The sequence below is a fragment of the Bos indicus genome, chromosome 6, assembly GCF_029378745.1.
Source record: "Bos indicus isolate NIAB-ARS_2022 breed Sahiwal x Tharparkar chromosome 6, NIAB-ARS_B.indTharparkar_mat_pri_1.0, whole genome shotgun sequence".
Classification (NCBI taxonomy): Eukaryota; Metazoa; Chordata; class Mammalia; order Artiodactyla; family Bovidae; genus Bos; species Bos indicus.
In genome coordinates this window covers 98,581,583-98,720,050 of record NC_091765.1, presented here as the reverse complement: position 1 = coordinate 98,720,050, position 138,468 = coordinate 98,581,583, and the positions used below count along the sequence as shown (strand labels likewise).

Sequence of the window (138,468 nt, the reverse complement as noted above, 5' to 3'; positions counted from 1 at the left end):
AAAATTTATCATCCCAAAATATGTCTCTTTGGCGTGAGGATTACTGTAGACTGGTTGTTTTTTTAAAAAAACAAATAGATCAGGAAGAGCTTTTACCTCCTTCCCTCTCCAACTTCCTACAAACTGGAGAAAGAGGATGTGTTCCAGGAAGGGAGTTATCACCATAGATAAGTACAGTACAATGTGAGCTAGGTTTGGTAGACAGGGAGGAACCTAGAAAAATCTGTTTGTTAAAATTCTCTGTCTGGGGAATTCCCTGGCAGTCAAGGGGTTAGGACTTCAGCTTCCACTGCAGAGGCCACAGGTTCAATCCCTGGCCAGGAAACTAAGATCCCACAAGCCATGCAGCATGACCAAAATAAAATAAAATAAATTAAACTTCATTTAAAAAACATTTGATAAAAAAATAAAATTCTGTGTCCTATTATTTCTATATGGCCCAGCAAATATTTGTTTACCAAACATTTGCTCTTTTTGTTCTCTCTGTGAAATATCTTTCTCTTTGAAGTCCCAGACCCCTATCCCCTTCTCTTTAATCCAGGAGATCATCTATACCTCATTTTACCTGACTGTCTCTGGGGGCCCTCATGTTAGGATTCCTCCTACAAATGTAGTTAAATTTTACTTTCTCTTATTAATCTGTCTCATGTCAATTAAGTCTGAGACTAGTCAAAAGAACCTAGAGAGGCAAACTTTTTTCCTCCCAACAAGGATAGCTCAGAAGCACAGGTAACAATCTAGACTTTTGATGGGCTTCGCTGGTGGCTCAGAAGGTAAAGAATCCACCTGCACTGAAGGAGACCTGTGTTCGATACCTGGGTTTGAAATATCCCCTGGAGAAGGAAATGGCAACCTGCTCCAGTATTCTTGCCTAGAAAATTTCATGGAAGGAGGAGCCTGGTGGGCTACAGTCCATGGGGTCCCAAAGAGTCAGACACAACTGAGCCACTTTCACTGAAGGGGGACTATCAACAGTCTTATAGGACTCAGCCTAAGACCTGTGGGAGCTGATGCAAACTCCAGCTAGATAGCACCAGAATTGAGTAAAATTTCAGGACACTTGGGTGTTGCAGAAGTGTTTGATGTGTAGAAAATCCATACGTCTGGTGTCACAAGTCATACAGTGCTGTAGTTGAGAATAAACAGGTACAGGAGAATGTATTTTTTCCTTTACAAATATAGAATACAATTTCCCAGTGCCTGGATCCTGCTGTCTACAATTAAGCAGAGTGTTCAGTATGGAAGCCCTTCCACATTCATTATGTTTCTTCTTTCCCATAATGCTGGAAGGAAAAGGGGAAGACAGAGGATGAGATGGTTGGATGGCATCACCCATTGGATGGACATGAGTTTGAGCAAGCTTCGGGAGTTATTGAACTAGTTGTGAACTAGTTTCCTAAATTTATTAAGGATTACTTCCTTGGCCACCACCACTGGAGACTCAAGATATCACTGAATTACTGATCGGGGTTTTTAAGACAGGCACTTAAAGACTAACCTAATTCCCTAGAACACTAAAATTCAAACGCAAGACTTGCCCACAGTCACGCAGTAATGATTAAATGGGATAATACATGTAAAGTGCCTGTCAAGGGGCCTGGCACACAAGGCCACCCAGGAGTTGACAAGAATGAAGTGCTCAGACCAGATGTCCCAGCTGCAAGCTCACAGGACCCCACACACTCGCTGCCTCTGGGTTATACGAACTCTGAATTGACTATCAAATTTAAGGTTTTCATTTGCGCAATGAACGTCCTTAACCCTGAATATGGCTTTAGTTTACATTCTTGGTGACCTTTTAGCTTTAAAAAGGAAACAGTTTCTACTGCAAACCAGTATTGGGCTTCAGTAGGTTTTTCTCAGGTGGCTTTATTTTACTTTTCCCTATAATAACTGCTACGTATTTTGATACCAGGAATTCCCTTCTCTGAGGAACTCCTTCACAGCGCTAGGTGACCGCGACACTTTTCACGTTACTCGAAAGGATCAGGCCTCTGGACCATGGGGCCGGACTGGCGCGGACGGTCATCCCGCTGACGTCACCGCGCAGCCTGCCGCTGACCTGACGCTCGGGAATGACGTCAGGCCCCTGTGGGTCCGGGCTCTCCCGAGCGCCATGCTGGGTGCGTGCGGCGCGGGACTCGTGCGGGGCCTGCGGGCAGAGACTCAGGCATGGCTGTGGGGCACGCGCGGCCGCTCCCTGGCCCTGGTGCACGCGGCCCGGGGGCTCCACGCGGCGAACTGGCAGCGCTCGCCCGGGCAGGGGCCGCGCGGGCGTCCGCTGAGCCTGTCGGCAGCCGCGGTAGTAAACTCGGCGCCCCGCCCTCTGCAGCCCTACCTGCGCCTCATGCGGTTGGATAAGCCCATAGGTGAGTGCGTACGGACGCGGCAGTCCGGGGGCTGCGGGCGTCATGGAAATGAATCCCGAAACCGCGGCTTGGCCTCCAGGTGCTCGTTACCCTCGAGAAACCCGAACAGGGCGATCTCCAAAGTGCCCGGCCGGCTGTCACCCACTCCCTGAATCCTGAGCATCTGAGCGGGGCAGAAACTCCGCTCATCCCACAGACCGTGTTCGTAAGTTATGAATCGAGCAGAAATTACGTGCCCGCATCCCTGCATTTGCGCAGATTTACAGTGTGCAAGCGGAGAAGGCGATGGCACCCCACTCTAGTACTGTTGCCTGGAAAATCCCATGGACGGAGGAGCCTGGTAGGCTGCAGTCCATGGGGTCGCGAAGAGTCGGACACGACTGAGCGACTTCACTTTCACTTTTCCCTTTCATGCATTGGAGAAGGAAATGGCAACCCACTCCAGTGTTCTTGCCTGGAGAATCCCAAGGACGGGGGAGCCTGGTGGCCTGCCGTCTATGGGGTCACGCAGAATTGGATACGACTGAAGCAACTTAGCAGTAGCACAGTGTGCAAGCATTTCCACATTCATTATGTTTCATCTTTCCCATAATGCTGCAAGGCCCCCAAAGCAAATGCAGAGGAAACCAAGGCTCTCTGGAGAGCCAGACCGGATGATGCTGAGTTTCTTAGCTCTTTGCCCTGCACTGTTCGTAGCACAAAGATTTAATTCATTCGAATGCAGCAGGCATTGCACTTGGGGACTAATCAGCTCATGGTCGCCTGCTAAGGGAGGATTTCCTTGACTTTTCTGTGTAACGTATTCACCTTTCACTGCAGTCTCTCTCTCTTTACCTCTCATTTTTCTTCATTACCTTCGCCGCTAGCCTTATGCATTTATTGGTTGATACACTTTTCCAATACAGCATAAACTCCACTTATATGGGACTTTTATTTCTAGTGTCTAGAAGACCGTGGCAGTTAATATTGAAAGATTGAAGTCCTACTGCATCGCCTAGCCTTAGGGATAGAAAGAGCTGTGGCAACTTTGTCCTTTCAGAGAACTCCCAGTCTGGTTAAAAAAAAAGAAACAAAGGATTAGGTGAGTTGGGAAAGTATGGGATCAAATATAAGTGATACAGATAGTAAGTACAGCAGGAAAAGAGTAATTATTGTGAGTGTTCATTGCTGGAAAAAGTTGAGAAGAAAGTACCTCAATGCAGTGGTCCCCAACACTTTTGGCATCAGGGGCTGGTTTCAAGAAAGACAATTTTTCCCAATGTTGGGGGTTGTAGGGGAGTGACATGGTTTTGGGATGATTCAAGTGCATGTTGGGCTTCTCTGGTGGCTCAGCTGGTAAAGAATACAGCTGCAGTGTGGGGACCTGGGTTTGATCCCTGGATTGGGAAGATCCCCTGGAGAAGGGAAGGGCTACCCACTCCAGTATTCTGGCCTGGAGAGTTCCGTGGACTATTTAGTCTATGGGGTCGCAAAGAGGTAGACACAACTGAGCGACTTTCACTTCACTTTTCAAGTGCATCGAACTTATTGTGCACTTTATTTCTATTATTATGACATCAGCTTCACCTCAGGTCATCAGGCATTAGATCCCAGAGATTGGGGACCCCTGCCTCAAAGGACAGGTAGATTTTGCAGAGGAGGAAAGAGTTCCCCATTGGTGGGGGAATTATTTTTGCAAAGACTCAAGGGTAGAGTTAGAGTGTTGGTACACTAAGGATATAAGCTCGTCTGGAACCCCAGTTGAGCATAGAAAATACTGGGCATCAAGGCTGAATAAGAGCTGGACAGAATAAGAATGGACAGAGGGGAGGGTGGGGTGGAGGCTGAACTCCAGGTAATCTGGCTGACGGCATGTACCATTGCAGTGAATGGTTCAGTTCAGTCGCTCAGTTGTATCCGACTCCTTGCGACCCCATGAACCGCAGCACGCCAGGCCTCCCTGTCCATCACCAACTCCTACAATCCACCCAAACCCATGTCCACTGAGTCAGTGATGCCATCCAACCATCTCATCCTCTGTCGTCCCCTTCTCCTCCTGCCCTCAATCTTTCCCAGCATCAGGGTCTTTTCCAGTGAGTCAGCTCTTCATATCCAGTGGCCAAAGTATTGGAGTTTCAGCTTCAACATCAGCCCTTCCAATGGACACCCAGGACTGATCTCCTTTAGGATGGACTGGTTGGATCTCCTTGCAGTCCAAGGGACTCTCAAGAGTCTTCTCCAACACCACAGTTCAAAAGCATCAATTCTTCGGCGCTCAGCCTTCTTCACAGTCCAACTTTCACATCCATACATGACTACTGAAAAAACCATAGCCTTGACTAGACGGACCTTTGTTAGCAAAGTAATGTCTCTGCTTTTGAATATGCTATCTAGGTTGGTCATAACTTTCCTTCCAGGGAGTAAGCATCTTTTAATTTCATGGCTGCAGTCACCATCTGCAGTAATCTTGGAGCCCAGAAAAATAAAGTCAGCCACTGTTTCCACTGTTTCCCCATCTATTTTCCATGAAGTGATGGGACCAGATGCCATGATCTTAGTTTTCTGAATGTTGAGCTTTAAGCCAACTTTTTCTTTTTTTTTAAGCAGTGGATGGTAAATACATTCAAATGCCTAGATATAGTCCCTCCACCTTTGCTCAGCTAAGACCCCCAAATTAGGCCTTGTTTTTGGTATTCTAAATTTATGCACTACCAATTTGAGATCAGAGCACTAAGAATTTATAACAATCAGCAGTTAAAGTGAAAAAGTCAATTAAATGGTAGGCACAGTCTTGTCATCACGACCCATGGCATTTTGGGGCCAGATTGAAGTGGATAGGCATAAAATTTTAAGCCTAATTCTAACCTGAAGCCTAATCATTGTTATTCTATTGTTGTGATATGTGTCACAGAGCCGTATGTAGTGTAGGCTTATGGGCATCTAATATCAGCAACTGCTCTAAGTCCCATTTCCATAAATCTCTGGCTTCTCCCTTAGAGGCTCAACCACATAATAAGAGACTGTAAAGAGTTTATATATGAGTAAAACTGTAGAGCCAGACTTCTTTGAATCTTCACTCTGCTCACTTGAGGGACCTCTGGTAAGTTACTTTACCCATCTGGGCCTTCATGTCTCATCTGTAAAATGAGGATACTAAGAATACTGACTTTGTAAAGTTGTCATGAGAATTTGTTAGTAAGTGTCAAGTCCTTAGAACAGTGCTTGACATAATACATGCACGAGAGTGTTAGCCATTACTTGAGAAATTGGAATTGGAGAAGATTGGGTAAATAGTATTAAGTATGGAAAAGACTCTGATGCTGGGAGGGATTGGGGGCAAGAGGAGAAGGGGACGACAGAGGATGAGATGGCTGGATGACATCACTGATTCGATGGACGTGAGTCTCAGTGAACTCCGGGAGTTGGTATTGGACAGGGAGGCCTGGCGTGCTGCAATTCATGGGGTCGCAAAGAGTTGGACACAACTGATCGACTGATCTGATCTGATCTGATCTGATGTTAGGAGGATACCTGCCTGCTTGCTTTGGTTCTACATAAGATGACTGTAGGACTTTTCAGACAACCTATTAACAGTCTCAGTACTGTGCTGTGTGCTAAGTCGCTTCAGTCGTGTCTGCCTTTTTTCGAACCTGTAGACTCTAGCCCACCAGGCTCCTGTGTCCATGGGATTCTCCAGGCAAGAATACTGGAGTGAGGTGGAAGATGGCGCCTGTTGTGACAGGAAAATCTGGTGAGCGGCTTCCACCTAAACGACTTACTAGGGAAGCTATGTGAAATTATTTAAAAGAACGAGGGGATCAAACAGTGCTTATTCTTCATGCAAAAGTTGCACAGAAGTCATATGGAAATGAAAAAAGGTTTTTTTGCCCTCCTCCTTGTGTGTATCTTATGGGCAGTGGATGGAACAAAAAAAAAAGAACAAATGGAACGCGATGGTTGTTCAGAACAGGAATCTCAACCATGTGCTTTTATTGGAATAGGAAATAGTGACCAAGAAATGCAGCAACTGAACTTGGAAGAAAAGAACTATTGCACAGCCAAAACATTGTATATATCTGATTCAGACAAGAGAAAGCACTTCATGCTGTCTGTAAAGATGTTCTATGGCAACAGTGATGACATTGGTGTGTTCCTAAGCAAGCGGATAAAAGTCATCTCCAAACCTTCCAAAAAGAAGCCGTCACTGAAAAATGCTGACCTCTGCATTGCCTCAGGAATAAAAGTGGCTCTGTTTAATAGACTCCGATCCCAGACAGTTAGCACCAGATACTTGCATGTAGAAGGTGGTAATTTCCATGCCAGTTCTCAGCAGTGGGGAGCATTTTACATTCATCTCTTGGATGATGATGAATCAGAAGGAGAAGAATTCACAGTCCGCGATGGATACATCCATTATGGACAAACAGTCAAACTTGTGTGTTCAGTTACTGGCATGGCACTCCCAAGATTGATAATTAGGAAGGTTGATAAGCAGACCGCGTTACTGGATGCCGATGATCCTGTGTCACAGCTCCACAAATGTGCGTTTTACCTTAAGGATACAGAAAGAATGTACTTGTGCCTTTCTCAAGAAAGAATAATCCAGTTTCAGGCCACTCCATGCCCAAAAGAACGAAATAAAGAGATGATAAATGATGGAGCTTCCTGGACAATCATTAGTACAGATAAGGCAGAGTATACATTTTATGAGGGGATGGGCCCTGTCCTTGCCCCAGTCACACCTGAGCCTGTCGTAGAAAGTCTTCAGTTGAATGGCAGTGGGGACTAGCAATGCTTGAACTTACAGGACAGAATTTCACTCCAAATTTACGAGTGTGGTTTGGGGATGTAGAAGCTGAAACTATGTTGATGTGGAGAGAGTATGCTCTGTGTTGTCCCAGACATTTCTGCATTCCGAGAAGGCTGGAGATGGGTCCGGCAGCCAGTCCAGGTTCCAGTAACTTTGGTCCGTAATGATGGAATCATTTATTCCACCAGCCTTACCTTCACCTGTACCCCAGGACCAGGGCCACGGCCACACTGCAGTGCAGCGGGAGCAATCCTTCGAGCCAACTCAAGCCAAGTGCCCCCCAGTGGATCAAACACAAGAGCGAGGGAAGTTACACAAACGTCAGCACAAATTCAACCAGTGTCACATCATCTACAGCAACAGTTGTGTCCTAACTACCGTCTTTTTGCTAGGACTTACACTGACTTGAGTGCGGCAAAATGTTGACAAAAAAAAGAAAAAAATGAACACTCTTTTGTGGTTTTTTGGGAAAACTTTTCATACCGGGTTATACTGTTCAAAAACCCCATTACCTGCAAGTGCTGATTTGAAGTGCAGAAGCCACAGTAAAACAAAACAAAAAAACATCTAAATATACAAACTTCTGGAAATCGATTTTTTTCAGCTGTTATTTTTGTTTGGTTGGTTTTTGTTTGATTTTGTTTAAATGGGCGAGAAATAGAGATGTGGCTGGAGTAAAAGTTAATCAAAGTGAAGTCGCTCAGTCATGTCTGACTCTTTGCGACCCCATGGACTGTAGCCTACCAGGCTCCTCTGTCCATGGGATTTTCCAGGCAATAGTACTAGAGTGGATTGTCATTTCCTTCTCCAGGGGATCTTCCCGACCCAGGGATCGAACCCGGGTCTCCCGCATTGCAGACAGACACTTTACTGTCTGAGCCACCAGGGAAGTCCTCAAAAAAAAATGTTAATCAAACTAGAAGACAAAAATCTAACATAGTTTTTATGGACCAAGGAACTTGTATAAGCTTTAGTAAAAGGTACATTTTCACCATACCTTTTTTATATCACATATATAATACACCTTTGTTACCAAATAGGTTGTTCTCCTCCCCACCCACTTTGAGCTTTTGCTCTTAAGTACATTCAGGTTCCAAGCCTGACCATGCTTGTTTAATCTAATTACCATACTCTTCCAGGTCTTTTCTGGTCCAAGGCTGGAACTGTTCTTTTTATTTTATTATTTTTTTAAAAGCTGAAGTCTTATGACTTTTTTTGAATGGAAGGTGTTTTGATTTCAGCAAGTCAAATCTTGTTAAGGCCTGCATTCATGTTTCTTTTAAGATTATATGAAGTCTGTGCAAAAGCTTTAAAAAAAAAATGCCTCTGCCTTGCCTGCAATACATTCAATGTACTTAGTCTCTATTCTCAAATACCATTGATAGTTATTTCTCTGTGTTGCTTTTTTTTTTTAATGTATTTATAGTGGTAATCTAAGAGGTTCTAACATTTACCTGAAATTAAATGTGGCCATTTAGTCATTAATGAGTTAATGGCATGGAACATGTTGATTTTTACAGTGTTCCCTCCCCTTTTCCTGTGCAGAAATGTATCTACTCAGTCAACATTTGTTCAGGTTGTACATAACTTGTATTATGTGTAAGTTAAACATTTTATTTTGAACTTGGAAAAAAAAAAAAGAATACTGGAGTGGGTTGCCATGCCCTCCTGCAGGGGATCTTCCTGACTCTGGGGTTGAACCCAGGTCTCTTATGTCTCCTGCATTGGCAGGCAGCTTCTTTACCACTAGCCCCACCTGGGCAGTCTCAGTACTATTAGAATTCATCCAGCAAGCATTCTTTTGAGCCCCTACTGTATGCCAGGAATAATATATTGACAGTATCAGAATTCCAGATATGATTTTTCTTTGCTTAAATTCTTCTTTTGTGGGTATTATGTGTATGGTTTTATAATTTTATTTATTTATTTTTGACGGTGCTGGGTCTTGGTTGCTGCGTGGGTTTTTCTCTAGTTGCAGCGAGCAGGGGCTACTCTCCAGCTGTGGTGCGTGGGCTTCTCACTGTGGTGGCTTCTCTTGTTGCAGAGCACAGGCTCTGGGCCCACGGGCTTCAGCAGTTGTGGCACATGGGCTCAGTAGTGGGGGTTCTCGGGCTCTAGAGCACAGGGTCGATAGCTGTGGCGCACAGGCTTACTTGCTCTGTGGCATGTGAGATCTTCCTGGATTAGGGATCGAACCCATATCTCCTACATTAGTAGGTGCATTCTTTACCACTGAGCCACCAGGGAAGCCCCTATGTGTGATGTTTTAATTTGCTGAAGTTTGCTATTGTTAAAAAGTGGGTTTCACTGTTATTCAGAAAGGATTACAACTTCCTACAACCATGTCACAGACTACATTATTTTAGGAAGTTTCAGCAGGTGGTGCTCTTTCCACTAAATTGGTGGTATAACTGGTTTTACTGCATTTATGGCTGTTGGTGTTGTCTTGAAGATTATCTATTATTATCTATTAGTACATGTATCTATTATTATCTACTAATACTACATATTATTATCTACTAATACATATATCTATTAGTACATGAATCTTAGACTCAGTTTATACAAGCTCCTGGTCCACTCATCACCTTTCAGAATGCTTGCTCAATTTATTTATAATTTCCCAGAGAGTTTTTACTTTTTCTTTTTTAAAAAAAATTTTATTGTGGTAAAAGTCTCATAACATAAATCATACTATTTTATCCATATTTAACTGTACAATTCAATGGGACTGAGTAAATTCACATTGTTGTGTGGAGAGTTTTTACTTTTTATGTAATGAATATATCTTTCTAACACCTATTTGTATTCTCACTATCTATCTTCATGGGAGAGAACAGAATGAAAATATCATGTTGATAATCAGTCGCAAAAGTGTCATAGGGAAGACAAAAACATGTTGCTGAGTATCAGGAGGGCAAAAGAAAAAGAATTCATGGTTATGTAGAGATTTAGCTAGAGATGTAGAGATTTAGATAGATTTATGTAGAGATTTAGAGTGATAGTCTAGGGGCAAACTGCCTGGATTTGACTTCCGGCCACATTGACTTCCGCTGTGTTTTGTTGACTTCCGCCGTGTTTTGTTGACTTCTGCCGTGTTTTGTTGACTTCTGCCGTGTTTTGTTGACTTCTACCGTGTTTGTCTGTGTTGTTGTTCGGTCACTAAGTTGTGTTGGACTGTTTGTGACCCCATGGACTGCAGCTCACCAGGCTCCCTTGTCCTTCACTATCTGCCAGAGTTTTCTCAAATTCATGTCCATTGAGTTCGTGATGCTGTCTAACCATCTCATCCTCTGCCGCCGCCTTCTCCTTTTGCCTTTCATCTTTCCCAGCATCAGAGTCTTTTCCAGTGAGTCGGCTCTTCACATCAGGTAGCCAAAGCATTGGAACTTCAGCTTCAGCATCAGCCCTTCCAATGAATATTCAGGGTTGATTTCCTTTAAGATTTACTGGTTTGATATCCTTGCAGTCCAAGAGACTCTCAAGAGTCTTCTCCAACATCACAGTTTCAAAGCTTCAGTTCTTCAGTGCTCGCCTTCTTAATGGTCCAACTCTCACACCTGTAAATGACTACTGGAAAAACCATAGCTTTGACTCTACGGACCTATGTCAGCAAAGTGTTGTCTCTGCTTTTTAATATGCTGCCTAGAAGGCAATGGCAACCCACTCCAGTACTCTTGCCTGGAAAATCCCATGGGCGGAGGAGCCTGGAGGGCTACAGTCCATGGGGTTGCGAAGAGTCAGACACGACTTAGCAACTTCACTGTCACTTTTCACTTTTCACTTTCATGCATTGGAGAAGGAAATGGCAACCCCCTCCAGTGTTCTTGCCTGGAGAATCCCAGGGACGGGGGAGCCTGGTGGGCTGCCATCTATGGGGTCACACAGAGTCGGACACGACTGAAGTGACTTAGCAGCAGCGGCAGCAGCAGGGGCTCAGGAGGTTAGGAATCTGCTTGCAGTGCAGGAGACCTGGGTTCAATCCCTGGGTCGGAAAGATTCCCCTGGCGAAGGGAATGGCAACCCACTCCGATATTCTTGCCTGGAGAATTTTCATGGACAGAGGAGCCTGGTGGGCTGCAGTCCATGGAGTCACAGAGAGTCAGACCCGACTGAGCGACTAACTCTTTCACTTTCAGGTTTGGCTAGGTTTGTCTGCGTGGCCTTGGGCAAATTACTTTCTCAGTGCTTCAGTTTCTGTGTTTGTTAAGTAAATATAATAGCCTACTGCATATGTTTATTGTGAGAATCAAAAGTAGTATATGACAGCACCTGTCGCAGGTAACACTGAATTTGTAATTGTTTTTCATTATCACTGTTATTAGCATTGTCGTAACAACTCTAAGAGATAGATGTTCTTTCGCCTCTTTTGTAGATAAGAAAGACTGAACGTTCAAATTTAATATACTTGAGTATCTGGTATCACTTGCTAGGAGCAGACACTAGAACCTTCATTACAGAAAGCTTCCTCATCTGTAGGAGTACCCTACAGCTTCCCATCAGTGCATGCGGAACCTATAACACAGACTTACAGCCAAGGAAATCTTGACACCAACATAAAATGCTATAGGTGGTTACACATCTTTGTCTTTAGAATTCTTTTTTAAGTAAAACCTTCAGTTCTTATTGCATCAGGAAAATGCCTGTGAAGTAGTGGCCTTTCTTTTCTATCAGAACAGGTTCAGCTAGCCACTCCTGTTCCTCTGAACTCTACTGGTCAGTGCAGGGAAAAGGAAGTTCTGAAACCCACTGTGTATTACTTAACCTCTCTGTGCATCTGTTTCCTCATCTGTAAAATGGGAGTAATAACGGTGCCTGCTTTATAAGGGTGTCTTTGACGATTAAATGAGTCTGTATGGAGAGAGCGTCAGGAGCACTGCCTGACACTGCACAAACGTTTACTGAACGGTATTGTTGTTACTGTTTGAGATGGGACACACTGAATGTGAGTCTCCCCAGGACGACCTAAATTCAGCTGTAGACTGCTCCTTCCTGTGTCTTAGCCTCTCCTTGCCTTGCCTTTGAGTCTCAGTGAACTCCGGGAGTTGGTGATGAACAGGGAGGCCTGGTGTGCTGCGATTCGTGGGGTCGCAAAGAGTCGGACATGACTGAGTGACTGATCTGATCTGATCTGATCTGCCTTGCCTTTTCTGCAGTGTGTGTTTATACCCCTTTTGGAAAAGCTTTCCTGATTTTTCCCTGCTCCGTCCCCAGTTAACTTGGGTGGCACTGTCTTATGCCTTTGTAGGATCCTGTACTTGCCCTGTTGTTGAATTGGTCTATTTTATTATTATTTGCTTAACTGGGTTTCTCCCTTTTGATTTACAAGCTGTATGAAGGGAGAAACCATCTCTCTCTTAGTCACCATTGTATTCCCAATTCCTGGAACATCTCTGGTACAAAGCATGCGCTTTATAAATATTTGCAGATGAATAAAGCTTAAATTTAATGAGGCTTAAACATGATCCTAAGGACTTTGTCATCTGACCATTTTCGTGCAGTATCTGATTTCTTTAGCCAAATGTCCTATTTCACTTTTTGAGGAGGAAGACATTATCCTCCACCCTTCTAAGTCTAAGAATTAAGTTGACATGAGACACATTAATAGGAGATAATCAAACAAAAGTTTAATTGTATGAGAGAGACCCAAGAAGACTGAGCAACTCACCAAAATGGTCAAAATATCCTCATCTTAAATACCATCTTCAGCTAAAGACATGGCAGGATATTGCAGGTAGTGGTTTGGAACCTCAAAGGGGTGGGGAGGAAGATAATTCGCTGGAGATAGAAAAGCAAATGTTTAATAAACAGTTATCTCTGGTCTCCAGGTCCTACCAAGTTTCCCACAGCACACCTAGCCCATATTTTTTGCAGTTATCTGATAATAGCACTATTCTATAACAAAAAAACTTCCTCGGTCTTCTGTTTCTTAAAGGTAATCAGCCTAAATTAATCCTCATGTCAGAGGGACACGTTTGAGGGATTGAGGTGGGGGTGGGATGGTTTGTATTATATTTCTCAATAGGAAAGGAAAGCTTCAGTTCCGTTCAGTTCAGTCACTCAGTCGTGTCCGACTCTTCGCGACCCCATGAATTGCAGCACGCCAGGCCTCCCTGTCCATCACCAACTCCCGGAGTTCACTCAAACTCACATCCGTCGAGTCGGTGATGCCATCCAGCCATCTCATCTTCTGTCGTCCCCTTCTCCTCCTGCCCCCAATCCCTCCTAGCATCAGAGTCTTTTCCAATGAGTCAACTCTTCGCGTGAGGTGGCCAAAGTACTGAAGTTTCAGCTTTAGCATCAGTCCTTCTAAAGAATTAGCTTAATTTCATCTAGTTTAGGCAGAGAAGGCAATGGCAACCCACTCCAGTACTCTTGCCTGGAAAATCCCATGGATGGAGGAGCCTGGTAGGCTGCAGTCCATGAGGTCGAGAAGAGTCGGATACGACTGAGCATCTTCACTCTCACTTTTCACTTTCATGCATTAGAGAAGGAAATGGCAACCCACTCCAGTGTTCTTGCCTGGAGAATCCCAGGGACGGGGTAGCCCCGTGGGCTGGCACAGAGTCGGACACGACTGAAGCGACTTAGCAGCAGCAGCATCTAGTTTAGGAGCTGAGTACCAGAACTACTCACGTTTGTGCATGTATTGTTCTAGCAAAATATTTTATTGAAAAAAAGTAGGTTAATCCCTCTCTCCCCAAGTCATTTTATTATATTGTATTAACAACAGTAAATAAAGTTTTATTCACTTTTTGGAGCAGGTAATACATGCATATAATAATGCATATGACATGATTCAAAAGGTACAAGGGTGTATGTAAAGTGAAAACTAAGTCTTCCACTCCGATTTCCGTACCAGTTCTCTTCCCTGAAAGCAGCTGTTGGTATCAGTTTCTAATGTGTCCTTCCTGGCATAGTTTATGAATATACATTCAAATGTATATATTTGTTTAATATGTGTATGCATGTGCCTATATGTACACACATACACACACATATGTAGGAAAAAATTCTCAGTTTGTCCTCCAAACCTCATCAGAAATACATGAGTATCCAAATCCCCAGAGTATGTCAGACTTTGGCTTTTGTCAACCTGATAGGTGAAAAATATTATCTCAATGTAATTTTGATGTGTGTTTATCAGGTTGAGTATCTTTTCATTGGTATAAAAGCCATTTGCATTTTCCGTTACGTTTTTGGTCCATTTTTTTCAGTTGGGCTGTTGATGTCTCTCCAGTTTCTGGGAACCCTACCTATTAGGGAGAATAGTCGTCTGTGACCTGAGTTTCAAGTTTATTTTCCCAGTTTTGTCATGTGGTTTTGACTTCGTGTTCCTTGCTTCTTTTGGCTGCAGTGTTCAAGCAAATGAAAGCAGTTAACTAACTTGAATATGTACCCTTTTTTTTTCTCTTTATTTTTGCTCAGGAACCTGGCTGCTGTATCTGCCGTGTACTTGGAGCATTGGCCTGGCAGCAGACCCAGGTTGTCTCCCAGACTGGTACATGTTATCCCTGTTTGGCACTGGAGCTGTTCTGATGCGTGGAGCCGGCTGTACTATTAACGACATGTGGGACCGGGACTATGATAAAAAGGTAGATTCATCCCAGAAAGGCGCAGGGGCTCCTCAATGTCCTCGCTGAAATAGCAAGTGCTGGTATCCTCTGAATAGCTGGTGTTGTAAAGTGCAGAGAGCTGCCTTTCTTAACCCAGGAGAAGCTGTGGGGGCCATGTGCACTTCCTTTTTACAACATGAATTCAAACTTGGAAGGCCAGAGTAAGGATATTGGAAGTGAAAGTGAAAATTCCATCCGGAACCCATGGGTGTCTGAAAGAACTGTCAGCCCTTCCTTTGAGAACTTTTGGGACCATAACTATTTCTGTGTAAATCAAACCTTAATTTAAATGAACCAAGGCAGCCCTACTAGCATTTGCAAAACATAATTTCATCTTTTTTTTCTCCTTAGAAAAAACAATACATGCTTAGTCTGAAACACTCAATATAAAGAATAGAAAGGATAGAAAATGCCAGTCTTCCTTATCCCCCCTCCCCAAGCCCCCAGAGAAAACTTCATTTAAAACTTGATACATTATATTTCTTCTCCCAAGGGAAAGGTCCATTTTGTTTTCCCTTTATTCCAGCAGCCATACTATAACAAGTACAAGCTCATTAAATGCTTGAGTAAAAGATCAAGTAAATATTCAATTTGTAAGAAATCCAGGATGAATTATGTGAAGTAAATAATCATATAACACATAAAGTGAATAATCTTCCGGGGTTTGCCTTTCCTATAAGTCTGAGTTTTCCTTAAGTAAAGCACACCTATGATGATTCTTAGTTCAGTTCAGTTTAGTCGCTCAGTCGTGTCCGACTCTTTGCGACCCCATGAATTGCAGCATGCCAGGCCTCCCTGTTCATCACCAACTCCCGGAGTTAACTCAAACTTATGTCCATCGAGTTGGTGATGCCATCCAGCCATCTCATCCTCTGTTGTCCCCTTCTCCTGCCCCCAATCCCTCCCAGCATCAGAGTCTTTTCCAATGAGTCAACTCTTTGCATGAAGTGGCCAAAGTACTGGAGTTTCAGCTTTAGCATCAGTCCTTCCAGTGAACACCCAGGACTTATCTCCTTTAGAATGGACTGCTTGGATCTCCTTGCAGTCCAAGGGACTCTCAAGAGTCTTCTCCAACACCGGTTCAACCATCAATTCTTTGGCACTCAGCTTTCTTTGTAGTCCAACTCTCACATCCGTACATGACTACTGGAAAAACCATAGCCTTGACTAGACGGACCTTTGTTGGCAAAGTAATGTCTCTGCTTTTTAATATGCTATCTAGGTTTAATATGCTATCTAGATTTTTAGTTCACATTAGTTTTTAATACAAAAACATTTATCAAATACCTACTGTGAATGAGACACAGTGATGGATTCTGGGATTGCATCGATGAAAGATAACATTGCTGACTTCAGTTTGGTACTATTAGCTATCAAGAGATAGTGTCCATAAAGAAACTTACTGAAGACCGCCTACCTTACCTTAGCATCATGGACGGGGTTAGAGAGAACTTTTTCAGATAGGGTAAGGTGACCTTCACACTATGACAGAATAAGATGCCAAAAATAAAGGCTGGGCTGGAAGGTGAAGGTCAGCCTAGGTAGAGGGAGTAGCAGATCCAGAGGCAGGCTGTGAGCTGAAGTCTGTGATGCTCGATGGCTGCAACTGTGGGTTTGTATGTGTGGCTGGAGGGTAGGACAGTGGCAGAGAGTCACGTGATGCACAGTAAAGGCATCTCTGTGTCTCGCTGACCCAGTTAGGATGCCTTGATTCATGCCAAGCGATGCACACTTTCTTAATTTGGGAGGTTGCACTTCCTGGTCGATTTTTCATTCTGTGTAACCATGTGAACGAGGCTTCTAGTGTATATCCCTTCAGAATAATTATTGAACACATTTAGAGCAGCTTGGTGTCAGTTTCCTGATTGTAATATTGTAAAGTTTTACAGAATGTTCCCCTTGGAGGAAACTGGATAATGGATACATAGGGTTTCTATATTTCTTAAAATACAGACATTTTTTTTTAATTGCCTAGTAATCCACAAATTATCTTCAAAAAAAGTTTAATTAAAAATTTAATTGAAAAATAACATACTTTAGAATAACATAATCAAACCGACCAACTTTTTCTACTTCTAAAATTAACAAAATAGAGCCATTTTAGTTTTCTCTTAAGTGAATTTTTTTTCTCCCTAGATAAAAGGGAACTGATTAGATATCTTACATCTCCCCCATGCCACTTTGCACTGATTAGAAGAATCCAGAGTCAGTGTTGACATACAGCAGACCACTTAAGTGAGTGTTTTATAGCTGTGGTTTTGCTAACATGAATTTTAAAATGTTATGAGCATCTCTTTGAGGGAGTGAGTTGAAAAGCTTGGTCAAATTGTAATGCTTACCTCACAGTTTCTTAAAGGCTGTATATCCTTAAGTATATGTTTATGGCCGAAGGTTTTGCTTAAACCTTCATACACACATACATATGCGTGTATGTTAGTTGCTCAGTCGTGTCCAACCCTTTGCAACCCCATAGACTATAGCTCGCCAGGCTCCTCTGTCTGTGGAGTTCTCCAGTCAAGAATAAATACTGCAGTGGGTTGCCATTTCCTTCTCCATTTGGTTAATATAGTAGATGACTAAGTAAATTGCTGATACATTAAATGATAAGTGAATTGCTATCAGGTTATCTGGACTAAATGTGTTTTGTTCATAAGGTATGTAGTCTGCTAGTCATGTGATAAACATTATGTCCAAAAATCTCAGTGCACAGGTGTTAATGATTTGGTTTTGTCAGCTTTGAGCATTCTAGTTTCATAAAAATCACATAGAATCTGTTTTTATTATCATGTTACATCATTTTTAGTCTTTTGATGGGTGCTTTATTTTCAGCTCTCACGTTTAGCCAGGCAGTTTCCCTCGTACTGAAGGGGCAGTGTAATCTTCTGATTAGTACCGTGCTTGGTGGGACTGGACTGACTGTGCCGCCTTCATGTCTGTGACCTTGGGAAGTTCCTGAGCCTCTCTGTCTCAGTTTCCCAAAACCTAGAAGTGGCAAGAACCTTCAAGTGGCTAAAAACAGTTGTTATAAGGATTCAACAGTGTGATGTGTATATAACTCTTAGATTAAGTAGCATACTGTAACACTCAAATACTGGCAGGAATAAGCATAATATCCTAAGTCAAATAAAAGAACATAAATATTATTTCCACTTGAAACTACAAGAACCAAATCAAGGATAAAATGTTCAGTTCTGGCACTAACCAAGATGAATCATTACAGTTTCTGACAAACTATTTCATTACATAGTGAGGCATGCTGTAAATCTGGTCAGCACAATTTTTCTATAAAGGGCCAGATAGTAAATATTTTAGCTTTGTGGGCCGTGTAGTCTTTGTTGTAACTACTGCATTCTGTTGCAGCATGAAAGCAGACACATACAGTATGTAAGAAAATGGGCGTTTCACTGATTCAATAAAATTTTATTTGTGGACACTGAAATTTGAATTTCAGCCTGCTTGCATGTGGCACAGTACTCTTTCTCTGATTTACTTTCAATCACCAAAAAAAGTAAAAGCCATTCTTAGCTCATCAGATCAGATCAGATCAGATCAGTCACTCAGTCGTGTCTGACTCTTTGCTACCCCATGAATCGCAGCACGCCAGGCCTCCCTGTCCATCACCAACTCCCAGAGTTCACTCAGACTCACGTCCATCGAGTCAGTGATGCCATCCAGCCATCTCATCCTCTGTCGTCCCCTTCTCCTCCTGCCCCCAATCCCTCCCAGCATCTGAGTCTTTTCCAATGAGTCAACTCTTCACATGAGGTGGCCAAAGTACTGGAGTTTCAGCTTTAGCATCATTCCTTCCAAAGAAATCCCAGGGCTGATCTCCTTTAGAATGGACTGGTTGGATCTCCTTGCAGTCCAAGGGACTCTCAAGAGTCTTCTCCAACACCACAGTTCAAAAGCATCAATTCTTCGGCCTTCACAGAAGGCTGAATTTGGCTCACAGGCCATAGTTTGCTTTACTGGAGTTTCAGCTTTAGCATCATTCCTTCTAAAGAACACCCAGGACTGATCTCCTTTAGAATGGACTGGTTGGATCTCCTTGCAGTCCAAGGGACTCTCAAGAGTCTTCTCCAACACCACAGTTCAAAAGCATCAATTCTTCAGCCTTCACAGAAGGCTGAATTTGGCTCACAGGCCATAGTTTGCTAAACCCTTGATATAAGTCATACCAAAATATACTAATTAGAATTAATATTTATGGCATCAGACACTGCACTGTGAAGTAGGTGCTATTATTACCTCTCCCTCTCTTGCTCTTTTTCCTTTAGTAAGTAAGTAACCTAAACCGAGGGAGGTCAAGTAATTTGCCAGAATTCACAGAGCCAATAAGTGATGGAATTGGATTCAAATGCTGGGCTCTCTGATACCAGATCCTGAGTTCTCAACTTCCAGCAGTGCTGAAGATTTTGGTTATGTTGTTTATTTGTGCTTGAGTTTAGAATAATCACAAGGTTTCAAACCCGGGCTCTCTGCAGTGGAAATTTGAAGCCTTAGCCTCTGGACCACCATGGAAGTCCCATTCCCACTTTCAGACTCAGATAATCTGTCTTCTTTCCTCATATCTGACATCTGTTGCAGTGCTTCCCGTACTCACGTGATAGCACCCTTATCTGACATGCTCTGCAGCTTCCCTTCCTGACAGTCCCGTTATTTTTGTCCCTCACTGTTCTGTGGAAATTGAGCATGTACTTGCTAAGCTGGGTAGCTAAATAGTTAGATCGGGAAGTGGCTTTGTTTTGCTTGTAGATGGGGATGGGCGACAGAAAGAGGAGTGAATGGTGGGACTTTTTAGTTCTTTTCAAAGCGGGTTTAAATAGGAACTTTGATTCTCGGCAGTACTTCCAGTGCTCACTTTTTATTCATGTGTCTGTCTTAGTGGGTACTATGGGCCAGTCTCTTGAGTCAATGTTTAAGTAAATAATTGAGCTATTTCTCGACACTAAGGGATCTGTTTTATGTGTTAAGGTTACAAGAACAGCAAGTCGCCCAATAGCTGCTGGAGACATTTCAACTTTTCGGTCCTTTGTTTTTCTTGGGGGACAGCTGACCTTGGCCCTGGGCGTTCTTCTGTGTCTGAATTACTACAGGTACAATAAATGTGTTTTTCATAATCATGCATAAAATCTCTTGTTTGGTACAGAAGTAGATATAAGATAGAACTGAAGTACCTGAATCACAAAATTGTTTATTACCTAATCAAGCATCTGTAAAGTTAACAATCTGAGTAAATCACCGCATACTGTATTAAGTCAGGAATGCTTTCTGCCGAAGGAATGATGAGATCAGCAATTTCGTGTGTCCCACACCACCTCCAGCACTTGCACTGTGTGTTCCCTGAAGGACTCAAGGCACTTTCCTAGGTTTTCTAGGTGCATGCATGGGAGTGTGTGTATAAACCCATTTGTGTAATCTTTCCTATCCACGTAGTGTCTCTGAAGCAGTAGGGGCAGGAGAGGCAGGAATGATTGTACTCACTTTGCAAAAAAAGGTCTTTCCCAGAGTCGTATTCCTAATCAGTGACAGAAGAACAAAGGAGTCATTTGTGAACCTCTTAAACACAGACAGAATTAAACTTCTGTGTACCAGGCAGCTGCTGACTACATAGTGCTTCAATAAGACAGAAAAGAGGAGGAGCTCAGAGAATAAGCATATGGAAACTAGACTTACTGCATGTCTTATCCTGATAGTCTAGTGGTATCTTATCAGTCGAGTGATAACACTTTGAAAGGTTATTCCTGGAGGGGTAATGCCAGGTGAGCTGTGAGCATCCTGAGAACATTTGATGTTGTCCTCCTTTCCTAGGTGCTTTGTGACCTTATCTTCCAGAGAAATAATGCCTTGTCCTGCATACAGGGAGGGGTATTTGGACTCCCATTCTCTGTTAGGACATCTCAGTTTACCTGCTGCCTCGATGTTTTAAAGCGAAATCTAGACAGGCAGTAGCATATGGGGAATATTGTGTTGGATACTCGGACCAGACGCCTTAGGCCTGAGTCCAGCCCTGCTGACTAGCTGTTAGGACACGTGGCAAATTACTTTCTCTTTTTGCTTTAGTTTTTCCCTCTGCCAAAAAAAAAAAAAAAAAACAACCAATCAACCAAGTAAGATAAAACTGCCCATCTCTTAGGGTTGTAGCGAAGATTATTACAACTTAACATATGTAGAGCAGTTAGAGTAGTAGTCGTGTCCAGCTCTTTGTGACCCCATGGACTGTAGCCTACCACGCTCCTCCGTCCATGGGATTTTCCAGGCAAAAGTACTGGAGTAGGGTGCCATTTCCTTCTCCAGAGAATCTTCCCAACTCAAGGATTGAACCTGGGTCTCCCGCATTGTAGGCAGACGCTTTACCATCTGAGCCACCAGGGAAGTCTAATACATGAAAGCAATATACGTGTTGGCTATTCTTATTTTGTTTGGTTGTTATAACACTGAAGGTATTTTAAGTTATTTTTGATTGGAGGATAATTGCATTACAGTGTTGTTTTAGTTTCTGCCATAAATGCGAATCAGCCATAAGTATACGTATATACCCTCTCTCGAACCTCCCTCTCACCCCCCACTGCACCCCTCTAGGTCATCACAGAGCACTGAGCTGAGGTCCCTGTGTATAGCACTTTAGGTATTTTCTAATCATCCTTTATACTAATTAAAGTTCAGGAATCAAGGTCTAGGAAGAAAATTTTACCAAATAAAAAGGTATAATTTAAGATAAATCATTTCCTAATTAGTGTTACTATTGTTATCTTTTAGTGATTTTTAAGGGATGGTGACACTAATCTTTTTAATTTTTTTTTTCTTGATTTCAGTATAGCTCTTGGAGCAGCATCCCTACTTCTTGTCACCACCTACCCGCTAATGAAACGAATTACATACTGGCCTCAGTTAGCCTTGGGTGAGCTTGAAATAACTACATAAGTATCTCCTTCAATACCCTCAAGCTGTGCTTTTATATATAATACATACACATGTGTGTGTAATGTGACAGAGATAAAATGTCAGGTCAGTTGTGAAATTTTCCAAACCAGGAATAAATTTTCATATTTTAAAAAAGGGCAATTAGCTGCTTTTTTGGCTAAAAAGTCTTGGACGATTGCTAAGGTCATCATCATTGTTTCCTGAAATGGTCTGAAAAATCTGGGTATGTCATGAAGAAAACAATTAGCCACCTCGGCCTACCCGTCCTGAAGATGCAGTGTACTGAGAAGAAGGGTCACAGTTTGTGAGCGCTTCCTCCCTGTCTGTGAAGCCTCCTTAGACTCAGCCAGTCTCTCTCGTAGAACTCTCACGTGGCACTTACTCATTCCAACAGCAGCAGTTCAACAGGAAGGTGCTGAGAGTCTGCCCTCTGTCCCGGCTAATAAACTGTAAACGCCTGGAAGATAAAGTATTCTTTATATATGGATGGTGCCGCATCTAACATAGCACTTGGCACGTCAGTTGGTAGAAAGAGGAAGATAGGTACGTAAGTCAAAATCTATTGCAAAAATAACTGTTCTAGACTTTTCTATTCTATTCCTAGAATAATCTTGAAGCGTATTAAGAAAGCTAGTATATTTACTTTTAAGTATTTATTGAAACCCTAACTTTTACTTTGTGTCAGGAATCATACCGAGTGCTAGAAAAATAAAAATGACTGAAACACATTCACCGTCTTGAATGAGCAAGTCCCTCAGGTACCTCAGACTCAGTGAGTCCTAGACTTCTTTTCTCAGATACCCTTTTTTTTTCCCCTCCAACGTTGCCTGTTTCCACTTGGAATCCCTCTTCCTCAGCTGATGAAGTGCCTCTCGTCTGTGGTCCCACAGAGCATGCGTGTCAGCGTGCCTGAGCGACTTGCAGGTGGGAGATGTCTAGCAGGCAGCTCAGGATCTGATCTGAAGCTGAGAGACATGATTAGGCTGACACAGAGATACTTAGGAGTTGTCGCCATGTGGATGTTTGTTTATAGCCCTTAGGGAGGGGGTGAGGAACCAGTGTTTCTGTCTGTACCCTTTGTTTCTGTAACTTGAAGGGGAAATACAGCAATAAAGGAAAGGACACAGGAGTTTGACTCAGACAGGTCTGAGTGCAAGCCCTAAGGCAACACTATTTATTGCTTGTGCCAGGCGTCACACTACATAGGACACATGTTCTTCCCACGAACCCCCCTGTTTATCGTGGGATATTATTCTCTCTGTTGCTGCTGCTGCTAAGTCGCTTCAGTCGTGTCCGACTCTGTGTAACCCCACAGTCGGCAGCCCACGAGGCTCCCTCATCCCTGGGATTCTCCAGACAAGAACACTGGAGTGGGTTGCCATTTCCTTCTCCAATGCATGAAAGTGAAAAGTGAAAGGGAAGTCACTCAGTCGTGTCCGACTCTTAGCGACCCCATGGAGTGCAGCCTACCAGGCTCCTCTGTCCATGGGATTTTCCAGGCAAGAGTACTGGAGTGGGGTGCCATTGCCTTCTCCGATTCTCTCTGTTAGCAATGTAATTTTTAATTACCCTTTCTGGCTCTGTTTTCCTGTTTTCTAAAGTGTTGCTAATAACCACGACAGACACTTGGGAGATTTTAAGAAAGAAACACGAGACAGCAGCACACACAGAGCCTTGTCCATGGAGGCGCTCAGTACATGCAGACGCCTACTACCTCCCCCGTGGGATTCATGGAGGCGCTCAATACATGCAGACGCCTGCTGCCTCCCCTGTGGGATTCTAAAGTACATTTAGACTTGTCTTCTCTTTCTGTTTCACTGATTGCAGGGTTGACATTTAATTGGGGAGCGTTGCTTGGATGGTCTGCTGTCAAGGGCTCCTGTGATCCATCTGTTTGCCTTCCTCTCTATTTTTCTGGAATTATGTGGACTCTGATATACGATACTATCTATGCCCATCAGGTAAAGAAATATCCTTTTTTGTAACTTTGGTTTAACTTTTTTTTTTTTTTTTTTTAATAACTTTAAGCAAATTAAAAGGAAAGGTTTTTCTTTAGGCTTTTTTTAAAAAAATTGAGGTAATTGGTTTATAACGTTATGTGTGTCATTTGTACAGCGTTGTATTTTGACTTCTATATACACTTTGTATTTTGACCACCAAAAATTTAGTTTCTACCCATCTGCATACTGTTGACTCCCCTTATCCATTTTGCCCTGCCCACAGCCCCTTCCCCTCTGGTAACCACTAATCTGTTCTCTGTATCTATGTGTTTTAGTTTTGTTTGTTCGTTTATTTTTTTAATATTCCACATGTGAGTGAAATTGTATGGTATTTGTCTTTTTCTGTCTGACTTTTTATTTAATATAATATTTTATCTAGCATAATACCCTCAAGATCTATCTATGTCGTTGCAAATGGCAAGATTTTATCTTTTTATGGCTAAATAGTATTCCATTGTATGTATATAACATGTCTTTTGTCAATTCATCTGTTGATGGGCACTTAGGTTGCTTCCATATCTTAGCTTGTATATAATGCTGTGATAAACACTGGGGTACATATGTATCTTCTTGAATTAGTGCTTTTGTTTTCTTTAGTAGATACCCAGAAGTGGAACAGTTGGATCATACAGTAGTTGTGTTCTTAACTTTTTGAGACATCTCCACTCTGTTTTTCCACAGTGACTGCACCTATTCATATGCCCACCAGCAGTGCACAAGGCTCCTCTTTCTCCCTCACCTTGTCAACACTTGCTATTTCATGTCTTTCTGATAGCCATTCTAACAAGCCTCAGGTGGTATCTCTTTGTGGTTTTGGTTTGCATTTCCCTATTGATTAATCCTGCTGAACATCTTTTCATATGCCTGTTGGCCATCTGTATGTGTTCTTTAGAAGAATTCTTCAGGGCAATGTCTGTTCAGACCCTTTGCCCACTTATTAACTGGGTTTTTGTTGTTGTTGTTGAGTACTTGATATATTTTGAACATTAACCTTACCGGATATATGATTTGCAGATGCCTTCTCCCATTCGGTAGTTTGTCCTTTCACTTTGTTGATGGTTTCCTTTGCTGTGCAGAAGCTTTTTAGTTTGATGTAGCCTTATTCATTTATTTCTGCTTTTGTTTTGCTTACCTGAGAAGATGTATTCCTTAGGATAATATAACAATAATGTATCCTGCCTAAGGACAGTCTTTGGATTCAACCTTCTGTTATCTTAAAATGTTAATTATGGGAGTAGACCTGGTCTTTACAAGGATGTATCTTGCCTGAGGACAGTGTTATCTTAAAATGTAAATTATGGGAGTAGGTCTGATGACATTCTGATGTCTGATGACATTACAACCTCCGGACATTTTTTGGATTATATAACCTCATTGTTAACACTAGCAAGCGGATACTCTTTCTGCCCCCTTCTGATGCCTATGTTAGAAGCTTTCTCTATCTCCTTTATACTTTTAATAAAACTTTATTACACACACACACACACACACAAAAAGATATTACTAAGACCGACATCAGTCAGAGTGTACTGCCTATGTTTTCTTCTATGAGTTTTATGGCTTCAGGTCTTACATTCAAATCTTTAATACATTTTAAGTTCATTTTTATATATGATGTAAGATAGTGCTCTAGTTTCATTCCTTTTCCCAACACCATTTATTAAAGAAAGTTTTTTCCATTTTGTGTTCTTTGCTCCTTTGTTGTAAATTAATTGTCCATGTACTGCTGCTGCTGCTAAGTTGCTTCAGTCGTGTCCAACTCTGTGCGACCCCACAGGCGGCAGCCTTCCAGGCTCCCCCGTCCCTGGGATTCTCCAGGCAAGAACACTGGAGTGGGTTGCCATTTCCTTCTCCAGTGCATGAAAGTGAAGAGTGAAAGTGAAGTTGCTCAGTCGTGTCTGACTCTAGCGACCCCATGGACTGCAGCCCACCAGGCTCCTCCGTCCATGGGATTTTCCAGGCAAAAGTACTGGAGCGGGGTGCCATTGCCTTCTCTGTGTCCATGTACAGGTGAGCTTATTTCTGGGCTCTCAGTTCTGTTTCCAGTGATCTATATGTGTCTGTTTTTCTGCCAATACCATGCGATTTTGACTATGATAGCTTTGTAGTATAATTTGAAATCAGGATATATGATACCTCCAGCTTTGTTCTTTTTTCTCAAGATTGCTTTGGCTTTTTAGGGTCTTTTGTAGTCCCATACAAATTTTAGGATTTTTTTGTTCTGTTTCTTTGAAGAAAATTGTTGGTATTTTGATAGAGGTTGGATTGACTGTAGATTGCTTTAGGAAGTATGAATATTTTAGTAATTTTAATTCTTTGAATCCATGAGCATGGAATATTTTTCCATTTCTTTGTGTCTCCATTTCTTTAAACAATATCTCATATTTTCAGACTACAGGTCTTTTACCTCCATGGTTAAATTTATTCCTAGGTATTTTGTTGTTGTGACTGTAAATGAGATTATTTTCTTAATTTCTCTTTCTGCAAACTCAGTGTATAGAAACATAACAAATTTTTGTATATAAAATTGGTCCCCTACAGCTTTGCTGTACACGTTTATAATTTCTAGTAGTTTTTTGGCACGTCTTTAGGGTTTTCTATATATGAAACCACGTCATCTGCAGCTGGTGATTGTTTTACTTCTTCCTTTCCAATTTGGGGGTCTTTTCTTTCTTTTTCTTGCTCAATTGCTCTATCGAGGAATTCCAGTACTATGTTGAATAAAAGTGGCAGGAATGGATATCCTCATCTGGTTTCTGATCCTGGAAGGACAGCTTTCAGATTTTCACCATAGAGTATGTTTGCTGTGGATTTGTCTTATATGACCTTGATTATGTTGAGGTACATTCCCACCATGCCCACTTTGCATGCAGTCTCTAATGTCACATGACCGTGATTACAACAATAAATAGAAATGCTTACAAATAAAGTTGCTAGAGGAGACCAGTCTGCCACGTATGAGTGTATCATCAAGACCTAGCTCTACTTAAACAGGAAGGGTTTGACGGGAGAAGCAAGGAATAAACTGAGCTGGAAGTGAAATCTGAATGGATGTGGTTAGGTAGCAAGTGATCATTTTTCTACATGTTTGATTTTAGCAAGATTGAAATATACAGGAAATGAAGTTTGAGAACGCTGAAGTAAAGAAGAGCTATGTGAAGAATTAGACTTGAGTTTGATTTCTAATTTAGTAAAAGTCAGTATAGGATTGTAAAAGTACAGTGATACATAGAAATAGACCTGGAAGATCATTTTTGCAGTAACATTTAACTTCGACTTGGCCTGCACATTCATTTTTGATCAACTGTGTTTCTGAGTTACTGTCATGTTTCACAGCTTACGGTATATCCACATGGTTTTATGTTTTTATTTTTTTCGTTATGCTGGGTCTTTGTTGTGGCACGTGGGCTTCTCTAGCTGAGGCTTGTAGGCTCTCTTATTGCAGTACATGGTCTCAGTTGCCCTGCAGCCTGTGGGATCTTAGTTCTCCAACCAGGGATTGAACCCATATCCCCTGCGTTGGAAGGCAAGTTCTTTACCACTGGACCACTAGGGAGTCCCTGCGTGGTCTTTAAAACACAGTTTCTACTGGAATCAAATATTAGTGATGGTTGCACAGGCTTCTCAGGTGGCCCTAATGGTAAAGAACCCACCTGCCAATGCAGGAGATGTGGGTTCGATCCCTGGGTCAGGAAGATACCTTGGAGGAGGACATGGCAACCCACTTCATTACTTTTTCCTGGAGAATCCCATGGACAGGGGAGCCAAGTGGGCAATAATCCATAGGGTTGCCAAGAGTCAGATATGGTTGAAGTGACTGAGCACACACACACGCACTGAATTACATACTTCAAAATGGTGAACTTTATGGTATGTGAATAAAATCTCAGTAAAATCAATTTCTTACTGCTTTCCAACGTTAGGATAAGAAGGATGATGCTTTGATTGGGCTTAAGTCCACGGCACTGCTGTTCCGTGAAGACACCAAGAAGTGGCTCAGTGGCTTCAGTGTGGCCATGCTGGGGGCACTGAGCCTGGTGGGAGTGAACAGTGGTCAGACTATGCCCTACTACACTGCCCTGGCTGCTGTGGGAGCCCATCTCGCTCACCAGGTTTGGTCTTTTTCTTTCCTTTCCCTCTTTTTTCCTTGGCATAAATTATAAAAATCATTTAAACAAAATGCCCTCTGTGTTTTACCAAGCAAGACACTTCCTAAAACAGTTGCTTGGTTTATGCCGATTTGACTGTCCCTTCCCTGCCCCAGTATGCCATATAAAAAAGCTAGCTGTATTATTTTAGAGAAACAGTATAAACCTAAACCTAGATATTTTTTTCCTTCTGATTTTCTTGGAATTATTTCTGATGCATGTCTAGGAAAATTTGAGCAATGTCTTAAGGTTGTGACTTGAGTTGAATTACTCTGGAAGCAAACTGATCAACACAACCATGTTTTTTAAATGTGGGCATCTATCGATGGTTAGCAAACTAATCACTCACATGTTCACGTCCCACTGGCATTGAGATCAAGGCAAGATAAGATACAAAATGCTAAGATGTAGACAGAGTAAGGGCCAGGTACATTAAACATCTCTTGATGCATTGGACAGCCCTGCACAGTAGAGAGCTGTCCTGCCCAAATGTAACTTGCTCTTCTGTTGAGAAACATTGCTCCAAAGAATAAAGCTAAAAGGGAGGGTAGGAGCTGGGGGAAGCAGATCTTAGATCAATCAGTATAAAGAAGAACTTTCTAAATAGAACTAAAAATAGCATGTGTTGCCTCTCCAAGTGTTCCTCCACCTGTCAAGTGCTGCTTTTTAGGACAGCTTAGAGGCTATCCATTGAAAGATATGGTCAATTGTTTTCTAGTTGGGAAATAGTCTCAGGTGCATTAAAGGCTTCCTATTGCTTAAAATTCTACAACGTTATCTTCTTCATAGTGACATGTTTATCTGTGATGCTGCGGTCTCACACAGCATGTGCTCTTTCCTCCTAGATTTACACTCTGGACATCCACAGACCTGAGGACTGTTGGGAAAAGTTCACCTCCAACCGAACAATAGGACTCATAATTTTTTTAGGGATTGTCCTTGGGAACTTGTGCAAAGCAAAGGAGACAGATAAAACAAGGAAAAATATAGAAAATAGAATGGAAAATTAGCAGATTACGTTTATCTAGGGATTTTTAAAACAAACTTTTACAAAATACTTTCAGGTCTTGTTACCACATAATTAGATTTGAATAAGTCTTATAGTGTGTAACTGAATTACAGACTAGTGGATGAAGTTTTAGAGCATTTTGGCCTAGATTTTAGTTCAAGTATGTACATGTCAGACTGTCACAGGAACCAGGGCCTGTTTAGGATTTGCAGTTTAGGACCTGGAGTGTTTAAATTAATGCTTTCTTCCTGGTGTAATCCTCATCTAGAGTTACAGGAATTATATGATTTTTAGCACTTTAGCCATAAAACCTCGTATATGTCTCATCTAAATGAATGTCTCTAGGAAAGTGGACTCTTTTTAGGGGAAAAAATAAAAGCTGTAATAGAAAGTTGGGGCTTACTGTTCTTTGCATTGACCTTTACTTACTGCCAAAAGCTATAATTCAGGAAACGATTCTGGTTTTTATATTTTAGGAGAATTTAAGTAATAAATTTTTTTTTTACCTACTCTACCTGTACATACTGGTGTTATTTTCACCCCTGACGTTTATTTGCAAAGCCTCTGTGTGCAGCCATGGGGACTAGAATGGGCAGGCGGTCACCAGGGACTATTTTAGTCTCTGTTTATTTTTTATCTCAGCCGATTGTAATTTATAGGATAGTGGTATATTTGTTAAGTGTAATAATTATTTCTTTCCTTGCCCCCTTCAGAATATTCTCAACACAGGAACCAGAATCATTTTTTTAAGTCCTCTATCAGATCATGGCATTGCTCTGCTCAGAACCCTCCAGGACCTTCCCAGTCACCAAGTACAAACTAAAAGTCTAGTCACCTGGCAAGCCTGCCATGATCTGGCCTTGTCTATGACTCTTCTCCAGGGGAATCTTCCCAACCCAGGGATCAAACCTGAGTCTCCTGCACTGCAGGCAAATTCTGTACCATATGAGCCACCCGGGAAGCCCCCATTAGATAGAGTTTGGTGTATGTTAAAACCTGTTAAGGGCTGAATTGTTTTGCCCTAAACAAAGTAAAGTAAACTAAAACTTTACAACTAAAGTAAAGTTGTAACCCACCCTCAGTAATACAGAACATAACCATATTTGGTGACAAGGTCTTTAAAGAGGTTAGTAAGTGAAAATGAGGTTGCCGGGGTAAGCCCTAAACCATTGTGACTGGTGTCCCTGTCAGAGGAAATCTGGACACACACAGAGACACAAACACAGAGAGATGACTGAACGCACAGGGAGAAGATGGTCGCCTACAAGCCAAGGAGAGAGGCTTCAGAAACCAGCCCTTTCAACACCTTGACCTCAGACTTCTGGTCTCCAGAACATGAGAAAGTGAATGTGGTTTTTAACCACCTTTTTGTTAAGGCAGCCCAAGCAAACTTAATACCAAGCTGTAGTACTGAACTGTACAGAAAAGATACTTTACAAATGCAGTTACTAGAAAGCACTCCCTTTTCCACCCCAACCGTGACTTTTTTTTCTCAAAGCACAAGTTTTAACCCATATGATGCCCATAACAGTAGTAAGCTGAATACAGCCCTCCAAAGATGTCCACGTCCTAATGCCAGAGCCAGAAAATATATCACCTTATATGGTAAGCGGGCTTTGCAGATGTAATTGAGGAGGATCTTGAAGCAGGGAGATTATCCTGGCTTATCTAGGTGGCTGCAGTGTAATGACAAGGGTCTTTCCAAGAAGGAGGCAAGGTCAAGTCAGTAGTAGGAGATGTGATGACAGAAGCAAGAGGTTAGAGTGAGGCAATAGAGGGTTCACAAGCCAAGAAATGTGGGTGACCTTCAGAAGCAGAGAAAGACAAGGACACAGCTTATCCCCTCTGAGCCCCTTGAGGGTCCCAGCCCTGCTGACACCTTGACTTTAGTGCCATGAGACCGAGTTTGGACTTCTGACCTCCAGAACTGTAAGATCATAAACTTGTGTTGTTTTAAGCCACTAAATTTGAGGTAATTTATGGCAGCTTCAACACGTAAACTAATGGAACAATTGTTTGAGCTCCTGTGACCTGTCCTTTCAACTCTTGGTACCAGTGCAGCACTGGCGGAGATTGCAAGTCCAGGTGTCAGCTCGCCTGGGTTTGAGTCTCTCCTTTAACACACACCAGTTACCTGATCTTCCTGTGGTTCAGTTTCTCAAACGGGGCTAAAAATAATCTTGTAGATTTCAGAATCATCTGTCTGAAAGCAGATTCCATGATAACTGGGACTTTGTCTTATCCACTAAAATAGCCCCAGTATAGCACACTGTAGGCATTCAAAAAATATTTGTATTTTATCACATCAGTGAGCTAACATTTGAATACGTGCCAGAACCAGGGTTAATTGCCACTGTTAGAAATTATGAATGGTGTTCAACAACACATTAAAAAATTCACAATGTGTGGCACCATAATAAAAATACAGATTTTCAGGTTGTTTAGTCATGTCTGACTCTCTTGCCACCCCATGGACTGTAGCCTGCCAGGCTCTTCTGTCCTTGGAATTCTCCAGGCAAAAATACTGGAGTGGGTTGCCATTTCCTTCTCCAGGGGATCTTCCTGACCCAGGAATTGAACCCAGGTCTCCTGCACTGCAGGCAGATTCTTTACCAACTAAGCCATCTGGGAAGCTCAGATTTTCACATACACATGAGTAAAATATATAAACATATATATATAATGAAGACTAAAGAAAAATAGATATGTCATGGGTAATACGTTATTATAATATGGTTTTATAATAACATTAGATAGACACTGGTCTTAAATTTCATGTTTTAAACTAATAATGTAAACTTTAGTTCTATGGCATCACCGCAGAGAAGACAATGGCACCCCACTCCAGTACTCTTGCCTGGAAAATCCCATGGATGGAGGACCCTGGTAGGCTGCAGTCCATGGGGTCACTAAGAGTTGGACACGACTGAGCAACTTCGCTTTCATGCTTTGGAGAAGGAAATGACAACCCACTCCAGTGTTCTTGGCTGGAGAATCCCAGGGACAGGGGGAGCCTGGTGGGCTGCCATCTATGGGATCGCACAGAGTCGGACGCGACTGAAACGACTTAGCAGCAGCGTGGCAACACCGACTCAATGGACACGAGCTTGAGCAAGCTCCGGGAGATGGTGAAGGACAAGGAAGCCTGGTGTGCTGCAGTCCATGAGGTCACAAAGAGTTGGACACAACTGAGCGACTGAACAACAACAGCAAGATGTTATTTCTGGGTTAACTGGTGGTTCTGCTCTATATGCTCTACTGCCCAGTGTAGCCACTGGCCACATGAGACAATCAAGCACTTGACACATGGCTTAATTGAGATATCCTGTAAGTGTTAAATACACACCAGATTCCAAAGACTTGGTATAAAAGGTGCAAAAATCTCATTAGTAATTTACTGATTTCAAGCTGAAATCACACTTTTTTATATTGAGTCAAATATATTATTACAATTAATTTTACCTGTTTTTTAAATGTGGCTACTAGAAAAACATTGTATTGCACTAGTCACTAACATATTTCTGATATATAGTAACACTATGGCATCATCCATATACAAAATATTTGATCTATAAAAATTACATAAACTCAGAGCTTTAGTTTCCTTATCTTCTAAACACAGGGGAAAAAATTTAACTTCAGTTGGTTGGTGTGAGGCAAAGCTGATAAATTTCGTGGCACATGATAAAAACTCAAAGAGTGTTAGTTCCTTTCTCACCCATTCCCTTCTTTGAAAGGTAAGCAGCTATGGAAAAAGAAAAACACTGAAGCAAACCAGTATGTCAGCACTTTCAGAGTTCAGTGCTACTAACAGTATTGTCTTTCTATTTGTCTGGATGCTTTTTCTTGAATTAGTTGAGAGAGATGATGATAAATAGAAGATTGATAATGGATGGATGGATAAACCGGCCAGTAGAAACATAGATCTTTAGTTAGTCCACCTCATCTATTGATAAAATGGGAAAAAACTTCCTAGCTTTCCTTCCCTTCTCAACCTTCAGCTAGAATCATAAAAGCAGTGCACAGAGCCTAGAACAGTAGGAGCACCCACTAATTGCTTGTTGGATGAATAAATGGACCTGTTGGAATAGGTAGGGGATGTAGAAGGACTTCTCAGGTGGTGCTAATTGTAAAGATTCAGGAGACGTAAGATCAGGACGTAAGGTCAGGAAGATCCCCTGGAGGAGGGCAGGGCAATTCACTCCAGTATTCTTTGGAGAATCTCATGGACAGAGGAGCCTGGCAGGCTACAGTCCATAGAATCGCAGTCGGACACAACTGAAGCAACTTAGCAGCAGCGTCCATAGAGACCACCTAGTCCAGTGAATCTCTCTAACTTTTGTTAAGTAGGCAACAGAAATGCATTCTGCAAATAGAAGCTTACATGAAGTCCCAATATATAAATTCCAGATTAAAACAGAGACTTGACCCTTTGACCTGTGAAGGTGCCTGAGCCCTTCCTCTGAGGCTCCCTTTTTCATTCAGTGGCGTCCCTGCTGGACTGCTGGGGAGATGTGGGATTCTCACACCATCCAGTCAGAAAACTGTTTCTCCTCTAACTCTGCAGGAAAGGAAACTAGGCCTAAAGAAATAATTTACCTACAGTAATTTACCCATAGGGCTTCCCTGGTAGCTCAGCATTAAAGAATCCGCCTGCCAATGCAGGAGACATGGGTTCAATCCCTGGGTCAGGAAGATCACCTGGAGAAGGCAGTTGGCAACCCACTCCAGTATTCTTGCCTGGAGAATCCTACGGACAGAGGAGCCTGGTGGGCTACAGTCCATGGGGTTCCAAAAGAGTTGGACACGACTTAGCGACTAAGCAACAACAGAACAATTTATTGCCAGATGAAAACTGAGAGAAGAATGAACATTTAAGTCCACTAACTGTCTAAGAGCCAACTAAATCTTTCCAGCTTCAGATTCTTTATATCTAAAATGAGTAAAATACTACCTACCTCGTGGTGGTGGTGTAAGGATTGCACAAGAAAACAATCTCATCTGGTCTCGTGACTTTAAATGTCATCTGAGATAATAGCATTGAAACATGTATTTTATATAATATATATATATATACACATATGTATATTATCATATACGAAACAGATTACCAGTCCAGGTTTGATGCATGAGACAGGGTGCTCAGGGCCAGTGCGCTGGGATAAGAGGGATGGGATGGGGAGGGAGGTGGGAGGGGTTTCAGAATGGGGAACACATGTACACCCATGGCAGATTCATGTCAATGTATGGCAAAACCAATGCAATATTGTAAAGTAATTAGACTCCAACTAAAATAAATAAGCTATTAACAGAGACACACAAAATAAATAAATGTCATCTGTATACTGATTTTTCCTAAATGTGTACCTGCAGCCTAAACTTTCCCTTTGAACTTGAACAGAATTGACTGTTAAACTGCCTACTTGACGCTACTCCTTGAATTCCAAATAGGTACCTCCAACTCAACATATTCAAAACTGAGCTGTCTGTCTTCCCTCTCAAACCTCCTCCCACCCTCTGTACGGCCTCAATAATGGCATCCACTCTTCCAGTTGTTCTGGCCAAATCCTGGGATTGCCTGTGGTTCCTCTCCTCTCACATTGCACATCCAAGACATCACAAGAGCCTCTGGGCTCCACCTTCAAAATTGGTGCAGAAGACCACCTTTCCTTACCTCCACTTCGACCACCCTGGTCCACGTCACCATCTTTTTCTGAACTACGTACTTATATACTACAAGTATTTTGTGATATACCCTGAATATACTGGTACTTCCTAACTGGCCTCCCTCCTTTCTTCTTGCCCCCTCTCATTCTGTTCTCATCAGGTGATCACATAACAACACAAGCTAGCCCTTGTCATGCCTCTCAGAACTTTCCAGGGGTGCCCGAGTTATCTCAGTGTAAAGCCAATGTCCTAAGCATAGCCCTCTGGTGTTGTGTGATAAGGCTACCTGTTTCCTCCCGACTCTCCTTCCAGTCTTTCCCTGCTCCCCTGCTCCAGCTCTGCAGGCCTCCTTGCAGTTCCTGGAATTCTTCCCCCAGGGTTCCATCAATGCTGCTCCCTCACCTCCTTCAGGCTTTGCCCGAATACCACCGTCTCGGTGAAACCTACATCTTTGTCTTCCCTTTCTCAAAGTACACACTCAAAATAGACAAACTTCCTTTTCTCTTTTCTTGCTTTATTTTTCTCCATAGTAAAACACAATGTAATTTGATTTGCTATTGTTGTTAAGTCATGGCTGACTGTTTTGCAACCCCATGGACTGGAGCCCACAAGGTTCCATTGTCCATGGGATTTCCTAGGCAAGAATACTGGAGTGGGTTGCCATTTCCTTCTCTAGGGGGTCTTCCTGGACCAGGGATCTCAAAACTTGGCAGGTAGATTCTTTACCATTGAGCCCCCTGAAAGTGTTAGTCACTCAGTCATGTCCTATACTTTGAGACCCCATGGACTGTAACCCACCAGGCTTCTCTGTCCATGGCATTCTCCAGGCAAGAGTACTGGAGTGGGTTGTCATTGTTGTCATTCCCTTCCCCAGGGGATCTTCCCAACCCAGGGATGAACCTGTGTCTCTTGTCTCTGCATGTGGATTCCTGATAGCTGAGCCACCTGGGAAGCCCCATACATAATTTGATTTTACTTATTGTCTGTCCTCATCATCTAGAATTTAAATTTCATGAGGGCAAGGATTTTTCCTGTTTTACCAGTACTTATATCCAATGCCTGGAAGGGTGTTTAACACAGAGCAAGCCCTCAATAAATATTTGTTGAATGAATCATGTATGTAAAGCTTTTTATAACATGGAACATGTTTATTAAATATTGGGATTGTTTTCAGGCATCTTCAGCTTTCCTTTTCTTCCCAAACTCCCTCTTTCTCGAAATCATCAAGGAGGAACTACTCAGTTAAGAGATAGCTGATTTTAAAGTTCTATTCTAGGAGAATGATTTTCACATTCAGTTCCTAAGCCCGAGTTTCTTAAATGGTTTCAATTTTTCAGGGTTGGGAGAATGGGAAACAGAAAATAGAGAACTTGTTGAAATCATGGACAAAATTTAAAGGAAATATCCTACCCACTAATAAAGTACAAGTTCAATGTAAAGAAATGGAAAGTAATTATGCTAATGCTAATTGGATTTGTTTGTTTAGTTAGAGTTTAAAACTCTAGGAATCTTGTAAAAATTAAAGTTACTATTGGTTATTACAAAATATTGGCTGTATAACTGTAAATGGAAAGTAACCTTTAAAAATTGTATATAACATTTTAAAATAATGAAATACAAAATTAAAATTATCATTTAATTTTTCCTTAGGCAACAGTGATCATTGTACCAAAAATACATGGTCGTGACTCTTATTTCCTTTATACTTAGGCAATAGAAATACTTGCACTGTATCAGTGAAAATTACTGGGATCCAAGTTCAAGTCTTGTTTCAGGAATGCCTCATAAACACTAATTCCTTTCCATTTGTGTTATTTCCTTGAAGAGAGATGAGGGCAACTGCAACACTTTAGCATCAAGAATGAGTTTATGTTTCTGATATAACATAATGAATTCTCAATGAATATTTTTTAAAAATTCACTTGAAAACAAGAAAGGTGGTTGTGGTTTTTGTTTTTTGTTTTTTTTTTGGCCACATGGCTTGTGGGATCTTAGTTCCCTGACCAGGGATGGAACCCAGGTCCTCGGCAGTGAAAGAACAAGTCTTAACCCCTGGACTGCCAGGGAATTCCTGAAAACAAAGTTTTCAGCACAGATTAATTAACTACTAGTTGAAAATTATTACAATCTCATGATATGCAGAAGATTGTAAGAAAAAGGCATACAGTTTCATAATTTTTCCCCATTCCTGCATTCATGTTTCTGAGTGTCTTCAATTTGTTCCTGGCTGGTGGGTATTGTGTGTGTAGGTAGACCCTCCTCCAAAGTCAGACGTGCGTGAAGTTACAGCAACAGGTGTGACTGTGCTCTAGGAAAAAGGAACAGCAAGGGCAAAACCTGGAAGTAGAGGTAAACCAAGCCAATTCGAGGAGCAAGAAGGTCAGATCTCTCATTTACCCCTAGTGCCGTGCTGCACTGTAACTCATGGTGCCCGCGTGCCAGTGCACATGCCAATGGCGCTGGCATTTCGGAAGGCAATTGGGCAGTTTCTCCTAGTTAACTCTGTTTTCACCACTTGACTCAGCATTCCCATTCATAGATATTTACCCAAGAGAAAAGGGAACAGTTTCAGACAGAAACCTGCACATGAATGTTTACAGTAGCTCAATTTATAATCGCCCCAAACTGGGGAAAAAAAACCCAAATGTCCTTCAGCTGGTAAAAGGTAAGCAATCTGTGGCACGTATTCATGATGGAACACTGATACTGCTAAGGCACTTCAGTCGCGTCCGACTCTGTGCAACCCCAGAGACGGCAGCCCACCAGGCTCCCCTGTCCCTGGGATTCTCCAGGCAAGAACACTGGAGTGGGTTGCCATTTCCTTCTCCAATGCATGAAAGTGAAAAGTGGAAGTGAAGTCGCTGAGTCATGTCTGACTCCTAGCACTACTAACACTCCTAACACTACTCAGCAATAAAAAGTAATTACTGATCTAGGCGTTGCTCTCAAATGCATTATCCCAAGTAAGAGAAGGGCTTCTAGTGGCTCAGATGGTAAAGAATCTGCCTGCAGTGTGGGAGACCCAGGTTCGATCCCTGGTTTGGGAAGATCCCCTGGACAACCCACTCCAGTATTCTTGCCTGGAAAATTCCATGGGCAGAGGAGCCTGGTGGGCTGCAGTCCATGGGGTCACAAAACAGTCAGACGCGACTGAAAGACTTAACACTTTCACTAAGTAAGAGAAAACAGGCTCCAAAAGCAGTGTACTGTAAGAATTCCATTTATATGATATTCTGATAAAGGTGAAACTATGGGGATAGCAAACAGATCAGTGGTTCCTGGAAACTGGAGGTCAGGGGAGAGGCTGCGAATAAAAAGGCATGAGGGAGTTTGGAGGGATGCTACAACTGTTCTATACCTTTTTTTTTTTTTTTTTAACTTTTTGTTGATGTGGGCCATTTTCTTAAGTCTTTATTGAATTTTTTGCAATATTGCTTCTGCTTTATGTTTTGGTTTTTTGGCCACAAGACATGTGGGATCTTAGCTCTCTGACCAGGGATTGAACCTGCACTCCCTGCATTGGAAGGTGACGTCTTAACCACTGGGTCACCGGGGAAGTCCCTCTTCTATATCTTGATTGCAAAGATTTTACACAATTGTATACATCTGTCAAAACTCATAGAAATGCGCACACACACAAAGGTGAATTTTACTTGTTAATTAAAGCATACACACAAAAAGTAAACGAACGTCATTTTTATCAAGTTGAGGTGAAAACAATCAAAATGCAATCACATTGTTATTATGCTAATTAAGCTAGAAGCTAAAATTCTTTCTGTCTGCATATGGATTTATGTTCCAGAAGAACCACCTGTTAACACCTAGAGTCATTCATTTAATTAATATTTCTCAAATACCTACTATATGCCATGCACTGTCAATGAACAAGATGACTCCCTACCTCACTAGAGTTTTCATTTTAATAACAAATGAATGAATGCATAGGTAAAGAAATAAATATACTATTTAAAATAATATAATTTGGCATAGTGGTTAAGTTGTAAAGAAAAATAAAGCATGGTAAAGGGAAAGAGGGTTAAGGGTAAAGGAGGCTATTTTTGATAGAATGCCTGGGAGGAGATTCTGAGTAATAGTTGAACAGAGGATTAAATGATGCGATGGAGGAACTATGTAATAGCTGCTGGACGATTGCTCCAGGAAGAGAGGACAGCGAGAGTATTGGCTTTGAAACTGGATGAATCAAGCAGATATGAGGAGCAACCAGATTGCTGGACTTCTGGTCTTGTTTCCGTCGTCCATAATCATGCCCCATTTTGAATTCAGATCATTTTAATTTTTTTTTTTTCTCCAATTTTATTTTATTTTTAAACTTTACATAATTGTATTAGTTTTGCCAAATATCAAAATGAATCCGCCACAGGTATACATGTGTTCCCCATCCCGAACCCTCCTCCCTCCTCCCTCCCCATACCATCCCTCTGGGCCGTCCCAGTGCACCAGCCCCAAGCATCCAGCATCATGCATCGAACCTGGACTGGCAACTCGTTTCCCACATGATACTTTACATGTTTCATTGCCATTCTCCCAAATCTTCCCACCCTCTCCCTCTCCCACAGAATCCATAAGACCGTTCTATACATCAGTGTCTCTTTTGCTGTCTCGTACACCGGGTTATTGTTACCATCTTTCTAAATTCCATATATATGCGTTAGTATACTGTATTTATGTTTTTCCTTCTGGCTTACTTCACTCTGTATAATAGGCTCCAGTTTCATCCACCTCATTAGAACTGATTCAAATGTATTCTTTTTAATGGCTGAGTAATACTCCATTGTGTATATGTACCACAGCTTTCTTATCCATTCATCTGCTGATGGACATCTAGGTTGCTTCCATGTCTTGGCTATTATAAACAGTGCTGCAATGAACATTGGGGTACACGTGTCTCTTTCCCTTCTGGTTTTCTCAGTGTGTATGCCCAGCAGTGGGGTTGCTGGATCATAAGGCAGTTCTATTTCCAGTTTTTTAAGGAATCTCCACACTGTTCTCCATAGTGGCTGTACTAGTTTGCATTCCCACCAACAGTGTAAGAGGGTTCCCTTTTCTCCACATCCTCTCCAGCATTTATTATTTGTAGACTTTTGGATCGCAGCCATTCTGACTGGTGTGAAATGGTACCTCATAGTGGTTTTGATTTGCATTTCTCTGATAATGAGTGATGTTGAGCATCTTTTCATGTGTTTGTTAGCCATCTGTATGTCTTTTTTGGAGAAATGTCTATTTAGTTCTTTGGCCCATTTTTTGATTGGGTCGTTTATTTTTCTGGAGTTGAGCTGTAGGAGTTGCTTGTATATTTTTGAGATTAGTTGTTTGTCGGTTGCTTCATTTGCTATTATTTTCTCCCATTCTGAAGGCTGTCTTTTCACCTTGCTAATAGTTTCCTTTGATGTGCAGAAGCTTTTAAGGTTAATTAGGTCCCATTTGTTTATTTTAATTTACACTTATCAAAATAATAATATACTAAGGGAAATTTGGTCTGTTTATCCCAAAATGATAACTTGAAGATACAATCATGCCCAACTACTGTCAAAAAAGTCAAAAACACAAGCGTGTCAGTTCTTCATTGCAAATGGGTCAATCTCAGCAGACAGTTTGTCGAGAGAACATCAGAAATCTCACAGAAATGAACAACTGGCATGCTAGTTATCAAGTTATTGCCTCTCAGCTCTAAGTGCAACCCGCATTATCTGCTCTACAATAACGGAGCTGGACCCTGGAAGCATTTCTCCTTGGCAGTCAGCCTGATATTAAACTTTGACAGTAGAGGGTGCTGGAGGGACATTGCAGGAGGAGGGGGCTCCCTTTCCTCATCCAGGTGTTTCTACTTGGCTTCTTGCTTTCAATACATGTGGCTGTCAGTAGCATGCGATCAGGAAATACACATTTTCTATGAGGAAATACATATCTGTTGTTGAAGCCACCCAGTCTGTTGTACCCAGTTATGGCAGTCCTAGTAAACGAATACACCAGCTGTGCACATAAAGGTAAGCTCTCAGTCCCAACACAGCTAAGCTGCAGCCCTCCTGACATCAAGCCTCATGACTGCCCGCTGGAAAATGAGTTCTTATGCCCTAACTCTCCTCACAGACCCACATGCCAGCCTCTGTCCTCCTGGACGCCAGAGTCTTGGCCAGCCTTGTCTGTTTGTATCCCAGAGGTGTTTCCTCTTGCCAGTCCTGCTGACCATGACTCCCTGGCCAGCCCTCCTCCTGCCAGAAGAGTAGTTTCTGCTTGTCTGATGTCTATGCTGAAGGCCATCCCGTGGGCTTCAGCCACTCCTCTAGGGTTAGGGTTAGGCTTCCACAGGTTTGAGTCCCAGCCTGAGAACAGGGACCATGCCAAGTTTGCTTCCTCCTCAGGTACTTTTCTCAGACCTAGGGTACTCTGTGGAGTTCTCTTTACCTCTCATAGTTATTATTCTGTTACAGTTAGTAATTCTTGATCTTAAACTTTCACTTTCATATTATGCATGGACACTCACTGCTACACTCTGTTACAGAATCAGTGCTGGAAGCTGCCCTAAGAGGCAGACCTGCAGAGATGGGATTTGGGAATTTGGTGATGTCCTGGCATTTGAGCACAGTGTTGAGCTCTTTGCCAGTGGGGTGAAAGTGAAAGTCGCTCAGTCGTGTCCAACTCTTTGTGACCCCATGGGCTATACAGTCTATGGAATTCTCCAGGCCAGAATACTGGAGTGGGTAGCCTTTCCCTTGTCCAGGGGATCTACCCAACCTGGGGATTGAACCCAGATCTCCTGCATTGCAGGCAGATTCTTTTACCAGCTGAGCCGCCAGGGAAGCCCAAGAATACTGGAGTGGGTAGCCTTTCCCTTCTCCAGCAGATCTTCCCAACCCAGGAATTGAACTGGGGTCTCCTGCATTGCAGGCCAGTGGGGTACGCTGCTGCTGCTAAGTCACTTCAGTCATATCCGACTCTGTGTGACCCCACGGATGGCAGCCCACCAGGCTCCCCTGTCCCTGGGATTCTCCAGGCAAGAACACTGGAGTGGGTTGCCATTTCCTTCTCCAATGCATGCAAGTGAAAAGTGAAAGTGAAGACACTCAGTCGTATCCGACCCTCAGCGACCCCATGGACTGCAGCCTACCAGGCTCCTCCATCCATGGGATTTTCCAGGCAAGAGTACTGGAGTGGGGTGCCATTGCCTTCTCCCCAGTGGGGTATAGGAAGCTAATAATTCCTGGCATGCTGAGATAGCACAACCAAACTCTCACCTGTGGTTGATGGTATCAAAGTGCAAACTGTAACAAATGTCTTGGCATCCCAAGTGGCTGATGCACCTGCTACAGCAGTCAGTGATGACAATACGAAATGTGATGCAAGATAAATTATTTCTGAGTACACTTGAGTACTTTACAGAAAGAAAATGACCAACTCAAATCTTTTAACTCTGAGCTCAAGTCACACTTGGAGAGGAACTTCCCTGGTCCAGTGGCTAAGATTCTGGGCTTCCAATGCACAGGGGGCTCAGGTACGCTCCCTGGTCAGGAAACTAGATCCCACATGCCACAACTAAGAGTTCGACAGCTGCAACTAAAAAGTCCTTTGTACTCCAATGAAGAAGATTCTGTGTGTGACAGCTAAGACCCAGCACAGCCGAATAACAGCTTCAACCAAAAAGTCACATTTGGAGAACTAGAACTCTTCCATGACAGTCCTAAAAGAAGCTTATGCTGGCACTACTGAGAAATAAATATAAAATTTAATTGTTTGAGTTGCTGAATTATCGCAGTGATGGAACTTAGTTTCTGAGCCTCTCTCTCCTATAACAGCAGCTTGCAAAGTAAGTCAAGCAAAGGAGCCTGTGAGAAACCCACCTGAGGCCATTCAAGATGTCTTGAAAGGGATCTTTCATTCTCAAGACCCAGTAGCCCAGTGTTGTAACTAGAAGCATAAGTCAGATTGAACCTCAACATGTTCCCACAGGACAGGTACGCATTATGACCCAGGAAGAAATGGTTTCCGTGCCAACCTAACTGCCACATTTTCTAATATAGCTCATCAGAAACCTGAGAAACACATGTGGGAATTTATTTTAGAGATGTTAAAACCAGAAGAATGTGATACAACCCTAGGCCAGGCCAAATGGTCTTCCCTGGTGGCTCAGACAGTAGAGAATCTGCCTGTAGTGCAGGAGACCCGGGTTTAATTCCTGGGTCAGGAAGATTCCCTGGAGGAGGGCATAGCAACCCACTCCAGTATTCTTGCCTGGAGAATTCCATGGACAAAGGAGCCTGGCGGGCTACAGTCCGTGGGGTCTCAAAAGGTAAAACAGGACTGAGCGACTAACACTTTCACTTTTCAGGCCAGATATATTGACCCGAGTATGCTTACCAGAATGCTCTCCTAGCATAATGTGGAGGAGGGGCTGCAAAAGCTTAAGGAGACAGGAATGTTGGACCTAATTTATCATGTGTGATCATCACATCCACCTCCCAGCTCTGTTCCAGGAAAAGGCCCAGAAGATCAGCCCCTTCACTAAGTCACCTACATCCTTGACAGTCTCTGTCCTTGCTCTCTTTCATAGTCTAAGTGTGACTGAAGAGGGTGTCACCATCAAGAGGGGCCCATTGATTTGAATGGGGCTGAGGGCACCCCAGGGTAGCAGAGGCCAAGTTAACAGCATGTAACCATCAAAAACAAGATGTGTGGGGCAGTCATTCTCTGTCAACCAGGGACTCAGCACTAGTTCGGGGGGCGGTGGAAATCTAGTAACCCAGACATTTTATAATTCTTCTGGAATGTACTTAGAATTTGGAGGATCCATAAAGAGAGTCATTGTGCAATGCCCAGTATAATATAATCCTTAGCCCTATAGGAAGATCTCCTGGGTTGGGCTCAGTGCTTTAGGGAAACTTACTCTGACCTCCACTGACCACACCCTCCCTACAGGACAAGGAACCTGTTGGACCCAGAAGACATACTCACCTGGGCCCAGAGCCACTCCCTTCTATACCGTGCTTAGGGCTCCTGAGAACCCAGGATTACAATTCCCTGCCCCCAAAGCCCTGAACCAGCCCTTCAGGACGTGTGCAGCCTGTTTCCTGATTCAGTCCTCCCAAGGGCGGGTGGCTAGCTGTGAGTATACATGCCCAGAGTCCTCACGGATGCCGAAGGGGAACGTGCTTTATGGACTTTGCGGTTTGGGACGAAGCGATGGGTAGAACTAGAGGAGGAACTGGCTTTAGGCTAGGGAGGGGCGGTCAGGGAGCCAGCTTTTTCTTTATTCTGCTGTGAACCCCAACAGAAATTAAATTTGAATCTATACTTTCAGGTCATTGTAAATGTATACTTGTCAAACATTTTATATAATAGCTTGTTACCTTGATTTATAGCTTTTAAATATGTAGACATGTTATGTTGGCATCTCTTTACAGGCATACCTTGTTTTATTGTGCCTCACTCTATAGCACTTCACAGATATTACATTTTTTTTTAAACAACTGAAGGCTTGTGGGTTGTCAGATGATGGTTAGCATTTTTAAGCAATAAAGTATTTTCGAATTGAGGTAAGACTTTTTTTAGATGCAATGTTATTGGACACTTAACAGACTATAGTGTAGTGTAAACGTATCTTTTATATGCACTAGGCAACTAAACAATTCGTGTGACTCACTTTATGGCCATGTTTGCTTAAATATGACGGTCTGTGACCAAAGCCACAATGTCCCTGAGGCTATGCCTGCATACACTTGCCCCACACTCAGATGTGTGCTGTGAAATAGGCTCTTGGAGGAGGAGTGAGCTTGGTGACCCTGGTGTGCAGTGCTCACAGTGCCCTTGGAATAAATACTTCTACCATGGGTATTCTGGCCTGAAGAATTCCATGGACAGAGGAGCCTGGTGGGCTATCGTCCGTGGGGTCACAAAGAGTCAGACATCACTAACACTTTCACACTTTCACCACGGGTTATTTTAAGCTAACAACACGATGACGCAGCCAGAGTTGCACAACTGGCTTTCCTAAGCTGGTTGGGACACACCACATCCCTGCCCCAATCCACAAATATTCTTGGCTGGACTGGCCCGCCTCACGCCATCTTGCTCGCCTCTTTTCTCTTCCTGTTCTTTCTCCCGCGCCCCTTTCTCCTTTCTCCCTCTCAGGAGTAATATAACTTCTCCTCACTGATGGGTAGTAATTTTACAGCCATCTTCTGTTGTTCAACTCTGGCCTTGGGTCTTAGCGTTCATCCTCACTAGTTTTTCAAACTTTTTCTTTTAACTTATTTCTTGATTTTTTTAACTTTGTATTTTCTTCAGTTCAGTTGCTCAGTCGTGTCTGACTCATTGCAACCCCATGAACTGCAACACACAGGCCTCCCTGTCCATTACCAACTATGGGACTTTACTCAAATTCATGTTCATTGGGTCAGTGATGCCATCCAACCATCTCATCCTCTGTCATCCCCTCCTCCTCCGGCCTTCAATCTTTCCCAGGATCAGGGTCTTTTCCAATGAGTCAGTTCTTCACATCAGGTGGCCAAAGTATTGGAGTTTCAGCTTCAGCATCAGTCCTTCCAATGAATATTCAGGACTGATTTCCTTTAGTATGGACTGGTTGTATCTCCTTGTAGTCCAAGGGACTCTCAAGAGTCTTCTCCAACACCACAGTTCAAAAACATCAATTCTTCAGCACTCAGCTTTCTTTATAGTCCAACTCTCACATCCATACATGACCACTGGAAAAACCATAGCCTTGACTAGACAGAACTTTGTTGACAAAGTAATGTCTCTGCTTTTTAATATGCTGTCTAGGTGGGTCATAACTTTTCTTCCAAGGAGTAAGAGTCTCTTAAATTCATGGCTGCAGTCACCATCTGCAGTGATTTTGGAGACCAAATAATAAAGTCTGTCACTGTTTCCACTGTTTCCTATCTATTTCCCATGAAGTGTTGGGACCAGATGCCATGATCTTAGTTTTCTGAATGTTGAGCTTTAAGCCAACTTGTTCACTCTCCTCTTTTACTTTCATCAAGAGGCTCTTTAGTTCTCTTCTCTTTCTCTCATAAGGGTGGTGTCATCCACATATCTGAGGTTATTGGTATTTCTCCCAGCAATCTTGATTCCAGCTTGTGCATCCTCCAGCCCAGTGTTTCTCATGATGTACTCTGCATAGAAGTTAAATAAGCAGGGTGACAATATACAGCCCTGACATACTCCTTTTCCTATTTGGAACCAGTCTGTTGTTCCATGTCCAATTCTAACTGTTGCTTCCTGACCTGCGTACAGATTTCTCAAGAGACAGGTCAGGTGGTCTGGTATTCCCATCTCTTTCAGAATTTTCCACAGTTTATTGTGATTGATCCACACAGTCAAAGGCTTTGGCATAGTCAATAAAGCATAAATAGATGTTTTTCTGGAACTCTTTTGCTTTTTCGATGATTCAACGAATATTTGATCTCTGGTTTCTCTGCCTTTTCTAAAACCAGCTTGAACATCTGGAAGTTCATGGTTCACGTACTGTTGAAGCCTGGCTTGGAGAATTTTGAGCATTACTTTACTAGCATGTGAGATGAGTGCAATTGTGCAGTAGTTTGAGTATTCTTTGGCATTGCCTTTCTTTGGGATTGGAATGAAAACTGACCTTTTCCAGTCCTGTGGCCACTGCTGAGTTTTCCAAATTTGCTGGCATATTGAGTGCAGCACCTTCACAGCATCATCTTTCAGGATTTGAAATAGCTCAACTGGAATTCCATCATCTCCACTAGCTTTGTTTCCAAGGCAAACCATTCAATATCACAGTAATCCAAGTCTATGCCCCAACCAGTAACGCTGAAGAAGCTGAAGTTGAATGGTTCTATGAAGACCTACAAGAATTTTTAGAACTAACACCCAAAAAAGATGTCCTTTTCATTACAGGGGACTGGAATGCAAAAGTAGGAAGTCAAGAAACACCTAGAGTAACAGGCAGATTTGGCCTTGGAATACGGAATGAAGCAGGACAAAGGCTAATAGAGTTTTGCCAAGAGAACACACTGGTCATAGCAAACACCCTCTTCCAACAACACAAGAGAAGACTCTACACATGGACATCACCAGATGGTCAACAACAAAATCAGATTGATTATATTCTTTGCAGCCAAAGATGGAGAAGCTCTATACAGTCAGCAAAAACAAGACCAGGAACTGACTGCGGCTCAGATCATGAACCCCTTATTGCCAAATTCAGACTTAAATTGAAGAAAGTGAGGAAAACCACTAGACCATTCAGGTATGACCTAAATCAAATCCCTTATGATTATACAGTGGAAGTGAGAAATAGATTTAAGGGACTAGATCTGATAGACAGAGTGCCTGATGAACTATGGACGGAGGTTCGTGACATTGTACAGGAGACAGGGATCAAGACCATCCCCCTGGAAAAGAAACTCAAAAAAAGCAAAACGGCTGTCTGAGGAGGCCTTACAGATAGCTGTGAAAAGAGAAGCGAAAAGCAAAGAAGAAAAGGAAAGATATAAGTATCTGAATGCAGAGTTCCAAAGAATAGCAAGGAGAGATAAGAAAGCCTTCTTCAGTGATCAGTGCAAAGAAATAGAGGAAACAACAGAATGGGAAAGACTAGAGACCTCTTCAAGAAAATTAGAGATAACAAGGGAATATTTCATGCAAAGATGGGTTCGATAAAGGATAGAAATGGTATGGATCTAACAGAAGCAGAAGATATTAAGAAGAGGTGTCAAGAATACACAGAACTATACAAAAAAGATCTTCATGACCCAGACAATCACAATGGTGTGATCACTCACCTAGAGCCAGACATCCTGGAATGTGAAATCAAATGGGCCTTAGGAAGCATCACTATGAACAAAGCTAGTAGAGGTGATGAATTCCAGTTGAGCTATTTCAAATCCTGAAAGATGATGCTGTGAAGGTGCTGCACTCAATATGCCAGCAAATTTGGAAAACTCAGCAGTGGCCACAGGACTGGAAAAGGTCAGTTTTCATTCCAATCCCAAAGAAAGGCAATGCCAAAGAATACTCAAACTACTGCACAATTGCACTCATCTCACATGCTAGTAAAGTAATGCTCAAAATTCTCCAAGCCAGGCTTCAACAGTACGTGAACCATGAACTTCCAGATGTTCAAGCTGGTTTTAGAAAAGGCAGAGAAACCAGAGATCAAATTGCCAACATGTGCTGGATCATCGAAAAAGCAAAAGAGTTCCAGAAAAACATGTATTTCTGCTTTATTGACTATGCCAAAGCCTTTGACTGTGTGGATCACAATAAACTGTGGAAAATTCTTCAAGAGATGGGAATACCAGACCACCTGACCTGCCTCTTGAGAAATTTGCATGCAGGTCAGGAAGCAACAGTTAGAACTGGACATGGAACAACAGACTGGTTCCAAATAGGAAAAGGAGTTCATCAAGGCTGTATATTATCACTCTGCTTATTTAACTTCTGTGCAGAGTACATCATGAGAAATGTGTGGCAGGAGGATGCACAAGCTGGAATCAAGATTGCTGGGAGAAATATCAATAACCTCAGATATGCAGATGACACCACCCTTATGGCAGAAAGTGAAGAAGAACTAAAAAGCCTCTTGATGAAGGTGAAAGAGGAGAGTGAACAAGTTGGCTTAAAGCTCAACATTCAGAAAACTAAGATCATGGCATCTGGTCCCATCACTTCATGGGAAATAGATGGGGAAACAGTGGAAACAGTAGCTGACTTTATTTTGGGGGGGGCTCCAAAATCACTGCAGATGGTGACTGCAGCCATGAAATTAAAAGACGCTTACTCCTTGGAAGGAAAGTTATGACCTACCTAGATAGCATATTCAAAAGCAGAGGCATTACTTTGCCAACCAAGGTTCGTCTAGTCAAGGCTATGGTTTTTCCTGTGGTCATGTATGGATGTGAGAGTTGGACTGTGAAGAAAGCTGAGCAACGAAGAATTGATGTTTTTGAACTGTGGTGTTGGAGAAGACTCTTGAGAGTCCCTTGGACTGCAGGGAGATCCAACCAGTCCATTCTAAAGGAGATCAGTCCTGGGTGTTCTTTAGAAGGAATGATGCTAAAGCTGAAACTCCAGTACTTTGGCCACCTCATGCGAAGAGTTGACTCACTGGAAATGACTCTGATGCTGGGAGGGATTGGGGGCAGGAGGAAAAGGGGACGACAGAGGATGAGATGGCTGGATGGCATCACTGACTCAATGGACGTGAGTCTGAGTGAACTCCGGGAGTTAGTGATGGACAGGGAGGCCTGGCGTGCTGCAATTCATGCAGTCACAAAGAGTCGGACATGACTGAGTGACTGAACTGAACTGAACTGAACTATGGTGGAGGTGATGAAGATAATGGTGACCTCATTCAAAAGATCCCATGCATGTACTACTACACTCAGTGCCCCCAACCCTGCAGCAGGCCACCACCGAGCCACACCTTTGCTGGAGACTCCTGGGCACTCCCGGGCAAGTGTGGGTCAGTCTCTTGTGGGGTCACTGCTCCTTTCTCCTGGGTCCTGGTGTGCACAAGGTTCTGTTTGTACCTGCCAAGAGTCTGTTTCCCCAGTCCTGTGTAAGTTCTGGAAGCTCTATGGTGGGGTTAACGATGACCTCCTCCAGGAGGACTTAAGCCATATCCACACCCAGAGCCCCTCCCCCTGCGGCAGTCCACTGCTGACTGTACTTCAGTCAGTTTGAGGAGACACTCAAACACAGTTGTGGCTCAGTCTCTGTGGGGTTCCTGGGTCCTGGTGTGCACAAGGTATGTTTGAGCCCCCCAAGCATCTCTGTTGGAATGGAAAGTGAAAGTGAAGTCGCTCAATTGTGTCCGAGTCTTTGGGACCCCATGGACTGCAGCCTCCCAGGCTCCTCCGTCCATGGGATTTTCCAGGGAAGAGTACTGGAGTGGGTTGCCATTTCCTTCTCCAGGGGATCTTCCCGACTCAGGGACTGAACCTCGGTCTCCCTCATTGCAGGCGGACACTACACTCTAAGCCTCCAGGGGAATGGGGTTTGATTCTAAATGCGAATTCGCCCCTCTACCTTCTTGCTGGGGCTTCTCCTTTGCCCTTGGATGTGGGGTATCTTCTCATGGCCACCCCAGCACTGCCCAGCCGCCACTCCACCGCTCTGGGTTGGGGAGATCCCCTGGAGAAAGGAAAGGCTACCCACTCCAGCCCATGGGGTGGCAAAGAGCGGGACACAACTGAGCGACTTTCACTTACTTTCACTTTCATTTTGCATTGGTGTATAATCCCCATGCCTGGAGACGGAAATGGCAACCTACTCCAGTATTCTTGCCTGGAAAATTCCATAGACAGAGAAGCCTCACAAGCTATAGTCCATGGGATCACAAAGAGTCGGGCACAGTTGAGCACACACGCATAATCCCGATACAAAATTATACCCCAATACAAACTAAAACAGTGTTGTGATAACATTGTTTGTGTTTGCACAAACATCGTGATAACACGAATATTGTTTGTTATACAAACAGTGTGATAGTTTCAGCTAACAGCAAAGTCAAAGTATTTCTTTTGAATGAATTTGCCACTCTTCTCCAGAGAACTTCTTATTGAACTTACGTTTTGTCCAGCATGTTCCACAGCAGGCTGCTTTGTATAAAAGTCTGGTCTGGAGATAGGTAATTCACCTTAATGACAGCGATGCACTCGAAACAGAATGTTTAGAGGCTTTTGAAACTAAAACTGCCCCCTGCATTCTCCTGGTTTACTGATTCCTGGCAAACTATATGTACTTCACCCTTTTCGCTTATCTGGCTTCCTCATTCTGAGCAACAGCTAACGAATTGAGTCAAGCATGGGGGTGGGAATCCAACAATAATTTCATTCTGAGACTGCAATTTTCATTTTCAGTAAGACACCCTGACCTGGATACTTGCCTCTGAACCCAGGTCCCGAGAGCTGGTTTTAAATTACCTCATTGAGTTTGTCTGCTGGATGTCTTGGTGAATATTTCTCTAATTCATTCCTCTGTCTGGAGATAGTCCCTGCATATGCTCTGCAGATACCAAGCATCATCATTGCTTTTAGTGAATATTTAACTTGAATCGGGTATTCATTAAACTGCTGCTGCTAAGTCGCTTCAGTCCTGTCTGACTCTGTGCGACCCCATAGACGGCAGCCCACCAGGCTCCCCCGTCCCTGGGATTCTCCAGGCAAAAACACTGGAGTGGGTTGCCATTTCCTTCTCCAATGCATGAAAGTGAAAAGTGAAAGTGAAGTCGCTCAGTTGTGTCTGACTCTAGCGACCCCAGGGACTGCAGCCTACCAGGTTTCTCCGTCCATGGGATTTTCCAGGCAAGAGTACTGGAGTGGGGTGCCATTGCCTTCTCCGAAACTTAAGCTAGATGACTGTTTAATAGTTGTGGAGGGACTTCCCTGGTGGTTCAACAGCTAAGCCTCCATGCTTCCAACGCAGGAAGTCAGGATTTGACCCCTGGTCAGGGAAATAGACGTCTCCACGAAGGGACACAGTCTGACACCAACTTTATTCAGCATCTTATATTTATACAGAAGAGCGTGAGAAAGACAAGACAGTTGACATTTTTTCTTGGTTGACCTATACATCTTACAGTCACAAGAAATCTTGAGAGCATGGGAATGGCACCCTGTTATTATTTCTTACACCAGATAACATTGTGCGTGAGAAGTTTGCACAGAACTCCAGGTGTCTGCAGTAAATAAGCGCCTAATCTCTGGGGTGGCGGGACAGAGAGCTATGTTTGCAAGCAAACCCTCAAGGACTGAGGCAGCTCCCAGAGCTTGTGTCCTTCGGACAAAGGACCCCGTTCTCACGGGCAGCTCCCCGCATCATCCCCTTCTCCTCCTGCCCCCAATCCCTCCCAGCATCAGAATCTTTTCCAATGAGTCAACTCTTCACATGAGGTGGCCAAAGTACTGGAGTTTCAGCTTTAGCATCATTCCTTCCAAAGAAATGCCAGGGCTGATCTCCTTCAGAATGGACTGGTTGGATCTCCTTGCAGTCCAAGGGACTCTCAAGAGTCTTCTTCAACACCACACTTCAAAAGCATCAATTCTTTGGTGCTCAGCCTTCTTCACAGTCCAACTCTCACATCCATACATGACCACAGGAAAAACCATAGCCTTGACTAGACGAACCTTGGTTGGCAAAGTAATGTCTCTGCTTTTGAATATGCTATCTAGGTTGGTCATAACTTTCCTTCCAAGGAGTAAGCGTCTTTTAATTTCATGGCTGCAGTCACGATCTGCAGTAATTTTGGAGCCCCAGAAAATAAAGTCAGCTACTGTTTCCACTGTTTCCCCATCTATTTGCCATGAAGTGATGGGACCGGATGCCATGATCTTCATTTTCTGAATGTTGAGCTTTAAGCCAACTTTTTCAGTCTCCGCTTTCACTTTCATCAAGAGGCTTTTGAGTTCCTCTTCACTTTCTGCCATAAGGGTGGTGTCATCTGCATACCTGAGGTTATTGATATTTCTCCTGGCAATCTTGATTCCAGCCTGTGTTTCTTCCAGTCCAGCGCTTCTCATGATGTACTCTGCATAGAAGTTAAATAAACAGGGTGACAATATACAGCCTTGACGTACTCCTTTAGCAGCAGCTTAATTTTAGATGATTACCTGCTCCAAGGTGGGAGTGGAGGGAGGATAAAGATGGAAGAGACGTAGGTTACATATGTTAATCTCAGTTTGTGTCAAGTGTATATACATTTTATTTTATTTTATTTTATTTTATTTTATTTTTAAACTTTACAGTATTGTATTAGTTTTGCCAAATATTGAAATGAATCCGCCACAGGTATACATGTGTTCCCCATCCTGAACCCTCCTCCCTCCTCTCTCCTCCCTCTCCATACCATCCCTCTGAGTCATTCCAGTGCACCAGCCCCAAGCATCCAGTATCGTGCATCAAACCTGGATTGACAACTCGTTTCATACATGATATTATACATGTTTCAATGCCATTCTCCCAAATCTTCCCACCCTCTCCCTCTCCAACAGAGTCCATAAGACTGTTCTATACATCAGTGTCTCTTTTGCTGTCTCGTACACAGGGTTATTGTTACCATCTTTCTAAATTCCATATATATGCATTAGTATACTGTATTGGTGTTTTTCTTTCTGGCTTACTTCACTCTGTATAATAAGCTCCAGTTTCATCCACCTCATTAGAACTGATTCAAATGTATTCTTTTTAATGGCTGAGTAATACTCCATTGTGTATATGTACCACAGCTTGCTTATCCATTCATCTGCTGATGGACATCTAGGTTGCTTCCATGTCCTGGCTATTATAAACAGTGCTGAGATGAACACTGGGTTACATGTGTCTCTTTCCCTTCTGGTTTCCTCAGTGTGTATGCCCAGCAGTGGGATTGCTGGATCATAAGGCAGTTCTATTTCCAGTTTTTTAGTCCCTTCGTTTTAAAAAATAAATATTTCCTTAGTATTTATTGATTTTTCTGCCTTTGTTAGGTCTTAGTTGCAGCAAGCAGGATCTCCTAGTTGCAGCATGCAAATCTTAGCTGAAGCATGTGGGATCTAGTTCCCCAACCAGTGATGGAACCCGGGCCTCCTGCATTGGGAGCACTGAGTGTTAGCCACTGGACCATCATGGAAGTCCCAGTAGCCCCTTCATCTCATGGATCTTTCCACTCACATCATTTCCAGTAGTGTAGATGCTAATTTACTTAATAAATGTTTGATCCCAATCTCTTCTGGTCATTACCAAATCAACTTTATCCAGTACTTAAGATTGGTATGAAGATAAATTCATGTAAGATTGGCAATGCTTTCCTAGAAGTAGTAAATAGAATCTAGGGATTGGTTAAAAAGTTCAGTACTTATAACTTTGAAAGGAAGTGAGTAATATTCTATTTCTGTCAGTTAGTATATCAGTTCTTAACCTGATAAATTGTTTCAATATGCATTACTATTCTAGTTATATAAACTCCCTGGGGGCAACAACAGTTATATTTTATATCTTACCTGCCATTGTATCTCATCATCCAGATTTTCTTCTTCTTTCTTTTTTTCTGAGGTGAGTTAAGAGGAAGCTTTTTTTCTTAAAGATTTGTATTCTTGAGAGATGGCAAATTGTATAAAAATTCCACATTTTACTGGAATTTACTGGAAGGAAATGAGATGAGACAGAGGTCTTTTGTGGGGGCAAGGGTCGGGGGTGCTGCTCTTCATTGCAGCATGCAGGCTCTCTAGTTGTGGCTCAAAGGCTTTTAGTTTGCCCAACATGTGGAGTTCCCTAACCAGGGCTTGAATCTGTATCCCCTGTGTTGGGAGGTAGATTCTTAACCACGGGACTACCAGGGAAATCCCCGATGTAGAGGTCTTAATAGCAAAATTAACAGACAGACTAATCTTTGGGGTAATCTTTGGTGGTATCCAGAGAAGGCGATGGCACCCCACTCCAGTACTCTTGCCTGGAAAATCCCATGGACGGAGGAGCCTGGAGGGCTGCAGTCCATGGGGTCGAAAAGAGTCGGCCATGACTGAGTGACTTCACTCTCACTTTTCACTTTCATGCATTGGAGAAGGAAATGGCAACCCACTCCAGTGTTCTTGCCTGGAGAATCCCAGGGACGGGGGAGCCTGGTGGGCTGCCGTCTATGGGGTCACACAGAGTTGGACACGACTGAAGTGACTTACCTTACCTTACCTTTGGTGGTATCATAAAATAAGATAGTCCTCAGTAAGATAGTAAAATCCCCACCTTATTTCTAAGAAAGACATGAATGCTAAAGAATTGGAGTGACAGAAAAATAGTTTCATCCATGCTAAGCACACTTAACACACATATAAGTACTTATTGGAGGAGAAATTCTTTCTACCAAAGGACACCTTAGAGATTCCTGATCCCCAGTTATTATTCTCTTACAGTCTCCTTGCAATGCTTAGTCCAGAGGTAGGTCTGGGTTCCTATGACGGCAGGATATTCACATCACTCAAGATGGTTCACCGTGTCCTCATTGATACATTAACCACATGCTTCAAATCAGAGGGACAGTGAGATAAGAAAATCATGCCTCCTGATCTCAAAATAGACTCAAGACACTTAAGAAAACAGCAGTGACTCTTTTATGAATTCCTGCTTGGTGTCTGTTTACTTTTCTCCTTCGAGGAGAGTCCTCTCATTGATACGCTACTGTCTTGGATAGAATATTTGGAAATTCCTGAATCTTGTACTTGAAGATACTTTGACTTTTTTGATGGCAAATCCTTTATTAGGCCTGTGGTCCTCAGGCCTAATAAACTAAAAGCTGGTCCTGAGATCAGAGCCAGCTGTCAAAGGGAGGGTCCCTGCTCCACCACACAGGACAATAGCAGTTATTTTTGCTGAATCTCACATCGACAATCTTTAAAGTCTATTAAGGGAGGTCCAAGGTTCTTTGCCAACTCAGTCAGCATCACCAGGGCTGAGTATACCTTGGTTTTCTCAACTCTAAGTGTCCTTACTCTCAGAGCAGAGGACATAATACAAGATTTCTTTCCAACTTCTTAGAACACAGTCATAGCAAAATAATGTCCACATTCAATTGCAGTTGATTTGGTCAAGTAGTGTAGACAAATAGGGAAAAGAGAACAAGTCAGATCTTGAAGTCTGGTGAATCTTAGGCAGCTATCTTCCTTCTATGATGTCTATAGCCAAAGCTCTCAAACCAACCCTCCAATGCCAGCTTTAGTAGTTCCACCCTGTTTTTTATACAAATAATCTCTTACTTCCCCCTCCCTTCCCTTTATCATGAAGTTTATGGAGCAAAGACCATAGGCTGATGATGTATTATGAGGTTGAACACATTGATCACCAGTTTTAAGGTCTATGGGCTTTGCCCACATGGTTCCAAAAGTCGACATTCATTGCAGAGCATTCTAGCCTATCACAGAGGAATCCCACATTCACTCATTATTGATTTACTCAGGATCCTTCAGTTCAAGGGGCAAACTCTACTCTTTCTTTGCTCGTAGTTCTTTTACATTATTGTAAGAAAACACAGGGATGCATGCAGACTGATTTTTTTTAATTAATTTTTTATTGGAGTATAGTTGCTTCAGGGACTTTCCTGGTGGCTCAGATAGTAAAGCGTCTGTCTACGATGAGGGAGACCCGGGTTTGATCCCTGGGTCGGGAAGATCCCCTGGAGAAGGAAATAGCAATCCACTCCAGTAGTATTGCCTGGAAAATCCCATGGACAGAGGAGCTTGGTAGGCTACAGTGCATGGGGTTGCAAAGAGTCAGACATGACTGAACGACTGCACTTTCATGGTTGCTTCACAATACTGTTAGTTTCTACTGTACAACCAGATGAGTCACCCATACATATACATATATCCTCTCCCTTTTGGACTTCTTCCATTCCGGTCACCCCAGCGCATTAAGTAGAATCCCCTGTGCTATCTAGTACGTTCTCATTAGTTAACTATTTTATCTCAGTATGAATGGTGTATATGTGTCAGTCCCAATCTCCCAATTCCTTCCACCCCCCTTTCCTCCTTGATATCCATGTATTTGTTCACTACATGTCTTTATTTCTGCTTTGCAAATAAGATGACCTATACCATTTCAGACTGTTTGATTCTATGTATGTTAAATTCTAGAATCAGCAAAATGAATCTATAATAGAGATCAGATCCATGGACACCTAAGGCAGGGTCGGGGATGACTGACTGCAGCAGGGCACAAGGATACTTCTGAGGTTGTTGAAAATATTCTATATCTTGACAGGTATGTACATTTGTTGAAGATCATCAAGCTGTCCAATTAAATAATATGCTTTTTTGTATATACTATCTCAATAAATTTGATTTTTAATTCCTTTTCATTGCCTTTGAAAATTTTCACAAGTATCATATCATTCCTGAAACTTGGCTTTCAAAAAGGCCACACTTTAAATTGAATCCTCTTCCATCTTTTGTGCATGTCCTGAATTAAACTCAGATTTTTATAGAGAATTTACTAGGCTGCCTAACTTTGTCTCTTTAGATAACTCTCCCTTTTCTTCCTATCCAAGATAATCCATGTTTGCAAGATTTAGAATTGGATGTTAAAGTACTTCTCCAAAACATTTGCCATCTTCCTTTTGGGGGTCTCTATCCAGGAAGTCCTACTATTTATCAAAAAAACTTTAGATCTGCCTTACCAAAGTCTAGAGTATGTATCTGACCACATCCAACTCTCCCTGACTATCATGAACTCTAGATAATTTGGTCATTCTCTTCCCATGAATTCATGTCACTTCCACTTCTCTGCCCAGTTCCTTCTCGTGGCAAGCATTTGGTACTTACTTCCTCTACATTCTGAGAAAACTCCCACTTGAAAACACTTGGTGGCCCCTGGATCGTGGCATTCTTAGATAAAAAGGACCTTACAGATCAGTAATGACCCATTCATGTGTTATATAAGACATCCAAGCTTTTAAGGACTGATGTGTTTGCCCAAGTCAGGCAGTTAATAAAACTGCATTGAAATAACATCTCTCTCATCTCCTGTACTGTTGGGCAGGATGTTGATTTCATGAAAGCAACCAGCTGCTGGATGGATGGGGGCTGAATTTAGCCTGTGTTCTGCTTCCTTTGCCAAGGGGAGTCCTGCTTAGGGCCATAACCCTGCGTAGAAGAAAGGACCTCTCTCTAATTTTCATAAAAGTACCATTTGGCTAATAGTAGCTCTGATCTATGGAGAAGGCAATGGCACCCCACTCCAGTACTCTTGCCTGGAAAATCCCATGGACGGAGGAGCCTGGTGGACTGCAGTCCATGGGGTCGCTAAAAGTTGGACACGACTGAGCGACTTCACTCTCACTTCTCACTTTCATGCATTGGAGAAGGAAATGGCAACCCACTCCAGTGTTCTTGCCTGGAGAATCCCAGGGATGGGGGAGCCTGGTGGGCTGCCATCTATGGGGTCGCACAGAGTCGGACACGACTGAAGTGACTTCACAGCAGCAGCTCTGATCTATGACTACATTTTCTTCCAAATTATTTCAAATATAAACTTTTATTAGAAAAATTTTTTATTAGGAAGAGATTTTTATTTTGAAAGAATTAGTACCCTGTACCTTTCATGTTCCTAACAATTCTTACTGCATCATTTTCAAAAGCTATTGTGTGAATTCTTAAGGAATCCAGGACATTCCCAGATTGGATGTCTTTCACTTCAACTCCTTGAGAAACAGGGGCCCAGCTGCAGACCCAGCCCAGAATCTCAGGGCCCAAGACAGCTGGAAACGAGAAGGACTGGCCCAGGGCTACAGCATGGGAGCCAAGGAAGACTTAAGTCCCTCACCACATAAGGCAGCTTTCAGTTTGACACAAAGGGCCTAGTCCAAGGAGACCAGAACTTGATCCTAAGGGAGAGGTCTTGAGTAGAAGACAGGCAGGACAGACACAGCAGTTCGGAAGCAGAGCCTGGAAAAGCTCCCTGAGACCATGAAATGTATCCTTGGGTAAGGTGCCTCCTCATGCCTTGGATGAGTCAGGAATAGTACAGAAGACCTAATAGACTAGTAAGGTCAATGCAAAAATGCCGCTGGAGGCCAGGAGGATTCAGTGTGAGCAGATGCCGATGTCCTGGGCTAAGTAGGACAAGACCCTGCATCCAGAGCCCAGGAAGGGCCCACTGGGCCAGACAGGAGCCCGCTGTAGGCCTGCCACCACTCCACTCGATGCTATGGGGATGCATACACCTTCCTTCTCCCAGCCGCCGTTTTGGCTAGGGGAAGAGGGAGACAGGAGCATGATTGAAAACCTGAGCTCTTACCCAAAAGAGGTTGGATGAACACAAAGTTGCCTCTGGTTACCTTTAAATGGAGAGCTGACGTTTGGGGATCTACCCTCATTCCATCACACCAACTCTCAGAACGAGAGAGAATAGGTATAGAAAAGAAGAATGCTGCATTTTTCTGACCCTTGAGTGCAGTTTACCCCAATACACTGGACCTTCTGATTCTAGAGGACATGCTGTGCACAATATCCAGGGATCACAGGGTCAAATTATAAGTTGTCAGTGTGAGTCTGTAGATGCTCTTGAGGTTGTTTTTTGTGTGTAAAAAAATTTCAGAGGTTACATTTTTTTTTTAATATGAGCGATCTATGGTGATCTTTATTTATTTATTGCCATGCCACATGTGGGATCTTAGTTCCCTGACCAGGGATCGAACCAGTGCCCCTTGCATTAGAAGCTCAGAGTCTTAACCATTGAACTGCCAGGGAAATCCCTACATCTGTTTATAAAATTAATAGTTAATTTACTAAAGTTGAGTCTAAGAACTTAGTTTGCCTTAGGATTTTAAGTTCAACTGAAAATTTGTATTTTTATTTTATAAATATAGCAAATTTTAAAAGCCACTATGAAAGGCCTTAATTGTTATTTGATATCATTTCTAAATGGTATTTAATAAACTCCCTAAAATCTTTTGAAGTACCCTTATAAATTTAATATGTTATTATCTTCAAAAATATATAATTATTTGATAAATCTCAAAATTTTCCTGGGAATTTACATAATGCATACAAATATGATAAACAACTTATAAACATGGTGATTTTTAATTTCTTAAGAGATCTAGTAAGAACTTGACTTTAAATTGTGTCAAATCAATTATGCTCCCTTTGACATTTTAAAATAGAATCACAAGACTATTCTCTTATTTCAACAGGACAAATTCTCTTAAACTTTATTGGTACTTAGAACACTAAGTATGTGTAGGTTCTACATTAACACAGAAATATTAATACCATAGGTGTTATCCTCTTAAACATTTCTATTTTAAAATCTAAATCTTCCCAGGGTTGAAAGATGATGGGTACTGTATTTGTTGGCTCAGGCTGCCATAACATAACACCACAGACTGGGGGGCCTAGACAGCAAAATTCATTTTCTCATAGTTCTGGAGGCTAGAAGTCCAAGATCAAGGTGTCTGCAGATGCAGTGTCTTCTGAGGCCTCGCTCCTAGGCTTGCAGAGGGCCACCATCTCTCTGTGTCTTGAGGTGCTCTGTCCGCTGTAAGCGTGCATCCCTGAGGTTTCTTGTTTGTCCAGATTTCCTAAGGACAGTCATGGGGGACTTCCCTGGTGATCCATTGGTTAAGACTTCACCTTCCAATGCAGGGGGTGCTTGTTCAATTCCTGGTCGGGGGACTAAGATCCCACATGCCTTAGGGCCAAAAAATCAAAACATAAAACAGAAGCAATATTGTAACAAATTCAATGAAGACTTTAAAAATGATAAACACCCCCCCCCAAAAAAAAAAAAAAAAATAGGACACCGATCATGTCAGAGTCCATCCTTATATTCTCATTTCAACTTAAATGCATGCTAAGTCGCTTTAGTTGTGTCCAACTTTCAGATGTTCTAGCTGGATTTAGAAAAGGCAGAAGAATCAAAGATCAAATTCAACATCCATTGGATCATAGAAAAAGCAAGAAAATTCCAGAAAAACATCTACTTCTGCTTCACTGATTACGCTAAAGCCTTTGACTGTGTGTGTGGATCAGAACAAACTGTGGGAAATTCTTCAAGAGCTGGGAATACCAGACCACATTACCTGCCTCCTGAGATATCTGTATGCAGGTCAAGAAGGAACAGTTAGAACTGGACATGGAACAACAGACTGGTTCCAAGTTGAGAAAGAAGTGTGTCAAGGCTGTATATTGTCCCCCTGCTTATTTAGCTTATATGAAGATTACATCATGTAAAATGCCAGACTGGATGAAGCATGAGCTGGAATCAAGATTGCCAGGAGAAATATCAATAACCTCAGATATGCAGATGACACCACCCTTATGGCAGAAAGTTGAAGGGGAACTAAAGAGCTTCTTGATGAAAGTGAAAGAGGAGAGTGAAAAAGTTGGCTTAAAACTCAACATTCAAAAAACAAAGATCGTGGCATCTGGTCCCATCACTTCATGGAAAATAGATGGAGAAGCAATGGAAACAGTGACAGACTTCCTTTTCTTGGGCTCCAAAATTACTGCAGATGGTGACTGTAGACATGAAATTAAAAGACGCTTACTCCTTGGCAATGGCACCCCACTCCAGTACTCTTGCCTGGAAAATCCCATGGATGGAGGAGCCTGGTAGGCTGCAGTCCATGGGGTCGCTAAGAGTCAGACACGACTGAGCGACTTCACTTTCACTTTTCACTTTCATGCATTGGAGAAGGAAATGGCAACCCACTCTAGTATTCTTGCCTGGAGAATCCCAGGGACGGGGGAGCCTATTGGGCTGCCGTCTATGGGGTCGCACAGAGTTGGACACGACTGAAGCGACTTAGCAGCAGCAGCAACTCCTTGGGAGAAAAGCTATGACCAACCTAGACAGCATATTAAAAAGCAGAGACATTACTTTGCTAACAAAGGTCTGTCTAGTCAAAGCTATGGTTTTTCCAGTAGTCATGTATGGATGTGAGAGTTGGACTGTGAAGAAAGCTGAGCGCCGAAGAATGGATGCTTTTGAACTGTGGTGTTGGAAAAGACTCTTGAGAGTCCCTTGGACTGCAAGGAGATCAAACCAATCAATCCTAAAGGAAATCAATCCTAAATATTCATTGTAAGGACTGATGCTGAAGCTAAAACTCCAATACTTTGACCACCTGATGTGAAGAATCGACTCACTGGAAAAGACCCTGATGCTGGGAAAGATTGAAGGCAGGAGGAGAAAGGGACAAGAAGATGAGAGTTGGATGGCATCACCGACTCAATGAACATGAGTTTGAGCAAGCTCTGGGAGTTGGTGATGTACAGGGAAGCCTGGCGTGCTGCAGTCCATGGGGTCACAAAGAGTCAGATATGACTGAGCAATTGAACTAAACTGACTGATTCGAGCTAAGAAACCACACCCTTCACACTGATGTGTCTTAAAATATACAATTTAACTTTAATTTGCTTAAATTTTTCTTTATTTGTTGCTATTCATTCAGTGGCTCAGTCTTGTCTGACTCTTTGGGACCCCATGAACTGTAGCAAGCCAGGTTCCCCTGTCCTTCACTGTCTCCTGGAGTTTGCCCAAACTCATGTCCATTGAGTCAGAGATGCTGTCTAACCATCTCATCCTCTGCCAACCCCTTCTCCTTTTGCCTTCAATCTTTCCCAGCATCAGGGTCTTTTCCAATGAGTCGGTTCTTCACATCAGGTGGCCCAAGTATTGGAGCTTCAGCTTCAACATCAGTCTTTCCAATGAACATTCAGCATTGGTTTCCTTTAGGATTGACTGGTTTGATTTTCTTGCTGTCCAAGGGATTCTCAAGAGTCTTCTCCAGCAACACAATTTGGAAGTATCAGCTCTTCAGTGCTCAGCCTTCAAGATGGTCCAATTCTCACATCCGTACATGACTACTGGAAAAACTATATGTATTTATTTATTTTTGTTGGTGCTGGGTCTTCGTTACTGTGCGTGGGTTTCCTCCAGTTGCAGCGAGTGGGTGCTACTCCTTGCTGCGGTGCCAAGGACTTCTCATTGCAATGCTTTCTCTTGTTACCGAGCACAGACTCTAGGCATACAGCTTCAGTAGCTGTGGCACATGGGCTCAGCAGTTGCAGCACGCAGCCTCTAGAGCGCAGACTCCGTAGCTGTGGCGCGTGTGAGCTTAGTTGCTCTCCAGCATGTGGCATGTTCCCAGACTGGGGACCAAACCCGTGTCTTCTGCATTGGCAGGAAGATTCTTATCCACTGCACCACCAGGGATGTCCAATTTGCTTAAATTCTAAACATACTTTCTCATTACTGAGTACCACACATGTCCCCCAAATTTAACATGTTGATGTGTTATTTATTGCTCATAACCCACAACTAGTGATTGAAAATAATAGACATTTATTATTTCAGAGTGTCTGTGGTCAGGAGTTCTGGGTTGGTTCAGCCAGGAGGTTCTGGGTTTGTCAGCCTGGGCTTCAGTACTATCGAGGCTGGATGGGGAAGGATCTGCTTCAGAGCTCTCACGTGGCTGTGGGCAGGCCTTAGATCCTTGCCACATGGGCCTCTTCACAGAGTCACCACAGAACAGGGCAGCTGGCTCCCTGCAGTGTAAGTCAGCCAAGAGGAAGGGAGAGGAAGCCGCCCAAAAGCCACAGTCTTTTTACAATGTAATCTCAGAAATGACATCCCATAATTTCTGCCATATTCTATTCACTAGAAGTAAGTCACTCAGTTCAGATCAGTTCAGTCGCTCAGTAGTGTCCGACTCTTTTCGACCCCATGAATCGCAGCACGCCAGACCTCCCTGTCCATCACCAACTCCCGGAGTTTACCCAAACTCACGTCCATCAAGTCAGTGATGCCATCCAGCCATCTCATCCTCTGTCGTCCCCCTCTCCTCCTGCCCCCAATCCCTCCCAGCATCAGGGTCTTTTCCAATGAGTCAACTCTTCGCATGAGGTGGCCAAAGTATTGGAGTTTCAGCCTCAGCATCAGTCCTTACAATGAACACCCAGGACTGGTGTCCTTTAGGATAGACAGGTTGGATCTCCTTGCAGTCCAATGGACTCTCAAGAGTCTTCTCCAACACCACAGTTCAAAAGCATCAATTCTTTAGCACTCAGCTTTCTTCACAGTCCAACTCTCACATCCATACATGACAACCAGAAAAACCATAGCCTTGACTAGACGAACCTTGGTTGGCAAAGTAATGTCTCTGCTTTTGAATATGCTATCTAGGTTGGTCATAACTTTCCTTCCAAGGAGTAAGTGTCTTTTAATTTCATGGCTGCAATCACATCTGCAGTGATTTTGGAGCCCCAAAAAATAAAGTCTGACACTGTTTCCACTGTTTCCACATCTATTTCCCATGAAGTGATGGGACCAGATGCCATGATCTTAATTTTCTGAATGTTGAACTTTAAGCCAACTTTTTCACTCTCCTCTTTCACTTTCATCAAGAGGCTTTTTAGTTCCTCTTCACTTTCTGCCATAAGGGTGTCACTAGGTCCACCCTAAACGTAAGGGGAGGGGACATGAAATACCAAGGGCAGGATCATTGAGGATTGCCCTAACGGCTACCTACCATAATTGATAACTATGAAAGTGAAAGTGTGAGTTGCTCAGTCGTGTCCAACTCTTGATGACTCTGTGGACTGTAGCCCACCAGGTGCCTCTGTCCATGGAATTGTCTAGGCAAGAATATTGGAGTGGGTTGCCATTTTCTTCTCCAGGGGATCTTCCCGACCCAGGGATCAAACCCTGGGTCTCCTGCACTGCAGGTAGATTCTTTACCACTTGAGCCCACAGGGAAGCCCTTGAACCTACCATAATTGATAACTATATTTCAACACAATTGCTTTTCTTTGTAATTCAGTGTGTTTTATTTTTGGCATTAAAATCATTACTCTAAGAAAGGGTCCAAAGCCTTCTCCAGCTGTATGTAACATGTATATAGGCTAAGAGATCCTACTCTAATGCCAGACAGATCAGAGTTCAATCCCTGCCTCACCTACCAGCCAGGCAGACCTTCAGCAATTATTTCCCCTTGCAAGCACTGGTTGATTCAACAATAAGATAAAGATAATAATAGTGTAGGCTTCTCAGGTGGTGGTAGTGGTAAAGAATCTTCCCACCAACACAGGAGATGTAAGAGATGTAGGTTCAATCCCTGGCTTGGGAAAATCCCTTGGAGGAGGGCATGGCAACCCACTCCAGTATTTTTGCCTGAAGAATCCCATGGACTGAGGAGTCTGGTGGGGTACCACCCATAGGGTCACAAAGAGTTGGACGTGACTGAAGTGACTTAGCACACACACAATAATAGTATGTATCACAGACATGTTGTAGGGATTAAATGAAATCCTGCATATAAAACATTAGCATTCTTCTTGGGTATATTCAGTTCAGTTTAGTTCAGTCGCTCAGTCATGTCTGACTGTTTGCAACCCCATGAACCACAGCACGCCAGGCCTCCCTGTCCATCACCAGCCCCTGGAGTCCACCCAAACTCATGTCCATTGAGTTAGTGATGCCATCCAACCATCTCATCCTCTGTCATCCCCTTCTCCTCCTGCCTTCAATCTTTCCCAGCATCAGGGTCTTTTCAAATGAGTCAGTTCTTTGCATCAGGTGGCCAAAGTATTGGAGTTTCAGCTTCAATATCAGTCCTTCCAATGAACACCCAAGATTGATCTCGTTTAGAATGGACTATTTGGATCTCCTTGTAGTCCAAGGGACTGTCAGGAGTCTTCTCCAATATATTAAGATCCAATAAATGATAGCTATTATCAGTATAGAAAACAATGTGTCTAAATCTCACACATATGCGTAGTCTTCTATTTCACATAATTACAAAGCCCCAGGTCATGTTTATTAATGATTGTGATCCACTCTTTCCCCCTGTTATATTCTTTAAATATCTTAAGAAACATATGTGATGAAGACCAATGTCTGTACCTGCTCCGGCACCAAGAAGGCTATGTATTAATAAAATGAAGTATTGTTACAGCCAGAAGTGTGAATACAAATGACATCAGTGTAAGAACCAAATGCTGGGCCTAACTCTTCCATTGGGTGAGGATGTATAACTCAGAAGCTTCTTGCTGAAAGAACCTCAAGCCTGACAATTTGCATTTTCAATCAGTAGAACTCCTGCTATGCAGGACATGGGTAAATAGTGGAAGGAGAATTGAGGGAAGATCAGTCTTTCCAACCCACTCCAGTATCCTTGCCTGGAGAATCCCATGGACAGAGGAGCTTGGCGGGCTATAGTCCATAGGGTCTCAAAGAGTCGGACACAACGGAAACAACTCAGCACCCACGATTTTGCCAACTAGCTGTTCCTCCCTGCCGTCGCAGTTCAGAGAGGAAGAAGCCAGGAAGGGATTGCAGCTACGCTGTTATCATGTCATCTGTTTGTAAAAGTCTTTTAACAGAAGATATTGGAAACCCAAGAGAAAGTCAGGAATGGTTCTCCGTGTGTTCACTCTTGGGAGTCTGAAAATCAGGAAGGTGAGTTTTGAAAGAAGCAGTCCCTGTGCTCTTGCAAGTTCCAACCTAGAGAACCTGGTCTAGAAATTGCTGGACTGCACTAAAGGAGTCTCTGTTCCACCTGGTGTTCTCACCTGGGGTGGCCCTGATTCACCAGCATTCACTCTGATCAAGAAGTGGTGTGAGTTACCACGGAGAAGAAAACACATTTAGATGTTAAGTTTCAATTTCCCAGAAACAAAGAAGGCAAACTGAAAATACTTTGTTCCTCTCTTCTCACCAGCCTTCCCCTGCAAGCTTGCTCTCATTTCCTGGGTACAGTTTTTTCAAAACCATGAGAGAATTGGATTTGAAGTACCTTGATTAGTACTGGAATTAATATTAAGCCATTCAGGCAAAGGGTACATGGGATCTCTCTGTATTATTTCCTACAACTGATGTGAATCAACAGTTATCTCAAAATAAAAAGTGTGATTTAAAAAACCAAGCTTCTCAGAATGTACTGTGACAGGAAGAAAGAACAATCTCCACTCCTCAAAAAAAAAAAAAGAAAGAAAGAAAACCATTCTGAAAAATCACCTTTCTGTTATTTTGTTAGATGATCTTCCTCAGTCAAGCTACACATAGATGCCATTCTGTGCCAGGTGGAAACCTGTGCAACAGAAAATGACATCTGGACTTCCCTGGAGTCCAGTGGTTAAGACACCATGCTTCCAGTGCAAGGAGTGTGGGTTCAGTCCCTGGTAGGGGAACTTAGATCTTATATGCCGTGTGGCTAGACACCCCCCCCAAAAAAAAAAGAAGGTGACACCTGCACCTCTCTTCTCCTTCCCACTTACCAAACCGACAAGTTCCTTATCGACAACTGTGTGGGCTATCTCTGGTGGTATAAACAAGAGCTGCTAAGAGTATTTGCCCCAGAGAGGAGGACAGGGGAGGGGCCCAGGAGAAAAAGGAAGATAAGCCTATCAAGAGAGATCCTTTTAAACTTTTGAATTTTATTTCATGTGTACATAACTACTCCAAAGATGATCCCCCAATCTCACACAGCCTCCGAAGGTCCTGCACAAACATGACCAGCTCTGTGAGCCTCTCCCGTCCTACTGGTTTGAACTCAGCAGCCCCTTCTCTGTGTTTCATGGCACAATAGCTCTCCAGTTGGCTGTTGGCTGAAAGACCTGAGAACTTTTAAAACAAGTGCCCATGTTCGGGCCACTCCCCAGACCAACTGAATGAGAACCCCGGTGGAGGGAAAGTCAGTAGGGATGTTTAAAAAAAAATTCCCCAGGAAATAGCGATGCAGATGTAGAGAATGGATATGTGACGCAGTGTGGGAAGGGGAGTGTGGGACGAACTGAGAGAGTACCATGTGTAAAACAGCTAGCTAGTGGGCACCGGGCGTATCGCACACGGAGCTCAGCTTGCTGCTCTCTGATGACTTGGAGGGGTGGGATAGGGAAGTGGGGGGTGGTGGTGGGAGGGAGGCTCAAGAAGGAGGGGACATGTGCATGCATATAGCTGATTCACTTTGTTGTTCAGCAGGAACTAAAGCAACATCGTAAAGCAATTATACGCCAATAAAAAAATAATAAAAAGAAAAACATGTAAAAAAAACTTCCTGGGTGATGGTAATGCCTAGGATTAAGAACTTCTGCTCTGGCGCTTTATGGAGCCAAGAGGCAAGCACTCGCCCTAAAAGTAAACAGTGAATTAATGGTTACAAAAATGAAAAACACTCACACACCTTGTATTTCATTTCTGTCTCCAGAGCAACTCCGTGAGCTGGGCATCGTTGCCCCACTGCTCAGAAGAGGATGGGAAGAGTCACAGTGCTGCAAGTTACCAAGGGTCTCTATTTCTTTGTACTTCCCTGAGTCTGAAACTGGATTTCATATTCTACACCCAAACCCTAGCACAGCACCTCACACACTGGTGATAGTCAACCAGTTTCTCAGCAAAGGGAAAAGGAACAGTCCAGCAGCAGGAAGCGTCTCAGCCATGCAGGGCTCCACCGGCAGCTCACCTGAGAGGCTTCCCAGAACAGGAATAAGTGTTGATTTTCCTGTACCTCAGCTGTTTGTGTGCGTCTGTGCTAAGCTGCTTCAGTCGTGCCGACTCTATAAGACCTCATGGACTGCAGCCCTCCAGGCTCCTCTGCCTAAGGGATTCTCCAGGCAAGAATACAGGAGTGGGTTGCCATGTCTTCCTCCAGGGGATCTAACCTGCAGTGGCAAGCGGGTTCTTTACCGCTAGCGCCACCTGGGAAGCCCAGCAGTTTGTTGCTGCTGCTCCTGCTAAGTCACTTCAGTCGTGCCCACCAGGCTCCCCGGTCCCTGGGATTCTCCAGACAAGAACACTGGAGTGGGTTGCCATTTCCTTCTCCAATGCAGGAAAGTGAAAAGTGAAAGTGAAGTCGCTCAGTCATGTCCGACTCTTCGAGACCCCATGGACTGCAGCCCACCAGGCTCCTCTGTCCATGGATTTTCCAGGCAGGAGTACTGGAGTGGGGTGCCATGCTTGTTAACACGTGTCAAATCACCAGTTACATGTTCAAAATGTGTATTCCTGGGCCCTGGATTTACTGAACCAGGATTTCTCAGGATGACATTTAGGGATATCTAATTGTTCAATACATATTTCTGTGTGTGTGCATTGGTTAAACACACATAACACTCATCACTGTGACCGTCTTAAGTGCACGGCTCAGTGGCGTTAGGTACATCCACACTGATGTGTAGCCATCCTCACCATCCATCTCTCAGGACTGTCCATCTTCCTAAACGGAAATGCTGTACCCATTAAACAATAATTTCCCAAGCCCCTGGCAACCTCCATTCCACTTTCTGTCTCTGTGGGTTTGACCACATTAGACACCTCATCGACTCAATGGACATGAGTTTGACCAAACTCTGGGAGATAGCGAAGGACAGGGAAGCCTGGCATGTGCAGTCCATGGGGTCACAAAGAGTCAGACATGACTTAGCGACTGAACAACAACAAAAAGTAGAATGACACAGGATTTGCCTTTTTGTGGCTGGTCTATTTCACTTAGGATAATATCTTAAAGGTTCATCCACATTGTATCATATGACAGAACTTACTTTTTAAAAGGCTGAGTAATATTTCGTTTTACATATATGACATATTTTCTTTATGCCTTCACCCCTCAGAGGACATTGGGACTGCTTCTCCTTTTTCTTCTTGGCTATTATAAATACTCCACAATGAACATGGATGTGTAAATATCTCTTTGAGTTCCCATTTTCAGTTTTGTTGATATATATACACAGAAGTAGAATTGCTGAGTTACATAGTAATTCTATTTTTAGGTTTTTGAGGAACTTCCCTACTGGTTTATATAGTGGCTGGACCATTTTAGATTCCCATCAACAATATGCAAGGATCCAATCTCTCTACATCCTGGCCAGCACTTGTTATTTCCTTACTTTTTTTTTTTTTTTCTTTTGGTAGTGGCCATCCTAATAGATGTGAGGTGATATCTCATTGTGGTTTATATTTGCATTTCCATGATGGTTAGTAATCTTGAGTATCTTTTCATACACTTCTTGGCTGTCTGTGCATCTTCTTTGGAGAAATGTTTGTTCAAGTCCTTTGCCCATTTTTGAATTGGGTTTGGGGGGGGGGGTTGTTGTTGTTGTTGAGTTCTTAATATTCTAAATATTAACCCCTTATCAGATATATGATTTGCAAATATTTTCTCCCAACCTTGTATGTTGCTTTTTTACTCTGCTGAACAGAACTGAACAGACATTTTAACACTTGATGTATTTGCATTTCGGAGAAGGCAATGGCACCCCACTCCAGTACTCCTGCCTGGAGAATCCCATGGATGGAGGAGCCTGGTGGGCTGCAGTCCATGGGGTCGCTGAGGGTCGGACACGACTGAGCAACTTCACTTTCACTTTTCACTTTCATGCATTGGAGAAGGCAATGGCAACCCACTCCAGTGTTCTTGCCTGGAGAATCCCAGGGACGGGGAGCCTGGTGGGCTGCCGTCTATGGGGTCGCACAGAGTCGGACACTGAAGCGACTTAGCAGCAGCAGTATTTGCATTTGTCTATTTTCACTTTTGTTGCCTGTGCTTTTGGCATCACACCGGGAAATCACTCTGAAATACAATATCATAATGTATGACAGGTTTTCTTCTAGGATATTTATAGCTTTAAGTCTTATATCTAGGTCTTTAATCCATTTTGGGTTACTTTTTGTATATAGCATAATGTCAGGGTCCAATTTCATTTCTGTGCCTGTGGATATCCAGTTTTCTTAGCATCATTTACTGAAAAGACTCTCCTTTTCCCATTGTGGTTTTGAAGATAATTTGACCATATATTATATATGATGGTTTATTTCTGGGCTGTCTATTCTATTCCACTGGTCTGTGTGTCTATTTTTATGCCAGTACTATATGATTTTGTTTAATATAGCTTTGTAATATATTTTGAAATCAGAAATTATAAGGTCCACAGCTTTATTTTTCTTTCTCAAGAAGGTTTTGAATACAAGGTGCTTTGAGATTCTATATGAATTTTAGGACGGACTTTTCTATTTCTACCATTGGGGTTTTGATGAGGATTACATTAAATCTGTGGATTGATTTGAACAGTGTTCAGTTTTAACAATGTTAAGTCTTCCAATCTAAGAACATGGGATATCTTTTTATTTACTTATGTATTTTTAAGTGTGTTTCACAGCGTTTTGCAATTTACAATGCATGTCTTTTGACTCCTTCAGTTCAGCTCAGTTCAATCACTCAATCCTGTCTGACTCTTTACGAACCCGTGGGCTGTAGCACGCCAGGCTTTCCTGTCCTTCACCAACTCCCGGAGCTTGCTCAAACTCATGTCCATCGAGTTGGTGATGCCATCCAACCATCTCATGCTCTGTCATCCCCTGCTCCTCCTGTCTTCAATCTTGCCCAGCATTAGGGTCTTTTCCAATGAGTCAGTTCTTCACATCAGGTGGCCAAAGACTGGAGCTTCAGCTTCAGCATCAGTCCTTCCAATGAATATTCAGGATTGATTTCCTTTAGGATGGACTGGTTTGATCTCCTTGCAGTCCAGGGGACTCTCAAGAGTCTTCTCCAACACCACAGTTCAAAGGCATCATTTCTTTAGAGCTCAGCCTTCTTTATGTTCCAGCTCTCACTGCCATACATGACTACTGGAAAAACCATAGCTTTGACTAGATGGACTTCTGTTGGCAAAGTAACGTCTCTGCTTTTGAGTATGCTGTCTAGGTTTGTCACAGCTTTTCTTCCAAGGAGCAAGCGTCTTTTAATTTCATGTCTGCAGTCACCATCAGCAGTGATTTTGGAGCCTTAGTTAAATTTTGACTCCTTAGTTAAATTTATTTCCAAGTATTTTAATATTATTGATGCTATTAGTATATAAGTGGAATTCCTTTTTAAATTTCATTTTCAGATTGTTCATTGTTGGTGTATAGAAATGCAACTGAATTTGTGTGTTAACTTTGTATCCCACAATTCTGTTGGGTTTTTTATTGGAATATAGTTGCTTTACAATGTTGTATTAGTTTGCAGTGCACAGTGAAGTGATTCACTTCACATTCACAGTGAAGTGAATATATGTATACATATATCCCCTCCCTGGTGGAGTCTTTAGAGTTTTCTACATATAAGATAATGTCTGTGAATAGAAATATTTTATTTCTTCCTTTCCAATTTGAAAGACTTTTATTTCTCTATCTTGCTTAATTGTCTGGCTAAGACATCCAGTATTACTTTAAATAGAAATGGTTAGAATGGGGATTTTTGCCTTGTTTCTGATTTTAGAGGGAAGGCCTTCAGTTTTTCACCATTGGGGTGTGATATTAGCTACGGACTTTTCACATATAGCCTTTATTATGTTCAGGTAATTTCCTTCTAAGGCTGATTTGTTAAGTTCATGAAAAGGTATTGCTACTGCTGCTGCTGCTGCTAAGTCGCCTCAGTCGTGTTCAGTTCTGTGCAACCCCATAGATGGCAGCCCCCCAGGCTCCGCTGTCTCTGGGATTCTCCAGGCAAGAATACCAGAGCCGCCATTTCCTTCTCCAATGCAGGAAAGTGAAAAGGGAAAGTGAAGTCGCTCAGTTGTGTCCGACTCTTCGCGACCCCATGGACTGTAGCCTATCAGGCTCCTCCGTCCATGGGATTCTCCTGGCAAGAATACTGGAGTGGGTTGCCATTTCCTTCTCCCGAAAAGGTATTGGATTTCGTCAAGTACTTTTCCTGCATCAGTTGAGGTAATCTTGTGAGTTTTTCCTTCATTCTGTTAATATAATATATTGGATTGACTGATTTTTGTATGTTTAACTATCCTTGCATTCCAGAGATAAATCTCACTTAGACATGGTGTATAATCCTTTCAATGTGTTATTTAATTCAGTTTGCTGGTATGTTGCTGAGAATTCTTACCTCAATATTTATCAGAGGTATCAGTCTGTAATTTTTTTTTCTTTTAGTATCTTTGTTCAATTTTGGCATCTGGGTAATGCTAAACTCATAAGTTGAATTTGGAAGGGCTCCCTTCTCTTTCTTTTGGAGAAGAATTTGATAACTAGTGTTAATTCTTCTTTAAATATTCTGTAGCATTCTCCAGCCATTTAGTCCTGAGCTTTTCTTTGTTGGGAGGTTTATGGTTGCTAATTCAATTCTCATACTAATTATCAGTCTGTTTAGGTTTTTTATTTCTTCATGATTCAGTCTTGCTGGGTTGTATGTTTCCAGAAGTTGATCTCTTAGGTTGTCCAGTTTGTTAGCATATAATTGTTGCAAGTAGTCTCTTATAATCCATTTTATATCTGTGATACCAGTTATAGTGTCTCCTTTTTCATTTCTGATTCTTGTTTTTTGAGTTTTCTCTTTTTTTCTCTTAGTCTAACTGAAGGTTTGACAATTTAATGGGCTAAAAAAACCCAACTCTTACTTTTGTCATTTTTTTTCTTTTGTTTTTCTATTTTATTTATTTTTGCTCTAGGCTTTATTAGTCATTCCTTCTGGTAATTTTGGGTTTTGCTTTTTCTTATTATTCTAGTTTCTTGAGGTATAAATTTAGGTTTTTGATTTGAGATTTTTCTACCCACGCCAGTATTCTTGGGCTTCCCTTATGGCTCAGCTGGCAAAGAATCTGCCTGCAATGCGGGAGACCTGGGTTCGATCCCTGGGTTAGGAAGATCCCCTGGAGAAGGGAACGGCTACCCACTCCAGTATTCTGGCTTGGAGAATTCCATGGACTGTATAGTCCATGGGGCTGCAAAGAGTCGGACACGGCTGAGCGACTTTCACTTTCACTTCATTTTTAACATACAGGCATTTCCCTCTTAGTTGTATTTGCTGCATCCCATAGATTTTGCAACGCTGTGCTTTTGTTTTCATTTGTCTCAATGTATTCCCTAATTTCTCTTGTGATTTACTCTTTGACCCATTGGTTCAGAGCTAACTTCCTAGTTTTATGGGGGAAATTTTCTATCTGAGTGAGATCAGGAACAAGGCAGGGCAGAGCTCTGCTTACGCGTGGCATGGACTTGGAAGACTCAGGCATTGAGATACCCACAATCTGGGGAAGGGTCATTAGAACCAGCCATGGAGACCATGTGGCTTGTTGAGCATCTTGACATTACGTGTGCATTTCTGGCTCTGTCCAGACGAATCTTCGGTTTGTGGTACAGTGGCTATTCCCAGAGCCCAACACAGCTGTGTTGGTACCTAATCTTGTTCCCACACTCAGAGAGAATCAACCATAGGCAGAGAGACGGTCTGGAGACAGGCACTCAAACAAGTCACAGTCTTCAGTCTTCACCTTTCTCCTCTCCTCTCTCCTTTCATTCAAACAGGATGAGAGAAAGAGTGAATAATACACCACGTGCTTTATATGCATTACCTCATTGATATCTCACTAAGTATTACTATCCTCATTTTATAGCTGAGAGAACTGAAGCTCACAAAGGTTTAGTAATTTGCTCAGTCAATGCTGAATAAGTAGACAGTAAGAGGAAGAGATTGGATCTCAAAATAGGTTCTTTTTGGGTCAAACACCCAGACTCTTCTTTCTCTTATTTATTAAACAGATACCTAGTATGTGTTTCCCTGTACTAGGCACTCAGAAAGCTACAAAGAAAAACAAAATATGATTCCTGGAACCCAAGAAAACCACTGCCAGGAAAATAGATACCAAACCTGTAAATACGAGAGGCTTTTTTTAAAAGTGCGGTGATGGGTAAATACTATGGGAGCACAGAGAAGCAGGGATTATAGGGTGTAAATAGAGAGACATCTCACATTAGGGCAGGATTTCACCAGGAAAAAATGAGGAGGAAGAATTTTTTTTTAATTTAATAAAATGCCAGACAGTAAACATTTTAGGCTCTGCAAGCCAGACAATCTCTGCTGTAGCTACTCAACTCTGCTATGGTAGCACGAAAGCAGACAAAGTCCAAATGAAAATGAATGAACGTGGTTGTATTCCAGAAACCTAATTTACAAAAACAAGAAGGCAGCTGGATTTTGCCTGGGTCAGAGTTTGAAGATCCCTACAAAATCAATGATTAAAGCAGGGAAGGGATCAAATCTTTGTTCTAGAAAGAACACTCTGGGCAAGGTAAAAGAAAGAATTCATGTTCTCATCATCTTTTTCCTTGGAGTAGTTCAGGAAAATTTGCACCGTGGTTGACCTAAAGGAGGCATCTCTGGTAGCTCAGCTGGTAAAGAATCTGCCTGCAATGCAGGAGACCCCAGTTCGATTCCTGGGCCAGAAAGGTCTCCTGGAGAAGGGATAGGCTACCGACTCCAGTATTCTTGGGCTTCCCTGGTGGCTCAGGCAGTAAAGAATCTGCCTGCAATGTGGGCGACCTGGGTTCAATCCCTGGGTTGGGAGGATTCCCTGGAGGAGGACATGACAACCCACTCCAGTATTCTTGCCTGGAGAATCCTCATGGGCAGAGGAGCCTGGCAGGCTATCGTCCATGGAGTCGCAATTGCAAAGAGTCTGACATGACTGAGTGACTAAGCACAGCACAGACCTAAGGGCCTGGGATTTTGTGAGATGAGGAAGGTAGTATTCAGGGTGTTTTCACACAGTTCTCTCACTCCCTTCTCACTTGCCCTCCCGGTCCCATTTCCTCCTATATATTTTAACCTGTTCCCTTTTTGAAGGGGTGTAGAATTGCTAGATTTAGCAAATAAAAATACAGGAGACCTAGTTAAATTTGAATTTCAGATAAACAAAAGATAATTTTTAGTGTAAGTATGTCTCATGCAATATTTGGGACACACTTTTACTAAAAGTGTATTCATTGTTTATCCGAAATTCAGACTCAACTAGGGACCCTGTATTTGTTTTATTCTTCTCACTTTATGTTTTTATTTTTTTTTGGCTGTGCTGGGTCTTCATTGCTGCAGGGGGCCCTTCATTGCAGTACACGGGCTTCTCAAGTTATGGCACACCAGGGGCTCCAGAGCACATGGGTTCAGTAGTTGCAGAACAAGGGCTTCTCTTATTGCAGCATACAGGCTTAGATACCCCACCACATGTGGGATCTTAGTTCTCAGTGAAGTGCAAGTTGCTCAGTCGTGTCCGACTCTTTGCAACCCCATGGACTATACAGTCCATGGAATTCTCCAGGCCAGAATACTGGAGTGGGTAGCCTTTCCCTTCTCCAGGGGATCTTCCCAACCCAGGGATCGAACCCAGGTCTCCCACATTGCAGGCAGATTCTTCACCAGCCAAGCCACAAGGGCTCAAGAATACTGGAATGGGTAGCCTATCCCTTCTCCAGGAGATCTTCCTGACTCAGGAATCGAACCGGGGTCTCCTGCATTGCAGGTGGATTCTTTACCAACTAAGCTATCGGGGAAGCCCCTAGTTCCCAGACCAGGGATCAAACCCATGTCCCATGCATTAAAAGGCAGATTCTTATCTACTGGATCACCAGGGAAGTCCCGGGGCCCTGTATTTTATTTGGCAATGCTACTGGTAATGCTCCTTCAGTCAGAGTTCCTCAAAATTTTAAAGAAATGTAAGAGGACAGGCTCAGCATACCGTGATGTCTAGATTGGGTTGTGACTGATGGGGACATGTGAATAGCAGGTAGGTGTGGGTAGGACAATAGAGTAAAGCCTAGTAAAGTGAGTATTAAGGTAGATTCCAGAAAAGTCCAAAGGTTGAAGGAAGTGGGTGGGGGGGAATGCTGATGAGAGGTTTCTGAGAAGCCTGTGAAACACAGCCTGGGCTCGGAAGCGGAGTAAGTGTAAGAGTAGTGCATTTTATAATTCCTTCCGTGTGAACAGAGCTTTACAACTTCACAGCAGTTATCTCCATTGACTCTTGTAGGAACCTTTCAGAGAGAGGGCATGACTCATTGATCTCAATGAAAAATGAGGAAACAAAAGACTCAATATAGGTCAGGCAAGTTCCCTTGGATAACCTTGGTGAATGGTCCTGCTGAGACTCAAACAAGGCCTTTGACTACACTTCACTTCCTCTGCTTTCTGAATGTTTGTTCTACGGTCAAAGGAGTTAATCAGAGTGGTAAGAAGCAGCAACACCAGCATCAGCAGCTAACATTTATTGACCACTTACCTGGTGCCAGTTCTAGGTGCCCTGTCTATTTACTCACTTCTCACAGTATCCTGATGAGGTAGGTATTATTACCATCATCAATGTATAACTGGCACAGAGAGATAGAGCAAATCATTCAAGACGATACAGAATGAGAATTCAGGTCCAGTTATTCTAGTTCAAGAGCCCAAGTAGCTGATGGGTTGCCATTTCCTTCTCCAGGGGATCTTCCTGACCCAGGGATCGAACCCAGGTCTCTCACCTTGCAGGCAGACGTTTTAACCTCTGAGCCACCAAGGAAACCCGATGAAGACTCAGTTCTCCTTAACTAAACTTCGGTCAGGCTCCTCTGAGACATCTTCCCCACCAGGTCTCAGCCTTGTCCCTGTCCTGTTCTTGGTGAGTCCAGTGCAGCAAGAATCTTGCTAAGTCCGTTTAGAGAGAATTCCTCACCTTTAATATATATATGACTTTTGATTGCACTGTGGGGCATGTGGGATTTTAGTTCTCTGGCCAGGGATTGAACCGGTGCCCCTTGCAGTGGAGGCTTAGAATCTTAACCACTGGCCTACCAAGGAATCCCTCCCTGACCTTTATATCTGATCAAATTCCTCCTCCCCCTCCTCCCCCACAGTTATCGCATCACTGTGGTCTGTCTTCAGCAAGAATCTTATTAAGTCAGTTTAGCAAGAATCCCCCTACCCGTAATGTCTTCCCTTACTACCTCTCCATTTACTACTGACCTCCTCAGACTACTTGTCAGCTGTAAATCCCCAGCTTTGTTTTCTGTGTTCAGAATTTTTGTTGTTCAGTTGTAAAGTCATGTCCGACTCTTTTGTGACCAGATGGACTGTAGCTTCCTCTGTCCATGGGATTTCCCAAGCAAGAATACTGGAGTGGGTTGCCATTTTCTTCTCCAGGAGATCTTCCTGACCCAGGGATCAAAGTCACGTCTCCTGCATTGGCAGGTGGATTCTTTACCACCAAGCCACCAGGAAGCCCAAGAGATAATTCTTATCTGAACTGCATGGCGGGACAGACACCTAATAACAAGAATATCTGCTTTTCTTCAGTTCAGTTCAGTCACTCAGTCGTGTCCAACTCTTTGCCACCCCATGAATCGCAGCACACCAGGCCTCCCTGTCCATCACCAGCTCCTGGAGTTCACTCAGACTCACATCCATCAAGTCAATGATGCCATCCAGCCATCTCATCTTCTGTTGTCCCCTTCTCCTCCTGCCCCCAATCCCTCCCAGCATCAGAGTCTTTTCCAATGAGTCAACTCTTTGCATGAGGTGGCCAAAGTACTGGAGTTTCAGCCTTAGCATCATTCCTTCCAAAGAAATCCCAGGGCTGATCTCCTTCAGAATGGACTGGTTGGATCTCCTCGCAGTCCAAGGGACTCTCAAGAGTCTTCTCCAACACCACAGTTCAAAAGCATCAATTCTTCGGCGCTCAGCCTTCTTCACAGTCCAACTCTCATATCCATACATGACCACAGGAAAAACCATAGCCTTGACTAGAGGGACCTTTGTTGGCAAAGTAATGTCTCTGCTTTTGAATATGCTATCTAGGTTGGTCATAACTTTCCTTCCAAGGAGTAAGTGTCTTTTAATTTCATGGCTGCAGTCACCATCTGCAGTGATTGTGGAGCCCAAAAAAATAAAGTCTGACACTGTTTCCACTGTTTCCCCATCTATTTCCCATGAAGTGATGGGACCGGATGCCATGATCTTCATTTTCTGAATGTTGAGCTTTAAGCCAACTTTTTCACTCTCCACTTTCACTTTCATCAATAGGCTTTTTAGTCTGCTTTTCTTATCATTCCATAAATCACCACCTCTTTTTGAAGTCCCAGGGCCATCCCATTCCCTGGCCATAATTACCTAACTTGTCCTTGGATCTCATTGTCTTCGTGGGGCTCCTGTACAAACATAACTAGCTGTGTTTTTCTCCTGTTAATTATCTTATGCCAATTTCATTAACAGACCAGCCACAAGAACCTAGAAGGGTAGAGGAAAATATTTCCTTTCCTGCACAAGTAATCCATTGATCTTGTGCAATATGCAAACACTCTATTGGAAACAGATATACAATAACAGATAAGACAAGGGAGTCCCTTGTCTCCAAGGAGCTGTGGTTTGACCAGGAACTGAATAATCTGAAATTGGGATAGGTCCAGAAAGTCCGGAAAGCAAGATTCCTGTAGTCTTAGACTATAATCTGTAGAAGAGCAGCAAGAATAAAGTCTTTGGTGCATCTTTACAACCCAGGGACCAACGCAATGATCCACTCAGTTTGTTGAGTCTAGTGTATTCAGAGCTCTGCAACATCCAATGACAAAGGTTGAGTTCATACAGTGTGTTAAAGTGAATGTTAATTACAACAAGAATGCAAGTAACTGAAGAAACATGTTCTTTTTTTTTTTTCTTTTAAGCAGAAGTGAGTTCTTTCAAATGTTACTGTTAATTTTTGCAATTGTGTCTTGAAAGCACTTTCCTGTCAACTTTTTCCATGATTGTGTCAACTCTGGGGAAAAGAGCAACACAGCAGTCTGGTTTTCAAAATTTGTATCAAGTCAAACAACACTTTTCATCCCCACAAAGAAGAGAGGCTCCTCCCTTGCTTAAAGTAGAGTAGGTGATGGGCCAGGTGCTACTTCCTCACCCAGGATCTAATTTTAATTTTTGCTCCAAAATAGTGTATTTAAACAAAATTTTTCATAGAGTGTGTATTTCACAGGATGTGAGAACCCAAACCAACTTCACTGGTCTGGGTGGGGTTGAACTTTCTACCCACAATTCAATTGAACCCACCTGTGCAGTAACTGAATCATCCCACAAGGCAAAACAAGCATGAATGTGTTTGGCTGCGTAGGCAATAGCAATTAAGGACTGGGTCCTGAAGATTTGTTTTCAGAAGGAAAACACTTGTTTGTGATTCCCTTCCTACCATGATTCTTCCACCCTCTACCTCGCCCCAGCGCAGGTGGGATTCCTGTGTTTTACTTTCCCAAAGCCCCCTTTTGCAATGCATTTGTGATCTTCTGTGATTTTCTGTCTTCTTGCAGTGCGACTTCGGCTAACAGAGGGCTGGTTTACTTGGATCTCATTTACTACAGGATCCTGGATGCCTGGCAAAGTAAGTGCTCAACAAATATGTGTGTTGATGACCAATCTAGTGGGGCTTCCCGGGTGGCTCCACGATCAAGAATCTGCCTGCCAATTCAGGAGATGCAGGTTCAATCCCTGGGTCAGAGAAGATCCCCTGGAGGAGGTAATGGCAACCCACTCCAGTTTTCTTGCCTGAAAAGTCCCACGGACAGAGGAGTCTGGCAGGCTACAGTCCATTGGGCTGCAAAAAAGTTAGACACAACTGAGTGACTGAGCACAGATGCACGACCAATTGACTGTCCACTTTCTAGCTGTTAACATATTCGGAAATCAAGAGAGCCCGGCCTTTATTCAGAGCAACTGAGTCCATCTTGACTCTACCTTTTCTAGTTTTTTGACTCTGGAAAATTCACCCAGGCTTTCTGAACTTCATTTTTTCATCTGCAAAATAAAGATGGTAATAATAACATCCTCCTCTGGGGCATTTCTAAGGAGTTAATATGATGATGGACTTGTAAATACTTAGTAGACATTCCAAGTACATCAGCCGAATTTAGTTAAGTGGTGAGTATATCAGTGTGGATGCTATAAAAGACTGTAGAAAATGAGTGGCTTAAAAATTACAGAGACTTCCCTGGTAGCCCAGTGCTTGAGAGTCTGCCTCCCAATGCAGAGGACTTGGGTTTGATCCCTGGTCAGGGAACTAAGATCCCACATGGACTTTAGTGTCTATGAATCCACCCCTGAATTTTGTTTCCTCTTGGCATAGTACCTAATCACTAATCCTCCGGATTAATCAAATGACACACTAATTTCTATGGGTACCTACCAATTCTGGCTTCCCAGGGATGTCATAAGGACACCCACCCAGGCAGAACTTCCAGGAAACTGACCCCAAAATAAAAGTTACCATCAGAGTGGTTGCCAGGGGTGGGATGGGGAAGGAAATAGGGAGTTTTTGTTTCATGAATGTAGGGTTTCAGTTTTGCAAGATGAAAAATTCTGGAGATTGGTGGAACAAAAATGTGAGTATATTTAGTTTTACTGAATTGTGCACTTAAAAATAGGTGATCAGTGTTCACTTTCACTTTTCACTTTCATGCATTGGAGAAGGAAATGGCAACCCACTCCAGTGTTCTTGCCTGGAGAATCCCAGGGACGGGGGAGCCTGGTGGGCTGCCGTCTCTGGGGTCGCACAGAGTCGGACACGACTGAAGTGACTTAGCAGTAGCAGTGGTGACCCAAGGACAAAAGAGCAGATAAAACCCAGGAGGATCTTGGAATGCAGGAATGGAAAAACCAGACCCTTATCATCCTTCCCTCCCCCATGTTGTTACTATTAATGGATTTCAGGTTCTCCTGAGCAGTATAACCTGTCTCCCCTGCAACCCCATAGGGAGAAGGTATTTGCTTTACTCTTCCCCCTACCAGTATACATGCCTCATCCAATCAGCAAATGACCCACAAGACCCCTATCCCACTCCTTGTACCATGGCTATAAAAGTGGACTCTGTTCACTAAGGACCCCTGTTCAACGTCGGTTCTCCCTTGAGCTGGCCTGCTGTTGTAACAGTGTCTCCCACTCTAATAAACTTTATTTCCCTCTCATTCTGTCTCATGTCGAAATTCTATTCCAACCCACGCCCGGACCATGACAGTCAGTACGTTTTATGTTATGCATATTTTTTACCACAATATTTTAAAATGTAATCATTGAAAGTCTCCACCATACATTCAATAAAAGGGGGAGACCTCCAAGGTATAAAGATACTGCATTTTATTTTATGACACATTGTATTTAAAGCTTAGGTGTTATTATCACCTCTGGAATTTTTATAGCTACAGAGAAACATCGATCTGTAGGGTCGAACAGGAATAAAATATCATCCAAATATTTCACATTCCCAGACAAAAATGGAGCTTAGAAAAATTAGTGTCCACACTATAAAACAGTGTGTGAAAGTTATTAGATGCACAAAATACATGGACCCAAATTAGCTATAATGTTGTAGCCATGTGTTCCGGGAAACAAACTCACTCAGAAGAACAATGCAGATAGTGGAGTGCAGTTTATTACACTGGTGGGCCCAAGGCAGAGGCTCCTCTTAACCAAGGACCCCAACCAGTTTTTGTGAAAACCTTATATACCCTAAGTGTGTGTGCTCAAACCCATCTCCCCAAATTCCTTGAAACTAGTCTGGACACGGTAAAAGAGAGATACGATCAAAGTTAACCCATGATTCATGTGTCACAAGCCTAGATAGTTAAACAGTGGACATTTATCAATAGGCCTGTGGTCATACCCCATAAGTATAATGGGATTTACGACTTTGTTCTGTTACAGAGATAATTAGCATATTCTTTTAGGTAAAGGAGAGTTTAGGTACAGGTCCTGAGGCTCCTACATCCGGGGGATCTGGTTTTCCAATTGGTATGTCGTTTCCATAGATACTGGGCATATAGCTCAAAGTCCACAGTCCAGCCCAAGATGGAGTCTGTCTGTTTCCTCCTTCAACAACACTTATGGGATTTCCCCCAGCCTTATTCACATATCACTGACATATAACATTGAGTGAGTGTAAGGTGTGCAAACTGTTGAGTTGATACTTACCTATCGGCAAAGATTGCCGCTAACACTTCCATCAAGTCACACAATTACAGCTTCTTTTCTGTGCTGAAAACATATAAGATCTACTCTCTTAACAGCTTTGAAGTGTGCCACACAGAATTAATAGTGTTTGGGTTTTGAACAAAAGTTGGTTAACTGGAAACTTCTCTAGCAACAACTACAGACCTGTGGGGTAGAATACACACACCTGGTTTTCCACCGTTATCATTCAACATCTCCATTCAAGTTAGTCTGCTGAATTTGCATGCCTTTTGTCTTCTTGCTTCACAGAGCAAGGTTACCTAGAGCTAACAGAAATAGGAAAAGTTTCAGTATTTACATTTCCCTTCTTTAGAAACCCAAAGACTTTCCTCCATCAGCTTTGCCACTTTTCATATTTACACAATTGTTTCCGTGGCAGCCACACTGTAACCAGAGCAATTTACAGTTAATCCAGGGCTTTCTCGCATTCCTCTCTCAGTTTTGCTTCTTAAAGCATAGGGCATCATTGCCCTGCCTCCTTTACAAAAATGTTCTCTACAGCTTGTCTCCAGCTGTGGTTTTTTTTTTTTTTTTTTGGAGGGCATTTCCTCCTCCTTCTCTAGCTCTATCCTTCCTGTTACCTTTGTCACTTGGTTTTCTCCTCTATTCACTCAGTGAATATTTCCAGAGGGGCTGCAATGTTCTCCCAAGAGGGAGCAAATGGATGTGGAGCCTGCTCCCTTGGGGGTGCCCCTGAGACCAGAGAGACAGGTGTGGATCAAATCAACACAGGAACAAAGGTGGACTTGCAATAGCAGTTCATGATGGGGGCACTGGGCCAAGGGGAGATCAGGGAAGGCAACTGGGTCTGAGATCTGAAGGATGGGTAGGTATCTGTGGACCAGGTGAAAGGGTGAGGCCAGAACCCCAGTGCTCAGTCTCAGGCAGCACCATCTTCACCCATGTCCTTAACTTGCATAGTGCTTGCTGGTTTACAACCACAACCACAACCACTCAGACATCACGCTTATGTTCTGTGGAGTGGAGGGCAGGCGCTAATATTAATAGCTCTTTGTGTAACTGAGGACACATACAAGGTTCATTAAAGCCATTGAATGGTGTACCCAGAATGACGTGGTCTGGAAGTGGTCACTGGAGTGACCACTGGACTAACCTCAGGTCTCCAACCATAACCCCTGGGAATATCATTTTCTCTTCCGTGGTGACTCAGTCATTCATAACATCTCAAAAGAAAGTTCTCAGACCCACTTCTCTGGTCCTACCAGAGAATGAAAAGTGCATTTTTTCACATTAACAGCTGGATATTTCTACATGGGCATCCCCAAAAAATGTCACTTAAATAAAACATCAAAAACTGTTGTTGTTGTTGCTCAGTTGCTAAGTGGTGTCTGACTCTGCGATTCCATGGACTGCAGCATGCCAGGCTTCCCTGTCCTTCACTGTCTCCTGGAATTTCCTCAAACTCATGTCCATTGAGACGGTGATGCCATCCAACCATCTCATTCTTTGTAATCGCCTTCTCCCCCTGCCCTCAATCTTTCCTAGCATCAGGGTCTTTTCTAATGAGTTGGCTCTTCACATCAGGTGGCCAAAGTACTGGAGCTTCAGCTTTAGATACTATTTCCCTTTTTCATAGTTTTCTTAACCTAATATTGGACAATTTATCTTTCCCAATGAACTATATGATCATTTTATCTAATTCTAAGAAAGAAAAAAAAAAAAAAAAAAACCCTTGTTTTCATTCTAATGGAACTGCATGAAATCAATTTTAAAAGCATTGACTTTATTATAAGATTTCTCATCCAAAAACATGAACATCTTTTCCAGCTATTCAGATTTTTTTCTGTTTTAACAAGACAGTAAGATTTTTTTTCTCTATATTTTCTGTTATTTTCTTATTAGAATTATTCCTAAGTAGTTTAGTTTTCATCACTATTATAAATGGAAAAAAATATGTTCCCATTTTTACTTTTTGCTGGTTCTTATTAGAGCAGAAACCTAAAGGAGATCAGTCCTGGGTGTTCATTGGAAGGACTGATGCTGAAGCCGGAACTCCAATACTTTGGCCACCTCATGCGAAGAGTTGACTCACTGGAAAAGACCCTGATGCTGGGAGGGATTGGGGGCAGGAGGAGAAGGGGATGACAGAGGATGAGATGGCTGGATGGCATCACTGACTCGACATGAGTTTGGGTAAACTCTGGGAGTTGGTGATGGACAGAGAGGCCTGGCGTGCTGCAATTCATGGGGTCGCAAAGAGTCGGACACGATTGAGCGACTGAACTGAACTGAACTTATTAGAGCAGAAAAGACCTTTTGGTTTCTGTATGTTTATCTAGTATCCATCCACCTTATCACATTCTCTTAAGATAATATTTGCCATTGGTTTGGAATAAATAGTCTTTTGCCTGGTTAAATAATTTTCTTTTATACCTACCTGCTTAGAATTTTTATTCCGATTGAATGGTTGTTGAATTTAAGCAAGTGCTGTTAGAATATCTGCTGATGTTTTCTCTTAGTTTATCAGTGTAATAAATTATGGTGATGGACTTAGAGACTGACCCACTCATGCAGTTGTGGAATAAACCTTGCTTATTTATTGTCTTTTATTCTTTTGATATAATGTACAAAGAAGTCTTCTATAATTTTCCTCTCTAAATCATCAGTGATATTAATCTATAATTATAATTAGTGATTAAAAATAATCTATACATTTTTTTCTTTCTTAAATTTTGGTGTTAAAATTACAGTGGCTTCAAAACATCATTTTAAAAGACTTTTCTATGGCTTGGAGGAGTGGCTGAATTTCCATTTCTAACCAGCTCCCAGGTGATACTAATACTACCAGTCCAGGAACACACTTTGAGGAGCAAGGGTCTAAATTACTTAGCACTGGAATTGTCAGACATTTAGAGGTAGATTAAAGCCCAACTCTGAGGCCATCGGGCCCTAGAATCTTTTCAGTATTGACCTCCAAGCACATTATTGTTGTTCTGTTTTTGTTTTTTCCGTCTTCTTGGGTCTGTTTTAATAGCTTGTGTTTTGCCAGGAAATCACACATTTCTGTAGGCTTTCATAATCATTGCTATAGAGTTGCCTATAATGAGTCTCTCAAATTTTTGAATTTCTCACATACCTATGGTCATGACTTTTTCTCTCATTCCTAACTTCTTTTATTTCCTTCTCTTTTTTGACCTCATCAACTTTGCGCATTTTCTGTCTGTTTTATATATAGTTTACTAGTCTATTCACTAACTTTTGGAGTTATTTCCAGCAGATTCTAATTTGTCCTTCTTACTAATACTATTTTAATATATTATTTTTTCTATATCATTAATTTCAACTTTTACCTTTGTCGATTGATTTCAATTTCGTGTTTTCTTTTTCTAACTTTTTAAAGATGAATATTTAGTTTCTTTTTTTTTTTTTTTTGGTTTTACTTTTAAATTATGAAGGCATTTTAGAGCTCTAAATGTTCCTTTTAATACTGTTTTCAGGGTCCTATTAATCTCAATAAAAGTGGATTATTTTTCCTTGGTTTCTAGAGAGTTTTTCCTACTTACATCATTCTTGTGAAAATTACAAGTGTCAATATATGTAAAAAGAGTAGTTGCCCTGCTGTTTTTGGTGTAAGCAAATGTGGGTGTTAACTACTGTTATTATTTACCTATTTATTAGAGACGATCTGAGAGGACAAGTCTGGACCTGTTGGTGGCCCCTGAACCTCCACATGAAGTTTGAGAAGGAATGAAGTTGGCATGAAGCAGAGCAGAACCAAGACCACTGGGCCTTGGTTACATGGTTGGACCTGGAGCAAGTTGGTCCCAAAATTGGTTGCACCCAAGATTTTTCAGATATGAGGCAATAAATTTCCTTTTTTGCTTAATATGATCTTCTCTGGTAGCTCGGGCATAAAGAATCCACCTGCAATTCAGGAGACCCCAGTTCAATCCCAGGATCAGGAAGATCCCCTGGAGAAGAGACAGGCTACCCACTCCAGGATTCTTGGCCTCCCTGGTGGCTCAGACAGTAAAGAATCCACCTCATGTCTGACTTTTGTGACTCCATGAACTGTAGTCTGCCAGGCTCCTCTGTCCATGGGATTCTCCAGGCAAAAATACTGGAGTGGGTTGCAATTTCCTTCTCCAGGGGATCTTCCTAACCCAGAAATCGACCCTGGGTCTCCGGCATTGCAAGCAGATTCTTTACCAACTGAGCTATGAGAGAAGCCCATGACTAACACTTAATATTTACAGTTAATATTCTGTGATTGCAGTCAGAAAGAGTCTTAAACGATACAACTGCCAAGCAGTGTCCCAGGATAGAAACTTGAGATCCATTTCAATTTTGCTGTCTCACTGACCATATTCCATATAGCAAGTCTGCGGATTCTACTTCTTAAATTTCTTTTCGTTATGATTCCTTTTCCCCACTTCCTTAATTCAAGGGAGAAGGGAGGAGAAAAGCAGTATTTGCTGAATACTTATACACATATTTATAGACTGCTAGGTAGTGGTGGTATGACTACATGACTTTAGTCACAAAGTCAAGTCCGACCCTTGTGACTCTTCAGACTGTAGCCTACCAGGCTCCTCTGTCCATAGGATTTCCCAGCAAGAATACTGGAGTGGGTTGCCATTTCCTTCTCCAGGGATCTGACTCGGATCGAACCCAAGTCTCCTGCATTGGCAGGCGGATTCTTTACCACTGAGCCACCAGGGAAGCTCAAACTACTAGGACACGTTCACTATTTAATCCCAACAGTAACCCTATGAAGAATTTGAAGAATTTGAAGCAGAGATGGTGACTAACTAGACCAAGGTCACACAGTGAGCCAGCAGTGATTCTAACTCCAGAAGCCGTACTGGGCACCACTATCATGGATAAGCATTTACTGTCTTGATAAACATTTACTCAGTGAGTAACCCCAGAAGCAATAGTTATAGAACTCCACCCCAGGCAGTGCTCATATGACACAGGCCAGTGGCTACTTAGTCCTTTTTGAAAATGGCAATGACTCTCCAAAGCAGTCTAGTCAATACCCAACCTGATCACTTTTCTCAGAGAATTTGTCATCAACCACTAAATCTCCACATTCTCAGCCCCAGAGCTTGTGGAACCTGTTTGCAAAGAAAAGAGCAACACCAGCCAGGTTGTGGCCACGCCACATCTTTTGATCAAAGAAAGACAAAAAAAAAAAAAGGCCTGGTGATTTTCTCAGCAGGAGTTCACACACACACATACACACACACACACACACACACACACACACACACACATCTTTCACAAGTCTGTCTCCTTGAAAATATAGTTCTTGGACTTCCCTGGTTGTCCAGTGCTTAAGAAGCTTTCTGTCAATGCAGGGGACATGGGTTCAAGTCCTGGTCCGGGAAGATTCCGCATGCTGCAGGTCATCTAAGCCTGTACATTGCAAATACTGAAGCCCAAGCACCCTAGATCCCATGATGTGCAACAAGAGAAGCCACTGCAATGAGAAGCCCGTGCACCACAGCTCGGGAGTAGCCCCCGCTTGCTGAAACTATAGAAAACCTACACAGTAATGAAGATCCAGCACAGCCATAAATAAATACACAAATTTTAATATATATATAGTTCTTTAAGGAGTCTTTTCTGTTGTTTTTGTTTTTAATTTTTTAAATGTTTGGCCACACAGCACATAGGATCCCTGACCAGGGATCGAACCCACACCCCCTGCAGTGGGAACTCGGCATCTCAACCACTGGACCACCACAGAAGTCTCTGTGGAGCCTTTCCTGAATAGTCCTATAAACCTCTCTCTGCTGCCATTCCAGGACTCCTCACATAGACCATCTGAACACTTCCTACTTCTACAGATGCTCCTTTCACTTCCTCAAATCCACCGAGCTCATGCCGGGACTTTTGCCCTCTCTGGGAATGCTCCTCCCACCCATCCACACAGCCACCTCCCGATCCTCCTCGGGTGTCTGCTCCAGGGAGGCCTCCCCTGCCCATCCTGTCTGAGGTAGGTCCTGGCTTCCCCGACTCCCTCTTTCAGAACCACAGCCCCCTGATGACTGTCTTTGCAACCCTTTAGAACAATACACAACAGTTTTATTCACTTGGATGTTGACTTGGGGTTTGTTTGTGTTTGCGTGTTTTTTCTTTCCTCTTTCTCCTTTACTAGGATAAAACCAAATGGGCATCTTGAGAGCAGGAAACCTGTTTGTTGCTCTTATATCGCTGGTACATCACACAGTCCTGTTGCATAGCAAGGACTTAGTATATATGTATATGTTTGGTGAATGAATGAATAAAAGAATCAGAGACTAGAATATAGAACCTGGGGGGCCTGATTTAACTCAATCACAGATGACTTGGTGGGTCCCTTTTTAAAATGTTCAATTGGTATAAATGGGCAGAACGCATGAAGTTCCCAAATCCTGGATCCTTCCCCATTTGATGGAATTCAATTAATCCCTGGGTGATTCTTTTCCTGTTTCTGTGTGACTGGCTCAGCGAATGAGTGAGTGAGTGCTCAGTCATGTCCAACTCTGTGACCCCATGGACTATAGCCCACCAGGCTCCTCTGTCCCTGGGATTTTCCAGGCAAGAATGATGGAGTGGGTTGCCATCTCCTCCACCAGGGGATCTTCCTGACCCAGGGATTGAAACCACGTCTCCTGAATTGGCAGGTGGATTCTTTACTACTGTGACACCTGTGGCTGGCTCGGACCATAACTCTAAAGACATTTTAATGTGACCCCACGGCCCCTGAATTTCACTCATGCCAGTGACAGAGGCCTCCCCCTGTCCTTCAAAGGCTCAGTGTCCAGCTGGAGAGTGGGGCAGGTGAGATGTCCTACTGTGGAGGAGAGGGGTACACAGATGGCTTTGAAAGAACCTTAAAAAAAGGGCTTCATCCTGGGAAAGGGTAGGGGTGAGAGGGGAGGGAAACGCGACTCTATTGCATATTGTCCATGTATCCAGGCTCTCCCATATTATCTTATTTAATCCTCACCAGGGTCCTGAAATGTGGATGTTTTCACCACTGTTTTATAGTTATAAGACTCTTATAGTTAAGAGTCATAGTGGAAAAATACAGACTTTTATGTCAGATAAGCCTGGATTCACATTCCACCCTTTCAGATTAGCTGCTGTAGGGCCCTTGGAAACTATTCAACTTCTCTGGACTCAGTTTCCTTATTATTAGTAGTAGTAGTAACAATGACAGTTGCTATGAATGTCAAATGATGAAGATATATGACATTAGTTGAAATGATTTTGTGCTTTAAGCACATGCTAGAGATTTAATGCATTACAGCCTTTTTTGTGAAGAGATTTGCCCAAGATCCACAGAATAAGTAGCCTAGAACTTGATGACCTCTTGCTTTGACTCTTGGGAGTCCCTTGGACAGCAAGGAGATCAAACCAGTCAATTCTAAAGGAAGTCAACCCTGAATATTCATTGGAAGGAGTGATGCTAAAGCTGAAATTCTACTACTTAGGCCACCTGATGCGAAAAGTCAACTCATTGGGAAAGACCCTGATGCTGGCAAAGATTGAAGGCAGGAGGAGAAGGGGGTGGTGGAGGACGAGATGGTTGGATGGCATCACCGACTCAATGGATATGAGTTTGAGCAAACTCTGAGAGATAGTGAAGGACAGGGAAGCCTGGTGTGCTTCCATGGGGTCCCAAAGAGTCGGACATGACTGATCATCTGAACTGAACTGAACTGAAGGAACAGCAAAAGGATATTTTCTTTCTTTCTTTCTTTTTTAATACTGGAGTGGGTTGCCATTTCCTTCTCCACGGGGTCTTCCTCACCCAGGGGTGGGACCTGTGTCTCCTGCACTGGCAGGCAGATTCCTTACCACTGAGCCGCCAGGGAAGGATATTTTCTATATGGGCCACACGGCGTGTCTCACTTCCCAGGTCATACACTCTCCTAGGACGGGAACGATATCACCGCCCATTCTGGCTGAGTGCTATGGTTTCAGCTCACACTCCAGTCTTCTACAATAAGGTCATATCGATTATGCCGATACCTGGGTTTTCTACTCAGTGGTATGTATGAGGTATGGGGTCTCTGTGACCCCGTGGACTATAGCCCACCAGGCTCCTCTGTCCCTGGGATTTTCCAGGCAAGAATGATGGAGTGGGTTGCCATCTCCTCCACCAGGGGATCTTCCTGACCCAGGGATGGAACCCAAGTCTCCTGCTTTGCAGGCAGAGTCTTTACTACTGAGCCACCAGGGAAACCCTGCACCTTCTCTTTCTATGAAATTGTCCCTGCAGTGATCTCCATGACGACAATCTTGCCTTCTGGAATCCAGGCTCCACACCAGCACCAGACGGGTGACTCCAAAATTGCCACTGTCCCTCTCTGCACCCCTAACCTTCAATAGCTTCTCTTGTCTCTCATTGGCCATCCAGCGCTTTAGCTTAGAAAACAATCTGACAAAAAGGAAATCTAATATGTCTTTAGCATTTTTGAATCATAAGGCCAGCTGCTCAATTCTCACTTTTAAACATGTCAAGATCCTTAAATGCCTTAGGAAATAGATGAATTCTAGAAATCCTAAATAAATAAAACTTGGACCTTCATAAGACGTGTTGTTGCCCAATCATAGATAAATCTTGCTGTCTAAGGAAGCAGTATTATCAGGCAAATGTCGCATAAAATAAATGTAATCAGATGAAACAGAGTGTCCACTTTCTTAAATGGAGAAACACTGACCACCCCAACCCACTCCAAGCAGTAAAGACAGGCTTGCTTGCTTTCCTCCAGTCCCACCTCCTAACTTTCCACACCTCCTTCCCACCCAACCCCGCCTTAACTGATGACAGCCCTGGGCTACAGAACAAAAGTGCGGTGTTCCAGAGGTTTTTCCTGCTGATCTGAGCTGCTGTCCTCTGCAGTCAGCCTGTGTGTGGTGAGTATTTTTGCAATAACTTTAATGTTGCAAACTTCTTGTCTTTCTCTTTCATCCTCTTTCAAAAGAAAATTATTTTAATAAATTATTGAGCCAGTAAATTCTTATCATATAACTAATATAAGGTAGAATTGAATAATAAGTGAATTTTTGTTAAAAGCCACATGTCTGCAACATGTAATTGTCTTTTAAATTAAATTTGATGGGGCGATTCATAAGATCGTGTATATAGACTGTCTCTTAAAGATGAAGAGACATTTTTTAAGTGAAAAAATATTCTTAGTTATAAAGAAGAAATTAAGATGGGTTGTTTAAGCAGATTATTCTAAATTCCTTCTAGAAACTTTGTTATTTTGTAATTAGTTTCAAGACTTGCTGTGGAAATTACCATTGCTAGATTTTGCAGTTTATTATTACTTTACTGTCTGAAGTTATTCTCTCTGTTTTTGTATAACAAAAACACATGTTTGAGATCATCACAGTCTGGCCATTTGTCACCTTTCCTGATTTGCATTGTTGTTATTATGGGCAATATTACCAAGGCAAATCTTAGTATTTTCACTGTTGAGGGAATGATTAATTCTTCTCACGTGTATGATTTAAAGAAAGGGGTCAGGGAGAAAAGTTTTTTTTTTTCTTTTTTATTTCTTAAAGATGGTCGATAAAATGCATGACATCTAGATGGATGTCTGGTCTCGAGACTTTGAAATTGTGCACATGAGACTTACTGTTTCTGTATTCGTACATTTGTTCATTGAGCCTCTACTCTGTTTCAGGCATCGTGTTAGGATAAAAAGATGAGTGGCCAGAATCCATAGAGCTCAAACTCCAGTAGAGGCAAGGGACCTGAAAACAGCTGATCTTAAAATATCAGGTCAGACGCTCACACTCAACCACACAGTCGTGTCTGACTCTTTGCAACCCCATGGACAACAGCCCGCCAGGCTCCTCTGTCCATGGAATTCTCCAGGCAAGAACACTGGAGCAGGTTGCCATTTCCTTTTTCAGGGCATCTTCCCAACCCAGGGACCAAAACAGCATCTCCTGCTTCTCCCACATTCGCAGGCAGATTCTTTACCACTTGAGCCACCTGGGAAGCCTTGAGAGGCCTAGTGTGGGTGTGTGAGTCACACAGTCGTGTCTGACTGTTTGCGATCTCATGGACTATAGCCTGCCAGGCTCCTCTGACGATAGAATTCTCCAGGCAAGAATATAGGAGTGGGTTGCCATTCCCTTCTCCAGGGGATCTTCCCCACCCGGGGATTGAGCCCAGTTCTCCTGCATTGTGGGCAGATTCTTTACTGTCTGAGCCACCAGGGAAGCCCTCCAAGAGGCCTTTTGTTGTTGTTCAGACACTCAGTCATGTCCCACTCTGTGACCCCATGGACCGCAGCACACCTGAACTGAAGGCTTCCATGTTCTTCATCACTCCCGGAATTCGCTCAGATTCCTGTCCACTGAGTCAGTGACAAGGTCTTAAACACACTGAAAAACGTGTGGTATGCTATCTACATTCCTCCATATGTAAAGAAGTCCAGTGTAATTTGATTATTTCCGTCAAAGATTACCTTTATTTGAGGAAGGAGAATAAATATTTTTCCTTTATTTTATTTCACTTTATTGCAGCCCTGAGGATATGCTTAGTTTAGCTCTTTCGAGGCCATCCAAAGCAATCCATCGGAAGACCCACCCCAGTGCACTTCCATGTATTAGCAAAATGCAGAGGAAGCCAAGAGTACTGAACAAGCATCATTGTTCAGCCATCAGTTTTATTGAGGAATTGGCACTTAACGCTACTTATAAACTCATTTGGGTTTAATGGGGATGGGGTGGGAGGCAGTGAGAATGGAGATAAATGTGCCTGTGCGTTTTTAACGTCTGCCCCTCTTAGTGCATAGATTGTGTAGGGAGGTGAGAACAAAGATAAATGTGTGTGTGCAGATAAATGTGTGGGTCCGTTTAACGGCTGCCCCTCCTAGTGCATAGATCATTTTCTGGAAGAAGACATCCAGAGGCTTTTAGGAGAACAAAAGTTTGATAATTAAGTGTATTGGTTCCTGCTTTTTTTCCCAAGTTAAGTTTGTCAACATTTAAGTGTTCCGCGGCCACCAGCTAATAGTATTTTCACTGAAGTTTTGAGATCCATTTATATTGACTAGAGCACTCAGAAATGGTTTTAGTTATTGTCTTAGAAAGTATTGGATAGGACTTGCTCAAGTTTTGGATTACAGCTGTTGCTGCTGTTGTTTAGCTGCTAAGTCATGTCCAACTCTTTGGTAAACCCATTGCAGCCCATCAGGCTCCTCTGTCCATAGGATTTTCCAGGCAAGAATACTGGAATGGGTTGCCATTTCCTTCTCTAGGGGATCTTCCCAACCCAGGGATCGAACCTGTGTCCCCTGCATTGGCAGGTAGATTCTTTACCACTGAGCCACCAGGGAAGCTCTTGGGTTACGGACACCACCCAAATTCACCATTCTGTAACTTTTGACCCTTGATTTTATGGCTAATGACCAGCACTATCTTAACCCTCTTTTCTTCCATCACCAATGCAATTTGTGGGCATTGAGTGGGGTGGAGGGCTCTTCCTGCTGCCTCCCCCCACAACCCCATCCCTTGCTAATAGCACAAAATCTAAAATTATTTAGCAAAGTTGCTGCTGCTGCTAAGACACTTCAGTCGTGTCTGACTCTGTGCGACCCCATAGACGGCAGCCCACCAGGCTTACCCGTCCCTGGGATTCTTCAGGCAAGAACACTGGAGTGGGTTGCCATTTCCTTCTCCAATGCATGAAAGTGAAAAGTGAAAGTGAAGTCGCTCAATCGTGTCTGACTCTAGCAACCCCATGGACTGCAGCCCACCAGGCTCCTCTGTCCATGAGATTTTCCAGGCAAAAGTACTGGAGTGGGGTGCCATTGCCTTCTCCTAGCAAAGTTGACTGTTGACCAAAACAGACTTTAAAAAATCAGCTAAGTCCCTTCAAGATGTTTGTGCTGAAGTGAATGGAGCTATTAGCTGTAAATGATCTTCAACCCATGTGACTCAAAGGACAGATGATTCCAGTTCTAATTTAAGTTGCAGCAAGTTTTAAATTACAGTCCTGTACTTCTTAGGTCTTCTGGTTCTTCTAGCCAAGATATTAATTCTGAGACAGTTACAAGTTTGCTATGCTGATAAGACCAGATAATAGATATTCCAAACATGGGTGGAGATAAGCCCTCTGCAAGTCCAGGAGCTGGTGATCCCCTCTTCTCTTTCTGGGATTCTCCCCTGCTGAGTTCCTATTGGAGACAAAGATTTCCAAGAAAGAGGTGAAGAGACAGCAGATAGAATAAAGGCAAGACATGAGTCTGGGAAAATAATTGCCTAAGGGAGGAATCTGATTTTAGATGAGAGTTTTCATAGCTGTATATGACTTAAAACTTCTAACTCAAGGATCCATTCACTCAACCAATAATATTTCAGCCTTTTATTCTGCAGACAGAAATAAATTGGGGGATGAGCTGGAAGAACTCAAACTCTTTCTTGGAAAGACTCTTTCTGTTCCTTTACACCAACTCAAGAGTCACGGTGGAAGTTTTAACTAATTAGATAATAATTCTGAGCTAGAGCCCAATGATTGGATCCCAATTCTAAAAGAGATAAATGCTCACTCCCCAGTTATAACAAAAAAGAAAACAGCCTTCTTTTCCCTGTAGGAAAAGTGTTTTACTGCCACATTTGGGAGTAAACTCATTAAAATGTGTTCCTACACACACAAACCAAATTTTTATTGGATTAAATGGAAGGACATACATCACAGATGTCAACAGTAGTTCATCTTTGGACTTCCCTGGCAGTCCAGTGGTTAAGACTCTGTGCTTTCACTGCCAGGGTACAGGTTTGATCCCTGGTCAGGGAACTAAAGGTCCCGCATGCCGTGTGCCCCCCTAAAAAAAATAGTGGTTAGCCTTGTATGCTGGATTTAAAAGAAACATTTTCTTTTGACATTTTTGTGATATTTAGATTTATGTTCATTGATTGTACTGTTTGAACTAAGTTTTAAAAATTATACATGTTTGGGGTGAAAAATTAAGTGGGAGGGGAATTTGAAATTAGAGGGGAAATGTGTGTTTTATCTTTGTGTAAAAGACTTACGCTCCATTACTTCAGTACTCAAATCATCATTTTGGATAGACTTCCTTCAATAATTATGATAATTTAATTCTCAGCTCTCCCTGTACCCTGGAATCACCTAGAAAGTTTTAAAAATATCAATTCCAAAGCCTCCTTCACTTACACCAATGGAGCCAGAATCAGAATGAAGCCAATTAGTCAACTTATTATATAATCTAAGGGTCCGTATTGTAATTTTTGTCTTCATAGCATTGACCAGAAGGTTTGTTCTTGTTGTTTAGTCGCTAAGTCATATTGACTTTTTTGAGACCCCATAGACTGTAACCTGCCAGGCTCCTCTATCTGTGGGATTTCCTGAGCAAGTATACTGGAGTGGGTTGTCATTTCCTTCTCCAAGTAATCTTCCCAAACCAGGGATCGACTCTGCATCTCCTGCTTTGGCCGGTGGATTCTTTACCGCTGAGCCATCAGGGAAGCCCACCCAGGAAGTCATATTACCTAAAATGAGAGTCCATGAGCATTTTACTGCTTTCTTCTATTATCACAATGGGTGGGTATCAGCAGCACCTGGTGTAAAAGTTTTTCAGCTCTCTGGCGTAGAACTTGGACTTCGATCAGTTGTACAGTCAAATGTGATTCATTGGTGTGTGCGAAAGATGCACTGCTCAATAAAACACCAGCTTGTTTTACATGGATATTTAAATGCCAGTCGTAGCCCATGTTGGCCAAGTCTCCTTTCTAAGCTTCCCCACTGGTCACTTGCTAAAGCAGTTTTATTAATAGAATGGATTTATAAGGAAAACACATTCTTTCCTGCAGGTATGCCTTTAGCTTATCTCCATGTTGAATTAGGATGGCCATCAACTCACCTCCACACTTCTATTCAGGTGCATGTTCTGTTTGCATCTTTTAGTTTTTATGACACTACCTTTGCTTTATATGCCTTTTCTTCTGCGTACCTGTTGCTACGTGTAATAGGCAGCCCTCGATGGGTATCTGAACTCAGATTCTTGCCAAAGACTTCTAATTTAGCCTCTGCTGTTGCTGCTAAGTCACTTCAGTCATGTCCAACTCTGTGCGACCCCATAGACGGCAGCCCACCAGGCTCCCCCATCCCTGGGATTCTCCAGGCAAGAACACTGGAGTGGGTTGCCATTTCCTTCTCCAATGCATGCAAGTGAGAAGTGAAAGTGAAGTCACTCAATCGTGTCTGACTCTAGCAACCCCATGGACTGCAGCCTACCAGGCTCCTCCATCCATGGGATTTTCCAGGCGCTTCACAAATCTTAACAAATCCCAGGTGGTGAAAATACTATCCATGGAGGAATACTCAAGAATATCCATCCATGTTTTTCGCTGAACAATCTAAAAAATCTGATTTTTAATCTTGAATCATCCCAGATTATCAGAGAGGTAGATACTCGGATGGGATCATTTTAGCTTCTTGCTTTCACTGATTCTACCCCAGAATTGTGCTATAACTGTGTATTAGGGAATAGGTTCTGGAAAGTCACTGCTCTTTCTAATGTAGAGTTACTGAGATAGGCTTTGGCCACTGCATTTTATGTATCATCTCCTTGTTGAGGAAATTGAGAAATGTGTCTAGGTCTCAATCTCTTTTTATTTTATGGACATGATCAATCTCCTAAATGTTTGTATTCCCTCTTTGCTTTGCCTAGTGGGAAGCTCAGAGACTAATTTTCAGCCCATACCAAGCACTGTACAGGAACCTTAGAGTAAGTGCCAAATTTACTCCCGGCTTTATTTTCCCTGATCTATTTTTGTGGAGAAGGAAATGGCAACCCACTCCAGTACTCATGCCTGGAAAATTCCATGGATGGAGAAGCCTGGTGGGCTACAGTCCATGGGGTCACAAAGAGTCGGACATGACTGAGTGAACTGCAAAATTATTTTCCCTGATCTCTTTATTTTTGTGTCTTGTTTTGTATATAATTTAGTAGATGGTTCAAATCTTTTTAAAAACAGGGCAAGACTATGAATCAAAATTTCTCAGCCTTGACGCTAGTGAGTCAAATGATTTCTTGTTTGTGGGAATGGGTACGAAGTGGAAGAGAAGGGAAGGGACAGAGAGAAAGGAAGAGCCTCCCTGGCCTCTACCTACCAGGTGCCAATAAGCCGTTGTCCCCCTACCCTGAGCTGTGACAACCAAAAAAATACCAGACATTGCCAAATGTCCCCTGTGGGCAAAATCACCCCTGATTGAAACTCACTGGTATAAATGAATCAATAAACGTAATACTGAATATGTAGGGGAAGAAAAGCTTTCCTCAACCCTCTTAAGGTCCCTGGCTGGGTCTGAAAATTAAACTAAGTTTGACAGGGGAAATGCAGGCAAAAGTTATTAAATTTTAACATGTTCATGGGAACTTTTGCAAGAAAATTAGACTCAAAAAAGTGACCAGAGCAGGAAACTTTTATACCTTTAGACAAAGAAACCATAAATTTGTGAAGAGTTGACAAGATAAGAGGGTTTGCCCGAGGGGTACTAAATGGTGAAAAAGTAACAAGGTTTGCTTATTCTTAGCCCTAAATCCCATTTCTGGTGCTAAGGATGTCTGCCTTCCTTCTGGTTCAAAGAGGGTACCTTTCTCTTACTTACCTCTTGCTTTTTGGGAAGACAGGTGAAGGGAGAGACCTTCCTGCTTTTGCTATTTTCTCAAACCCCTTCAGGGGCTTCCCCAAAGGTGGCGCTAGTGGTAAAGAACCCGCCTGCCAATGCAGGAGACTCAGGAGACCCAGGTTCAATCCCTGGGTCGGGAAGATGCCCTGGAGAAGGAAATAGCTACCCACTCTACTATTCTTGCCTGGAGAATCCTTTGGACAGAGGAGCCTGGTGGGCTACGGTCCATGAGGTCGAAAAGAGTTGGATGTGACAGGCAACTTAACACGCCTGCAAACTCCTTCAGCTTCAGTATGCCAAGGTGTCATATTTTAGGGTACTGGGTCCTGAACCCCACCAAGAACCTAGTAATTTCTAAGCTATGTGGAGGCCACTGTCTTTGAGGGACACAAAGATCACTGAAACCTACTGACCACACTAATAAAAGCCAAAAATAAGCCCCCCAAAAAAGAAAACGGAAGTTCTCAGAGTATGCATAATTAGATATAGCTCATATCTGAAGTTACTATAGCTACTGTAGCTCTCCTAATGACTCTGCGGAGAAGGAAGTGAAGGCACTATCGTCGTCATTGAGAGAAAAGGCACAGAGGTAGCCAAGTATCGATGGATAGAGCTATGGTTAGAGCCCAGCATCCTGACCCCCAAGTCCAGGGGGCTCTCCACCACACCACCAAAGTGTTGTTGAGCAAGTTCAAAGGAGGGAGAGAGGCAAACCCAACTTGGAGGATTTGGAGTGGCTTCTTGGAGGAGATAGCATTTGAGATGCGATGTTGACTGCTCAATAGAGAAAGTGGAAGCATGAACTCACAGCAGGAATGGCATAGATGGAAAGCTTGCAGAGTGGTGAGGAAGCTGACCAGATACGGAAAGGAGAGGGTCGGGGAAGGACTAGGAAAACAGAGTGTGTTGTGCTGCAAAGAGCTTCTGAGGGCAGGCTTATGGGGCTTGGCTGTGAAAAGGCAGTCATTCCCTAGAACCATGTATGCCTGACAGCCCTTCATAACTTAGATAAAAGTAGAGAAGAAGCTTAATGAATTAGGTCACCAAAGAGATTAGTAATGGTAGAATGATAGTGGGGGCCTGGAGGGATCCAATTTATCAAGTGATCATTATGCTCTACCCTGTCCCCAAATTAAAGGCTTTAGTGAGCCAAGTTCCCTTCACTGTCTTGATGAAAGGAGGGTAACTGAACTTTCCTGGTGTCTGAAAATTTCCCAGTCTTGCACTATCAAAAACGCAAGGGGTGGGTGGGACAGAGAGGGGGATGGAGGGAGGCTCCAGAGGAAGGGGCCATATGTATACTTAAGGCTGACCCACGTTGTTGTATGGCAGAAACCAGCACAACACGGTAAAGCAGTTAGCCTCCAACTAACAAAAAAATACAAGAGGGCTCCTCATTTAAGCGTTAGCAGGCATGAGCACCATTTTAACCATTGAGGAGAAATGTTTTCGAGTGACCTTTTAAAAATAAAAAGATTTAGCTTCCATTAGAAAATGCCATACCATCAACTGCGCATAATCATTTTAAAATTACCTTACGACTGAGAGTTCTCATTGTTCTGGCTAAGATTTCAGAAATGACACAATTGGTGGGACATTAGGCAGCATCCTACTAGGATACAGACAACAGCGAATTCTTATGCGATCCAGATAATTGGCTCCAGATGCGGATTCGGGCCTGCCATGGGGGCTGGGTGCTGGAAAAGATCGAGAAAGGAGATGTCTTCCTAGTGCAGGGGCTGACGGTTTCTGGGGCCGGCTACAGGGGGTTGGAGGTCAGATGGTCATGTGAGACTAATCATCTCTCTTCACTCCCAGTCTGTAAACCAAAAGGGACCATTTCCTCCTCTGTCTCATAACATCACAGTCCAGTGGTTAAGACTCTGCTTCTGATGCAGAGGGCATAGGTTCAATCCTTGGTCAGGGAACTAGAATTCCACATGCCATACAGCACAGTCAAAAAAAATTTTTTTTTAAAAAAGAAATGACACTGTAGGGGAAGAAAAATAATTTTCCCTCTAACCATCTATCTTCTCAGCTGGGGCCCTGGAACAAAAGATAAAGAGAAAAGCAGAAGTTGATTAACACCTATATCTCATATACATGGGAGAAAAGAAGGAAAACTGTAACTCTCAGCAGTGGCTTAGACTTCAGGCTTAAATATCATCTTCTGCTAAAAGCAAAAGAGAAGCTGGGAATGGACCAGTTATGGGGAGGAGGCCAGGTCAACAAGAATAAGGTTTGTTATGCAGAAAAGGGCCTGGTCCATCCAAGAGTTTCTTATGATTTATTTCTTATTAGAGTCATTCTTCTTTTCTTGGTAGGACAGGGAGACCACCTTACAAATGGTGATCTTCTTTCTAAATATACATTTCCCTTCAAGCATGACTTCTACTCTGTTTCCTATCTTCTCCTGAGTCTACTGTTTCTCAAAATAATCAGCTCAAAATAACTTCCCTGGTGGCTCAGACAGTAATCTGCCTGCAATGTGGGAGACCCAGGTTCAAGCCCTGGGTCAGGGAAGATCCCCTGGAGAAAGAACTGGCAACCCACTCCAGTATTCTTGCCTGGAGAATCCCATGGACAGAGGAGTCTGGTGGGCTACAGTCCATAGGGTCACAAAGAGTCGGACACAACTGAGCAACTAACACACACACACACACACACACACAACTGTAATCCTAACAAGGCCAAAATGGCATTTGGGGATGCCATTTTCTGGTTAACAGTATAACTGGTCGAGTGTGACGTGGAGGCTGCAGAATTCTGCTTAAGACACATTGGAGCTGGGGGTGATGGAGTGGGATGCACACTTAGACCAGGGGCTAGAAGACAGGCCTGCTGTGGGTCGCTAGATGCTGCAGAATCTCAAAGTGATCAAAAGCAAGGCCTTCTCAGCTGCCTTTATGTAACTTCCTTGTTCCAGAAATGGGTGGCATAGAACCCTTGGAACTATCTGGTAGGAAGCTGAAAGCCAGAAAGAGGTGGACAGAGGAAAAAAGAGGGGAAATCAAGGGAATTAAGAGCCCTGGGAAGCCCTAGTGAATGAATGATAAGCAACAATCTCACTCGACCCTATCAAGATAGATCAGACTGGCTGAGAGAAATAGAGCCCGTGTGAGACCCAGGCAAGTCAATGAAACTCCTTCCACGAGACAGAGGGCTTGATGGAATAGAAGAACTCTGACTTTGGCTTTAGCTCACCTGGCATTGAACCAGACTGAGCTACTTAATTTCTCCAAGTATCAGATTTCAACACAGGAAGCAAGACTGTTGCAAGGGCAATATCACACATCAGATTGCCAAACATGGAAACTGGCAATAGAAACTGCTCAGTAAATTTCAGTTTTCCTTCCTCTATCCATGAATGAACAACTATACGTTCCCAGAGGAAATGCTCTTAAATAATTAAGCTGCTGCTGCTGCTGCTAAGTCGCTTCAGTCGTGTCTGACTCTGTGCGACCCCACAGACGGCAGCCCACCAGGCTTCCCCGTCCCTGGGATTCTCCAGGCAAGAACACTGGAGTGGGTTGCCATTTCCTTCTCCAATGCATGAAAGTGAAAAGTGAAAGTGAAGTCGCTCAGTTGTGCCCGACTCTTAGCGACCCCATGGACTGCAGCCCACCAGGCTCCTCCATCCATGGGATTTTCCAGGCAAGAGTACTGGAGTGGGGTGCCATTGCCTTCTCCGAAATAATTAAGCTAGAAATCAAATAAACCATTGTCCTTTGGGACGTTATGGCAGGGGAGGCGGGGGTGGGGGTGGTAGTGAAGAAAAGGGCCTAGTACACAACCTAGAAAAGCCCACTATTTTCACCTCCTCACCATCACTTCCCATTCCTGTAAGTTTGGGGAGCAGTAACTGCCCCTACACTGGTATTTAGTTCAGTTCAGTTCAGTCACTCAGTTGTGTCCGACTCTTTGTGACCCCATGAATCGCAGCACGCCAGGCCTCCCTGTCTATCACCAACTCCCGGAGTTCACCCAAACTCATGTCCATCGAGTTGGTGATGCCATCTAGCCATCTCATCCTCTGTCATCCCCTTCTCCTCCTGACCCCAATTCCTCCCAGAATCAGAGTCTTTTCCAATGAGTCAACTCTTCGCATGAGGTGGCCAAAGTACTGGAGTTTCAGCTTTAGCATCATTCCTTCCAAAGAACACCCAGGACTGATCTCCTTTAGAATGGACTGGTTGGATCTCCTTGCAGTCCAAGGGACTGTCAAGAGTCTTCTCCAACACCACAGTTCAATATTGCTTGGGACATAATTTTCAAATTTAACTGAATAATCTGTATTTTTTTCATAAATGTGATGACTCTATTTAATCATTTAACCCTAGTTTCTGTTTTTCTCAATTTTAAACCTAGGTGTCTGCTTCGCAGGTTCTTTAGAAGCCTATGAGTAAAAAGAAAGATAGTGGCATTTCCAGATATGGGCTAGGATGTGGAGCAACTGGAACTCTCATACATTACTGATGGAGGTAGCGCCACTACTTTGGAATACAGTCTGGCACTATTTACAAACCTTGGGACCCAACAATGCCACTCCTAGATATAGATATAACAGAGATGCATACATAGTTCCCCTAAAGATATGTACAAGAATGTTCATAGCAGTGTTGTATTATTGGTAACAGTCCAGGCTGGAAACAATACAATGGTAGCATGGATCAAGAAATTGTGGTATGTCTATAAAACGGAATCTTATACAGCAATGAGCAAAAGAAGCAAGAAATAGAAGAATAAATAATGTTTATTATTCAATAAATATAAGGCTCAGACACAGGCAAAATGAGCTTCTGATGTTAGAAGAAAGGATAGAGGTTGCCTCTGGGTGGAGGGCTCGACTTCTATAAGAGTAAGGAGGGCTTCTGGGGTTCTATAATATCCTAGTTCTCAATTCAGGCTGTGGTTTCAAGAATTCACTTGATGAAAATTCATCAATCATGTTTACAATTTCTATCCTTTACTGTATATATACGCCCTGGAGAAGGGAACGGCTACCCACTCTAGTATTCTGGCCTGGAGAATTTCATGGACAGAGGAGACTCACAGGCTACAGTCCATGTGGTCGCAAAGATTAGGACACGACTGAGCAACTTTATATTGCATTTCAATTAAAGGGCTATTTAAAGAAAAAAGAAAACAGTAGAACTGGAGAGGTTCAACTGTCAACTAGGAACAATAAGCAGAAGGAAGAGACAAGAGGCAGGTTTGGGGGCAAGTCCCAGCAGGACTTGCCACACAGAAGAAGCGTTACCGAATAGAATGTGAACAAACCTGTGAGGGGACCAAGATTCTGTGCTGATCCTTGAGTTCCAGCACGTGCATTTTGAACATTTTTTTTAATATCTATTTATTTGGCTGTACAGGGTCTTAGTTGCTGGACCCCCAGACCAGGGATGGAACCCAGGCCCCCTGCACTGGGAGCATTGGACCACCAGGGGAGTCCCCACTTTGAACATTTTTGAACTCAGAAGCAATAAGTAAGGTTTCATTTCTCACAAGGACTGCTTATCAGTGTCTGCTAGGAGACTGCATTCAACAGGCTTCAGGCTCATGTTTCCACCCCATTTTTCTTAAAAAAAAAAAAAAAAAAAAAGTGCTTTCAGGATGTTTAGAAATATCCTTGGCCTCTATACACTTCTCATCCAGTTGGGACAACCCAAAATGTCTCCAGACGTTGCCCAATGTCCCCGAGGAGTTGAAATCATCTCTGGCTGAGAACCAGTTCTCTACATATGTATTGTAAACTCCAGGTCAAGTTTTCATTGACTGATTTTAAGATATTAAAAATACATACATATATACATGCATACATTAAAAAATAAAAAAGCAGTTAGTCACAAACTGTCTAGCTTACTGAGACCCCAAAATTCACCTGAGAAGGGATCCTCTAGGAAAATACTGAACAGGGTTTGCTCATTTCAACTGGTCCCTGATTGATAGAGGGCAATGGGAAGAAGAATGAAGTTTCTGGAATCCCTTAGAACTGAATTCAAATCACAGCCCTGCCAGTCTGTCACTTTAGACATGTGGCTTTTTTCCCCTTTGAAGACCAATTTTTAAAAATATTTATTTATTCATTTGGTTGTATCAGGTCTTAGTTGAGGCTTATGAGATCTTTTTAGTTGGCAGCGTGTGGGATCTAGTTCCCTGACTGGGGATCGAACCTGGGCCTCTTACTTTGGGAGCATGTGCTTTTGGCCACTGGACCACCAGGGCTTATTTTCTGTGTGGCTTATTTTCTGTTTCCTCTATCAATGCTCTTTCTTCTGCAGCCTTGTGGGAAAACTACACACACTTTACAATTCCTACAAGTATAAAAGAAGTATGGGACGGGGGAAGTATTGTCTCCTCCAGGGCCAAGTACCACTGTTTTTATTTAACTAACATTCATGAAGTATTTACTCTGCCAAGATTCCTTCGAAGGACTTTTCAAACATCAACTCATCTAATCTTCATGACAACTTTGTAACCTGGGTACTATTGATATCCCGCCTTTCACAGATGAGGAAACTGAGGCACAGAGAGGCGAAGTAACTCACCCAAGGTCATGAGCTGGAGCCTGGGGCCAGAGTCCACGACCTTAACCACTTGATCATGCTTCTCGGTCCACTTTCTCATCTTTTGGTTCCTATAACATTACCCATAAGATGCTCCCCATATCTTTTCTCTGAAGAGACTAAGGAGAGGATGTGGAGCCAACATGCAATCTTTGAGACAAGCTACATTTTCTCATCCATAAATTAAAGAAGTTCGACTAGCGATCATGATTTTTCCTTGGCCTTGGCACTTAGTCTCTTTGCTTCAGTTTTCTTGTCTGCAGTGAAAAGAATCTTAACAGCCTAATGCCCTGAGTGCTCTGGCCTGCTGTGAATATTAAATAGAGACCAGTGTGAAGTAGGAGCCAAACATGAGAAGCATGGCACTCTATATAAGCATCAGCTATGGTCATATCTACAACATACCACATTCAGATTTTTTCCATCAGTGTTCACTGGCACTTAGATGCTCTCCCATGTGTGTGGTGATTTGCAGCTTTCAAAACGTCTTCACGTACGTATTGTTATCTGAGCTTCCCAAACACTAGCAATGACTAAAATCCAAGCTTTCTGACTTCTGACCCATTGATCCCAGGTGCTTTTCTGTATCAATAAGTCATGCATGGACACTGCTACTTGGCAGCATTTAGTTTAAAACAGACAATGTCAGGTCATTGATACACAGGGAACACGGGGTTTAATAGACATAGTCTCATCACATTAACACGACAAAGAAGAAAGTCAGATTGTACTCATTTTAAAGATGCTAAAACTGATGCTCAGAGAATTTAGTTTAATTGTCTGAGAACACAGAGCAGGTGGAAAATAGATTTGAATCCAGCTTCATTTGTCTCCACCGGTTCCTAACCGTGATCTAGGCCCTAGCAAGTCAGAGTGTGGGCCAGATGCCAACAGCATTGACACCACCCACGAGCTTGTTAAAAAGGCAAATCTTGGGTCTCACTCTGGATCTACTGAATAAGGATCTGCTTTCTAGAAGGACTCCTTGGTGAGTCCTGAGCACATCATAATTTAAGAATCACTGACCTCTATTGCCCCTCAGTGAAGATCTATCTCTGATATTCAGAAGTGCAAAATCTGTAAATAAGCACATATATGCACACATACACATCCATACACACATATATTGTAGGGTGTTTTTAAAATATACCTCTTCCCTGGTAGCTCAGACTGTAAAGAATCTGCCTCCAATGCAGGAGACCCAGGTTCGATTCCTGGGTTGGTAAAATCCCCTGGAGAAGGGTATGGCAACCCACTCCAGTATTCTTGCCTAGAGAATTCTATGGACAGAGGAGCCTGGTGGGCTACAGTCCATGGGGTCGCAAAGAGTTGGACATGACTAAGCGACTTCACTTTCACTTTTCACTTTCATGCATTGGAGAAGGAAACGGCAACCCACTCCAGTGTTCTTGCCTGGAGAATCCCAGGGACAGGGGAGCCTGGTGGGCTGCGATCTATGGGGTCACACAGAGTCGGACACAACTGAAGCGACTTAGCAGCAGCAGCAGCAAGAAGCTAACACTTTCACTTTTTCTAAAAATTTTACTTTAAGAAAGGGAATTTAGGGATTTTAAAGCAAGTGGCATGAGTCCCTGTGTTAGACTGGGAATTGAATTAATAGATACTTACTACATACCAGGACAGATGTTTTCATATATAGCAATGTCAGCATTTGCCCATTCCAGGTTTTGTTTTTTTTTTAATCAATACTTCTTATTTAGGAAATTATTCACTCTTTTTTTTTTTTTAATTAAACCCAGAAAATTTTATCCTTACCCTAAACGACTCAACACAACAAATATATGAAGCACTAGAAGAATATTTAAGATACAATTTTTGCCCTGGAGTAATTTTTAGCTTTGGGGTCTCTAGGGAAGTACTTAAGGACAGTTTTCCTTTTTGATATATTGGCTAAACTGATTTTGGTTACCTATACTGATAACCAAAACATTGTTTTTTATTATAAAGCAGTTTTCTGTCAAGAACATAGTCTTGCTGGTACATTGCTCTTTATTTAATAGTATACACACACCCGTAGCAGAAGCAGCTTTCTGTATATGTTAACTATACTGATTTTCCCAGTAAATAATTTTTAAAGTAATGGATAATTCTTTCATGAGGCCAGGAGTATATCTGTAACATTCAGAGCTGAACCACACATTACCTATACAACTTACTCTTATTTGTTAACCATTTCTTACGTATCATGTGCCAACTCTGATCAAACAGTAGGAGCATCTGATACCCTGTCTTGTGAAGATACATCCCGCAGGAGCATTCTAGGATTGATTAGCAACGTCTGCTGCGAGTATAAGAAAGAGATCCTGAAGTACCCTTGTCATGCACTCTGACCCTGTTTCCTGGTCCAAAAAGCAAATCTCTTTACTGTTCCTCATGCCTTCCACACTCTTTTTGCCCCCTAGGCATTTCCTCACATTATTTTCACTGTCTAGAATGTCTACTATCTTGCCTATACAAGAATCACATACTCTCCAGTCAGCCTTCCCAAGTTTCTCCAGAACAAATGATAAAAACAACAACAACAAAAAAAACCAAGAAACCTGTTCCCAAATCATATGTTTGGACTTCAGCTCAGGTCCCTGGGTCAGAGGTTTATCTTACATCCCCCATGGGGTCAAAGAGATTCACAAAATAGACTTGTTTTTTGCTTCTTCTTTTTTTTTTTTTTTTTACACTTTTATTTGTTATAATAGTTTCAGGCGAACAGCGAAGGGACTCAGCCATACATATGCATGTATCCATTCTCCCCCAAACTCCCCTCTGTCCAGGCTGCCAGGTAACACTGAGCAGAGTTCCCTGTGCTCTATAGTAGGACTTTAGTTGAACCCATTTTAAATATCACAGTGTGTACATGTCCATCCCGACTCCCTAACTGTCCTTTCCCCCACCTTTCCTCCTCCCACCACCCCCACCCCCTAGGCAACCATACATTCGTTCTCTAATTCTGTGAATCTCTTTCTAGAACAGACTTGTTTTGATTGAAAATGTATGCCACCACTTCCTCTGAATTATTCTACCTGTCTTTGGTGCTATGCAAGCGTCTCTGCAGTTTTAGGTCTTTTATTTCACTACTGAAGAGTCCTACCTGATGAGTTCTCTTCTTCGTTTCTCCTCCTTGTTCAAAGTTCTCATATCTCCTCTCTGGCTTTGTACCTACACCCAATACCAAAACAAGGCCAGACTCGCTGGATAAAAAGATTTTGAATGAATTATTCTTTTCTTATCCTCTTTTGATTTGGTTCTCAGAAGAATCAGTGGTTGGGAAAGCAGTCAAACAAATATGATGTAAATTTAAAAGCAGTCAGATTAGGCACTAAAACAGCTGGTCCCCTTCACCACTCTTACATTTTTTATCAGCCCCTCTCCCTTAAGAAGCACTTTGGTACTTATTGAATACATAGATTCCTCAATCCCTTTCTAGACTTTATAAGTTAAATCCAAATTTCTAGGGATGTATAATTTTAAAACCCCCTCCTGCTGGGTAGATGCTCAACATCACTCATTATCAGAGAAATGCAAATCAAAACCACTATGAGGTACCATTTCACACCAGTCAGAATGGCTGCGATCCAAAAGTCTACAAGCAATAAATGCTGGAGAGGGTGTGGAGAAAAGGGAACCCTCTTACACTGTTGGTGGGAATGCAAACTAGTACAGCCACTATGGAGAACAGTGTGGAGATTCCTTAAAAAACTGGAAATAGAACTGCCTTATGATCCAGCAACCCCACTGCTGGGCATACACACTGAGGAAACCAGAAGGGAAAGAGACACGTGTACCCCAATGTTCATCGCAGCACTGTTTATAATAGCCAAGACTTGGAAGCAACCTAGATGTCCATCAGCAGATGAATGGATAAGAAAGCTGTGGTACATATACACAATGGAGTATTACTCAGCCATTAAAAAGAATACATTTGAATCAGTTCTAATGAGGTGGATGAAACTGGAGCCTATTATACAGAGTGAAGTAAGCCAGAAGGAAAAACATAAATACAGTATACTAACGCATATATATGGAATTTAGAAAGATGGTAACAATAACCCGGTGTACGAGACAGCAAAAGAGACACTGATGTATAGAACAGTCTTATGGACTCTGTGGGAGAGGGAGAGGGTGGGAAGATTTGGGAGAATGGCAATGAAACATGTAAAATATCATGTAGGAAACGAGTTGCCAGTCCAGGTTCGATGCACGATGCTGGATGCTTGGGGCTGGTGCACTGGGACGGCCCAGAGGGATGGTATGGGGAGGGAGGAGGGAGGAGGGTTCGGGATGGGGAACACATGTATACCTGTGGTGGATTCATTTTGATATTTGGCAAAACTAATACAATTATGTAAAGTTTAAAAATAAAATAAAATTGGAAGAATAAAAAAAAAAATAAAAAAAAATAATAATAATAAAATAAAATAAAATTTCAAAAAAAAAAAAATAAATAAAATAAAACCCCCTCAACTGGTTCTTACCCACAGTAAATTTTTAAAAAATAGAAGAAAACTTTGTCGATTATAAGCAAGTTTTCTATTGTATTTAAATAAGTTATATCACAAATGTTAGCTAACAAGGTGACAGTGATTTTCTAAGACAGAATATCTGTAAACAAGCCAGTGGAAAATAACTTCTATGTAGAATATTTTAATTAATAAGACTCCTTTATAATGAGAAATACAAAACACTTCTACATAGAAACTGAAAAGCTGTGTCTTACCCTTCATGAATTTAAATTCACTCGGTTGGGCAAGGGAATATTATCCATTCTCATGACTTCTAACCGTCACCTCTCTGCTAATTAGTTCAGCAATATCCTAGTGCATATCTACTGTATCTATCTGTAATCGAGCATGAGGAAGAACGTGCTGCACAGTCAGGACTGGGAAGCACAGCGGTAGAATCTTTGGCTGGAGACTTCCTTAGCAACATAGGGGAGGAAGACTGAAGGGAGCAAAGCAGCGGGAAATGTGGGTAGAGGCTGCCCTCCAACTAGTGAAGGGAAGTATTGAAAGTGACCCGGGACCAAACCACAGAGCACGCGGACTTCCCTGGTGATCCGGTGGCTAAAACTCCTCCCTCCCAAGGCCGGGATCCCAGGTTCGATCCCTGGTCAGGGAACTAGATCCCACACGCTGCAGCCAAAAATTCTTATGCGGCAACGAAGATCAAAGATCCCGTGTGCCTCAACTAAACCCAGCACAGCCAAATAAATAAAGAAATACTAAACAATAAAATTAAAAACTATAGAGCATGGCATAGTTAGATTCAATACAAGAAAAGAGAAAGGTTTAGCATTAGTCATTAATGAAATCAAAGACATTTTCTCTCTTGAGAGTTCTTACTGGGTAACAGCCCACAAGACTTAACTTGATCACTGAATGAAATGTAAAAAGTATAGGGAGGACACCCTTTCCCAGTGGTTTTGCAACCACTGGGTTTTTCTGTGGGGCTTAAAGCCTCTTTTTTCAGAGAAACACTCACAAAGAGAAATTCATCTTTTTCCAAGTTAAACTTTAGCTGTCAGGATACCACTAGTAATTAGTTGGCTAATGCTGACATTAGCCTGAAACATCTGCTTTCATAACATCAATTTTATGGAGAAATAAACAACTTTATCTCACAGAGTTCTCCTACAGAGCAACTGAGACAATGCCTATGAACTTGCTTTGTAAAAACTGATTATAATGACCGTTAAATAAAAATACTTCAAATGCAAAATAGTTGTCTTGAAAATAGCACACACAAAAAAATCATCTTGCTGATAAAAGAGGAATTGGTGAATGGGGAAAACACACACACACACACATACACAACCGGACAACCTGAGAATGGAATCCTCATCCCTTCTCTTTTATGCTGCTTTTCTATCTTTTATATTTTTAATTCTCAAATATCAGCAAGAGTCTGGAAATGTCATGCCAAGTTAGTTGAATGTGACTGACTCCAACCAAAGGAGGTGCAGTGAAATGCTTTCTGAACTGATATCTATGTTATATCCAACCAGTACAGTTAGGTGTTAAATAATTTTTTGGTTTTGTTTTCACAGGCAGTACCCTTTTGAACTCAGTCTTGAAAATGAACCCAGTTGTTTCACAGCCAGGTTACAGCTCGGCGGTCCCGGCGTCCAGTGACTGGCAGACTGGCATCTTTGACTGCTTTGATGACATAGGGATCTGTAAGTAAACGTAGCTGTTGCTTTCTCCCGAGCTACAATCATGCAGTCACTGCCATAACAAAAATGGCTTGCTTATCCTCTCATTGAGATCCACGTGTTATTCTAGAGATCAGCGGTCACAAGGTGGAACACCTGGGCAGACTTTACTAGTGGATATGTTTTGTCTGTCCTGTACATAATGGCCCCTCTTGCTGTATTAACTTTAAAACAGTAGAAACCATATAAAAGTCAGATTCCAGGGACTTCCTTGGCAGTCCAGGGGTTAGGACTCCTCGCTTCCAGTACAGGGGGCCCCAGTCAGGGAACTAAGATCCAGCATGCCACAGGACGTGGTGTGCCTCTCAGATCAGATTCCACATAAAAATGCAGCTTTCTAATCTAGATTTCCAGCTCCCCTTGAAAATTTGGAAAATCTGGAAAGAGGAGTCCTCTGTCTCAACTGGCAGAAGTCAGCTGCTGCCAAGCTGACTTGTTGTTGCTGTTGTTGTTCAGTCGCAAAGTCGTGTCCGACTCTTTGGGACCCCATGAACTGCAGCACAGCAGGCTTCCCTGTCCTTCACTATCTCCCGGAGTTTGCTCAAACTCATGTCCATTGAGTTCATGATGCTATGCAATTATCGCAGTCTCTGCAACCCCCTTCTCCTTTTGCCCTCAATCTTTCCCAGCCTCAGGGTCTTTTCCAGTGAGTCCGCTCTTCACATCAGGTGGCCAAAGTTCTGCAGCTTCAGCTTCAGCATCAGTCCTTCCAATGAATATTCAGGACTGATTCCCTTTAGGATTGAATGGTTTGATCTTGCAGTCCAGGGGACTCTTAAGAGTCTTCCAACCCCCTTAGTTAACCCTCTTCAAAGGGACCTCCACTCTAGAGTTTGCCATATTCATGTCCATCACCCACTGTTGGCTGGTTTGTGTTTTTTTCAACCAGTTTTATTCATTCATTTTACCTGCCTGCCTTGAATTTATTATCCTTATCCAGACCGATCATCGGGCTTTATATTTCCCACCTCATTAGCACCCCCATGTTCTTGATGTGCTTCTCCACTCTTCCCTTTACCTCCTCTTTTCCCTACAGGGTTGAGTCTGTGTTTCCAGATTTCAACATTCTTGTGACTCTTGTGGTCAGTGCATTTCAGGAAGCTTTCGGGTTTTTAGCTTTCCTAACCTTAAATTCTTTCACAGCACCAAACACACTTTGGTGTAAGACAAATTCCTGTTTCAGAGTCTATTGCCCAAAGGGATGTAGACATTCTCTGTGTGGCTAGTCTTTCCACTGTCTTGAGAAAGAGCCTTTTGTGTGTGTGTGTATATGATGGAAGTTCCAAGTTCTGTGGAGATAGCCTTTGGCTGAAAACCATCAATCAAAAAATAAGAGTTTTCTTATCTTATCTAGGGTACAGCCATGACAAAACTCCACCCTAGCGCTTTTCAAAATAAGCTTGAACTCAGCACGTTTGAGAACAGTTTCCTGTTTGTCACTATTTTCTTAGGTCATTTTTTGTCTCACACAGACTCTTAAAAGTGAAACTTCACTATACTTTTTAAGTTTTTATGTCAATATCCCTTAACTTTTACTTGCTTCGATACTCGTAACAATAATAAAACTTTCCTCTTTGCCAGAATGACCATCTAGAATCTGTTTCCTACTGCTTTTCTCGTTTTTTCAATTATTTCTTTACTCAGTGCTTTCTGATCCTAAGCACCTTCCCACAGTTTCCAGAGGGTTGCTCAGACATTCTGACACCACAAACTTCCTATTCCCATATGCTCCAAATGTAAACAAGGATAAGGAAGAAAGATAATTTGGACATGCTCAGATCAACAAGGCAGGAACTTTTTTTTTTTGGATGACTATTTTGATGATTTAATGAGTTAAAGTTGTCGAGGGGAGAAGTTAGCAATTATTTTTTAAGCAATTTTTTCCTAAACGTTTTATTTTGTATAGGGGTATAGCCGATTATTCTGAAGATCAGCCCTGGGATAGGGAGGCCTGGCGTGCTACGATTCATGGGGTCGCAAAGAGTCGAACACGACTGAGCAACTGATCTGATCTGATCTGATAGCCGATTAACAAACAATGTTGTGACAGGTCTCAGGTGAACAGCGAAGGGACTCAGCCATATGTATACATGTATCCATTCTCCCCCAGACTCCCCTCCCATCCTGGCAAGGCAGGCGTTTTTGCAGTTAAATCTGACCTGGCATATGACGAGCAAATTTCCCCAGTGTGTGTAGGATCTAGAAGCAAGACATAAAGAGCCAGGTGACCCCACTGTTTCCACCAAGTGTCCACTAAGGCCATTTCCTGAGTATGTATTTTCTTGAAAGCGGTGTGTGTGTGTTTGTGTGATCAGTTGTGTTCGACTCTGCAACTCTATGGACTGTAGCCCACCAGGCTCCTCCGTCCATGGGATTCTCCAGCAAGAACACTGGAGTGGGTTGCCATGACCTCCTCCAGGGGATCTTCCCAACCCAGGGATCGAACCCATATCTCTTATGTCTCCTGCATTGGCAGGTGGGTTCTTTACCACTGAGCCACCCGGGAAGCCCGTGGAAGAGGTGTGATTAAATCAGCCTCCTTACAATCTTGACTGATTTCTGTGATTTCACCCTGCGCTCAGGTCTCTGTGGGGCTCTCTTTCCCCTGTGCCTTTCATGTCAGATTGCCTCTGACATGAACGAATGCTGCCTATGGGGATCAAGTGTCGCCATGAGGACAATGTATCGGACCCGATACGGCATCCCGGTGAGTCACCCATGTCCACCAGGAAGTAGTCACCCCGACAGCCCAACGGCCTTCCTTCAGTCTGACCGCATCTCCATGATTGCCCTCCTCACCATCATGACTTGACCCTAGCCTTTTCTCCACTGCCATCCTAAACATTTTTTCCTTTAAACTTTAAACTTTTTATTTTGTATTGGGGTATAGGTGATAAAAAATACTGTAACAATTTCAGGTGTACAGCGAATGGATTCAGGCATACACATAAACGTATCCATTCTCTCCCAAACCCTGCTCCCATCCAGGCTGCCACATAACATTGAGCAGAGTTCCATGTGCTGTACAGTAGGTCCTTGTTGGTTACCCATTTTGGATATAGCAGTGTGTACATGACCTTCTCAAACTCCCTAACTATCCCTTACCCCCGCATCTTAAACTTTATAAATGATTTACAGAGACTATCTATCTATCCCTTGGGATATATTCACAATAAAACTTTTTAGTGATCCAATAGATGTGTCTCTGAAAAAGCTGTTGGAGATGAGCAGGTGAGGGATGAAGGTCAGCCCAGAGTCTCTCCTGGCTTTACTCAGAGTCAGACTGGACTCTGCAGGGTGGGTAGCTGTTGCTTAGAAAGCCTTAGGTGAAAAATGGGTGTATATAGATTCCCCCCAGAGCTGGCACATTTTTGAGCCAGTTACCTCACTGATAACTCGTAAAACAGTGTTTGTTCACTCAAAAGATATTATTGAGCACCTAGAACCTTGTTAAGTCATAAGCTAGTGTTCACTCATTCAACGGGGATTTACTGAATATGCGGAATATACCAAGGACTATTACAGATGCTAAAGACACACCAGTGAACAAAGGAAATAAAAATTCCTGTCTTTGTGGAGCTCACTTCAATTTTTTTGAGATTTTTATTTTAACATAATTTCAGACTTAAAGTCACAGAAATGGTACAAAGACTTCCTATACACTCTTCACCCAGATTCCCCCAATATTTAAAAACGTACCAGATTTGATTGATTTTCTCTCTTTCTTGTCTCTATTTATCTATTCTATTTTTTTTTCTGAATCATTTGAGAGTAAATTATAAACTGGATACCCTATTATCTCTATTTCAGTGTGCATTTCCTAAAAACAAGGACATTCTCTTATTTTATCACCATGTGATTATCAAAAGGAAATTAACATTGATACAGTACTATTAGCTAATCCATGGGTATTATTTAAACTTTACCAATTATCCCAATAACTTTCTTTAGATGAAAAAAAAAAAAAAATCAGTTGTCTGGACCAGCTTCCGCCAGTGCCTGGCCTTTACTTTCTTTCTTGACCATCCAGGGCAACAAAAATGTGAAATTCTGCCCTCAGCTGAGCTGAGTAAGGGCCCCTGGCAGTTGTCTGGAGATGTCTGTGGCATCTGTCTTCCCTAGAACTCCCTCAAGGGAGTGGTGGCAAAGCTGCAGGGATGAGATGGAGAAGCTGAGGAGTTAAGCCAGCTGTTTGCCCTCTCTTGAAGAAGAAGATATGGTAACATGGGTGTGTGTGCCCGCATCACTTGAGGCACAGAATGCCTGTGGACAGTATTAGAGGGTGTGGGTGGGGAATAATCTGAAGGGAGATCTAATGATGGAAGCAGACAGAGCCTGGCGAGTGATTCTGTCAATGGAAAATTGCAATCATGCAGGGGCTGGGAGGGTTAAGATGAACTGGGGCCACTGGAACTGAATGACAGCTGTCATTCAGTTGTCTTCTATAATATGGAAGATTTTCTCAGTCTTTGTCTTTTTTTTTTTTTAATGAATACAGATCAGTTATTTCGTAGACTATCCCTCAATTTGGTTTGTCAAATGTTTCCTCATGATAAGGCTTTGGTTTTACACTTTTGGCATCAACTCTACAAAAGTGATGCTCTGTTCGCCTTGCACCACATGACATCAAGTTGTCTCATTGTGTGTAATGTTCACGTTGATTGCTTAGTTAAGATAGTGTCTGTCAAGATTCTCCACCACAAAGTTGCTACTCTCCCCTTTATAATGGATAAGGATCTGGTAGAGAGATGTAAATCAAACTTTCACCCACTAGTTCTAACATCTGTGATAGATTGTTGCCTCCATCAGTTATTACAGTGATGGTTGTCAATGGGAGAGCTTAGACACTAATGGAAGAAAACAGTTACAATATAATTAAGAATGCTGCTGCTGCTGCTGCTAAGTCACTTTAGTCGAGTCTGACACTGTGAGACCCCATGGACGGCAGCCCACCAGGCTCCTCCGTCCATGGGATTTTCCAGGCAAGAGTACTGGAGTGGGTTGCTATTGCCTTCTCCGATAACTAAGAATAAGTAAGAATATAATGTATAGGTTGGTGATACGTACAACAGAGGAAAATGAAGCAAGGAAGAGGAATTTAGTGTTGAAAGGTTCTAATTCTAAATCGCATTATCAGGAAAGACTCAATAAGAAGGTAAAGACCTAGTCTACGCCTCAGTTCAGTTGCTCAGTCGTGTCCGACTCTGCAACCCCATGAATCGCAGCATGCCAGGCTTCCCTGTCCTTCACCAACTCCTAGAGTTTACTCAAATTCACGTCCATCGAGTCGGTGATGCCATCCAGCCATCTCATCCTCTGTCGTCCACTTCTCCTCCTGCCCCCAATCCCTCCCAGCATCAGAGTCTTTTCCAATGAGTCAACTCTTTGCATGAGGTGGCCAACGTACTGGAGTTTCAGCTCTAGCATCATTCCTTCCAAAGAAATGCCAGGGCTGATCTCCTTCAGAATGGACTGGTTGGATCTCCTTGCAGTCCAAGGGACCCTCAAGAGTCTTCTCCAACATCACAGTTCAAAAGCATCAATTCTTCAGCGCTCAGCTTTCTTCACAGTCCAACTCTCACATCCATACATGACCACTGGAAAAACCACAGCCTTGACTAGATGGACCTTTGTTGGCAAAGTAATGTCTCTGCTTTTGAATATGCTATCTAGGTTGGTCATAACTTTCCTTCCAAGGAGTCAGCGTCTTTTAATTTCATGGCTGCAATCTTTTTGCAGTGATTTTGGAGCCCAAAAAAATAGTCTGACACTGTTTCCGCCTATACCACCCTAAATATCCTCAGTCTCTTCTGACCTCAGTATCTAAACAGTGTCGGGCCTGACTAGTGCTTGAACTGGGGAGAAAGTAAAGACCTAAAAGGATGAGAGGATGACTCATCTTCGAAAGGTCCAGGCAGAGGAATGAGCTAGAGCCAAGGTGCAGAAGTAGAGTTTACCTGGAGGGTCCGAGACATAGCAAGCAGCCAAAGAGGTGGAAAGACTGGACGTGGGGTGGGAGATGGGGAGTGGTAACAGAAGAAGAGAATATCACAGCAGGACCTTGCAGACCATTTTAAGAAATCTAGCTTTCATTTTAAGTGATCTGGAAAGCGTTTAAAATGCTTTTAAACACAGAGGTGACCTGAAAACTTAGCCTGTCACTCATTGTAACCAATAACAATTCATCTCCCTAAGCCTTGGCTCTCTGATAAAATGGTAACAATGATACCTCCCCTAAGGTGGTGCAGTAAGAGTCACAGCAGATAATGCCGGGAAAGGACTTAGCACAGGGTCTGGCAAGTGACAAGTGCTCGTGAGTCACTATTATAATTTTTGTTCTTAGCTCAGCTGTCTTCTGGCAGCCTGCATTCCTCCCGTGGGCTTGCTCAGTTGCCTCTCTCAGCACTCCCTGTGCTCTCATTTACATCCCTCAAAAGGCAGCAGAACTTAACACAAGGGTTCTTAACTTCGTGACTGTTCCACAAACTTCCCAAAACCATACGCTGAGTGTCGGGTGTACGTACTTGTGCACGCAGTTGTGTACATGGATGTATGTAGTTGTGAGTATGGGAGTGAGATTCTCAAAGTGGTCCGTAAGGGGGTAGAGGAAGGAGAGCGTAGCTGCATTCTGGAGATAAGTTTCTGGAAACAGCTCAGCAAACAGCTCACTTTGGGGCTCTCTGACAAGTCATTTGTTAGCATCAGTTTTCTCACCTTTCATGAGAAAGTTGTGCAAGATGATTTCTAAGGTCTTCCTAGGGTCTAGGATTCTATAATAAGTTTTCTTGGTGTCTATTCTATACGTGCATTTACAGACAGTGTATCTCTAGTGTTCTTTCTTAAAACAGACCTCTAAAATGGCTAATAAACCCCAGGACTGATTTGTGTAGTTCAGGTTCTCTGCTTTGTTCCCCCTTTACATCTATGCAAGCATTTATAAGGCTGCCCCAGCACAGCCTCTCTGACCTCCCCTTCCCTTCATGGACACAGACAGGCAAGAGAGCATCCCCTTGGCCAGGGCCACAACCTCCACAGCAGAGGAGAAAGAGAAGAAACAACCACAGATTGAACTCCTATGTGCTGGAATACTGCCTGGACATATATTTGCTCACATACTACTTACACATGAAAAGCAGGAATGAGAAAGCCTTAAGGTCATAGAACATGGAAATGCTGAAATTTGGGCTCAAGTTTTTTTGTTGTTTTTTAAATTATTACTTTATTTTTTAAAATTGAAATGTAAACAAAATTTACAATGTTGTGTTCATTTCTGTACAGCAATGTGAATCAGCTCTATGTATATATATAAAAACCCCTCCCTCTTGGACCTCCCACCCACCATGCTTCATCCCACACCCCTAGGTCATCATGGAGCACTGAGCTGAGCTCCCAGTGCTGTACAGCATCTTCCCACTAGCTATTGTATACAGGGTAGTGTATATATGTCTCTGCCACTCTCTCAATCCACCCCACCCCACGGGCTTATGTTTATTCTGACTTACAGTCAGGCCTGGTTCTTCCCACTTGACCATCTTGTCTTCCCAAGTCCGTGTGTATTGAGTCATGTACCACAACTCATTCATTTGCTCAGCAATTCTGTAACCAGTCCTCATGACCAGATTTTTTTTTTTTTAAACAGCTTTCAAACAAGTGAAGCACAAGTCCCCTTTTCCAAACAGAGTGATGAATGCAAAAATCTTTGTCTCTGGTACCATTTCCCAAGAAGATGTTCTGAGCAAGGCGTTTATGTCCCTTGCTAACTTCAGCATGGTTTAAACCCATAGTTCATGTCCTCTCATTTGAAAGAAGAATTTTTTTCTTCTCAATATTCTCTATATCTGTATTATGAAACAGACTTAGAATTAGGGTGTGTTTTCTAAAGGTTTCCCTAGGTTTCTCAGCAAATAATAATGGGACTTTTTTCTCCTACAAACTTCCTGAGATAAAGACAGGCATAGACATGCTGGAACAGAAAACTAGTTACATCCTTGACAAATATTTTCTTTTTTGTATTAATAACATATTATGTATATTCAATAAATGTTGGTTTAATGAAAGCTTAAAAGATGAATAAATATAAATAATGAATTCAAACATGGAAAAAAAAACCAAGCACTTTGAGGAAGGGTTAAAGGATTTGGATGATATTTCAGGGAAAAAGAAATGGTCAAGGGACCAAATTGTCTTCAAACTGAGTATCCGTTCCTTAATCTGATGAGGGTCAAGACATTAGATTTCTAACATGGTTATCTCATTGTCCAGTCTTTGTCCCACACACTTTCTCTGTCAGATAAAAATCAAAATCACTACAGCAAGGAAAAAAATTTATGAAAAGTAAATCATTTTTCTCATCACTTAGGAACTCCCAAACTTTATAGGCTAAATCTACTCTCTTTCTCTTTCCTGCTCACTCTCTGTCTCTGGGTCTCTCTGTTCACACTGGAAATTGGGAATTGTACTAAATTTAAAATATTTTTTTAATTTAAAAATTTTAAAAACTAAGTGCTATCCAAAAATGGAGGGCAAAATATATCAGTCAGTCAAGACACACAGTCACATAACCTGCTCATCAGATTAGACCCCTCGGATCAGCCAGTGCTGACTATACAGAGCAGGAGTCCCTTCTAGGGCATCTCTCGCCATAGGTCATCAAAGACCCAACTGGACCTCCCATGGAGAGGGCCTTCAAAACTCTGCAAAGCAGCTCATTCTACAGTTTTTCTAGACACTCTTCATTCTCTAATTTCTTCTTTTGCCGGTAAGGTTTATATCCTCTCTCACTATGGACTGCCTCCCTTGCAGAACATGAGGGATGTCAATGAAAAAGATTAGAGGGATACAGGGTGACATATGACCTAGCACTATACTCACAATCAATTGGAAAAATTGGTGCATTACACAACTGGCTTTAAAGGGAACCATTCCACATCAGTAAAAATAGTAGGTAAATCAAAAGGTTTTTAAAAAGGAAAAAAATAGAGAACTCTTCTAGAACAGATAATAGAGAACTGTGGCTATGATTGTAACCTGCAGATCATTTGAAACGGTATGTTATTATGTAAAGGGTACTGGCTTGAGAGGAGAAAGACCAGTCACTGCCACCAGTTTATGTGATTTAGTTAGCAAGTCAGTTAACTTCACTTGGTCATCAAAAAAAAAAAACAGGAATGGGCTTCCCTGATGGCTCAGTGGTGAAGAATCCACATGCCAATGCAGGAGACATGGGTTCTATCCCTGATTTGGAAAGATCCCACATGCCATGGAGCAACTAAGCCTGTGTGTCACAACTATTGAGCCTGTGCTCTAGAGCCCAGGAGCCAAAACTACTGAAGCGCACACACCAAGAGCCCACGCTCTGCAACAAGAGAAGCCACTGAAATGAGAAGCCTGCACGCCGCAGCTAGAGAGTAGCCTCCGCTCACCGCAACTAAAGAAACGCCCGTGCAGTGACAAAGATCCAGCAGAGCCAAAAATAAATGAATAAATAAATGATTTTTTTATTAAAAGAAAAATAGCGATAAGATGATAAACAAGTGACATAAAATGTATGTTTTAAAGAGGTTTGAAAAGTGAAACAAGTGCAGGGAATTGTGTGACTATTCACAGGCTACCTGTTGATCCATTTGTTTGTTTTTTAACAGGGATCCATTTGCAAGGATTGCCTGTGTCTGACATTTTTACCGCTCTGTGCCCTTTGTCAACTCAAGCGAGATATTGAAAAGAGAAAAGCAATGAATGCTTTATAAAAAATGCTTGGTAAGTTAGCGGGACTTCTTTGATTTGTGAGTAGCAAAAGGAAGTCTCAAAGGTATCTTTGATTTCTGTGGTCCTCTATCTCACAGATCCATGAGATGGCCCTTGGCAAAGGGAGGGCAAATGACTTTCAATGGCCAGCCTGCACCAGTCAGTTGGGACTCAGCTTCCCAGGGAGCCTGGGTAGAGAGGGCTAGCCCTGATTGGATGGGAAAGAATTCTGGGATTTGTTAGGATGTCTGCCACAGGTGAAGTGGCTGTATGATGTACCAGATAAACGTGCCCCATACCCTCCATGTATACCTTCACAGCATCATGACCGAAGGTACCAGAGATATGTGTACAACCGAACATTCATTTCCCAAAGCCTACATCTCAGGTCGGCTGCTGTCAACAGTAACCCACTGAGATGTCACACTAACCGTGACTGTGTAATGGATCTAGTGATATGTTCTTGTCAACACCACAATATTAAAAGAGTAATTCATTCTCCAAAGTGGTAGAAAGCTACCTTAGTCTCTATGAATGAACGGTGGACAATTCAACCAGTTATCTAAAATGCGCAAAGCTCCCGTTTAGGAAGAAGAGTACTGCCTTTTGGGTGGTGATATTGTCAAAGCTGGGCAACTGCTCTTATGCCTAGTTTCCTAAGCTCTCCTGGTCACATTTTAAATCTTCTTAGTTCTTCCTATTTTTCTTAGGCAAGAGGATGATGGCTTACTCAGTCCTGTCTTTCCGTCTCTTGCTGCCAATCCCATGGAATTTATCATCCAAGTTTTATTTTCACCTGGAAAAGGCTATTCTCTAAAAGTCCTATCTCCTGAGAGGTCTCTGACAGCGTTTGATCAGGATACTGCATTCATCTGTGTGAACGGTTGGCATGGGCACAATCTGTCTCTCTCTCAGCTCTTTTGCCACATGCAGCACAAAATTGTGTCCTCTTCATGAACGTTTTAGCTCATTTCTTTTAGTGCCATTTTAGTGTCTTAGTATTTGTCTTCTGACTGCTTTCCTCAATGACTGATGTGCTTAACCCATTTACAAGCAGAGTCCAGATGGTGAGTTTTCTTATTCTTTTTCTTCCTTGTACCCTGCCTCCTGAGACACAGCTGTTGTTTCTCTTCCCAAGCAGTGACGTTTCTTTAAAGCCATTTGTTACCAATGCAATTCAGAATTTTGCCAAAGTAACCCTAGTCCCCGACATCAGTTCAGTTCAGTTGCTCAGTCGTATCTGACTCTGTGACCCCATGGACTGCAGCATGCCAGGCTTCCCTGTCCATCACCAACTCCCAGAGCTTGCTCAAACCCATGTCCATCAAGTCGGTGGTGCCATCCAACCGTGTCATCCTCTGTTATCCCTTTCTCCTCCTGCTTTCAATCTTGCCCAGCATCAGGGTCTTTTCTAATGATTCAGTTCTTCACAGCAGGTGACCAAATTATTAGAGCTTCAGCTTCAGCATCAGCCCTTCCAATGAATATCTATGTAGTCCCCTACATAGAATGTGGTAATTTACTGGTCCATTATCCAATTAATGAAAAAGACTGTTCTGGGATCTCTGCCTTTTAGAGTCTCTTACCTTAGTGTGAATGATGATTCACTGACATTTGATAAGAGAAATTGTCTCTGGCAATCTACAGAGCATTCTGTTGGTTTACCTAACAACGTAGCAACGGTACCTGACATAGCAGTCAGTTAATAACTATTGTGGGTGAATAAATAGATGCAACTTTCAAGCAAGGAAGCATAGTAAGCTCTAACCTAGACACCTCATTGAATCTTAGCTAGTGGTTGTGACTCATTCAAATATTGGGTTGACCAAAATGTTCATAAAATCTTATGGAAAAACCTGAATGAACTTCTTGACCAACTGAGTAAATTGTACTGAACCAGGGGTCATGATTTGATATAGATTTTAAATATGTAGCAATTTGGGAGCTTCCCTGGAGGTCCAGTGGTTAAGACTCTGCACTTTCATTGCAGAGGGCGTGGATTCAATGCCTGGTCGGAGAACCAAGCGTCCACATGCCATGTGCCAAATAAATAAATATTTAAAAATAAATAAATATGTAGCAATTTGGCAGTAAGATAGCAGTGGAATGAAAGTTTTGATACTTGGAACAAGGATAATGTAAAGATGGAATTCTTTCATTGATTTGGTCTTTCTTTTTCTGATTTCTACAGGTCAAGTTCACATGGTAGTGAAAGAAAATGCTGCAATGAAATACTGCATCTGTTCAGTGCTATCTCACCTTAAACCTTAGAAACTAATTCAGCTAATCATATGGCTTCAAAACATTTTTAATTTTTGATTTGCTTTGAAAGAAATACATTTCTAGTGCTCCTCTCTAAGATGACTGCCATTAAAAATTAGTGTCTTCAACAATTCTTGTGTCTTTAAATACTTCATCATGGAATTAACTTTCCCATATGCTTCTGTTTTTGTTGTTATTGTTGTTGTTTGTATTAGGGTATAGCCAATTAGGGGCTTCCCAGGTGGCATGAGTTTGATCCCCGGATTGGGAAGATCCCCTGGAGGAGGGTACAGCAACCCACTCCTGTACTTTTGCCTAGAGAACCCCACGGACAGAGGAGCCTGGCAGGCTACAGTCCATAGAGTTGCAAAGAATCAGACACAACTGAAGTGACTTAGCATGCACGCAGGTGACTCAATGATAAAGAATCCACCTGCCAATTTAGGAGATACAAGAGACACATGTTTGATCCCTGGGATGGGAAGATTCTCTGGAGGAGGAAATGGCAACCCACTCCAGTATTCTTGCTGTGATCATCCCATGGACAATGTAGCCTGGTGGGCTACACAGTCCATGGGTCTCCGAGTCAGACACGACTGAGCAACTGAGCCTGTCATAGCTGATTAACAATGTTGTGATGGTACCAGGTGAACAGCAAAAGGACTTAGCCACACATGTGCATGTAACTATTCTCCCGCAGACTGCCCTCTCATCCAGGCTGCCACATAGCATACAATAGGTTTCTTTTTAAAAATGAGCCAAGTTTGTCAAAATGTCAAAGTTGAATGATGAGTATGTAGAGATGCTTCATTCTACTTTTCTACCTTTACATAAGTTTGAAAATGTCCAGTACAAAAAGTGTTTTAAATGTTGTCAAAATGCTTTTGTTATTTTGGATTTTCCTTGCACCCAGAGACCAGGTGTTACCCTGCAAGGCTCCTCACCCCAGGAAAGTGTGGTTTTCTCCCCCAGGGAGTTTCATCGGCCTTGGCAGGTCTTCACAGTAAATCATTTCCAGGAATTAATTGCCTAACAATGCAGAGTTTACTGTAGATTTTATACACACAGGGAGGATTTGTGCCATAAACCACACAGCAAACCACCTAATTAAAATTCGCATTGCACATCTCTGTCCTCTCCCAAGTCATCTCTGGTAGCAAGCCAGCCACAGGGACTCCACTTTCTTTTTCTTTTCTTTTTTCCCCCAGGTTAACTTGGCATTTTATTTCATTTTGTAATTTAGACATAGTTGACATATAACATTGCATTAGGGGTGTGTGTGTGTGTGTGTGTGTGTGTGCACTTAGTCACTCAATCATGTCCAACTCCTTGCGACCCCATGGACTGTGTAGCCCGCCAGGCTTCTCTGTCCATGGGTATACAACATAACAATTTGATACATGTATACATTGCAAAATGGTCACCACAATCATTTTACTTCACATTCATCACGGCACAGTTATAAGATTTTTTTCTTGTGATGAGAACTTTCAAAATCTACTCTCTCAGCAACTTTCAAGTATGCAATAAAGAAAAGTGAAATGGCATTTACAAGGTCAGCAATATATACAGAATGGCAGTGCTGGGTCCAGAGAGCAGGGTTTGAGTCCTATTTTGTTGCTCATGACAGTACCCTAAAGTTTTTTTTCTTCTTATAAAAATTAACCCTAGGACTTCCCTGGTGGTCCAGTGGTTAAGAATCCGCCTGCAATGCAGGAAATACAGGTTCTATCCCTGGTCAGGGAGCTAAGATTCCACAGGCCACGGGGCACCTAAGCTCATGCACCACAGCTACTGAGCCTGCGGGAAACGGACCCTGTGTTCTGCAACGAGAGAAGCCCCTGCAGTGAGAAGCCCACGCGTCACAACTACAGAGCAGCCCCCGCTTGCCATAGCTGGAGAAAACCCGCATGCAGAAACAAGGGCCCAGTGCAGCCAAGAATTAATACATCAAATTTTAAAACCTGGCCCTAGTGCTCAGGCTTCCAAGGATTGCTATAAAAAATGACAGAATACCCTGTCTGTTGCCTTCCTAGCAGTCTTCATCTTTCTGTGTTTTTTTTTTTTCTTTTTTTAATTTTATTTTATTTTTTAACTTTACAATATTGTATTGTGCCGGGAGCCGGCATATTGCATATTGAGTGCATATTGCATATTGCATATTGAGTGCAGCACTTTCCACATATTGGTTTTGCCATATATCAAAATGAATCCACCACAGGTATACATGTGTTCCCCATCCTGAACCCTCCTCCGTCCTCCCTCCCTGTACCATCCCTCTGGGTCGTCCCAGTGCACCAGCCCCAAGCATCCAGTATTGTGCATCGAACCTGGACTGGCAACTCGTTTCATATATGATATTATACATGTTTCAATGCCATTCACCCAAATCATCCCTCCCTCTCCCTCTCCCACCGAGACCAAAAGATTGTTCTATACATCAGTGTCTCTTTTGCTGTCTTGTATACAGGGTTATTGTTACCATCTTTCTAAATTCCATATACACGCCAGTCAGAATGACTACGATCCAAAAGTCTATAAGCAATAAATGTTGGAGAGGGTGTGGAGAAAAGGGAACCCTCTTACACTGTTGGTGGGAATGCAAACTAGTACAACCACTATGGAGAACAGTGTGGAGATTCCTTAAAAAACTGGAAATAAAACTGCCTTATGACCCAGCAATCCCACTGCTGGGCATACACACTGAGGAAACCAGAATTGAAAGAGACACATGTACCCCAATGTTCATCTCAGCACTGTTTATAATAGCCAGGACATAGAAGCAACCTAGATGTCATCAGCAGATGAATGGATAAGAAAGCTGTGGTACATGTACACAATGGAGTATTACTCAGCCATTAAAAAGAATACATTTGAATCAGTTCTAATGAGGTGGATGAAACTGGAGCCTATTATACAGAGTGAAGTAAGCCAGAAGGAAAAACACCAATACAGTATACTTTCTGTGTTTTGTTTTAACACCTGCATCGATGGTAATTGATAAGCATCATGAAAACAGAGACAGATCATATTGATCTTAATTTCCTTCTTACTCACCCAGCACATGGAAAATATTGTGGCAAGAAGTCACTAGGTTAGGTTCAAAGGTATAAGAGGTGGCAAGAATTGTAATCAGATAAGACATTTGTGCAAAATGAAACTATTTGGAGTTTTTTCCTAGTCATTTTCCTTATGACAATATGGGGTGATGTGCCTACTATTTTATAAATTGTTTTGTTTTATGGCTTAACCACAAATATATGAAAGATTTCTCATATTAGTAAATATCAAAAATAAGCAGTACAATGTTACTGACTATAGTCAGCATGTTGTACTTTGTATCCCCATGACTTATTCACTAGAAGTTTGTATCTTGGTACCACCCTCATTTGCCCACCTCCCACCTCTGGCACCCACCAATCTGTTCTCTGTATCTATGAATCTGGGTGTTTTTGGTTTTGATTTGGTTTGGTTTTTTAGATTCCACACGTATGTGAGATCATATGATATTTGTCTTTCTCTGTCTGACGTATTTCACTAAGCATAATGCCTTTACGTGTACATGTTTACACCCACACACACAGATTTCCTTTATCCATGCATCTGTCTTGGTTGTTTCCATGTATTAGCTAAGAAGGCAATGGCACCCCACTCCAGTACTCTTGCCTGGAAAATCCCATGAACGGAGGAGCCTGGTAGGCTGCAGTCCATGGGGTTGCTAAGAGTCAGACATGACTGAGCGACTTCACTTTCACTTTTCACTTTCATGCATTGGAGAAGGAAAGGGCAACCCACTCTAGTGTTCTTGCCTGGAGAATCCCAGGGACAGCGGAGCCTGATGGGCTGCCGTCTATGGGGTCCCACAGAGGTGGACACGACTGAATCGACTTAGCAGCAGCAGCAGCAGATAATGCTGCAGTGAACATGGGGGTGAAGCCCACATACCTTTCTGCTGCAGAGCAATTTAGTTCCATCTCAGCTTTCTAGTCCCAGAAACCATAGTCCCAGAGATGCAGAATGGGTCTCGTTATTGTTCAGTCTCTAAGTTGTGTCCTATTCTTTGCAACCCCATGGACTTCAGCACACCAGGCTTCCCTGTCCTTCTCTATTTTCCCGGAGCTTTCTCAAACTCATGTCCATTGAGTCAGTGATGCCATCCAACCATCTCATCCTCTGTTGCCCCCTTCTCCTCCTGCCCTCAATCTTTCCCAGCATCAGAGTATTTTTCAATGAGCTGACTCTCTGCATCAGGTGGCCAAAGTATTGGAGCTTCAGCATCAGTCCTTCCAATAATACTCAAGGTTGATTGGAATGGGTGTGGAACTCTGCTACTAAGCAAAATAATGTGCTTCCCATGTAGCTTATTTTAAAATTACTTTAAAGTTATGATAAATAAAAAAAATTTTTTTTAATCTTTGATGTAGCTGATGACAGTTTTTAGTAGTCTCAGTTTCCCACTCTTGATATTATGCTGTATCCCGTATATTCCCAGTGGCTAAGGCTCCCTCATACCAGGCCAGTTCCCTGTGTGTTAGTTGCTCAGTCGTGTCTGACTCTTTGTGACTCCCACAGACTGTAACCCACTAGGCTCCTCCGTCCCTGGGATTTTCCAGGGACTAGAATACTAGAGTCGGAGAAGGCAATGGCACCCCACTCCAGTACTCTTGCCTGGAAAATCCCATGGACGGAGGAGCCTTGTAGGCTGCAGTCCATGGGGTTGCAAAGAGTCAGACACGACTGAGCGACTTCACTTTCACTTTTCACTTTCAGGCATTGGAGAAGAAAATGGCAACCCACTCCAGTGTTCTTGCCTGGAGAATCCCAGGGACAGAGGAGCCTGGTGGGCTGCCGTCTATGGAGTCGCACAGAGTCGGACATGACTGAAGCGACTTAGCAGCAGCAGCAGCAGCAGCAGCAGCAGAATACTAGAGTGGGTACCCATCGACTTCTCCAAGGAATCTTCCCGACCCAGGGATCAAACCCTGGTCTTCTGCATTGCGAGCAGATGGCCATCTGAGTCACCAGGGAAACCTCCTAAAACCAAAACCTCCTTAAATGCTACTTCGTGCTAGAAGCAAATTGCTAGAGACAAGAAGGAGCAGCTCTTCAGAGGAGGTTGAGGTTGGGGAGAAGACAAGTATTAATAGAAGATCTACAAATTGATAAAGCCAAGGACAGCAGAAGAGAATTCATTTCACTTGTCCAGGGTATGTAATGATTATCCACACATTCTATCTGCCATGGATGCTCTATCAGAGTCAGCTGTTGCTGCTTAAGGGCTTAAACAACAGCCATTTCTTCTACTCAAGAGTCAATAATTTATGGGACTTCCCTGGTGGTGCAGAGGATAGGAATTCACCTGCCAATGCAGAGGACACAGGTTCAATCCTTGGTCTAGGAGGATCCCACATGCCACAAGGTAACTAATGCTATGCACCACAACTACTGAGCCCATGCTCCACAGCAAGCCACCACAATGAGAAGCAGCTAGAGAGCAGTCCTTGCTAGCCGCGTCTAGAGAAAGCCCATGTGCAGCAACAAAGACCCAGTGCAGCCAAAAATAAATTAATTATTAAAAAAAAAAAAAGAGTTTATACTTTGGCGCTTCCCTGGTGGCTCAGATTGTAAAGAATCCACCTGCCAATGCAGGAGACTTGGGTTCGATCCCTGGGTCGGGAAAATCCCCTGGAGAAGGAAATGGCTACTCACTCCGGTATTCTTGCCTAGAGAATTCCATAGACAGAGGCGCCTGGTGCACTACAGTCCAGAGAGTCGAAAAGAGTCAGACACGACTGAGTGACTTTCATACTTTGGGTAGGATACTCTGCCTCTGCTCACGCAGTGTGAACTGGGGAAGCTCAACCAGGGCTGGGAAAGAATGCTGCCTCTTGGCTGTGGTTCAGCCGGGCCTGAGCCTAAGGGATTGGGTTCCTCTCCACATTAGCCACGCCACCAGCTGCTCGGACTGTGTCACCGTGGGGTTGTTGGGTGTCCAGGGCAAGCATCTTGAGAAAACCATACGGAAGTGAGTGACATTTTTATGATCTAGTTTTAGGAGTCACACAGCTTCACTTCTGCTGAACTCTCTTTATTGAGGAAGTAGCAAAGGTCTGCCTGGTTTCAAGAGAGAGTGGACACAGACTCTTACTTTTTAAAAAAATAAATAAATAAATAAAGTTTATTGCATCCGGGGAAAACAAGAACAACTTCTTATTTAAAGAACCCCAGACTCTAACTCGGCAGTCCCCAACTTTTTTGGCACCAGGGACTGGTTTTGTGAGAGACAAAGGGGCTTCCCTGGTGGCTCAGTTGGTAAAGAACCTGCCTGCCAATGGAGAAGACATAAAGAAATGTGGGTTCAATCTCTGGGTCAGGAAGATTCTCTGGAGGAGGGAATGGCTCCCCACTCTAGTACTCTTGCCTGGAAAATCCCATGGATGAGGAGCCTGGTGGTCTACAGTCCATGGGGTGGCAAAAAGTTGGACACAACTGAGCGACTAACACTAATTTTTCTATGGATGGAGGTTGGGGGGATGGTTTTGGGATGATTCAAGTGCGTTAGTTAGTGTGCATTTTATTTCCATATTATTACATCAGTTCCACCTCATACCATCAGGCATTAGATCCTGGAGGTTGGGGACTCCTCCTCTAACTCTTAACGGAGTGTGGCCAAGTGCTTGAAGAATGTAAGAGACAGAGCTACTGTTGTAGCCATTTTGGAAAATGCAATCTGCCACAGGTGCCTTGCGGAGAAGGCAATGGCACCCCACTCCAGTACTCTTGCCTGGAAAATCCCATGGACAGAGGAGCCTGGTAGGCTGCAGTCCATGGGGTCGCTAAGAGTCGGACATGACTGAGCAACTTCACTTTCACTTTTCACTTTCATGCATTGGAGAAGGAAATGGCAACCCACTCCAGTGTTCTTGCCTGGAGAATCTCAGGGATGGGGGAGCCTGGTGGGCTGCCGTTTATGGGGTCACACAGATCGACACGACTGAAGTGACTTAGCATAGCATAGCATAGCACAGATGCCTTGAAGTGCTCCATGCACTGCAAAGCAGTGAAAGCAATGGCAACGGTGCCCAGCCCAGGTTGTCAGTTATAATGGCATAAATTCCATAGTTCCAGCTAAGTCTTCCTGGTGACATTGAAAAGACTTCAGAGCATAAATGTGGTTGAAGCTTATAACAATCGCCTATTCTTCCAGAGATTCTCATTCAGATCTACGGTGGGATCCAGGAGTCTGAATTTTTTAAAGGACAGCAAGTTTTTCTTTCTTTAATTTTTATTGGAATGTAGTTGCTTTACAGTTAGTTTCTACTAACACCAAAATGAATCAGCCATATGTGTATATATATATATATATATATATATATATATATACACATACATACATATACATACATATACATACATATATAATCTCCTCCCTTTTGGATTTCTTTTCCATTCTAGTCACCACAGAGCATTAAGGACAGTTTCCTGTGCTGTACGATAGGTTCTTATCAGTTATCTGCTTTATGCATGGTAAGTGTATATGTCAATCCCAATCTCCCAATTTCTCCCAGTCACCCCCTTTCCCCTTGGTGTCCATACATTTTTTTCTGTGTCTCTATTTCTCCTTTGCAAAGAGGCTCATCTGTACCCTTTTTCTAGATTCCAGATAGTGTTAATATGCAATATTGGTTTTTCTCTTTCTGACTTACCTCACTCTGTATGACGGTCTCTAGGAAAAAGGACCGCAAGTTTTTCTGATGCAGGTTGTCCCTCTGCTGTGAGACCAGTACCCTTCCCAGTCGATAGTCACTGAAGGAGCCCAAAGGTGGTAACTCAGGTACAGGCCATGCTTACAGCACTGGGGTTGAAGTTTTGAGCTGGGTGCCCTGTTTTACCCTCAGCTTCCTTTCTCAGTCCTCTCCACATTAGTTTTCTTTTCCATTTCTGCTCTGAGTCCTGTGTCCTGGAAATCTGGTTCTCTCTGTAGCGACAAAACCTCTATTCTATTCTACTCCTATTCTATTCTATCCTATCCTATCTTGGGAACAGGGCATAACACAATATTGTCATTGGGCTGGAAGAAGCACAAGCTGGAATCAAGATTGCCGGGAGAAATATCAATAACCTCAGATATGCAGATGACACCACCCTTATGGCAGAAAGTGAAGAGGAACTCAAAAGCCTCTTGATGAAAGTGAAAGAGAAGAGTGAAAAAGTTGGCTTAAAACTCAACATTCAGAAGACGAAGATCATGGCATCTGGTCCTATCACTTCATGGGAAATAGATGGGGAAACAGTGGAAACAGTGTCAGACTTCATTTTTTTGGGCTCCAAAATCACTGCAGATGGTGATTACAGCCATGAAATTAAAAGACGCTGACTCCTTGGAAGGAAAGTTATGACCAACCTAGATAGCATATTCAAAAGCAGAGACATTACTTTGCCAACAAAGGTCCATCTAGTCAAGGCTATGGTCTTTCCAGTGGTCCTGTATGGATGTGAGAGTTGGACTGTGAAGAAAGCTGAGCGCCGAAGAATTGATGCTTTTGAACTGTGGTGTTGGAGAAGACTCTTGAGAGTCCCTTGGACTGCAAGGAGATCCAACCAGTCCATTCTAAAGGAGATCAGTCCTGGGTGTTCTTTGGAAGGACTGATGCTGAAGCTGAAACTCCAGTACTTTGGCCACCTCATGCGAAGAGCTGACTCATTGGAAAAGACTCTGATGCTGGGAGGGATTGGGGGCAGGAGGAGAAGGGGACGACAGAGGATGAGATGGCTGGATGGCATCACCGACTCGATGGACGTGAGTTTGGGTGAACTCCGGGAGTTGGTGATGGACAGGGAGGCCTGGCATGCTGCGATTCATGGGGTAGCAAAGAGTCAGACATGACTGAGCGACTGAACTGAACTGAACTGACCCTGTTTTACCCTCTGCTTCCTTTCTCAGTCCTCTCCACTTTAGTTTTCTTTTCCATTTCTGCTCTGAATCCTGTGTCCCTGCAAGCTGGTTCTCTCTGTAGGGACAAAACCTCTATTCTATTCTATTCTACTCCTATTCTATCCTATCCTATCCTATCTTGGGAACAAGGCATAACACAATATTGTCATTGTTCAGTGGCTGAGTGGTGTTAGCCACTTGCAGTCCCATGGACTGCAGCATGACAGGCTTCCCATCCCTCTATAACAAGTCATTTTTTGCATTTCCCACAATCTCATCCTCCCATGAATCAGTCTAGTTTTCTCCACCCTCTACAGAATCATTCTACAGCGGCTGCTTTCTTCTCCGAATTGCAAGGGGGTTTCTTCTGGGGGAGGTATTTTTGCAGTGCTCTCCTGGTAGAGAATGTCCCTAAAGACTTCTGAGCTGGAGCCCGGTCCAGATCATCTTACCACCTGATGCAGGCAACCCCCAAGCTTTGTCCTCACTCACTTTCTTCTGTCTCAAGCTTTCACAGGACCTCTTCTTCAGAGCTAGAAGTTAAGTTCCATTCCGCCACAAATTTCCATGTGGCAGCAGCTTTTAAATCTGTTACCACTACTTTTTTCCAATATTTCTTATTGAGGTAAAATACACAGCATAAAATTTACCATTTTAAAGTGCACTGTTCAGGGGTATTAAGTGCATTCACATTGTGGAGCAGCCATCACATCGCCCACCTCCAGAACTCTTTCCATCCTGTAAAACTGAAACTCTATACCCAAGTTACGTTCCCATCAACTGTGCACGAGAGTTTTTTTTTCCTCCATATCCTCACCAAAGCTTATTGTTTACTATCTTTTTGACTGTTCTGATGGGTGTGAGGTGATGTCTCATCATGGTTTTGATTGGGATGTCCCTAATGATTAGTGATGTGGAGCATCTTCTCACATTCCTGTTGGCCATCTGTGTGCCTTCTTTGAAAAAAAAAGTCTATTCAAGTTCTCTGCCCATTTTTTAACTGAGTTGTTTTTCTCCTTCCAGATACAATGAGTACGGAATCTTTCAGTCTGACCTAGAGCAACCCAAGGATGACGGGTGGGGTAGCACTCCCTGTTTGGTGGGTGGGACACTTCCTATTTGGCAGATTCAGTTTCAGATAATACTGTTTGGTTGTTATTGTTGTTTTTTAGTCGCCCAGTCATGTGAGATGCTTTGAGGCCCCATGGACTGCAGCATGCCAGGCCTCCCTGTCCCTCACCATCACCTAAAGTTTGCCCAAGTTCAGGTCCATTCATCAGTGATGCCATCCAGCCATCTCATCCTCTGACACCCTCTTCTTCTTCTGCCCTCAATCTTTCCCAGCATCAGGATCTCTTCCAACAAATCGGCTCTTCTCGTTAGGTGGTCGAAGAACTGGAGCTTCAGCATCAGTCCTTCCAATGAGTATTCGGGGTTGATTTCCCTAAAGATTGACTTGTTTGATCAACTGTTTGGTTACTTACATTTAAAACCAAACCACTTATCTTCTTCTCATTCCTTTAGATGTGTCTGATGAAGATACATTAATACTTTTAAAACTTCTGATGATTTGTTCAAACCAAGAAATGACTTTCTTTCCCCTAAAACTGAAAACAAGTATCTCTTCCAGGACAAAAGAGGACTCTTCCCCATGAATTTGCAATTTTTACTGACAGCAAAAATACAAATTTCTGGCAGCTAGAAGAAAGCCATTTTTCAAGGTTTCCAGCTTTCAAAAGCATGTAGGTCCAAACTCTGAAAGGCAAAATCAAGAAAAGCTAAATGCTAATGGATTTAACTGAGGGATGTGAAAAAGGAAGAAATTCAGGATAATTTGTTTTCTAGCATAAGCAGCCAGCTGGAAGGGAGAGCCACTAAGCAAAATGGAGAAGATTGGAGTAGGGTGGGAAAAGAGTTTCAAGAACAAGAACACTGTAAGCTCTTTGGGGACTTGTTAAGCTTGAGGTGAAACATCCAAGGGGAGTCAAGAGAGCAGATGTCAAGAGTTTGTTAGTCAAAGGAGAGACTCAGGGGAGAAACACAAATTTAGGATTCCACGACACTTGAATCCATGGGGATGAATGGATCAGCAAGAAAGAGCAAAAAGAGAAGAGGAGGGTTGAGGGCCAGCACTGAAGAACTCCAAGATTGGGAAATCAGCTGGAAAAGGAAAGTTTAGGGACTTCCCTGACAGTCCTTGGTTAAGACTTCGCCTTCCAAGGTAAGGGGCGTGGGCTCAATGCCTGTCAGGGAGCTAGGATCCCACACACCTTGAGGCCAAAAAGCCAAAATATAAAACAGAAGCAATATGTAATAAATTCAATAAAGACTTTTTAAATGGTCCACATCAAAAAAAAAAAAAAAATCTAAAAACAAAAGGAAAGGTTACCAAAACTCAGAAGGAACAGCTTGTGTAAAAAGAGAGTAAAACCAAGGAAGATAAAAAAGGAGAGTGTTTCAAAAGTGAGAAATCAAATAACATGAAGACACTCAGATTGAGCACGTGGTGCCAGTGGTAAAGAACACTCCTGCCAACACAGAAGACATAAAGAGACGTGGGTTCGATCCCTGGGTTGGGAAGATCCCCTGGTGAAGGAAATGGCAACCTACTCTGGTATTCTTACCTGGAGAATCCCTTGGGCAGAGGAGCCTGGAGGGTTACAGTCCTAGGGTTGCAAAGAGTCGGACTGAAGCAACATAGCACGCGCACAGAGACCTTTTGGAGAGCTTCTCTCATTTTGCAGGAGCCTGGGAAAGGACAGAAAATGATTTCCCCTGGAGCTGGCTATGGAAGGGTAAACATCTTGGGGAAATGAAAGTGCTGGATCATTCCTTTCTACATGTTGAGGGTGATAAAGCCCAGAAAAATGAATGGGGCAAGGGGAGGAGGTAGGAGGGAGACAAGAGAACTAAACCGAAGAAAACGTCCCTTGGGTCCCTCAAACGAACTCAGCCTTATTGGCGTGGCTCACTGTCAAGTCCCAAGGGCCCACTCTACTGAATAATCACTTGCAAAAGACTGATTGCTTAGTTATCTGCATTTCTTTAGAAATAAACTATCATCTGGCATTTTACAGGACATGGCTGTCATCTCTACCTTGGGTCATTTTTTAAAGACGTGCTGACCTGCATTGCTTTCTCAGAGCTTCAGCCAAGAATATCATTCATGGCAGGATGAGAGGCAGGGGATGGAGGGAGGCAGGCTCTGTCCACCTTCCCAGCAGTGTGATCAGGAATCTCACAGAAAGGATCCTGTCTTCTTCATTTCTGTACCCTCTTTGGAGCTTCGCAGATAGCTTGGCATGCAGGAAGCACTCCACAAACAATTCATTCAGCAAGTATTTACAGAGTGCCTATCATGTGCCTCTCTGCGCCTCAGTTTTTGAACTCACAAAATGAGGATAATATTAGTACCTACTTCACAGGGCTGATGTAAAGATATAATGAAAATATATATATAAGCTGCTTAGAAGAGTATCAAACACGTGGTTGTTCAGTTGCTAAGTCATGTCCGACTGTGCAATCCCGTGTACTGCAGCACACCGGGCTTTCCTGTCCTTTATTATCTCCTGGAGCTTGCTCCAACTCATGTTCATTGGTGATGCCATCCAACCATCTCACCCTCTGTCGCCCCCCTCTCCTCCTGCCTTCAATCTTTCCCAGCATCAGGGTCTTTTCCAGTGAGTCAGCTCTTGGCATCAGGTGGCCAAAGTACTGGAGCTTCAGCTTCAGCGTCAGTCCTTCCAGTGAATATTCAGTGTTGATTTCCTGATGCCCAAGAAAAGTTAGTTGCCTTTGTTATCATTCTTGTCATTTGCCAAGCATTATTTGAAGCTCTGGGGACACACTAGGTTAAAAAAAAAAAAGACTCTATTATCATGGAGCTTAAACTCAAATCTGCTGTTGTAGAATAAGCAAATAACCTTTACAACAATTCCTGTACCAGGAATGTTTCCCTTTGTACTTTCTCTAGATCTCTGCTCACTCCCTACAAGTTCCCTGTGGTTCAGATAGTAAAAACTGTTCCTGCAAGGCTGGAGACTCAGGTTCAATCCCTGGGTAGGGAAGACACCCTGAAGACAGAAATTGCAATCTACTCCAGTATTTCCGCCTGGAAAATCCCATGGATGGAGGAGCCTGGCAAGCTACAGTCCACGGGGTCACAAAGAGTTGGACGTGACTGAGCAACTAACATACGCACACTGCTCACTCCGTACAAGTTCTCCCATCTCTACTCATTAAAAAACAGAAGAAAACAAAGCAGAAATTTCTTGTGAAACTCTCAAATGAGTGATTTGTCTGGAATGGGAGGATTTGCTTTGGCAGCATGGGCAAGGGGCCAGTCACTCTATGAAACTGGAGGGAATGCCCCACTCTAGGAGCGCCCACAGTGATGGGCTCCCCTCTGCTCAGCCAATGCCCCTGAGCTGCCTAAGCTGTCTGCCCTGCCAGATTTCAAACAGGTTTTCCAATATAGGATGAAGTTGCGCTGTCTGTAGTCAACCTGCATGAAGACTGCAGAAATCCTGATTTCCAAACCCCACCTTGCAAGAAAACACTCAGAGGAGTAAGCAGGGTGGGTGGGGAGCGGGGAGGGAAGCCGCACTTTCAGCACACTGGTGACCTGGAGACAAGCCAGAGTGTGAATATTGTGGCTTATTGGGTTAGTGGAAGCTTGACTCTGCTCTGTGGTTAGTCTCATTACCTGTAGGCTTTGCATGCTAAATCCCTTTTGTCATGTCCGACTCTTTATGACCCCATGGACTATAGCTCACCAGCCTCCTCTGTTCATGAGACTCTCCAGGCAAGAACATTGGAGTGGGTGCCATGCCCCGCTCAGGGGATCTTCGCGACCCAGGGACTGAACCCAAGTCTTTTACATCTCCTGCATTGGCAGGCAAGTTCTTTACCACTAGTGTCACCAGTGAAGCCATTCTGTATGCTTAATCCCAGTTTACTTCAATTTCTGAGCTCTCAAGTCTTGGGTGAATTACATGAGTGTTCAGTTCAGTTCAGTCGCTCAGTCATGTCCACCTCTTTGTGACCCCACGGACTGCAGCACACCAGGCCTCCCTGCCCATCACCAACTCCCAGAGCTTACTCAGACTCATGTCCATTGCATCGGTGATGCCATCCAACCATCTCATCCTCTGTCATCCCCTTCTCCTCCCTCCCTCAATCTTTCCCAGCATCAGGGTCTTTTCAAATGAGTCAGTTCTTTGCATCAGCTGGCCAAAGTATTGGAGTTTCAACTTCAACATCAGTCCTTCCAATGAATATTTAGGACCAATTTCCTTTAGGATGGACTGGTTGGATCTCCTTGCTGTCCATGAATGTTAGTTCTGTTTATGACAGCTACCCTGGTTTTGGTTTTTCAAAGCACCTTACTAGACAATAATTTTAAAATGTCACTTTATTCATCAACATCCAAAGAAAAGTATTAAGATTTCATATTTTTGCAGATCATAAAGATGACTATATTCAACATCATTCCAACTTCTCACATCTTTCTACAAAAATGAAAAAAATCCTCATGAATAGCTTTGTGCATTGTATTAGTTACCTGTTCATGCACAACAAAATTTTCCTATACTTACGGGTTTAAAATAACAATCATCATGTATTCTACCTCATGGTTTCTATGAGTCAGGAATTCAGGTAGCATCAATGCGAACAGCTTATCTTTGCTCCATCATATCTGATCTCTAGTTGAAAGACTCTAAGGCCAGGATTTGGGACCATTTGAAGTTCATTCATTCACATATCTGGTGATTGGTGCCGACTTGTTGACTGAGGGCTTTGTGACTATTGGCCAGAGCACACACATGTGGCCTCTCCATATAGCTTGGTCTTCATCAAAATATAGTGGGGCTTTCCTGATGGCTCAGATGATAAATAATCCTCCTTCGATGCAGGAGACCTGGGTTCAATCCCTGGGTTGGGAAGATTCCCTGGAGAAGGGAATGGCTACCCACTCCAGTATTCTTGCTGGGAGAATCCCATGGACCAAGGAGCCTGGCTACAGGCCATGGGATTGCAAAGGGTCAGACATGACTGAGTGACCAATATTTTCACTTTTCCAGGGACAAGCACAGAGGGTGAGACGATCGTTTATATGACTGAGCTTGGAAGACACATGGCATTGTTTCCACTGCTGCTCCATTGGTTGAGCAGCCACAAGCCTCTATCCAGATTCAAAGAGAGGGACATAGACCCTTACATGTGAAATGAGATTATCAGTCACATAGTTGTGAGAAGATTATGACAAGCATGTGGATTCTTATCTTTGGGAAATGTGATCTGCTATGTGCATGTACTTGGTAACAGGAACTTGTGATAAAATACTTTTAGCTTATGTCAATAAACTTATCCTTGAGCACTGACACATAATTAATGAGGTCTGTTGCTATTCAGTCGCTCAGTCATGTCCGACTCTTTGCGACCCACGGACTGCAGCACACCAGGCTTCCCTGTCCTTCACCATCTCCTGGAACTTGCTCAAACTCATGTCCATTGCGTCGGTGATGCCATCCAACCATCTCATCCTCTGTCATCCCCTTCTTCTAAGGTTAGACCCCACAGAGGTTAAAACTCTTCCAGCGTGATGCTAGAGCATCCCATTTGCACTTACCACATGGAATTAAAATTGCCCTTCTGTTGGTCTTCCCTGAGAAAATGACCTAGACTCAGGAATTCTGTCTTGCTCACTTCTGCATTCTCAGAGCTCTGTGACACCCACTACGTGCCTGGTGTTGATTATCCCACCAGTGCTGGCTGACCCAAAAAGATGACCAAGCATGTCCCAAGTGAAAAAAGGTGAACGTGTTAGTTGCTCAGTTCTGTCCGACTCTTTCTGACCCCATGAACAGTAGCCCCCCAGGCTCCTCTGTCCACTGAATTCTCCAGGCAAGAATACTGGGGTGGGTAGCCATCCCCTTCTCTGAGGGATCTTCCAGACCCAGGGATCAAACTCAAGTCTCCTGAACTGCAGGCAGATTCTTTATTCTCTGAGCCACCAGCCCAAGCACATACCCAAGGACCAAGCAAAGCAGGGGCACACACAGAGAAAAGAAAGGGAACAAGGTATTTCTCATGATTTGTCTAAGATTTGGCAAATTAAAAATGCCTTTGAATTTCTGCACATATAAATGCTGGGTCATTTCAAAAAGCAAACATTTATTTTGAACTAGATTTGGTAAGACAGAGAAACCATGATCTTTTCAGGCCTCAAGAGCTTGCAAGATTCCATCTGCAACTCCTCTTCTTCACTATGGTGCGGTTACTTCCACCCCTGTCCATCCCTACAGATGAGATGCTGTGGAGGGGA

The 138,468-nt window shown here is 42.8% G+C and overlaps 2 protein-coding genes, 1 long non-coding RNA gene and 1 pseudogene across 7 annotated transcripts; 3 read left to right on the top strand and 1 right to left on the bottom strand.

Moving 5' to 3' along the window:
- The first annotated feature begins 2,079 nt into the window (after positions 1 to 2,079).
- On the top strand, positions 2,080 to 29,365 carry COQ2 (coenzyme Q2, polyprenyltransferase). Its single transcript, XM_019963029.2, has 7 exons — positions 2,080 to 2,369; positions 14,587 to 14,753; positions 19,749 to 19,870; positions 21,590 to 21,675; positions 23,526 to 23,659; positions 27,622 to 27,810; positions 28,692 to 29,365. Exons 1-7 carry the CDS (start codon positions 2,117 to 2,119, stop codon positions 28,854 to 28,856), a joined length of 1,116 nt encoding a protein of 371 aa, XP_019818588.2. The 5' UTR covers positions 2,080 to 2,116; the 3' UTR covers positions 28,857 to 29,365.
- LOC109560638 (recombining binding protein suppressor of hairless pseudogene) lies at positions 5,766 to 7,702 on the top strand (annotated as a pseudogene).
- A 29,684-nt stretch (positions 29,366 to 59,049) lies between the features above and the next one.
- On the bottom strand, positions 59,050 to 107,245 carry LOC139183665 (uncharacterized). Its single transcript, XR_011567262.1, has 3 exons — positions 107,081 to 107,245; positions 81,941 to 82,040; positions 59,050 to 59,683 (listed from the first exon to the last, which is right to left on the bottom strand). It is a non-coding gene; the product is annotated as an uncharacterized lncRNA (long non-coding RNA).
- On the top strand, positions 67,219 to 122,337 carry LOC109560636 (placenta-specific gene 8 protein-like). 5 transcript variants are annotated; one of them, XR_011567259.1, is made up of 9 exons: positions 67,268 to 67,282; positions 71,516 to 71,698; positions 79,082 to 79,152; positions 85,414 to 87,739; positions 90,566 to 90,651; positions 110,036 to 110,164; positions 112,783 to 112,907; positions 119,842 to 119,956; positions 122,136 to 122,337. XR_011567259.1 is itself a non-coding variant. In XM_019963025.2 (6 exons), the coding sequence occupies exons 3-5, from the start codon at positions 110,065 to 110,067 to the stop codon at positions 119,944 to 119,946; spliced, it is 330 nt and encodes a 109-aa protein (XP_019818584.2). In that variant the 5' UTR covers positions 87,665 to 87,739; positions 90,566 to 90,651; positions 110,036 to 110,064; the 3' UTR covers positions 119,947 to 119,956; positions 122,136 to 122,337. The 5 variants fall into 5 exon arrangements, 2 of the variants coding, with proteins under 2 accessions (XP_019818584.2, XP_070647805.1); XR_011567260.1 differs by lacking the exon at positions 71,516 to 71,698 and having other exon boundaries at positions 67,219 to 67,282; XR_011567261.1 differs by lacking the exons at positions 67,268 to 67,282; positions 71,516 to 71,698 and adding an exon at positions 76,396 to 76,410.
- The last annotated feature ends 16,131 nt before the right edge of the window (positions 122,338 to 138,468 follow it).

Bases quoted from the DNA above. Each gene is read 5' to 3' on its own strand.
- COQ2 (XM_019963029.2), top strand. From the start codon at position 2,117: ATGCTGGGTGCGTGCGGCGCGGGACTCGTGCGGGGCCTGCGGGCAGAG. The intron at 19,871-21,589 runs GTACAATAAATG...TCTTGATTTCAG, and splicing joins CTGTGTCTGAATTACTACAG to TATAGCTCTTGGAGCAGCAT. The intron at 27,811-28,691 runs GTTTGGTCTTTT...CTTTCCTCCTAG, and splicing joins GAGCCCATCTCGCTCACCAG to ATTTACACTCTGGACATCCA.
- LOC109560636 (XM_019963025.2), top strand. From the start codon at position 110,065: ATGAACCCAGTTGTTTCACAGCCAGGTTACAGCTCGGCGGTCCCGGCG. The intron at 110,165-112,782 runs GTAAGTAAACGT...CCCTGCGCTCAG, and splicing joins CTTTGATGACATAGGGATCT to GTCTCTGTGGGGCTCTCTTT. The intron at 112,908-119,841 runs GTGAGTCACCCA...GTTTTTTAACAG, and splicing joins GGACCCGATACGGCATCCCG to GGATCCATTTGCAAGGATTG.